Raw genomic sequence first — 144179 nt, forward strand, 5'->3', positions numbered from 1 at the left:
CCACCTAGCTCATCCCTACCAAAGTCATTGCACTTCATGCTGACATAAGCACAAATATACCACTTGCTACCCAACTTCCCTACACCCTGTCAGAAGGATAAGAAATCTTGTAAGTGTTTGTTATATACACTTAACTGCATAAATCACATGGACATAGGTATCAGCAACAAAGACAATTTTAATACATCTTTAAATTGTTAAAAAAAGGCCATCTGTCAAATTCATCTACCGATGATCTGGCTAAAAGACACCAATCCATTTCGGGACAAGATCGGTGCATGGCACCGATACATAGACGATATTTTTATGGTATGGAAGAGCCATAAAGAAGACTTAATTATCTTCTTGAATTGGCTGAACCAGCAAGCTCCGACGATAACATTTACCATGGTCATAACACAGAAAAGATACCGTTCTTAGATCTTATAATCTTTAAAAGACCCAATAACACCCTGGGGACAACACTCTATAAGAAGCCCACAAATAAAAATATGCTTCTATTGTTCAGTAGCTGCCATCCCTTGAGTATGCGTGAGAATTTACCATGTGGCCAGTTCCTCCGGATTAGATGCAATTGCAGTGACATAGATGACTTTAAACAGAACAGCAATGAATGAAGTCAAAAGCTGAAAAGTCGTGAATATCCTGCAAGAATTATCAGACAGTCGATGAAACGTGCACGAAATATGAACAGAGAGATTTGTTTGCTGAAACAAAGAAAAGACGTAGATGACAGAATGACGTGTATTTCCACCTTTTCCCCATTGAGCAATGACCTGAGGAGGATCATTCTTAAACACTGGAAAATTGTTCAAACTGATGATTTCAAACCAGGTCCACCCAGATTTGCTTTTAAACGTATGCCAAATCTGCGAGATAAACTTGTACACACATACCCAAAAGAAAAAAATTTGTCCAGAGACCAGACTCAATTGTGGCACTTACCTCTGGTAATTGGCCACTTTAGGTGTGGGCACTGCTCGGTATGCCACCTTACGAGCAATATTAAACAGATTGACCTTAAAGGAAGAAATTGGAAGCTTAACATCTTCTCGATTTGTACCACCAAGTGGGTAATCTACGGCATTAAATGGCTCACTACGATATAGCTAAACACACACAGGATGATATTTACTGGTTTGTGATTCAAATAATTCAAGCCCACCCGCGAGGGGAAGATAGGGATTTAACTTAGAGAAAAACAGAACAAAAATGGATTTATAATCTAGATACGGCCAAAATGTGCCTGAATCTAGCTGTGGAGTGGAACCTATTCTATCATTAATTTGTTAGATCCATCCCACATTTGTCGTCAGCTAAGTACAATGCAATGCCCTGGGTCGGACCCATATAAACATCAGCCTGTCTCCACCCACCTGATATCACAGAGCCCCAATGTCTCACGAGTATACATACATAAAATTCTTGGACATTACATTCCACATATATGATTGTGCCCGAGGGATTGATTGGTGCCAATGTAGGCACATCAGCCCCATGATCGAGATGGGCACATTTATAGACACCAGAAAGACGTTGTCATCCCGCGAAGAGCCGGATCAAGCGCTTCCTGGTATATATGCTAACGAGGAATCTAAGCCAAGTTGACAGCGAGAGATGAGGATAGGCTTTCTGCATTCTTTCCCAATTCAAAATGGCCATCATGCGGAAACGCACGCATGCGCGGATGCGTCATCTCTATAAGGGCTGCACGACCATCTAAGATGGCGGCTGCCATTGTGGAGTTGAACGCTGCCGCGAACCCGACGTACGGTGAAAACATTGCAAAGTAAGTAAAATCGCTGCCCGATATGACATAGACATTTAGTTCTTTGCCCTAACGGGTTTGTAACCTACCCTCTAATTATCTATAGGTTTCGAAAAATCACTGCCATACACAGGCGGCAATATCCCATAACCGCCGGACCGAATTTCAAATTCAGAGGCCACCCGAATCACGCGGTGCATACCCTTGAAGTAAGTGGGTATATAACAACTAAGGCTGGAATAAGTATAAACCACAGGAGGGACACTGCTCAAATAACGAGGTCCCATCTTCTTCTTTTTCTCTCCTCTCCCCTTTTTGTTTTTTCCTTCCCTCCTTACCCGTGTTCCCAGGCCCCATACAAACAGCAGCGCAGCTGTGTCGGCGTGTTGAAAAAAAAAAGACGGTGACTCGCCGCCTCACATACACGAGAATAAACACAGTGCATCGAAAAGCTTGATACACTCTACGCTAGTAAAAGGTATACATCTAAATAATACAATATATATGATGTCAGAAAGAAAAGGGAATAAATCTCCATAACCCCTTTCTCTATATACCTTTCAGTATAGAACGAATGACTGAGGCAAAGTGACGAGGCCGAATTCTGAATCTAGACTCCCACACGTAGAAGAAAGCTACGCAAGTAGCAGGTTAGTAGGGTACCGATCTCTTGCACTGCATTATAAACAATGACGGTCACTTGATTCATAGGTTATTTGTATTTATGTTTGTAGGCAGTATATGCTGATCACATTACTGACCGTGTCTCTGAAAAAATAACAGCGTCCTGAAGAAGGGGTCAGACTATACTTTCCATATCAAGATATGTCAGCTGGGAAGTTTGTCTTTCTCCTGAAACACAAATTGGTGTATTTGTCTTTTAGCCAGATCATCGGTAGACGAATTTGACAGATGGTCTTTTTTTAACAATTTAAAGATGTATTAAAATTGTCTTTGTTGCTGATACCTATGTCCATATGATTTATGCAGTTAAGTGTATATAACAAACACTTACAAGATTTCTTATCCCTCTGACAGGGTGTAGGGAAGTTGGGTAGCAAGTGGTATATTTGTGCTTGTGTTCATAGTATATTCCTCACATACCCTTGCCCCTTACAAAAAAAGAGGAACTTAATCACTGTGCTCAATTGATTTACTACTTCATGCTGACATCCATTGCTGAGCCATCTCCCTGCAGGCATACAACAGCTACTGGCCGATGGGTTTCCAAGCTGCTCCTCCTCTGCTGTGACTCTTCCAAATTATCATTCCTCTCAGGCCTTTAACTCATTATTGGAGGTCACAATTACCTACTCTCACTGGCCACTTTGGTCTACTAGTATTTTATACATCATAGTTGTCTAGTCACTTGGTCTAGAGAAGAGAGATGATACAATAACAGGTTGCCATTTTAGGCTTCATTATTATACCACCCTGTAGCCATTTATTCGCATGTTATTATTCTTTGCTCACCTGATTAACAAGCTCGTGCTCCATTGTCCATATGTCTCCATTTCCAGCAGGATTTATATACCAGTCTTTGGCCAATTTTTTGGAGTGTTGGTGACGTCCAGGTAAGCATTTTTATACAGATATTTGATCTGTGCTACGGCTATTTGAGAAGGCCAATCCAAGGCATTACCTCGATTCTTCATCAATAAACCCACACATTAAGGTTAACAAATTCAGTTGCTTGTGGTAAATGGGAATTTAGAGAATTGAGACTCAGCATCACACAATTTAGTTAGAAAGTGCAAAGACTGTATACATCACAGTAAAAGGAAGTACATGCAACGCCACCAAAGATGTTAAGAATATTGTATTCTTCATCATCAGGTCAAAACATCCTCTTGTAAATACACCACCTAAATCATCTTCTATAAAAATGGCTGACAGCCTGAAAAGCTTATGTGGGACACACTCTTTACGGGTTCAAGAATCCACAATGTAGATTGTTTTACAAGAACATACAGTAAATATTTAGCAGTTAGGATGGTGGATTTATATCTACTGGAGGCATCAGTCATGGGTAGGGGTGATTATTCACTACAGTATAATAGTAATAATAATAATAATAATAATAATAATAATAATAATAATAATAATAATAATAATAATAAGTTGTGTTTTATATAGCACGTAGTACACAAGTAGTTCTTTTAAAGTGTTAAAGTAAACAGGTGCTACAAGTATACCAATTTTGACCAACAATTGTATTATTCAATTTGTGACCTCGGAAGGATGAAGGCACGAGTCAGTGGGCAAGGCTTCAAACTCTTGTCCCTGACTCGAAGAATTCTTGCACATTAAGAATAGAGCTATCCATCTTTCCTTACGTTCTAAGTGGTAAGCCTGGTCAGCCGTACTTGTGGGAGTAGCTATAGAATCCCTTACCTTCCAACTGCCAGTTTGAGTAAATCTTCAATGCTGGTAGGGCTCTTGTATTTGACCACTCAAAAAGTCCCACAGTCGCGCATGTCAAGATACCTAGCCAAAACCAACACACCTGTTTCAATGATGTATATATGTTGTGAACTTCAATTCCCAGTGAAATAGCGGGGCTGTACATGTACTTGTGAAGTAGATAAACATATGGGATTATATGATGAATGTAAGAACATGAGTGGCCATTAGCATGGGTGTTAAGTCCTGCTCTTGATATTTTAGAACTAAATTAATGCCTATAGAACTATGTTTTGTGCCGGCAGAGGCAGGGGCAGAACACAGAGGAGGAAGAGAGACTGACTGCAGAAAGCACACTTGAGATTTTATTAGCTTTCCCCTATTATAACATAGCTGAAAACATGAGCTTTTTTCATGTTCTCCACGCTAACTTCTAAATCAGAGCCACATGTAGGAACATTTTCTTGATTTCCAAGCTATATCAATTCCCTACACATCGTAATGTTTCTGTTGTCCCTGCTGCACTAGGGCTGCAGATATGACAATTTGATTTTTTCATCCAGCTTTATGAGGAAGACACACAAGTGTTTGTATTAGATTTTCTCTGTATACATGTGCTTGCACACACTGTAGGAGGGACGCATTACTTAGAGTTGACTGTGCCAGGAGAATGCACACTCATAAGCTTTATCTGCATATTGTTTTTAAAACACATTCTTCAGAGAATAAGAACAAAACTGCATAAATGCTTGGGTATGTGTTTAAATGTACTGGTTTTCAGGTGTAAGATAACGAGTATTGATACATAGCGTTAGATTGTCTATTCATTTGCAAATGTGCTCCATTTGTATTGCCATTGATACATGTACAAACACAAACCCACACACGCAATAGCTGTGTTCACAAAGCAAATCAATTAAATCAAGGCTTTGTATTACTGTAACACTTGCAATTCCCTGTTATAGAGAATGCATGAATAGTCCAATTTGACCTTTTAGCCATATTGAAAAGACAACTGAATATGAGGAAAAATTCACCCACCAATCATTTATGGTTTTTGGAGGGAAACATGAATCTGTTGCCTACCCAGCGTGTTTCCACTCTTTTCATAAAAAATAATGTTTATCTTTGGCTAAAGGACCAATGTATGCAAAAGAAAGTATAATGCACACCTTGTTTACAGTAATTTGGAAACGCTGAAGGCGTGTCATTAAATAAATCTGAATAGGACCAATGTATTCAGTTTGATAGTAGGCTGGTTAAAATGTGATTGTTGGTGGGCTGAGATTTGCTTTGCTTGGCTCTGTTTTGTTGGTGGAAGAGAGCCAGATCACAAGCAATGACAATACCATTATTAACATTTACACAATCTTTTCACAAAAGTATCATGAGTTAAGATTAAGACACGGTTCCCCCCAAATCAGAAATGTGTTGTAAAAAAATAGGTCGGGTTAGCTAAAACAGAATTCATTCTGTAGAGCAAAGCTCCCTAGAGAAATGGTAAAAATACAGATTCATGATTTACCGGGCGTCACAGATGATTTCATGTGGGGCAGAGTTGCCAGTCAGAATAGACGCACAGAACTGAATCGAACACTTGAATGACTTTGGTAAGAAGAAGAAGCAATGTTTCTGATACATTTACCAGAGAAGACTAAATCTGCTTTCTGGGTCAAAAATATTGTCACTTGCCATTTTTTCCAATTTTGCATATATTAATTACATCCCTATTTTGTATTGTATTGTATTTGTTATATATATAGCGCTTTTTCCCCAAATGTATGGCCTCAATGCACTTTGTGGTAGGAGCACCCTCGGTGACTGCAGTCCATGTGTAGGAGGTTCTAAGCATTTAGATTAAGCGATGCCTGTGTGCATTTTTGTCAGATTAGGATTTAGGTGGCTGGCTAGGCTCCAGTAAGCAGCCTAGAGGTCATGCACATGGGTGGGTGCTGTTGGTGGTTTAGGATAGAGTGCTATTGCTGAATATTCGATGTGTGCCCAGCTTTATTTTCATTGGTAGTCGCTGTACGCTAGCGGCAGAGGTGTTGAGGTACGTTAGGGTGTTCAGTGTGGATGGCTATGTTTGCTGCTAGACCGGAATGGCATAGTCATAGCTGCATTCTATGGTGCATGGATGGATAGCCGTGCCTGCAACCTGTGCCCACAGACATGGTGTAAGGTATACATACTGTATGCTTTGATGTAGTTTGGCTGCAGAGTTCCTTTTCTTTGTCCAATGTGGACGGCATGGTCTTGTTATTCATGGTCTTTCTGGAAGGAAAGTCTGAGCAGCGGGGTGAGTCCCGGAGGGCGGAGGACGTGGGGCATGAGCAGGACGATAGGGGGAGAGGGAGTATAACTGTGAGGGCGATCGTTTATTGTGGAGTGCCTTTGCTAAAGCAAAGTGTGAGGGGGCATGTCTAACAAAGGGTACTACAGTAGGAAGTAAGGTGCCTTAAAATCTGGATTTTGAGATGAGGGGGTAACAATGAATGGTTGAATACTGTTGCACCTGGATTGGGGAACAGCTGGGTGGAGGGAGAGACACCTTACTGGGGTACAGCAGTAGACACTAAATAGACTGGCACCTACATTTTTAGGCAGTGAATTACTGTGGTACCTGGGTTAGGGACACCTGTATAATGGGAAAACCGTATAATGGATCTTTCAACCGTCAAATACAGTGGCACCTCGGTTTGGGACACCTGGATAATGGGAAGAAACGCCTAATGGGTTTTTCAGACAGTCAAATACAGTAGCACCTAGGTTTGGGACATCAGGATAATTGGAGAAGACGCCTAATGGTTCTTTCAACAGTCAAATACAGTAGCACCTGGGTTTCGGGGACATGGATAATGGGAGAAGATGCCTAATGGATCTTTCACCAGTCAAATACAGTAGCACCTAGGTTTGAGGCACCTGGATAACCATTTCAACGATGCATTTTCTGTTCTGTATTCTCTGTTTGTGGAGAAACACAAGGTTTTGGTGTGCTACAAGTCTAGGAAAAACACATTTTAAAACCTCTGCTCCTCTTAAGTGGAACCACATTTGCACTTTTATCTCAGATGGTATATTTCAACTGTTTTATCTGTATTTTTAATTTGGCTTTAGATTGTTTTTAGGTAATTGCCCTTAGAAGCAAAGGGCATTTGATAATGTTTGTTTTTCATTCCCATTTACGGGTTTACATTGGCTGGATAGCATCACCTATCTACAGGCTTGCCAATCCATTACAGTGATTATATATTTTCCTTCATTGTGCCATGCTGGATATGTGGCTATATGCATTGTTGATTGATTGTAGGCTTCAGATCACTAGAAGTGAATAGGAGAAAAGTATGATGCTAAGACTCCAGACAACTACATTTCTGCTAATATTGTGGACTGCATTATTTTGGTTTCATTTTAGAGCAATACAATCATAGTCACAGTTTTCAATTGCATTTTACAGTCCATCGCTACAGAATACTTCATTCACCCTATAAAGACAAAATATCAACATAAAGTAAAAGTAAAAACAAAGTCAAATGTTTCTTTGTGTGAATAAAAAGAGGCACTGCATTTCAAAACTGTAGGTGAAATTATTCATCATCACAGCCCTATCCGTGACATGTTATGGTTAAGGTCAGTTACACGTCACGACTTTCACTAAAATACACATCTGTAGGTAGTCTTAGCTGTAACATGGATAAATGGGTGTTGACCATCAGGTTTTTTATAAAAAAACTATTTTGAAGGAAAAACAGGGTTTGTCAGATTAATTACATCTTTAAGGAAAATGCATGTCCTGACAAAGGCCCTCTTTCAATCTTTTGAAAAACGTCTCAGGGTGGACGTATCCGAATTGTGGGGCCAAAACACAATCTGCCTCATCACAAGTTTGGCAGTAAGCCTTAAATGCAGTGGTAATGCTATTAGCGCTGTATTTAAGGGTCTGCCAAATCACAGGTTTGGCAGGATTTACCCCAGCTCTGAGCTGGGGGCAAATCGGTTGCGATTTTGCTGATTTTCAGCGCTATTACTGCTGCGCTAATACTGCCTGCGGTAATAGCACCGAAAATTCACTAATGGGGAATGGGATCTTACCGTTCAGCCAAACCCGTGATCCGGCTCTAGTAGCGCCAGGGGGGTTTGGCAGTAACGCTAATAGCCCCAGCTGTAATACCGCCAGGGATGCCGGCCAACTCGTGTTGATGCCCAATGTGTTGACCTGTTCTTGATTAGATATTACATCCTTGCTAGTCATCCTTTGGAGGGATACAATCCCTGAGCTACACTGAGCCACCCGGTTATACAGTGTAAATAATAACTTTCTATTTTGGAAGACTTTCAAAGAGCTCATAATTTAGGTATAGATTTTTACATACTTAATCTATCGGTACGTAAGGTAAAACAGGTTGTTGATCGTATTACTTGATCATTAATGCTTATATTTGTAATATTGTTTACATTTCATTTGCACAAATGGCACGGTGTACTAACCCCTTCTGTGTGAGCACTGTCCTTCCACATTGTATGCCCCATAAACTGTGACACAGCATAAACTAAAAGAAAGTGTCCAAAGGTGCATTTTTTGTTTTCTATGTGATCTTTGATGTTTTTATATGTTTTTGTAATGGTGGATCAATACATTGTTTTTAACAGATAATATGGTACGCTAGCAGACATTGATTAAAAACTGCTAGTTGAAGTGGTGAGCATCACAATTGAATGCATTGAAGGGAGGGGTATCCTGTTTCCTTGTTGCTGTTGCCTAGGATGTGTTCTTCCCCTTTTGAAACAGGTCCCCTGATACCAAAAATGAGTGGCAAGTATGCAAAGTGATATCTAGTGAAATTAGTAATGACATCTTATATTAATCATTTAAACAAAGGTAATACAAATTGGTTTCTCAATGTTCTGGGGGTAGGTCCATGACAATATTGCTATCTAATAAGTACATTCCACCTGTCAGGTGCTGAAGGGTAGTAGTTTCTCTTCCACTAAGCACGAGATACAACTCTCTGCAGGGTCTTGCAACAGATATAATAATATTCCCTTCTGAAAAACCTGACAAAGCCATAGGTGGGTCTTTTGTCAGCTTCTGAAGTGGAAGTTAGCCTCTGTCAGGTGTGATATGATGGAAATCATGCTACTCACATCCAAACAAATGCTGCAAAATAATAATTGTTTATGTTCTCGTAGATTAACACACTAAATACTTTTGCCCTGCAAAATAAGAACAACAAGCAAGAGATATTTCATGGGACGTCTTCCTGCATGAAAGCCACTAACAACACCTTTTCAGGTATTCTCTTGTACACACGTGCCAAAAGCATACGTGTTTCTTCAGGTCATCCTTGTCATCCATATGCGATTCGTTTATGTTCTCCCTGCTACACTAGAGATCCAAAATAAAAATGTGTTTGTGTTCTCATAGCTACAAGAGAAATGTGCAGGTTCTCTTTTCCACAGGAGAACCTCAAATATGAGAATTGTTGAGGTATGAAGTGCAATATGAGAGCCGCTAACATGATATTTTTCATATTGTCCCTGCTAGAGAAGAGCCTCAACAATAGTAATTGGACAGGTTTTTCTTGCAATGTGAGAGCCACAAACATGAGGATTCGGTGAGGTCTCCCTTCTACACTAGAATTCTTTGTGGTTTCTCTCTGCAGCATAAGTACCATAAAGGTGTCAGATTTACAAATATACACAATATTTGTAACTGCAAATAGTTCCAGGGGTCTACATGGTATGCAATAGCTGCAACCATGAATATTGCTCCAGTTCTCTTGGCTAATGTATTGAAGCAACTGTGATATTTTTGTGTAGGTCTGTCTGATATCGAGCAGCTGCTACCCCACATATTTTTCTGCCCATCTCTGTGACAAAACAGCTGCAGACCATTCTCTGGTGAGTTGAAACCACATACATTTCTCTAGGTCTCCATGCTATGCAATTGCTTCAATGGTAAATAATCTCACTGTGTTCTTGATATAGGATAGCTATTTCCTTCCCATTTTCTCAAAGAACTGTTGGTGGCTTTGTTCCCATTAACTCAATTCCCTAGGAGTTGATGCGGTGCTAGTGATGCTAATGAGCCTCATTATCATTTTCTGCAGAAATGTCCTCCAGCAACTCTCAGAAGGTCAGAAACGGGCATTTCAGGCAATATGCACATGCCTGCCAGAACTACCAATCACACCAGTTGCCCCCCATTGAAGGCATCACTACCTTGCCGCTAGTGGGATATGGCTAAGTTTGGCAGGTATCACAGTGGCTGCTGCCGCTGGCTGTGCTTGGAAATGCTCCTCACGTAGCTGTACACAATGATAATGTGGGAAATGTCCATCATCACCAGAAATAGTTGCTGAGAATTCTTTCCCACTGAAGTGTACCTTGGAGGCCAGAGTGGTGGATCTCACATAGTTCTTATAAGTCAACTTGTGCTGCTATTGAATGTGGTTATACATCACAGAAATGCCCAATGCATAAAGCGTACTCGTATTGCCACTTCTTGCACTGTTGTTACATAGCTCTGCCTACGTCTTACCCTCACGGAGAAGGAATTACTGCTGCAACCAGAGGAAGCACATGGCAGGGATTTATAGCCAGTTCATAGCCCTTTGTCCCATCTTAAATCAAGCCAAGCCCCCTCCACATGAAGGGAGCCTCCAGTATCATCACAGAAAGCCTCCTCCCTATCCTGCTTCTTCTCTGGCTACAACTTCTCCTCCCGACATGCTGCATCCTATTCCACATCTATATAATTGTATTATTAGTCCAGGTGCACCTCTTCCTGTCCCAGAACTGACTGTTCATTCTCCTCCTGCTGTCCCTCCTCCTAAACCACTTCCTAGTGTTCTTCTACTGCTCTTGATCCTGCTGCCCCAAATCTGCAATTGTATGCTCTTCCTTCTACCTAGCCATTAGCTTCATGTGTTTCTCCTCCTGCAACCCTCCCATCTGCTCTTCCCCCTACTCTTCCTCCTGCCACATATGCACATGATTGTCTTCCACTGGGTGCCCCACTTTGGCCTCCTTATGTTACTGATTTCTTGACTTTTTCTCCTCATCTAGGCACACTTCAGCCTCTTTGTTTTCTACATCTTGCCCATTGGCATCCTCCTTAATTGCCCATTATCTGCTTACTGGTTTCCTGCTATTCTCCCTGATAATCAGTGTCCCACCAAAAGAATCTCATCAGTTGCTTGCACCATCTTCTCCTGCCCCATATCCACCATCTCGTACTCTGTGCCTGCACCAATTCCACCTGCTCCTCTCACAATTGCTATTTATTGCTGGGTGGCTCTCCACCACGTAAATAAATAACATTACCTCATCATCAAAGAGGGTCCATAGTACCTTCCTCGCCCCCAAGGCCTCTTGCATCTACGTCCTGAGGTGAGATATCATCAACAATCTTGGTGATCAGCGCTTACTCTGTGATCACACCTTTCCCATCCTCCACCTGTTCTTTCTAGATTTCTAAGAGAAAAAATGCTCCCAAAAATATCAAGCATGGCATTTGTTGATCCATCTCTAAAAAAACCCACACACAAATCGCAGCAAAGAAGTCATAACAACAACATTAATTTGTGGAATGGCCTAAGGGAAAGGGAGGCAAAACGCTTTTCACAAAAAAAGGGTTTTCTTTGTGTTAGGAGGATGGAAAAAGGGCAAGAGGAGGAGTTTACAAGAACAATCTCAAAGTGTGTCACAAACGTATTCAAAAGGGGTTTATCCAAGGTTTTTCTTTGGGTGAAGTGGGGATTGATAAGATAAATCCAAGGTCTTCCCAGAGTGGATCCCTGCTTCTATCATTCCTATGCAGGCCTACTCCTGCTTTGAATGTCTGGTCTGTAGGCTTTCTGTCTCTCCTGGTCACTCTCTAACAGTGGCTACTACCAGCCACCTGGTCTGATGACCTCCTTCCTCTCCGAGTGGGCGAATCTCTCTTCTTCCCACCCGGCCACAACCACTCAACACCTCTCCTCAACTCCTCCTCCTTGGAGACTTCAACATCCATCTGAATGCTTCCTGTCCCGCCACGGGACTCTTTCTGGACCTTTGCAACTCTCTGTCTATATATATATTCTTCCCGATGATCTGACTCACTCTGCAGGGCACACTCTTGATGCTCTAATCTCCTCAGACCCCTCCCTCTCTAACCCTCTTACCACTCCCCTCTTCTGGAATGACCACTCTCTCCTTTCATCTCTCTCTCACTACCCCAGGCCAATTCTACCCCCAAACTGCCACCCACCTTCTCAGTCAATCAACCCATGAAGCCTGTGACAATTGAGGCGTTCCCTGCATATTTATCTCCTCCTCCTGCACCTCTGGCTGACTCACACCCTGACACAGCCCTCTCCATGCTCCACTCTCCTATCTCTGATACTCTTGATGTACTTGTCCTTGTAATGAGGATACACATGAAACCTAAAATCAAGTGCAACTCATGGTATGACACAGACCTCGTCACCCTTTAATGCAAGCGGGCGGAGTAAGCTTCCCTGTTAGAGCTGCCCAGGCCTGGAACGCATTGCCCATTGCCCTGAGAGCTAACTTACCCTACTCTAGATTTAGATACAAGGTAAAAAACTGGCTCTGGACCAGCGACAACTAATCTGAACCACTGCATTAGCCCATTGATCACTGTACCTAACTGCCGTGATATTTCTGAAATCTGGATCTGAGATCTTATTGTTGCCCTCAGCGGGCCGAGAGTCGCTTTCATCCTTTACCTTCTTGTATACATGTATTCCAAATTTGTATCCATGTATCGTAACATGTTATATACTATCTCAACTGCTTGTATTGACATAAATTGCACTGTGCTGATGTGTATCGTATCCACTGTATGTAACTTAAGCCTAAGTAATCTTGTACCTGCTGCGCCCGGCTACCCTTGGGTTTGGTGCGTGTTATCAAATAATAAACAAACAAACAAACAAACAAACAAAGTGTAGGGTGGCTGAGAGGAAATGGTTGGCATAAAACCCAGGACATACTGTCCACCCTCCCATCTTCTGCTGCTTCTCCCTCTCCTCTTCCTTTGGCTGCATTGCGGCCATCCCCTCTCCCTTATCTGCCTTTCCTCTCTTCTCCCCTGATGAGGTTTCCAGACAAGTCCAATCTATGAAGACCTCATCTAAGCGGGTCCTTCCCTGCTCTTCCAAAAACCTTCAAGGACCACATTGACACCCTCGCTCCAGCCTTGGCTGACTTCTGCAAGCATTCATTCACCTCTGAAACTCCCCCCCACCCCTAAAAGACTCTCTTGTGCACCCTTTTCTCAAAAAACCCTCAGCCGACCCCTCCCAGATCATGATCGTCCAATCTCTTTCACTCTTTTCCTGGGACAACTCCTTGAAAGCTAGCCATATCACAGCTTAATCTTCACACTGAATCTGCTGGTTGTCTACATGAGCACCAGTGTGGTTTCAGAGCAGTCAGAGGCACAGAAACTGCTCTCCTGAACATCCATTAAGTCCTGCTTTAACCTTGATTCTAACCTCAGTCCTCATCCTACTTGATCTCTCTTCTGCCTTTGACACGGTCAATATGCCATCCTGCTCAACTGGCTCTGTGATAATCTGGGTATCACTGATCATGCTCTGGCCTATTTGACTTCTTTCCTCTCTGACCGCCCCTCCCAGGTCCAACTTGGGTCCTTCCTCTCCTTTATCTCTCTCTCCACCTGTGCTGTTATATAAGGGTCTAACCTTTCTCCCTTGTTGTTCAAATAATACCTGCCACATCTTGCCCACCACATTGCTGCTCTCTGCTCCAACTTCCAGTGCTATGCAGATGCCACCCAGCTCGCCTTCAGGCTCCCCTCTGCCTCCACTTCTCCTTCTCTCATCCCGGACGGTCTATCTGCGATCCAAGAGTGGTGCACTGCCAATGATCTCTGCCTGAATGCCAGTAAGATAGAGATCACCTCATCGGCACACCTGAACCCCTCTTTTCTGCCACTCTCTGGCCCGCCTCCCTTGGCCTCATTCCTACTCCAACCTGTGAGGCTAAGAACCTCATGGTTATCTTCCACTCGACACTCTCCTTCTCTGATCACATTTCTGACGTCTCCAAGAAGTCAAACTACCAACTGCTCCTCCTCAGAGGGATTCTTCATTTCCTTTCCTTCCCCCAGACACTCACTTTCTCCAGAGCTCTGATTCTCTCCAGGCTTGACTACTGGAACAGCCTCATTTTAAATGTACCTTCCTCTACTCTCTGTCCTCTGCAACTCATCCAGAACAGGCCTGCAAGACTTGTCCTTGGCCTCAAGCCCAGAGATCATATCTCTTCAGCACTGAAATCACTCCATTGGCTCTAAGACGTTGTAAGGATCAAATTCAAGACCCGTTGCATTGTCCACAAGGCCTTCAGGGGCCTGGGATCAACATATCTCCAGCTTTCTCTTTAGAAATATCTTCCTTCTTGAGCTCTTCGCTCCTCCACCTCCAACTCCTTGAGGGTCTGTAACACTTACCTGATCTCTGCAGGAGCGTGCTGAAGCATGGCCTATCAAGCGTGGGGGGCTTTGGGCGTGATCTGGCTAAGGTTGGAGTCAGGTTCTGCAAAAGTGAGAGACACAGGTTAGCCCCCTGGGGTCATCGGGTCCTACCCCTCCCTACAATGTCATGCTTTTCCCATAAACCTCTAAAATGAGAGTGAATCCCAGCTCACCTGTAGATTATGTAAGGAGGGCTCTCCATCCTGAAATCTTTCAGGGGCACTGATTCTGAAGAAAGATTTGCCCAGTTAATTCACTGGAGTCCTGTTAGCCTTGTTATGGCCTTGAGTCCTGCTAAGCACCACCAATGCTCCTCTTAGGTGTTGGGCAACTACTAAGTCCTTTGGTCGACTTCCTTTGCTCTGAAGTGCACTTTTAATCTTTGTATTCTTGCTCTTCTTCCTTTGCAGGTGAACGTGAGAATCCCATGATGGCAAGTAAGTGTTTGTAGGAATGATCCTTTAATGGTAGGTCTTGTAGCTAGGGAAACAAAGTAACCCAGTGCACGGTAATGTTGCAGCGCACCTGCTGCTTGTCCATAGATATTCTTAACTCTGTGCGCGTTTAGGGTGCGGAGCACGTGCTGCTTGTCTTTCAATGTTTTAAACTCTGTGAGCGGTAATGATGCAGTGGACCTGCTGCTTGTCTTTTCATTTTTATAACTCTGGCGTGTTAATGATGCGGGGCACATGCTGCTAGTCTGCCAATGTTTATAACTCTGATGAAGCGCACTGTCTGCAGGCATACAATTGTTTGTACTTTGTGAGCGGTACCGATGCACACTGCTGCCTGATATCTAAGGTTAGTAACTCTCTCTCTCTCTTTTTACCTCTTTCTATCCTCGCAGGAAGGCGGGTGGCGGCTGGATGGCGCAGCGGAACGAAGAAAGCCGACTTTCGAAAAGTTCACGGAAGCCAGCCCAGCTGCTCGAACTGAAGAAAGAGCTGCAGTGGAACTGGTGAGTATTCCTATGAATGTCTTTTGCTCGGAAATAAGTACTGACTGTGGTTTTCCTCTTTTTCAGGACAGGACTGTGACCGTGTGTAAGAGTTACACCACGTACTGCAGGAAACAACGCAAAGCACAGGCTCAGTCTTGGGCGTGGCTTAAATAGGCAGCCACGTTCAATGACGAAAGTGTTCATTAGCAATGTCAGCAGCCAACTAGTCGGCCATTTTAGGAATAAAAGGAAGTGCTTGATTCTCAATGTTAAAAGCCTTCTGAGACTGAAATAAATGCCAGGAGTGCCAGGCTAACACCCATCTGGCCCCCATATTAGTAATCTGGTCCCCCTTTTGACCCCGATGGGAAGCATACCCTGGTAACTTGGTGGTGATCATGACAGGGTCAGTCATTTTTCTAAGCAACGAGCTGGTGGCAGATCTCTCTCTTCGGCCAGCACCTCCCTCTGGAACAACCTCCCTGCCTCTCTGAAACTTGAGCAGCACCATCTCCGGTTCCGGAAGCAGCTCAAGACGTTCCTCTTTGCTTCTACCTTCTATATTCCACTTCACTGCTGATCTCCTGTCTGTTACCAGGCTGGTTACCTGGCTACCCTCTGAACCACAAACCCAGGACCCTGACCTCCCAGTTGCACACCTGCACTGCTTCCTCTCTGCACTTAGGGCTGTATCTGCAACCCTAGAGTCTCCCTACTCGCACTTATCTAACACTTGTTGGCACACTTAACCCCTGCACTGCCAACTGCTGGCCGCAATTCTTTTTTTCTTTGCCTTGATCCTATGTCTTGCACTTCTCCTCCTCACCTTCCCCTGGTACTGTTCCCCTTCCTTCTCCCCTGCACTTGCACTTTCTCAATGTCACTTGGCCTAGTAAGATCGCTGTCTTGTCCTCCCTTCTACCATTCCCTTGCCTTGTCATGCCTTTAAATATGTATAGGCACGCTATAAATAAATATCATAAATAGTTTTTCAAAATCAAAAAGGGTGCCCACATGTTTTCACAAAGGGTTTGACATGGGAAGTGTGGATTTAAGAGAGTATGAAACTTATAAACATGAAATCAAATGCCTAAGACATAAAAAATTGTCTGAATTGGCTAATGTCTAATTTGGTATACATTAGCCCTATTGATATGATATGATAGTCTATTTATATAGCGCTTATAAACAATGTGTTTCAAAGCGCTTTAAGGCCAGGGAGGGAACAAGGGAAAATACAATGATATTCTTACAGGCCATGAACGGTAAATATGTGAAATTAACTATCGTGCTCGAACAAAGGGTGAAGGAAAGGGGTGCCGAAAGGGATGGGAGCAACAAAACAAGCGACTATCGTACTAGGCCTGACAACATTTCAGATAGTGCTGGGGGGGGACCAAATAAGGGGACGGGTGAGGAGACAGACGAGGTTGCTATCATACTAGGTCCAGGGACAATTCTTATAGAGTAAGTGCATAGAAGAAGTAATGAGAGGAGGGGATGAGATACAGCTTCTTACAGCCAAGCATAATTTACAGAGATAAAGGAAGTGAAGTCGCCTATTGCGTAAACCCCTAAGTCCCCTAAAGGCTCTAAGGCTCTGATTGCCCTTTTGAATCTCCCCTAGAGACTACGGCAAGAACTCACAAGTGCATAGAATATTCTCTTGTGTTATATTATATTATATTGTTTAGTGAGGTAGGATTTTGCACTGCTTAGCCACAAGCCGTTGGCCATAAATGCATCTTTACAATATGAGAATGCATATGGGTGATTGGCCAAGCATCTGTAAAGCTAAATGGTGTGCAAAGGGAAATGCACAGCATTCAAAACTGTGTGCAACACCTTTAAATTAAATCACTGAAAAGTACACGGCAGCATGAAGTAAAGACAGGTTGGAAGCCTGCATCTTATGATTTGGCAATCACATTGTTAAAAAGAACATCTCTGGAGTAAGGAGATTAATCTAGCTAATGCGTAATTGAAAATTGTCGATACAAGATGTATGAAGAGAGGGTGATTTCAGAAGTTGAAAAATAGCAGCACTTTTTGAAGCATCAGTTAGGAAAGCAGCCAAAGCGTAGAGACGGGCTATTTGTGGGGTGTGAAAATAGAAGACAATCAAAGCAAGCAGGCTTAAAGTTCAATATACAAGCAAAAACAACAGTCTGTGGGCCTCAATATGACCCCCGCGGTAGCCGTGCCGGTAAAAACGGCACAGCTGCCGCCTGAGTCATTTTTTTTCCGGCGCCCGGCAATGGGGACTTACCGGGTTATTACAACCCTGGCGATCCCGGTAATTCCTCATTGGTAGAAATTACTCCCCACTCCCATTCGAGTCCCATTGGATGCAATGGGAATGGGGAGGATGGAAGCACCAGCACTGTGTGTAACTGTGCCGATGCTTCCGTCAAAGACTGCGGGCGGGTGCCATTCTGCCCGCAGAACTCGGAGTGCGCTGGTCCGGTAACAACGTTGCCAGTAGCGTACCGGCAGTGTTGTTACCAGACCGGAACACTCGTAATGAGACCCTATGACTCTAGTAAAGGATGAGGAAATAAGTAGTTTTCTAACAGTGAAAATATTGGGTGAGGGGAAATACATTTGATTAGAGCTTAGTAAAACATGTGTTTCTTAAGTCCGATTAAAGTAGTGTGTACAATGTAAGAGTCTTGAGATCTCGCCCGGTTCTGTTCATATTGAGTTTGATGCAGAGTGGACAGAGAGTGAATCATATGTGTGACACAATGTGGAGCAGGGATGGAAGATTTTTTGACTGCATGTTATTGGTAGAGACAAAGGAGGGAAGTAACAATAGTGTCATGAGGGCCGGTACCTGGAAGCATTGGACCAGGTGGAAGCTCTGCCATGAATGTGCCACAGCAGTTTCAGGGCGACGGTCTAGTCTTTTCACTCTACTTCCTATATCAGGTCTGTGGCCCCTCCCCCCGCCCATCACAACTTTAGGAGGACCCTTGCTCCGTTCCTGCTCGCTCTACTTTGCCTTTCAGTAAAGCTTTTCCTCCCAGTGTTTTTTCCGTTCCTTGCCTTTAGACCTGCACCTCTGATCTTCTACCCTATTCGTTTACCTCCTCTTTGACTTTCACCGCCAGTCGTGGGCACACCTCGTGCTGCCCCGCAACCGGTTCTCTCTCTCTCCGACTCTCTCTGACTTTCCTACCTATCCGTATTCTCCTTTCTCTCTTACTCCTTTCGGGTTTCTCGTTTCCGTCCTCCCTTGGACTCCGCTGCTATTCCAGTGCCATTACCTTCCGGGCGGCATCGAAGCTCCTTACAGTTCCTTTTAGTTCGTTTTGGTTTATGCTGTCCTTGTCCTTCGGATTCTATCCGCGCTTGCCATCTTACTCTAGCGTTATGCAGTGCGCTGCCTTTACCTGCTCTCTTGCCTTGTTCATTTCTTTGCATCTATTTAGTAGTTGTCTTCTGTCCCTGCCTTCTTTCTGTTAACTCTTTCTGCCTGCAGGGAACGACTTCCATTGGCGCGCCACTGTATCTTCCTGGGAACTACAAAAGCAGCCCTGTATCTCCTGCGTTCAGCTCAAGACTCTGTACTGGATCACAGTACAGACATCTCCGCTTCCTGTGGATTACAAAACATACCCATCCTTCGACACTGTGATATATTGTGGAAACTTAACTACTTACTGAACTGTTCTCCATCGGCTTGGAAACACCAAACAGGTTTTTTATGTGCCATCCGGCTTTTCCCCAGTCAGGGCTGTGCAGGGAGTACGCCCTTCCTGTTGGTGCTGTTCCACAGTCCAACAAAAGTGGAGAACTCTCAGAACAGGCCCTATCTCTTCACGAAGAAGAGATTACCCGAGCAACTCACCACTGCCTTATCGCGACAACGACGGGGAGACGCAGGTTAAACCGTCTACTTTTGAAAGATGGGTCGATGAGTAAAGTTGTAGCACATGTGAGAACAATGTTTACAAGTTATAATAGTGAAAGATTTGATGACATCTCTAAACGAGTAGAAGCAAGTACATTGAGATCTCCTCAGAACAAAGAAGGAGATGAATGGACAGTTTAGGGAGAGGTGGTGGATGAAAGGTAGAGACAAAAGAAGGTGGATGATAAAAACAACATCCTAACTGATCTTCAGCCAGCCTTCAGTACTGGTGTAGGGCCCCTTAATAGTGTGTGAATGAACTTCTACAATGTAATTCTTCTTTCCTGTTACTCTCGGTCAAAAAGGTCTGCATTTATCTCACATTCATGAATCCGAAATCGCCATTGATGGAAGAAATTAATGTTGAAATAACTCGTATCCAATAATCTAGTCATTCTCCTGCCCCTGACATCAATGATCTTCAGAGGTTGGTAATGTGACATTTCTGAAAGACCTATATAGAACAAAGCATATTTCTGAGTCAAAAGTCAAGACCCAGAGGCCTAACAAAAAAAGGATCAGGACTTCCGAAGGAAACAGATCTACCCTTGAACGTGTTTCATCCTTTACTTACCCAGGGACCTCTTTTAATTATGACTCACTTGGGTGATTATGAGAGCAGAAAGAGGGTTCAGTTCACGCAGATAAAAGGCATCATTTACAGATGAAACCTCTTAGGACGTGTCTTATTTGTTCTTACAACAATTCTGTACTAGTGCAATATATTATAAAGAATGTGTTACCATTTTCAGGGAATAGAAAGTATTATAGCTAAAATGGATTGAATCATAACTTAAAGTACTAGTGCAATCTGTTATAAATAATGTGTGGCCACTTCCAGGGGATAGAAAGAATAAAAACGAACATGTACTGAATCACAGTTTGATGTGATCAGTGGCCTGATTGTCTCACACATCCAACTACTATGCCCAGAAAGGGCATGCCTTCGCAACATTTTAGTCAGTAGTAATCAAAGGGTAGATAATCTCACATTGTATTAAAGGCAGCTGTTAATCTTATTGATTCTTGCTGCACGATGTCTCACTCTGACATCTCCAATACTTAAGAAATCTTTTTGAATATGGAGATTACTTTTCCTAGAACTGGATATACTGAAACGTTCATGTTATCTTTCCCAAGCTGGGGATCAGACTTATATGTGAGATGGAATAGTAAACTGGAATGCATATTCCTATAAAACATCAATTTTCCAATATTCAAATCAGCTTTATTTCAGTAGAAAATGCATTTCCACAAAAGCATTGCATATGTACAATGAAACTGTGCTTATCAAATATAAAACAAGTTCAGCAGAGCAGGTGACAATTCCTGACCAATATTTAATTTGATTCATTCATGGCATTTTCAGCCCTGGTCCTTGATTTTTAAAACAATTAATAAGCAATGCAGTTTTTCCATGATATTAAGAGTCATAAAATCTCTCGATCACAGTATAATACATACAATATCAAACTGTGAAATCATTGGTAAGAGTCACAACGTGCCAAATAATTGGACAATATTTACTATGAAAGAAGGCGATTCATAATGTTTACTGCTTGTCTCAGGTACAACAGAACCGGCCATCCAAAGGGGAGTCAACCCTTAATAGATAACATAGCGCTGGGCAACATTTTCTAACACCCGCTCTTGGTAGTACTGATGTTAATATTTGTGACCTGATATTGGAAAAAAGGCTGAACAAAAAAACATAAAATACAGGAGATCTTCAGATAACGCATCTCATAGTAAACATTTGTTATCTGTTACCAAGCCTGACCATTTGGATGTGACCTGTCTGAGATGGATACAATTAATCCTTGCTCTTGTCATGACGTATCTTGTTCCAGTGTAGATACGGTTGGCTCGCATTAGATTATAAAACAATAAGTCTGCGATTACAACATTCCATTACTTCTTTTCACTCACGAAGATTGTTCTTTCAAATAGCTTAATGACAATTTGTCTAGATCGGTGGGAAATTAAAAATGGTTACCTGCATTTATTTTGCAAAGGAGTGTTTTAACATGCAAAAGCCATGGAATAGCAAGTGCACTGGGTTAACACAAAACAGCTTTAATTATGTGGTGAGTTAATTCAGCTGTTTCATTGATCCAGATACGTAGACAATGAATGGCTGGTTCAATACATAGATAATTCTCTAAAAAGTGAAGAACGAGCTCTAAATGCACTTCAAAATGTTTGCAAAGCATGAAAGACAAAATAATTATTTTATATAAATCATTTGCCACTGCTTGTAGGGGTGTCATTATTGAAAATACCCAAAGTGAATACCCAAACTTGACTACCGCATAGGTTTTGATACTATAGACCTCCAAAATCATATTCAGTGGCTGGGCCTTACACATCTTTGTGAGCTTAAAACTCAGCCAGAGCTTGTTTCATTCTTATCTCTTATTTTAGGATATGGAGATCACCTGATGAACTTGATAGCTCAATGAAAAGCGTACAGCTAAATAGGTAAATTCAGCAACCCAAGGTATAGTAGTGTTGTTCCTTTTCATGGGCGGCACCTTAATGCAATATCTGCTCGGAAGACAGACCAGAACAGCAGATTTACCTGTACTGACTTGCAGCCCGAGATCATTCATGAAGACAGTATAAGCAGTAATTAGAAATTGTAAGGCACAGGGGTGCTGGCTATGAGTTCTGTGTGGTCCATATAGGCCAATACAGGCAGAGACATATTGCCAATTCTACGGATGTCTCTATCAGTTTGTATCATCTTTGGCTCCTTGCTCTCTTTGACCTCTCAGCAGAATTTGACACAGTAGACACCAGACACTCACCGACAATCTACATCACTGCATGGGGATCAACAAGATCGTCCTCATCTGGTTCAAATCGTACCTTGCTAATCGACACCAGATTGTACAAACGGATTCCTCCACCTCACCAACTCTACCCATGTCCTGTGGATTCCTGCAAGGATCCATCCTCTCCCCTGTAATCTTCAATCTTTACATGGAACTGCTTGGAACCCTCCTTGCTCCACACAAAATCCACATCCACCAATACGCAGAAGACACGCAGCTCTACCTCAAGATATACTCCATCGAAGGCATCCACAGGCTCAGGGTGTGCCTCTCATTGATCCAGTTGTCGATGCTCAGTGCTTACGTGAAGCTCAACCCCTCCAAGACAAAATTCCTACTGCTGACGAACAACACTGACCACCCGGATATCCAGACCTGGCTCTCTACCATGCACCTCAAAGTCATCAAACCCCAAATAGCTACCTGTGCCAATTCACTTGGGTTCAAAATCGACAGCCACCTCTCCTTCAAACAGCACATAGCAAGGAAGACATAAACGGCTTGGTACCAACTTCTCTCTTGTAAAAAATCATGCCCTTCATCTCAGAAAACAACTTCAGATCTGCTGTTCAAGCCTTGGTCCTCTCCCATCTGGATGGTGTTAACGTGCTTTTGGAAGGCCTTTCCAGTAACTACCCAGGCTCCCCTGAATTGTGTCCTGAATGCTGCAGCACAACTCATCAAAAGACTGCAAATTCGACCACATCACCCCAACCCTCATCAAACTGCACTGTCTCCTGCTGCAAGTCGGTATCATTTCCAGATCCTGCTGCATCATTTACAAGGATGTCACCCTGAAGACCCCAAACTATCTCACTGAGAAACTCAGCATCTCCAGAGCCCTAGTATCAAGCAGTAGTAAAGAAATGTGCAGACTTGAACTCCGCCAGTGCAATAAGAAAATAAAACAGAAGACAGGCCTCCTCCCATCACCATTTGATTCATCCCCTCACTTCTACCGTTAAGGAAAGAGCTAAAGGATCTCCTCTTTAAGGAACGGTGCCTACCTTACACCTAGGTCCATACACCACCCCCTCCCCACTTCTCCTGAGACTGGTTGATCTGTGCCCCACTGTTTCCTCCCATGGTTAGTTCTAAATAATTTGCTGACTATTGCCCTTCCTCACCTGCTATTAGATCCCCACTCCCTCCTTTCTATGCTCCCTAATCTAATTCTTCACCCTTTGATTGTAAATCGCTGCCTTGCTTCCTGCAGCTAAGTCCATGCTCAATAAATACCCTAATAAAAATAATAATAATAATAAAAGGGTATCGTAGAGACCTTTTATGTAAAGAGAAAACAATAATGGCAGTAACACACACCCATGTGGTACTCCCAGACTCACTGGGAAATATACAGTGCAATGTCCTTTACCCCCACTCTTAGCACAAGCTTTTGTTACTTGATGAAATTCATAAGAACATTGAGAATATCTGTCAGACAATTTAATGACCGCCGTACCTGCAATAGTTTGGGTCTATTGGCTTTATCAAAGGCAGTGCTCAGGTCCATAAAGGCTAAGTAACTCGTTCCTATTTCAGGTATAGGAACTGCACCACAATCAAATAAAGGTGTAATGCTTGTTTGCAGGTCCCCATCCTGGAACGGAAATCCCAGCTGAATGTTAGAGAGAATAGGATTTTCCTGGACCCAGGCTTTTATCTTCATATGTAAGGCTCTCCCAAATATTTTAAATGAGCCTCGAGCATTGAGATTGGACTGTAGGTCAAGGGAGAATCTCTTTTTATCTATGGGATGAATTAACGCAAGTTTACAATTGTCTGGAAACTTGCCCATCTTAATCATTGCATTAAAGAAGGTTGTTAACATGGGAGTCGCATATCCTCTAAATCACAACAAAGATGTGCTGGGATACTGTTCAGGCAATGACACAGCTTGAGCACTTGTTTTGTAATTGCCCCAGTAATTTCTACAATTGAAAATTTGAAGGCAATGATAATATTAATTTCTCGCCTGATAGCATACCTTAAATTGGAAGTATCAGAAAAAGATTCCTGTAGATTAGCAGGTATAATCTCATTTTATAGACTGGAAAACGTATCCACCCATGACTGATCACCCACCCTGATTTCAAGTCCAATAAATGTATGCATAAAAATAGGAGCATTAGATACCAAATCCCCAAAATGATTGGTGTTATTGTCAGCTGAAGATTATTTTTGTGCCATCCAGGTTAAATTATCCAATTCTAATTTCCGAGTAGTAATGGCTCCCTTTTAATTGGCATGTGCATCTATCACTTCTTGCCTAGATGCATCAGGGTTTCTTAAAATAGACAATAATGGTGTTTTGCAGTGCTACAGTCATTATTAAAACATATAATCAGATTCACATTTCCTAAAAGAGGAATAGTAGCCAAAAATACAAAATAAATGTTGTGCACAAAGAAAACATAGGTATTCCTTATCACATTAACCTCCGATTCTGGTTCTAACAACTGGTTGATGTAGAATAAATTAGAACTGATTATACTTTCACAAATAAATGGTTTATTGATTGAGGCCCATCTTACACTGTTTCACCTAGTAGCAGGTTCCATTAACGCTAGGTGTGGAAATTGGTTACAGGGGTTTGGATAAGATTGGCATTTTAGCTTCAATACAATAAGGTGATGATCACTAAACACATTGTCCTCAACAAAAATATCTTCAATCAAGGGTCACTTTAATACTGCTATACAAACATAGTCAATAGTAGACTTTTATTGATGTCTTTTAAACAAGTATTTACATGGCATGTCATTGGATACTCGGCCATACATTGTTCCAATCTCCCATTTGCTTAACCAACTATAACATATGCGGCCCTTGGACCAAATGCAAGGGTCATCTATGCAAGGTTCTGTAATACTCAGTACTGCATCTTCAGTTTTATCAAACAAGTTGGCGGTGGCCCATTACCGATTTTCTAATTAAAATCCCATCCCAGGACTATTCCAATATAATTGTTCATCTATTTAACATTACGCCTTTCCATAAATGACTTAAACATTGATAGACTAGATAAGCCTTTTGAATTTTGGGGGCTGTTATAGAAGTTAATTATAATAGTAGACTGGTCACGTTCTGAGGTTAATTCTATTGCTTGCATGCAACTAGCTTCGGGATCAGTATGGATTAAATTGCATGGAAGTGAGGTCTTAACAAAAATAGCCCTACACCACAATATCTGCAATGCGTTTTCTTGTGTGCTTTGATTCAAAATGTGCAAAAACCATCTAAAATCAAATCATCGATGGCCCAGGTCTCTTACAAAATAAAGATTTCACATGAACTCGGAAAGTGTTTAATTTCAGACAGTATGAATTTACCTACAGCTCTGCTATGTTCCAGGTTAATATTGTTATAAGCACCCTGGTGGAGGGAGCCAGCCAATCAGGTGGCTGCAAACACAGGTTTGACCCGCCGGTGAAAGCCTGAATTCCATGCCTCCTGACAGGAGGGTCCCCCAGCTGCCTTCTTCCCCTGGCCCTCTGTCCCTTTTTTTCACCCTCCCACCCCACAGCTGCTCCTGCTCCCCAACTCCCGATGTCTGAAATGGAAAGGGAAGAGCAGCCCGCCTTGCCTTTCCATGGTGGGCATCTTAGAAAAGTATTCTTCTTCGTTAAAGTGGCGTGTGCAGCGTCCTGTTGAACGAAGGAAAATACCTTTATTTTAGCACCCCAGGTTACCGCTTTGGCAATTTGGGGTGCTAATAGCCCTAATCTCCCATTTCAAGGGCTGAAACGGGGTAACGGGCCAGAGCCCCTGTTATCCACCCTAGCTTCACTCGGGCCAATAACTTAGGCTGCTAGGCCATTACCCCCAATTCCAACCCTTGGAACGGGGAATTAACACCATAGTATGGCCTGATAATGATCCAAACAAGACAAGTCAGGAATTTGCATGGCCAAGTTATGAGAGTGCTGTCGAACTGTTCAAGTGGAGCCAGACATTCAAATATGTTCCTCGTGGGGATACAGCCTGAGTTAAGCAGGGACTCAGGCTTATTCCCATTGCATTCCTTATGTGTAGAGAGAGAGAGGTAACCAATCTTGACTCTATTTATATTAGAAATACAACTAACGTTAGCTCTGGTTGGCCTAATAGAGGGTTTTCAAAAAGAAGTCAAAGGGTACAAATATGTTGGTGGTAGTACTCTAAATAATTTATCTGGAGAATACAACCCCAAATTTGAGTGAATGACAAAATTAGATATTCTTGGATTCAAGAACGATAATACAATGCAGACGCCATTCAGTGATTTCTTGTTTTTTCCCACCAAGTCAACACGTCTGGCCATTAGGGCATCTTGAGGTTTCACCTTTGGCCCCTGCAGATTAGTGTTAATCCAATGGGTTGATCTATTTATAGGGGAGATTGTTGTTGCTTTGGATTAAGATGAAACGGGTTCAATCTCAACAACCACTCCAACCATGGAGTGTACAGTTGTGGGTGGTAAGTCTGAGGCACGAAAAGGACCAATTTGAGGGGAGTGATTATGATCTTTTTTTATCTTTAGGCAGGCATGGGTCCTTCTTAGAGGATGAACAATGTGTACATCTGTGGCTATCAACACAGGGACTGTACCCTTTATGTGACTGTAACTATTAGAAGCAATCAGAAGCAAGAGACAACTGTGGTAGGTCTAATGGCTGGGGAACAAAGACATTTTGTGTAGGTGAAGGGCATATCTGATGTTGTGTTCTCGAGGTTACACTGGAACTAACAGACAATTATTCTTTCTTTAAGGATCTTAAAATATCATCCATTATTAAAAAGTTCAAAGCAGCTTTAAAAAAAATTGTTTTTAAATCATTTGCATTGGTCCTTTGAAGTCTTTCAATTCCGTGGAGGATGATTGATCATTTTTAGCAGAGACAGCCATTACCTCAGCTAAGCAATTCATGTTAGCTGAAGGGGTTTCGACAGCCGTGGTTGGACAGAGTACAGCACCACAGTGTAAGTGATTTCAACCCGGCACTCCACCTAAGTCAATGCCTAGCGTGTGATGCACAGTTGGAACCCTTAATTATATATTTTTGTCTATAAGTTCTTTTATTTCTGAATGATGTACCCTTATATCACGCCCTCTCTTTGAATCCCCCCGGTCTCACTGAACCAGGAAGCAGGCTGTTTTACAAAGTTAAAAGATTTATTTTATGAATTTGAACAATATATATATATATCACACAATGAATATCTATCCAATGATCACCATTGGGGTGATGTGACAACAATCAACAATCTCTTTAATCAGAAGGAGTATGGATAAGAAAAATAATGCAGCATAGAATAATACTTGATATGGGTTCAATAAAATGCATTGCCACTTTTTCCCCCTGCACACTACTCAATTCCCCCCAATATGCAGTATAAAGAGATGGAAGGGGAGAACACAGGTTTCAGGGACAAACACTCAACAAATACAGTTCAATCCCAATTCCCCCTAGCAAACATAGAGATACACAGAAATGATTTTAAAACAGGTCAAATGCTTTTGAAATGTGGCTTGGAAGTAATGGTTGAAAACACTGAAAAATGGATTTAATTCTCTAAATTGGATTCAAAATTAGTGGGAGCCGCTTTGTATAGTTTCAGGTAAACACTAGCAATGATTATTGAGTAACTAGCAGATTGAAAACTGAATTCTGAGGTCAGATAAAAAGAATAGCTGTTTTACACATGATGAAATTGAGCCAAACGAAAGATTTGCGGCAAACTTTTCCACGTGCGAGAAACACGATTGAGGGAAATCCATAAGGAGTTGGAATGTGGGTTTGGATTTGTTTGAAAGCTGAGGATGTTAGCTTCAATTTGACACTTAAATTAGCATGTACGGTACGGAAGTTATGAATGTTTTAGTAGAGGTCGTTTTTTTTCAGAAAGAGTCAAGAATTTCAAATGAAAGACGCGCTTTTGAATATTACAAACAAGGATTTTCTTTACACTAGGGAGGCTGTTCGATTTGGTGTTGTTCCCCTTGGAAATCTGGGGGTAAAATCAGGTTTCAAGATTTTAAAAGCCAGCTGAGAAGGGTTCAGCTTTGGAATTGGGCCTTCTCTGCTTTTAAAGTTCTGGAGTCTTGGATATGGGTTTCTCCTGCAGAGTGCTTCGCCAGTAAATCAGTTGATGGATGAATCTCTGCGTGCCTCTCTAGTTCCTAAACTGTCCCTATTTATGTATTTTCCTAAGGGGTGGGTAGGCTAAATTATACTAAGCACACCCTCTAGGAATCCTATTGGTTAGGGTCTGTCCTCTCTCCTGATTGGAGAAGGAACACATGGTTTCATTATGATGGGGTATTTTACAATCCAGGGAGTACCTCCCCTTTGTTTCTGTACAGTATATCTATTTTTCACATAAATCGTATTTACAATACAACCAAATTGCTAACAATACATATTTACATCACAGATTTAGTAGAGCATGTATCCGTCCAAGTCCCATCTTAGTGAGGGCTTCGGTTCAAATATGACAGTTTTTCGCGCTTTTGGTTGGGTACCCAGTATCAGATCTGTCCACATTTTTCTACATATATGCACATGACATCTGGGCATAATCCTGTGAAGTTTCATATTTCTAGCATTATCACAATTGCTATAAAATTACAATTATGGTAGTCCTGTCTCTGAACATCGCACAGTTCAGAGTAGTTTCAAACTGTGAGCAGAATATTCATGTTAACAACCTATAATTTACAGATTTTAACAAATTTTGCACAGTTCTCGATGAGTCTTTTTCAAAAAAGATATTTCCTTGTGGTTTAAGATCCACATATCTGTCTGGTCCCGCCCCCATGGTTTGCTGGGCCCAGAGCAGTCCAGGGCACTCTTCCTGCTGGCATATGTTTCTGTTGACACCTGAATTTCCATTCCCTTTCAGTCTAGGAAGCCTATTGTCTCTCTTCAGAGAAGCAGAGCAAAATACCCTCCTCCTTTCATTAGCATCCAACTTAGAGTTCCTGGGCTGAGACCAAAAGGGAAGGCACCTTTGTTTGGGGCAAACTGTGCAATGTTCCTTTGAGTACTGTGGCTGACATCAGTTCACTTTAAAACACTTTGTTTAAAATTGTCTTTTCTAAATAAACTTTACATTTTCAACAAATATACACACAGATCTCTTAATTCCAGTCTTTTTAAAACATATTGAATAGTAGCAACCTATATTGCTTTTGATGGCAAGTCTCTTCTTTTCCGCAATTTGATATTAATGTGCCAGTTTAAACTAACAGTATAAGTAAATGACAGCTTTCATACAGGCAGGCGGCGGTACTGCGCCCATATTCTGACATATTTTCCCAGGAAAGCACCTTTTTGAATGTCGATATTTTTGTGATGCATTGTGCTTCTCCTGACATTGTGCTTATGGGGGTTCTTTAAATAAAGTGATGGTTAACACCCAACAAGGATGTTGGATCTTTTCTGATGTTTGGGGAACCATTATTTTGCAATTTAAACAGCCAAGTCAAAACAGATTTTAAAGCACTTCTGTGTTTTCCTGGCAACGCAGCACTGCCTTTTCAGGTAGTTCCATTTCACCCTGTGGGCAGCCCAATGACAGGTTTTGGTAGGGTGGTCTCCTGTTCTACCACTGACATAGGCAATGTACATTGGTGGCCTATTTTTCCGGTTCCCTTGCGCACTTCTCAGAGATTTTTAGCACGCATAGAGCTTTTTGGCGTCCATTCGGTTGTTTCTGATGAAAGCAGCACACAGTGATGTTGCAGGGCAGAGCCTAGTGGGTCAGAACATCCCACAAGACCCCTCACGATTCGGCATTGACCGTCCATCAATGGGAAGTCACCAGACTGGGATGATCAGTCTCTTTTCTTTTGGTTGAAATGGCAAAATTCATCATCGTTTCTTTTGGTTCAAATAGCAAACTTCTTCAGCTTCTCCCATCAGGGGTGGATCGGCCAGTTCTCCTCGCCCAGTCCTGATGTGAGTATGGAGCGATACCCTGGGCCCCTTGGATCTTTCTTCTGGTCCCTGAATGGTCCTCCTTGGTTTTAGTGTCCATGGTTTCCAATTCTAGGATGACAAAGCAAAAACATATTTATAGACATTTCCCCACCACTATTGATGTAGTGGGGCAGACACATACATTTGGCATATCAGGACACATTTTTCTATTGGCAATTTATTAACTATATAGATGGAATATTTTATAGTGGGAATTCTAGGGAGCTGGAGTGACCCCCTCTTGGGTTCCAAAAAACTCCTCCAGTTGCTGCAGAGTGTGCCTAGGATGGCAAAACCTCAGTTGATTAATATGGACCCACTTATCTTCCCCCTCTGCCAAACTGCCTTTGGGGATGCAGATTTTGTAGGCGACTGGTGAGATTTTGTCTACAATTTCAAAAGGTCCCCTCCAGCTAGGCAAAATGTGTGCTGTTTGGCCTGGTTCCTTTGGAAATTGTATAAGTAGACCCAGTCTCCTACATGGTATTCTTTTCTAGTAGTCTTTAAGTCATAGTGGGTCTTCATGCTGATCTTTCTAGATTTTGCTGGGCATGGGCAAAAGCATGTTGAAGTTGTTTTCTTAGATTTTCAACATACTCATGAGTTGTGGAGGCATTAATCAATGTCTTCTCTTGGGTTCTGTAGAGCAGATGCTGGGGAAGCACCATCCTGCGTCCAGTCATCAGCTCAAACAGTGACATTTTAGTTGCAGATGAGGGCGTAGATCTGATGGCCATTAGGACAAGAGGTAATCGAATATCCCAACTTGGCCCAGAAACTGCCACAAACTTTTTTAATATGCTCACAATTGTTTTGTTGTATCTCTCCACTTCACCACTAGAGGCTAGCCGGTAGGCAATGTGTAATTTCCTTTTGACCCCAAGTATCTCCCACATCCTTCTCATTACTTCGCTAGTGAAATAGCTACCTCGGTCTGACTCGATCTTTTGGGGTAGTGGAGAAGATGTAGTTGATCATCAGGGCAGCTGCTGTTTCTGCCTTGCAATTCGGGGCCGGGAGACATTGCACCCACTTAGTAAACAAGCATGTCACGGTCAACATGTACTTATTTCCCCTAGAGGAGCGAATCACAGGCCGATATAATCGACTTGTAAATCTGACCAAGGTAGTGTCATCCCCCTCTTTTGGAGAGGCGCACGGTGTGTGAGGAATGTTGGCTGAAATTGTGCACACACCAGATACCCCTTCAAATATTGGTTGAGGTCCTGCCCCATGTGTGGCCAGTATGCAACCTCTCTTGAGATTTCAAGTGTTGTATGAAACCCCCTATGACTGGCTGTGGCCGCAACATGGGCGTGACTTAACATCAGGCTTCGGAATGAGATAGGGACCACCCACTGACCATGGCCAGCTAGGGATTTCCTCACCAACAAACCGTCTTGGATTCGGAACATTTTTGGACATTTCATCAACACTCTGAGGTCCTCTTTCCCTATGTAATCAGTATCCGTCAGGGGAAAGTTCTCAGGGTCCTCAATGTGTTGATAAAACTTACCAATTATTGGATCCCCTTTTTGAGCCGTAATCAAATCAGCATCTGGTGTCTCCTTACTCCATTGTGCAGTTGAGAGTTCATTGTGAGCATGTGTCTGGGACCTAGTGATAGCAGTGACCTGGATTTCCCCCAACCGGGACTCGATCTCAAGTAGATCCCCTTGGATGGCTCCGGTTTTGGCCAGCTGATCAGCTAGGTCATTTCCAGTTTTGTCTGGTCTCTGTACTTTAGAATGACAATTGATCTTTTTCCAGTAGATCAATATTTGAGGTGATATAGATCAATGATCATCCCATTCGAGGTGACCAGATCATCAATATTTTGAATTAATTTCTCATAATTCAAGGGTTTATTATTAGCACATAGCATGCTTCTGGTTTTCCAGTTAACCAGGTGCTCCACAAACCCGTTCCGTACATAATCCAAATCTGTGATTATGACCAGTTCGTGGAGTTGATGTTGGACAGCAGTGAGGATAGCTTGATGCACAGCCATCAACTCTGCCACTTGACTACTTCGGGGACCAATCTTGTACCCAGCGGAGGGTTCTGGGGTCTCATTCACCCATGCATTCCCTACGACGGCCACAAGTTCTTTTTCCCCTTTGTTGTCAACATGGTAAGAGCATCCATCCACATAGACAGTGGGCATTCCCTCACACTTGTCTTCTTCAAAGACTTTGTGTGGGGAATTGAGGCATGCCTCCATGTTGTCCTTTATTTTTAGACTCTCATCCTCGAGACAGTTTTCTCTGGCACAATCATGCAAGTCAGCCAGACCTTGCGCGAGGAGACTCTTCTTGTTTTCGCCATATCTGACCTCCACAGGAAAGCTTTGCATTGACAGAATCCAGGAACTAATTCGGGAATTACACACAATTCCAGCCCGGATTCTGTCACTTTGGAGATATTGCAGAGGCTGGTGTGGAGTCTCCACTATGGATAAACGGGCAGTAATTCTTCAATGCACACACCGTTGCCAGGAGTGCCTTCTCTCAATCGTTGAATTTTTCCTCCACAGAGGATAAAGTTTTACTTGCATAGGAGATTACTTTATTGACCTTGTCGTGATTTTGGTATAATACTGCAGTCAAATGTATTTGAGAACCCTGTCTCTAAGAAGAACTCCTTGTTTTTGACAGGGTAAGCTAGGCAAGGCGCTTGTGAGTTGTCTTACTGCCTCGACTTGTTCTGGACCCCACTCCCACTTGACCCCCCCTTCAAGAGATGAATCAGGGGTCTTGTGATCTCTGCGTAGTCCTCAATGAACTTTCTGCTGTAATTAGTCAGTCCAAGGAGGCTCCTTAGTTCCTTAGTTCCCGCAGAGTTGTGGGGTCTTTCAATTTTTTAAGTGCTTCCACTTTCTTTTCCTGGGGACAGAGACCCTGAGGAGTAATGTCATGCCCCAAGAACTTTACACAGGTTCTACACCACTGTGCCTTTTGAAAGGAAAATCTTCCTCCGGCAGCCCTCAACTGTGTCAGAACACAATCGAGCTTTTGATGAGACCATCATCTACATAGGCCAGGTTACCCCTTTCACCCAGGTCGGGCATGGCCTTATGTAGAGAAATGTTGAATTCATTGCCGGAGTTGATGTATCCGAAGGGAGTCCGGGTCCATGTGTACTGCTGCCCACCGAAGGTAAAGGCCAGTTTTTATTGGTCCTCCCTACTGACAGGTACAGTCCAGTACCCATTGGTCAGGTCTATTGCAGTGAATACCTGTGACCCCTGGATCTGGGCCAGCCCTTGGTCAATGTAGGGAAGAGGCCATTGGGAAGTATGGACCCGTTTGTTGAGCTTCCTAAGGTCGGCGTAGAGTCTCCACTGGCCGTTTGGCTTCAAAATCCCTAGCACCGGATCATTGAAGGTGCTGCGGACGGGACGGATTATCCCACGGGACACAAGATTCTTAATTATTTCAGTAAGGGACTCCATTGATGCTAGAGGCAAGCGATATTGTCATGCCAGGGTCCGTGAGAATTGTTGTTGTGTGGATGTCGTCTCGACCACAGTCATATGAGTCCACCGCAAAGAGATCTTGAAAATCCAAGAAAACTTGTTTCAACTTTTGCTTCTGCTCCAGAGTCTCACAGGCATCAGCTAGGTTGACTCTCTCTTCAACCATCTGCATGAAGCCTGGAAAGACTTCTGGTTTCGCTATCTCAGCGGCCTCCTCCAGCTTGGTGGAGAAGTCCCTGGTCAAAGTGCTGATTTGGACTAGTGGCTTCAGGTGGGGAAGGCAGTCCTCGCGGACTTGGAAAATCACCTCATCCCTCCTGAAGTCCAGATCACATCTTCCTTACCATAAGGGCTGGAAGTGTACACCAGGAAGTTCCCCCCATGCCGGGTAAAGATCCTGTCTGGTGTTGTGTTGTCATCACTATCACTATCAAAATAGTCCTTGGGGATGGGTCCTAACAGTTCATTGCCTAAATCTATGGAAAAATGTCATCAACTGCCATTCCAATAATGGTGCCTGTGGCTAGAGTGATACTCTTTAAGTCGCTGTTATCCACCTCTATTGGAATGGTGTCATGTTCTATATTGACTAGCGGTGTTGGGTTTACCCCCAACCCTTGCTGTTGGAGAGAAGCATTTAGATGAACATAGGCATCAGGGTTTTTCAATTTATGTCCTCTTTTAACTTTCACTTCCAGGGAGAATTGTCGGGTCCTTTCTGGGATGGTGACTTCCTCTCCAATCTGAATTTCAACTGCATAAGGGATCAGTTGAACTGACCTAAATGCTCTCTCTGGGTCATCAAAGCCCATGGGATTATCCCCTAATCAGGACCAAGCTTTGAAGTTTATTAGGTCCAAACTAATGGCAAAGCGATTGAGAATGTCACTGACTGAGTAAAAGGCAGCAGTGACGTCTCGCACGACCCAACAATTATGGACTATGCTCTTGTTGCCTATGGAGATTTTGAGCATACACCTGCTTGGCAGGAGATGTTTGGAATTGGGTGTTTCCAGATCCATTTCCCATTTGTCTATCAGTTTAAATGTGGGTATGGCTGGATCTTTTGGGAGTTGGCGGAACATGGCTTCGCTGATGAAGCTCTGTTGTTCACGCACACTCGGGCGAGAACAGAGTCCTTCCCTTCATTTAAGTGAATAGGGATGAACAACTGCTCTCCAATTTGCTGACTATCAGCCAGGCTTGGAGCTGATTTCTCATCTTTCTGGATTATAGGAGTGGGAATGTCTGATTGTGAATTTGTAAAGAATTTTAGAGTGTTCCCTTCCAGTGTGGAATGCCACCTTAGACTGGAATTAATGTTGATTTTCAGAAATAGAGAGGACCCCCCATCACCTGTTTGTTGTCCTACTGCTATTACTGTCACGTGTGGGATTTGGTTGTTCTGAAAGTGAAATTCTACTTGGTCAGATTTTTGTTCAACCATGTGGCATGTGCCGTTTAAACTAACATGGTTGACACTCTGTTTTAATTTTATTAGTCGGCTAGTCTGCGTCCAGAGGACCTTGTTTACGCAATGTATTAGGGGTGACAACCTTCGCAGGAGTTAATTCCCTAGTAAACAAGGGGTGCCCACTAGAGTTACAACTATGACCAGGTGCTTCACCTTGTGTCGCCCAATTTTAATATCCAAATCCGCAGTCCCCTCAAGTTGTCCAGGAAGAGGAGTGAGAGGAATTTGGTAATTCTCCCCCTTCCCGAATTCAGTTCATCAAAGGCCCTTTTTGACAGAAGGGTAGCTTGGGATCCAGTATCCACCAGTGCCAAAATTGTACACTGCCCCTCTATTTGGACCGGGGCATAGAATCTTCCTACTTTCTCCTCAAGGGGGCACAGATAATGTACATTTTTGGACAAGTGGTGGGTTAGTTTTCTAGTTTTGGACACTGACAGAGAAAAGATTTGGGCAGAATTCTGTGGGGAGTCTTGGGAATCTGAAAAATAAAGGTGGCAACTAGATATGGGAGAAGTTTTGGGTTCCCCTTGTTCCGTTTCTGGGCCGCCCCCCCTTTTTGGGGGCAGTCACCAGGATGGGTTTGAACCAGGGGATTTTCATGCTATTGGTTCTGGGGTTGGATGATGGGTGGTGCTAGCTCAGTCCCCACATCTACCCAGTCTGGATTTGAATCCTTTGGGAACCATTTTTCTTTGGGAGGCGTTCCCCCATCTCTGAAGGAGAAGATCCTTTTCCCAGGATCCTCTGAGGATCCTTCTCCTTCAAATTGGAAGACTTGTACCTCCTCCTCAAAATGGGTCTGTTTGGGTTCTTTGTTTCTCCTCCCCCCCCTCTGCTCATTGGGTGGTAGACTTTCAGGGGCAGGAGATTTTGGTTCCGGTTCCTGGTTTTTCAGGGGCTTTTTACAAGTGGGGAAGGAAGCTTCCTCCAAGGCTTTACACCCCCCTTCCCCTTGTGCCTCCTCCCTGGGAACCGGTGGGTTGTCGGGGTTCTGCCCCCGTCATTGCTCTGGAGCACCAGGTCCAGAGTTTGCGGCATTCTGCGCCGGCATGCTCATCTGAGGGTTCTGTTGAGCACTCAGCACGCGACCCAGATCCTGTGCTATGTTTTGGTCCTGGCGCTCTAGCTGTGACACCGGCTCAGGCTAATACAGGGTTCTGTTGTCTCCCCTGGGCTGTTTCTGGGAAGGGTAGCTATCCCTTCTCTGAAAATGTGGGTACCCCTCCACCCTTGGCCTCCCCTCTCCCGGATTAGGTTGTCTGGGCTCAGGAAATTGGGGAAAGAAGGATGGGTGGTTTTGGGGTTGAAAGTTTTGCGGGTACCTGTGGAAGAAGTTCTGTCCAGGATTTGGGGAATTTCTGCCCTCCTGGGAGAAGTGAGAAGGGAAGTTTCCTGGGTTAGCTGCTGTTTGGTTGGACCCCCCCCCCCCTTGGGCTGGAGGAGTCCACACATAACCCAGGATGGGTCTGTTCCCCTTGTAGCGGGGACTTACGTAGTCAGAGGAGTGAGGGATCTGATTTGTGGGGCGACCTCCTTGGCTCCCTGTCTCTGACTGGCCCAAGGCCTTTGGGCTTGGGATTATTCTGATTTTGTGCAGGCAGGTTTTTAGGCCCCCTCATCTCCAAATCTAAAATGGGGGCAACCTTCACCTCTGCCACCTTAGCAGCAGGTGTGTTGGTTGGTTTGGGGCTTTTTGTATTATTTTTGTTTTCTATGGGCTTTTGCACCTCATAAATACATGTGGCCTGTTCAATGACCCAGTCTAGTGATATTTTCTCATGTAAATCTGTCACTAGCTGGCTCATGATGTATTTTGGGAGAACGTGGAAAAACGTATTCACAAATTCTTTGCTGTCCGTCCGCACTCTTCTAGTGGTCTGCGCAAAGGCACGCTTTAATTCATGCACAAATTCTTGTGGGGCCCACATTGCAAGTTGTAGGCTGCCTTGCGAGCCTCCTGAGGATTTCTGTGCACAGAGAAATGCTTCAAGATGGCCGCCCTATAGGTGGACCATCTAGAATGAGTTTGGTCCTCCAGTATTCTGGTGAGAAGGTCCATTTCACATATTGAATACAGCTTTGGCTGTCCTTCAAATGGAACGTTTCCATCATCTGCTCAAAGAGCTCTAAGTACTCCCAAACAGAATATTTAGCGTTCTTATGATAGGGTGTGATGACGCTCCTTATCGCTTTAATTTCCTTTAGGGGGTCCTTGAGCAGGGCTCTTTTTGCCTTATTCGCCTTTTTGGTTCGGGTAACACTGGTCGACTCCTCCTCTGACTCAGAGGCACTGCTCCCAGAGGTGCCCGCCTGGTCTTCTAGGTTCTCCCGGATTCTGCGAGCCTGGGAATGGCTGGCAGAATGTGGGGACCTAGTCTCCTGTGTCCTGGGGCTCTCAGAGGAGTCTTCTGATTCCTCCTTGCTCCCAGGATTTGATGAGTACCCCCCACTGTCCTAGCTGGGCAGAGGTTTTCAGGATGCCCTTAGTGGGCCTACTCTCATGGAGTTCCCCACTAAATTTCACAGTACTTGGGAACCCATAGCCAGATGCCCGCCAATCCATTCCTGGGAGGTGCTGGTCTAGGAGCCCCATATTTCTGATTGGATTGAAATCTGCCATCCCCATGGCCCTTGGCTCATGTGCACCAGTGGACATGGGGGATGCAGAGTCCAGGGATTGGGAGAGATGAAGGCCTCTGGTACTAGGGTTCCTGAGGTTATGCTTAGCTGTTTCCCTTTCCCAGCTAACCTCATCTCTGTCAGCCCCTGCTCCCTGTTGCCATGCAAGAATCTAAGCTTTCTGTTCCTCCATCAAGGCCTTGCTAGTTTCTATCAGTCTCTCTTGCATGACTACCTGTCTTTGCTGTAGGAAGGTTACCTCCTGAGTCCTGTCCATACTGGCCTGGTCCTTCCTTGATAGAGCCTCCTCCACCCTCCTGGTGTGCTCTGACAATCTTTCATGCTCTTTTTGGAGGTCACCCAGTCCCTGAAGGGCCAGGTGATTTTCATGTATTTTCTCTTTTAAATGACAGACTACCTGGCCTAAGGTGTCCCTTTCCTGAGTAAGTGCCTGCATCTGTGCAGCCAGTTCGTCCCTCTGTCTTTGGAGCGCACCAGCTTTCTGGTGCTCTTCATCAAATTCTGCCTGGGTGTCCAGGTCTTTCAGGATTAATGTATTACTCTCCTCTTTCTCTCTGTCTAGGTGGCTTTGCAAGGTGACTACCTGCTCTGCGCATGCCCTGTTGAAATTGATTTGTTGCTCCAGCTTTTCGAGACTCTGCAGTAGAGAGTCCAAACTTTCTTGGTACTCCTTCTGTATGGCCAGCATTCTGGTATCCTGTTCTGCCTTTTCCTGCTGCAGGATGCCCGTGTCCTCTTTTATTTTGATTAGGTACAGCCTACTTTCATTTTCTGACTCCTGGCTCCTCTGCAGCTTCTTCTCAGAAGAGTCCAGATCAGTTTGGGCCTTTCCTAATGCCTGCAGTTGCTTGTTTGCCAGATCTCGGCCCTCAGCATATTTGTCCTGTATTGCTCCAATATATAGGTATAGATATGCCGCTATTTTGGCAATCTTGTTTTGCTCTTCCTTTGTCTTAGGGGCCATATATAGTTCACTCAGGGCCATATGTAATGGACCCTGGTCTTGTCATATGTTTAACCCTGTTGCAGTGATCTGATCTGTGATTGCCTGCAACCACACTTTCTGATCCTGCTCTGTCCATTCATCCCTTACAAATAATGTATGCAATAGGTGTTCTTTAGCCATATTCATCTCTACCACAGTCGCCATTCTGGAAATATTAATTTCCTTCCTGACTTACAGAAGTTTATTTTATTTTTGCAAAACAGACCAATTCCTTAGAGTGTTCCTTTTGTTGGTTGCTTTTCACAGTGTAACACAGCGTGGTAGCCCAGCAGGGATTATGTACCCCACTAGTTAGCACACTGTATTAGACTGTCACAAGTAGTATATCTAATTCAGAAATCCCAGACACGAGCCCCAAATCTTGTAATTGATTGCAACCCGGCACTCAAGCTAAGTCAATGCCTAGCGTGTGATGCATAGTTGGAACCCTTAATTATATATTTTTGTCTATAAGTTCTTTTATTTCTGAATGATGTACCCTTATATCACGTCCCTCTCTTTGAATCCCCCCCAGTCTCACTGAACCAGGAAGCAGGCTGTTTTGCAAAGTTAAAAGATTTATTTTATGAATGTGAACAATATATATATATCACACTATGAATATTTATACAATGATCACCATTGCGGTGATGTGACAAAAATCAACAATCTCTTTAATCAGAAGGAGTATGGATAAGAAAAATAATGCAGCATAGAATAATACTTGATATGGGTTCAATCAAATGCAATGTCCCTTTTTCCCACTGCACACTACTTAATTCCCCCCAATATGCAGTATAAAGAGATGAAGGAGAGAACACAGGTTTCAGGAATAAAGGCTCAAAAATACAGTTTCAATTCCAATTCCCCCTAGCAAACATAGAGATCCACAGGAATGATTTCAAAACAGGTCAAATGCTTTTGAATGTGGCTTGGAAGTAATGGTAGAAAACACTGAAAAACGGATTTAATTCTCTAAATTGGATTCAAAACTAGTGGGAGCGGCTTTGTATAGTTTCAGGTAAACACTAGCAATGATTATTGAATAACTAGCAGATTGAAAACTGAATTCTGAGGTCAGATGCAAAGAATAGCTGTTTTACACACAATGAAATTGAGCCAAACGAAAGATTTGCGGCAAACTTTTTCGCGTGCAAGAAACACAATTGCGGGAAAACTATAAGGAGTTAAAATTAAAGCTGGGAATGTTAGCTTCAATTTGACACTTAAATTCCGTTTCTAGCATGCATGGTACGGAAGTTATGAAGGTTTTAGTAGAGGTCGTTTTTTTCAGAAAGAGTCAAGAATTTCAAATGAAAGATGCACTTTTGAATATTACAAACAAGGATTTTCTTTACACTAGGGAGGCTATGAAGATACAAGATACCCAGCGGAACAGCCACCAGATCAGCGGCACCTCTGTTCTGACTTTTGCCCGCCGAGACACTTGCCTTTCTTCAGCAAATATATTAGCGCAAAGATGGTATTATCACTACAATTATCAAAGGACTATATGGTTGAGGAAAAAAATTCAGTAAAAACAAAAGAGATGTTCTACAATGCAGTTCTGGATATGATAGAATGGGTTGGATAGGATTACTTAAGGATAAGATACTGGCTATGGACAATTCTATGCTATGGATACTCACAACTATGGTTTGGATTAGGCCCGTCAGGGATCTGGTCAAAGGTTTTGGACTGGAATTCTTCTAGACCACCGGAGAGGGTTCAGGGCACCCAGAATCTGCACTCAGCACGGCACTCTGGACACTGCACAGCCTCTGGACTGGATCTGACGGGTTGGTTCTGGGTTGCAGCTAGCTGGTTACAGCTCTGCTCTACTGGTTTGGATCTCTGGATTCTAGCAAGAGTTCTTGGCAAGAAACAGCACAGCCCGGCTGTTCGATTTGGTGTTGTTCCCCTTGGAAGTCTGGGGATAAAATCAGGTTTCAAGATTTTAAAAGCCAGCTGAGAAGGGTTCAGCTTTGGAATTGGGCCTTCTCTGCTTTCAAAGTTCTGGAGTCTTGGATATGGGTTTATCCTGCAGAGCGCTTTGCCAGTAAATCAGTTGATGGATGAATCTCTGTGTGTCTCTCTAGGTCCTAAACTGTCCCTATCAATGTATTTCCCTAAGGGGTGGGTAGGCTAAATGATACTAAGCACACCCTCTAGGAATCCTATTGCTTAGGGTCTGTCCTCTCTCCTGATTTGAGAAGGAGCACATGGTTTCATGATGATGCAGTAGTTTACAATCCAGGGAGTACCTCCCCTTTGTTTCTGTACAGCATATCTATTTTACACATAAATCATATTGACAATACAACCAAATTAGTAACAATACATATTTACATCACAGATTTAGTAGAGCACGTATCCGTCTGAGTCCCATCGTAGTGAGGGCTTTGGTTCAAATTTGACAGTTTTTCGCGCTTTTGGTTGGGTACCCAGTGTCAGATCTGTCCACATTTTTCTACATATATGCGCATGACATCTGGGCATAATCCTGGAAGTTTCATATTTCTAGCATTATCACAATTGCTATAAAATTACAATTTTGGTAGTCCTGTCTTTGAACATCGCACAGAGTTCAGAGTAGTTTCAAACTGTGAGCAGAATTTTCATGTTAACAGCCTATAATTTACACATTTTTACAAATTTTGCACAGTTCTCTATGAGTCTTTTCCAAAAAGAGATTTCCTTGTGGTTTAAGACCCACTTATCTGTCTGGTCCCGCCCCCATGGTTTGCTGGGCCCAGAGCAGTCCAGGGCTATCTTCCTGCTGGCATATGTTTCTGTTGACACCTGAATTTGCATTCCCTTTCAGTCCAGAAAGCCTATTGTCTCTCCTCAGAGAAGCAGAGCAAAATCTCCTCCACCTTTCATTTGCATCCAACTGAGAGTTCCTGGGCCGAGAGCAAAAGGGAAGGCACCTTTGTTTGGGGAAAACTGTGGAATGTTCCTTTGAGTACTGTGGCTGACATCAGTTCACTTTAAAACACTTTGTTTAAAATTGTCTTTTCTAAATAAACTTTACATTTTCAACAAATATACACACAGATCTCTTAATTCCAGTCTTTTTAAAACATAGAAATTGAATAGTGGCAACCTATATTGCTTTTGATGGCAAGTCTCTAATTTTCCACAATTTGATCTTAATGTACCAGTTTAAACTAACAGTATAAGTAAATGACAGCTTTGATACAGGCAGGCGGCGGTACTGCGCCCATATTCTGACATATTTTCCCAGGCAAACACCTTTTTGAATGAGGATATTTTTGTGATGAATTGTGCTTCTCCTGGCATTGTGCTTATGGGGATTCTTTAAATTGATGTTTGGGGAACCATTATTTTGCAATTTCAACAGCCAAGTAAAAACGGATTTTAAAGCACTTCTGGGTTTTCCTGGCAATGCAGCACTGCCTTTTCAGGTAGTTCCATTTCACTCTGTGGGCAGCCCAATGACAGGTTTTGGCAGGGTGGCCTCCTGTTCTACCACTGACATAGGCAAAGTAGATTGGCGGCCTATTTTTCCAGTTCCCTTGCACACTTCTCAGAGATTTATAGAGCTTTTTGGCTGCAATTCTGTTGTTTCTGATGAAAGCAGCACACAGTGATGTTGCAGGGCAGAGCCTATTGGGTCAGAACATCCCACAACAGGCAGCAACGTAAGAGTACTATCCTGGTTAGTGGCTATTTGGGGTAGTTTGCAAAGGTTTTCTTTGACCTCAAACGTTTGGGGGAAGCCGTGATAAGAGTCAAATCTAGTAGGGAGATGGATATTGCTGACACAGTATCAAGTGCAAGCAAATCGTTTTTTGTTGTATGAAGGGCTCACTCCAGAACAAGTATTGTTTCTTCTATTATTTCAGAGACATCTTCGAAGTAAGTGTCCAGTAGGCTATGTGACTGAGAGCTGGTTTCTGTGTAACCTTCCTTGGTTTTTTGTGATACACATCATCATGTGTACCAATTGCCTTCCATTTCCCTAGTGGATGTGCTGGGGGAAAGAGAGGGTGACTATGATTTAAAACGTGTAATGGAGTGGTTAAAAGACTCAGCACTCAATGACAGACCCTGCAGTCATTGACCCATCCACAATTGAGATTCAGAGGCAGTAGCACAAAATCAACTCAGTTCCCTTAGATTACCCCAGGAAAGGGAAATGAGTCCCAAAAAAATGTGTGAAATGCATATGCTGCAGATTAAATAGGGAGATACAGGAGTTCAAATGCCGCAGCCAACAGTAACCTCAATCACCTATATCACTCCAAGCAAACGTATAGTGCAAATGTAAAGTTCTAGTGCAAATGCAAGGCAATAAGTAGCCATGTAATGCTGAGTTACAAGTGTGAGTGAAAAATAATTAGTTGGCTAAGTAATGTATAATTAAGCTTATTATGGACACAAGGAACCCAAAGCACAGCAGTTAAAGAATACTGTTCTTATGTGCCGAGGTCCATTCATTCCATGGTAGAATGTGCAAAAAAGATTCTGCTGTTGTCATTGCCCAGATATTTGTTGTCACAATAGGGGGTGTTTGGCTTGGGGATGTAGCCATAGCAGAATTCAAAATTGTATTAGTACCTGGGCAGCTGCTCTCCACCAGACTTCCCTACTCAACCAATCACGCAATCCTGCAGCCCCCTGATGCCTCACCAACATCATGCGGGAGGGAGCTGGAGGGAGTGGGGGAAAGGGAGTCAGAGAACAAGGAAATGAGCTCTGAGGTAAAAAGCTCAGTGGGACAGGAACAGAACTCCTGAGAATGCTAGAGGAAAGCACCTGCATGCATTACCCGTCAAGCCACTTCGGAAAGTCGGCTGCTTCTGACAGTCAACACTATGTCCTGTATGTTAAACGGGAGATCATATTGTGCCTCCTTCTAATATATATTGGCCTACGCCTAGTCGCTCTGTGAGGAAAACCGCGTTGCAAAGTTCCGATTTTAGATCGACTTCGCCGCCATTTTAGGATCATCCGCCATTTTGATTTCTGTTCTTATGTAATTCTGTGTTCTAAAATGGTGGACTGTGTTTCCAACTTGTAAGCAAGCCTTCCTGACCTTTGATCCTAGTTAATGGTTAGACTGTCCGAGGGCCTAATGTTTAGACTGGGTAATGAGACCTTGTCCCAGGCATGACTTGTGGTCTTAGGATTGTCTGCATTAACAAGCCTGAGACACGAATACACATCGAGGACAATACTGTGTAAATATCGAGCATGGACACTGGCAGAACTGCATTGTAAAGGGATATGTGTAAAGGCTTACTGCTAAATCCAGGAATACACTTTGCCGTTGTAACTTGTCGTAAATGTAAACCAAAGTAATCCACTTGTTTATGGCCCAATATGAGGAAACACACATCTATGTACAAGAAATGTTTAGAACCAATCTAATAGTATGGAATAGTATGGAAGAGATTTATAGATGATGTATTAATTGTATGGAAAGGATCACCTGAATCATTTGAAACATTTGTGGCACATACCAATAACAACAAATTTGGTATCAGTTTTACTGGTTCAGTTAGCTCGGAAAACATTGATTTTCTTGATTTACATATTTTTGTTGACAATGGGCATTTTGAGACCAAAACATATCGCAAACCAACAGAGGTAAACTCTGTACTTTGTGCACAAAGTAGACACCAAAGATCTACGATAGAGAATATCCCAGTGGGGGAATTTTATCGAGCCAGGAGAAACTGTAGTCGAGACATGGACTACCATGAAGAAACTTAATTGCTTGTGAACAGATTTAGAGATAGGGGTTACAATTTGAGATGCATAAAGAAAGCGGTTGAAAAGTACAAAGAATGTAGTCAAGTGGAACTTTTATGTGAACATGTAAAGAAACAACCAAGTGAACATATTTCTATAATAACACAATTTTCTCAAGATTCATCATATCTCTACAAAATGGTGTCCAAACATTGGGACATCTTGAGACTTGATAAGGATCTGCTACCTTTCCTGACGGAAAAACCTAAGTTCACTTTTAAGAGAGCACATACTATAAAACAGAAATTGAGTCCGTCCTTTTTGAACATCAAAGAGGAAAATATTAAGGAGACTTGGTTAAAAGGAAAGAAGGGTTTTTTCAAATGTGGCAATTGCAATCAGTGCAAGTATGCACATGTAAATTGTGATGTTTTTTCTGATATCAATGGAATGACAATTAAGATTAAGGAATTCATTAATTGCAAAACTAGTTACGTTATTTATGCTATCATCTGCACATGTGGAAAACTATATATTGGTAGCACCATTCGACAATTGAGATTTCGAATAAGGGAACATTTGGCTAGTCTAAGAAGTATCGACCCGAAGTCACCTCTTGCAATTCATTGGCAGCAATGTCATCAGTTAGATAATCAAGAAAATATTAGGTATATTGGACTAACACAGATTAAAATGGGGAAACGAGGTGGTAATCTTATGCTCAAATTAAGGCAAGAAGAATGCAAGCTAATTTGCTATTTTAGGAGTACTGTAAATGGTCTCAATCATGATCATGAGATGCATGTGTTTTTATAAATTGGCAATATCTCTTTTATGAATATCTTATGATATATTCATCATTTGTGAAACCACTCTATCATATACCAAAATTAATAATACGCAATTAAACCTAATTTGTATATTCCATAAGGTAACTTTTATATACTTTTCATATATTTTTATTATTTTATTTTAATTACATAGTCTAAATTTATTGTTATATTTTGAAGTCCATTTGAGGGATACTGAGTTATTTTGTGAGAAATTAAATTTCTTTAAAGAATAGCCATTTGATGCGAGCACAGCAAATCACAAGTCACACGCCCGTTATTGTTAAATGTACTCGAGCACGACGTCGCGCGCTCGTACGCGTGACGTCATCACGGTATCTAACGCATGACGTCATCGCGTCCATGTGCGCGTGACGTCACTGTAAACACGGCCCGCGTTTCCGCGGGTAAAATGTATATAAGATCCTGTGATGGGTGCAGGATCCCTTTAGAAAATAACAGACGTGGGATCTAACCCTTTGATTGGTGAGTTTTAAGAAAATGTAAGATTAATGTTTAATGAAGGAGATTGTATCATAGTGATACATACTAAATGAGCTTATTATTATTTTTGTAGGTGAACTTTGTTTCCAGATACACATTTATGTGTTAAAAAGTTTGGAATGTGATAGCATTCAGCTATATATAAAAAAATTGTTCAGGAAACTTAATCGTTAAAAGCTGGTGAGCATTTTTTATTATATATTTATTTATTATTATTCTGTTATATTATACTAGTCAGTTTGGTAACCTTAATTTATGAATTAAATAAAAAAGGAATCTCTTATACAGATCTGAAAATTGAATTGACAACTCAAGACCGAGTAAGCCGATTGATCCGTTACACTTCAAACAGGAGAATTCTAGTGATTTATATATGGGGTAAGCCCTAGTTACAGTAATATTGCATGATTGATCAAGTACTAACAGGGGAACACAGTCAAATTTACAAATTCACGATAACTTATATTTTGGTCTAGTTAGAGTGGTCTCACAAGGTGAAAAAATAGAAAAAATAGAAAAAATAGGATTTTGTGTTTAAAAACTAACTATGCATGTAACAAGCATTTTGAAATACTAAATATTATTTCTTTAAAATTCAGTTAAATTTGGTTAGTCGTTATAAAGAATGGTTTTTATGGGGGTAATGTCTCCATATTAGAGATTTCTTGGATATATGAACTAATTTATGGCTTTTGTTTTTTGTGATTTTCTTTCATATCATTTCAAATATTTGACTATGGCAAAAAACCTCTCTCATCCTGACCTGAAATGTGGAACTATATGGTATGGTTTTCCATTTATAAATTTTCTTAATTGCTATATATTATTTGACTGTATAATTTCACATAGCCTTGAGAACGACCTAAGGTCGAAACACGTGTCGGCTGTTTTCTCTTTGACAAATTAAAAAACATTTTTTGTTAGGAATCATTGCACTGATGGACTTTAATTGATGTTGTTTAGACTAAAATTGTTGAGGAATTTTGTTAAAGTACGGGTGTGAGCGCGAGATATCTTCCCGAACCAGTTTTTCAACTTGTATCTTTGTTACAAACTTTGTGGGAAGTTTGAGGGTAAGATATAACTTGCTGCCGACCCAGTTTTCAAGATTTTTGGTGGTAAATAGCGCACATGACCCAATAGCGATCCCACAAGTGTTGGTAATTTGTTATTTTCGCTTTTTGTGTCTGCTGAAATCCACCACCAGGGATGGCGAGTTATATGAGTAACAGGGATGAGGACAGAGCTGCATTATTTGCACCTAGGGGAAGCACATCCAACCCCTTTAGGAGTAGTTACACTGCAACAGAAACACTTAGACAGAAATTTGTTAAATTGGAGAGATTGTCGAAAAAGGAAATTAACAAGTATTGGGAAAATGCATCCTTAGTAAATTATTTAGAAAATAACATCATTCCCCGAGGTTTGAGAATATTGATATTCCCAAACTTCGATAAGGATGAAGATGCTGATCTGGCAGAAAATTGGGAAAAGAATCTTAATCAAAGTTCTAGAACAATGTTAGAATTATTAATAACACATGCTACAAGAGAACACAAGAGGGTTATAGAACAAATCAATAAAGTTAAAGAAGAAATCAAGAGTATGCCAAATGCAGAAAGTACAAAAGAGAAGAATTATGAGAAAATGAATGAAATCATGCGAGAATATCAAGATGACATTAAATTAAGAAAATTTAGAAAGTTTTTCAGAGATGACAAGGACTATAGATTACAACGGGTATATACTTTCCAACCTAAGTATGATAACATAACACCACCATCGAGAGTAATGTCATTTAACTCTACACCTGCCAGCTCAGATCCAGATTCAGAGGAAGATGTCATAGACAATATGGAACTCTCTGATAACATTAAAGAAGTTATTGATGCCGCACCTAGTGGAGGAAAATGTTTTTTAGAACAGATACGGAGACACAAAAAGGGAAATATCAGATTTATAAATCAAAAACAAGTCAGATTCACAACACCTCCAGCAGCATTTATACCAACACCAGGTTCCACACAAGGGCCAGGAGAGGGGGTAAGCGGAAGCGGGAGTGGAAGCTCCGACGAAGATCAGGGTCGTCCTGGAATTCTGACCAGGTCCAGTACCAAGAAACGACAGGGGAACCAATGAAATGTGATCTGGTTATCAATTTGTCGGATAAACGCCTCTCAGAGGTGGAAATTGCTGTGTTGAATAAAGGCTTTTCCTTTGCACCAAGTGTAAAAACAGATTTTGTGAATTTTCAGATAGACATTTTCAAATTTATAAGAAAATTGAAATTAAAGAAATTCTTTGCAACTCAGGTAAAAGTGTTTCAGCCTAAGACCACCTTGAACCCGCTGAGTTTGTATACTATCTCTGACATTTACAACATTACTACCCTGACGAACTTAAATCAAGATACTATAGTGGATACAGAGTCAATTTGTCAAACATTGGGTGTCAACACCAGACATCTTGATTTAAAAGAATTAAAGCCGAAATCGAAATTCACTCCACAACTGGGTACAGAGAATGTAATTGAAACTTTCCATAAAGCAATCATTAAAGATATCCATAGACATATGGATAGTGGAATCTATAAGAGAAAAGGATGCAGATCCAATTTAAGGAAAGAGGAAACGGAAGCCTTAGTGGCTTTAATGAATGACAAAATGATAACTATCAAAGAAGCGGGCAAAGGGGGTAACATTGTAGTGATGAATACGAATGATTATATTACAATGGCTATGTTACATTTGGATACTTCACAATGTTACACTCCCTTGAAATCTAACCCTACAAAGAAAATTGTAACTGAACATTTGAAATTAATACAGTCATGGTATGACAAGGGCTTTTTATCAGACGATGAAAAGGCTTTTTTGACCAATACGGAGCCGACTATGCCCACCCTATATTTTTTGCCCAAGATACACAAGATTTATGAAACTTTACCATCAGTTAGACCTATTATGAGTGGTATAGGGTGGGTAACAGAAGGCATGTCACAGTATTTGGATGAAGCCCTAAAACCTTATGTCCTGAAAATGAAATCCTATATTAGGGATAGTGGACATGTTTTGCAATCTCTCAAAAATTTGAAATGGGAACCAGATTATCTTTTAGCTACGCTGGATGTCTCAGCACTCTATACTAGTATAGATCATGATTTGGCAATTCAGACAATAGACTACACCTTTGGAAATTCGTCTGCCTCTTATATACAACATATAGACATGATCAAGAGTTTTTTGAGATTTACATTAGATAACAATGTATTTATCTTTAACGAGCAATACTATGTACAGGCCAAAGGGGTGGCCATGGGTGCAAAATTTGCACCGTCCCTGGCCAACTTGTTTATGGCCCAATATGAGGAAACACACATCTATGTACAAGAAATGTTTAGAACCAATCTAATAGTATGGAAGAGATTTATAGATGATGTATTAATTGTATGGAAAGGATCACCTGAATCATTTGAAACTTTTGTGGCACATACCAATAACAACAAATTTGGTATCAGTTTTACTGGTTCAGTTAGCTCGGAAAACATTGATTTTCTTGATTTACATATTTTTGTTGACAATGGGCATTTTGAGACCAAAACATATCGCAAACCAACAGAGGTAAACTCTGTACTTTGTGCACAAAGTAGACACCAAAGATCTACGATAGAGAATATCCCAGTGGGGGAATTTTATCGAGCCAGGAGAAACTGTAGTCGAGACATGGACTACCATGAAGAAACTTAATTGCTTGTGAACAGATTTAGAGATAGGGGTTACAATTTGAGATGCATAAAGAAAGCGGTTGAAAAGTACAAAGAATGTAGTCAAGTGGAACTTTTATGTGAACATGTAAAGAAACAACCAAGTGAACATATTTCTATAATAACACAATTTTCTCAAGATTCATCATATCTCTACAAAATGGTGTCCAAACATTGGGACATCTTGAGACTTGATAAGGATCTGCTACCTTTCCTGACGGAAAAACCTAAGTTCACTTTTAAGAGAGCACATACTATAAAACAGAAATTGAGTCCGTCCTTTTTGAACATCAAAGAGGAAAATATTAAGGAGACTTGGTTAAAAGGAAAGAAGGGTTTTTTCAAATGTGGCAATTGCAATCAGTGCAAGTATGCACATGTAAATTGTGATGTTTTTTCTGATATCAATGGAATGACAATTAAGATTAAGGAATTCATTAATTGCAAAACTAGTTACGTTATTTATGCTATCATCTGCACATGTGGAAAACTATATATTGGTAGCACCATTCGACAATTGAGATTTCGAATAAGGGAACATTTGGCTAGTCTAAGAAGTATCGACCCGAAGTCACCTCTTGCAATTCATTGGCAGCAATGTCATCAGTTAGATAATCAAGAAAATATTAGGTATATTGGACTAACACAGATTAAAATGGGGAAACGAGGTGGTAATCTTATGCTCAAATTAAGGCAAGAAGAATGCAAGCTAATTTGCTATTTTAGGAGTACTGTAAATGGTCTCAATCATGATCATGAGATGCATGTGTTTTTATAAATTGGCAATATCTCTTTTATGAATATCTTATGATATATTCATCATTTGTGAAACCACTCTATCATATACCAAAATTAATAATACGCAATTAAACCTAATTTGTATATTCCATAAGGTAACTTTTATATACTTTTCATATATTTTTATTATTTTATTTTAATTACATAGTCTAAATTTATTGTTATATTTTGAAGTCCATTTGAGGGATACTGAGTTATTTTGTGAGAAATTAAATTTCTTTAAAGAATAGCCATTTGATGCGAGCACAGCAAATCACAAGTCACACGCCCGTTATTGTTAAATGTACTCGAGCACGACGTCGCGCGCTCGTACGCGTGACGTCATCACGGTATCTAACGCATGACGTCATCGCGTCCATGTGCGCGTGACGTCACTGTAAACACGGCCCGCGTTTCCGCGGGTAAAATGTATATAAGATCCTGTGATGGGTGCAGGATCCCTTTAGAAAATAACAGACGTGGGATCTAACCCTTTGATTGGTGAGTTTTAAGAAAATGTAAGATTAATGTTTAATGAAGGAGATTGTATCATAGTGATACATACTAAATGAGCTTATTATTATTTTTGTAGGTGAACTTTGTTTCCAGATACACATTTATGTGTTAAAAAGTTTGGAATGTGATAGCATTCAGCTATATATAAAAAAATTGTTCAGGAAACTTAATCGTTAAAAGCTGGTGAGCATTTTTTATTATATATTTATTTATTATTATTCTGTTATATTATACTAGTCAGTTTGGTAACCTTAATTTATGAATTAAATAAAAAAGGAATCTCTTATACAGATCTGAAAATTGAATTGACAACTCAAGACCGAGTAAGCCGATTGATCCGTTACACTTCAAACAGGAGAATTCTAGTGATTTATATATGGGGTAAGCCCTAGTTACAGTAATATTGCATGATTGATCAAGTACTAACAGGGGAACACAGTCAAATTTACAAATTCACGATAACTTATATTTTGGTCTAGTTAGAGTGGTCTCACAAGGTGAAAAAATAGAAAAAATAGGATTTTGTGTTTAAAAACTAACTATGCATGTAACAAGCATTTTGAAATACTAAATATTATTTCTTTAAAATTCAGTTAAATTTGGTTAGTCGTTATAAAGAATGGTTTTTATGGGGGTAATGTCTCCATATTAGAGATTTCTTGGATATATGAACTAATTTATGGCTTTTGTTTTTTGTGATTTTCTTTCATATCATTTCAAATATTTGACTATGGCAAAAAACCTCTCTCATCCTGACCTGAAATGTGGAACTATATGGTATGGTTTTCCATTTATAAATTTTCTTAATTGCTATATATTATTTGACTGTATAATTTCACATAGCCTTGAGAACGACCTAAGGTCGAAACACGTGTCGGCTGTTTTCTCTTTGACAAATTAAAAAACATTTTTTGTTAGGAATCATTGCACTGATGGACTTTAATTGATGTTGTTTAGACTAAAATTGTTGAGGAACTTTGTTAAAGTACGGGTGTGAGCGCGAGATATCTTCCCGAACCAGTTTTTCAACTTGTATCTTTGTTACAAACTTTGTGGGAAGTTTGAGGGTAAGATATAACTTGCTGCCGACCCAAGTTTCAAGATTTTTGGTGGTAAATAGCGCACATGACCCAATAGCGATCCCACAAGTGTTGGTAATTTATCCTGATCATTTGTTTTGGCGCATTGTTCTTGCAAGTACAATTATTGACCAGGTAACATCAGGAATTTGATATGCCTGAGAAATTGTCTACCTGCTTCAGGGCGTTATTCCACAGTGACAGGCAATCTTTGGAATTTAGCCATCCGGCGCCACAGGAGGGGTCTACGGCGTGTACTATGTACTGTAAGCACGGCATTGGTAGTATAGTGTTTAATGATATTTGGCACAGACAAACTAGACATGCTTCCGAACTTCAGTGGCCAACCAATGGTAGTTTTGAAATTCCTCGTATAGGTAATTTAGAGTCTATATTGTTAAAGAAAAAGGCTAGACCTGCAGCATTTGATGTATTACAAAATTGGAAGAAATAAGCTATGCAGCAACTTAAAAGTAGAGAGAAACATACGCGCCGGCATTTGTCCAACGTCGAAAAAGCTTTGTTGTATGATCAAAATAAACAGTCTGAGTCAGTTAGAAATGTGGATAGGGCTTTTCAACTTGGTATTCAGAAAATGTGTCCGTCTAAAGAATTTCATGTGTATGATAAATTAATTGACAAACTTCTAAATTAACGAAGGCCTGGTGCCACTGAGCTACCTCCGTATGCACCTATTCCTGCTGTTTTACCTCTTCCTGCTGTTGTTCTTCCTCCCGTAGTAATTCCTGCTCCTCCTATCGTTCCTCCTATTGTTCCTCGTCCTCCGGCTGTTGTTCCTCCTCCTATCGTTGCTCCTCCACCTGAACCTCCTCCTTTGCCTACTGTTACGGGTCTGGTAGATTTGCCTTCTGCACCAGTGATAGCACCTTTGTTACCGATTGTACACGATTTGTCTACTCTTCCTCTTCCGAGTGGTTCTGTTCCGCTTGTAGTTGATAAGGGAGCGGAAGCAAAGATTGTAACTCGCAATACTGTGTCTAAAGAGAGAAAACGCGATTTGACTGCATGGGCCAAACAGTGCATGGAGAGGGGTGAACAATCTGATGTTTTTGCCACACTCTCTAATCTAGAAAGTTTTCCTGAAAAAAATGTTTTATTGAAGAGTTGGGAATTCATTTATGTGTAATGTGGAACAGACTGTATGATATAGGTCGCCCACAAGGATTAAGGGATCTGAATGTTTTAGCATATTCAAGAGATACTGCAGAGAAAGTATATGAGCACGTCGAGAGGGTTTTTGAGTATAGAAGGGAGTTGGAAAGGTTACGGAATGAAGATATTGATGGTGATAGTTTGAACGCTATTTTTGTGCAGAAACGGTTCCTTCCTCTTTGTAAATCGATAAGTGAGGAAACACGTATTTGCACAAAAGATGCGATTAGGTGGATTTCAGACATGTCGATATCTCCCGTAGACGTATATGACACGTATAGTCAGTATATGCCAGAAATGCAGAGGAAAGTGATACAGGTTATGGTAGAATACCTACAGGATGAATGTATAAAAAGAAAGATTTGTTGTCCCGCAGAATTATTGAATATCTATAAGAGAGATTTTTCGTGTGACACTCCTTCAGTTGCTTTAGCGCTCCATTTAGCTCTGTTGCTCAGTAAGAGTTCAGAGTTTCCTATCTCTCAGTTGCCTATGAGAGAGGTTCCGCCGACATTTGTCCCAAAAGTCGAGGTTCCAGCTGAAACCAGAACAGGTGCAGCTGCCTATGACATTCCTGCCCATTATGTGTCGCAGTTTGTTCACGTCCCGTTCTCAGGACAGGAAGTGAACACCATTAAACAATCCATTGCTGATATTAGGAAGAATCCGACAGGGTTCTATAAAGAGATAGAATCTGTCTTGCAGTCATCAGTATTTACTCTGAGTGATATAGATTTGTTATTTCCTGTGTTCCTACCTATTGATTTGTGGAAACAGATTAGGACTGTAGACGATGTACCAGGGTTAGGGGACACACGGGATAATATGGTTAGACTAGATAGAGAAAGGCCAGCTGGCGAGAGACCGCCACAGGTAATACTGACTTTGCCTGATAGAATAGTGACAAAACTAAAAGCCATAATCCCTGAAAGAAGGATTATTGGGGACAAATTTACTGCTTGTGTCCAAGGGAAGTCTGAGGGTGCTACTGAATTCTTTAATCAGTTTGAACAAGTGTTTTCAGATTTCAGTGGACAAGATTTGAGCACAGAGTCTGAATAACGACTATTTGTAGACAAATGTGTGAGTGGGTTGTTGCCTGACATCCAGTCGCAAATTAGGACTTCTGAGAGTGCCTGGAAGGCTAAGTCTCAGTCCGAAGTGTTGCATGTGGCTCAGTACTATGAAAACCGAGTCAATAATGAAAAAGAGAGAATCAAAAAGAGAAAGGCAGACCTGAAAACTAAAGTTCTATTACAACAAATTGTTATTGGCCCTGGATGGGGTAAATCACAATTTAGAGGACAGTATGCTCCACAGGGTAATGTGTTGTTGGGTCCTGTACAGGCAAACCAAAGTGCTTTTTGCAGACAAGAGGGTCATTGGCGAGCAAAATGCCCGATCCTCCAGTAGAGGTTGAATAATACATTTGGTACCATGGGTAGACGATCCAGAGGCCACCCTGGGGCAGGGGGTCCTGGTAGAAGTCAGTTTTCTTAAACTTTGCAACCTTTTTCGCAGGATAATCAGTCTCTGAGTGTGGAAAATAGAAACATTTTTGATCATCCCTCTGCTGCATATCTCTCTGAAGACCTTCCTTTTGATGACACTTTGTTTCGCTAGGATTGCCGGAAGCAGGGTTTGGACCCAACGCCTATTCCCGTTCATCAGAAAGGTCCCTACGTTGAAATGATAGTGGGAAATAGTAAACATCTATTCTTTATAGATAAAGGAGCACAGAAGTGTTCCATTGACCGTTCACAGGTTCCAAACATTCCACTGTCAGGGCAAACTAATGTTTCTGTAGGGTTTTCTGGTACACCAGTAGTGTGTCCGATTTTTTCGCTGATACCGATTACACTGGGTCCATTCATGAACCACTGTCCGTTTCTTTTGACAACGAGCTGTGGAGAGAATTTATTGGGGTTGAATCTGTTGAAAGAATTAAATGCAGTAATTCATTGTTCTTCGGATGGAGTGCGTTTGACGATTTCACCACAGCAACTTTCTGTCTCAGTTCTTGACTAGACCTTTGCCACCGGAATTTAGTGATGTTTCGGAGTGTTTATGGGCAATTGATGACAATGATGTCGGTGTTCTACAAATTGAGCCTGTTAAAATCATTTTGAAAAACAGAGTAAAGTTGCCACGTATTCCCCAGTATAAGATTTCGGTTGGTGGTGAGCAAGCTTTGAAGTGCATAGTCTCTGATTTTGTACATCGTGGGGTAATTGAGGAAATTGCAGGTAGTTTGTGCAATAGTCTGATTTTGCCTGTGTATAAGAGAGACGATAATGCAATTCCTTTTCGTTTTATCATTGATCTTTGCGCTATCAATAAGATTGTTGCTCCACAATTTCCTATTGTGCCTGATGTGACGACAATAATAACCATGATCCCAGCTTCTGCTACTCACTTTAGTGTTGTAGATCTTAAGAATGCCATTTTTTAGCATTCCTATACACAGGGATAGCAGATATCTGTTCGCGTTCACCTTAGGGGGACGTTCGTTTACATTCACCCGGGTACACGGAAAGTCCGAGCATCTATAGTAGGGCTTTGAAAGAGCAGCTTGATACACTCGAGTTGTCTACCACTTGTACATTGCTACAATATGTAGACAATCATCTTTTAGCTGCTGACTCAGAAAGTGCCGGTAAGGAGGGCACCGTGTTGTTGCTTATTCACCTAGCAAAACATGGACATAAAGCTTCACTCAAAAAGTTTCAACATTGTCGACAGGAGGTCACCTATTTAGGCTATCTCCTGTCAAAGGAGGGGAGAAGGTTGACGCCTGAATGGATTAAAATAATTTCTAGCATGTCTGTCCCAAATACACAGAAGGAAGTCAGAGCCTTGATAGGAATGGCTACTTACAGTAGGCAGTGGATCCCAAACTTTTCCTTAATGATTAAACCAATGTTGGCTTTGACAAAGAAGGGCATTTCTTTGCCATTGCCATGGAACTTGGAACACCAGAAAGCATTTGATCTGCTCAAGATTGCACTGTGTTCAGCACCAGTTTTGGGCACACCAAATTATGAAAAAGCCTTTATGTGTATGCGCATGAACGTGATGGATGTGCTTTGGATGTATTAACGCAGGAACATGGAGGGAAGAATAGGCCGTGCGGCTACTTTTCTTCCGCCCTCGATCCTGTTGCATGCACTTTGCCAAGATGTTTGAGAGCTGTCGCTGCTGCTGCTGCGTCTGTAAAACAGAGTGAGGGTATGGTCCTAGGACATGCTTTAACCCTGATGGCACCTCACTCTGTAGATGTTCTATTAACCAGAACACAAACACAACACCTCACCTCCACACGATTAACGAGCTACGAATTGATCTTGTTCGCACCACACATCAAAATTCAGAGGTGTTGTGTATTGAATCCGGCTGAACTTTTACCTTTCCCGCAAGATACTGCTTGCAGTGACGAAATGTCACATGACTGCCTCTACACCACAGAGCAAGAGACTAAAGGCAGAATCGACCTGAAAGATACTCCTTTGAACGACCCACAAGGGGAGCTGTTTTGTGATGGCTCCTGTCTCAAACTTCCGGATGGTACATCCACGGCTGCTTATGCCATCACCACATTAAGCACGATTGTGGAAACCAAGAGAATCATGCATAATTCCGTGCAGGCCGCAGAAATTATTGCATTGACTCGAGCTTGTGAACTTTCCAAAGGGCTTAGAGTAAATATATATACTGACAGTCAGTATGCTTTTGGGGTACTTCACAACTTCGGTAGACTTTGGGCAGAATGAGGTTTCTCTACCTCAAATGGAACAAAGATCCAATATGGCTCCTTGATAGTACAGTTACTTTCAGCACTTGCACTCCCCACACAGTTAGCGATCATGAAGTGCGCAGCACATCAGAAAATCATAGATGATGTCGGAAAAGGTAACACTTTCGCTGACCAGAAAGCCAGACAAACTGCCACAGATCTCTATTCAGAAATGTATACTGCAAGGGAAGCCACCAATGTTTGTACTATGGATGAAAGTATCAAATCTGTAAAGAATATTCAAGCTGATGCCACATTAGAAAAATTGAAGCAATGGGCTGAGGGTTTGGCAAGGATGGATGATGACAGGTGTTGGGTGGACAAGTTAGAGGGAAAATGGTTGCTGCCTGATGCGTACATTACAATGATGGTCGCAATGGCTCATGGACCCACTCACATCTGTGCAAGGAAGGTTTCCAAAATGTTACAAAATGTCTGGGTAAATGATAAAATCTCGAAACCAGCTGAATATTTTGTTCAGAGTTGTATGATCTGTCTACAGCATAATATGAGAAAGGGCACGTCGACACAAAGGGGTAGTTTTGGTCCACCTTCTGTCCCCTTCAAAGTCATACACTTTGATTTCATTGAAATGGAGCATTGCAACAATTTTAAATTTGGCTTAGTTGTTACCTGCGCCTTTAGTAAATGGGTTGAAGCCTTTCCTGTTAAAGATGCTACAGCAATGACAACGGCGAAAACCCTGCTTAAGGAATATTTTCCTAGGTTTGGTTTGCCAAAGGTCATCTGGTCGGACAATGGTCCACATTTTATCGCTGCTGTAATTCTGCAGATATGTGCGGGATTACAGATCGATAACGGTTCCATTCAGCTAGACATGCTCAAAGTGCTGGATTGTAGAGAGACACAACAGAATTATAAAGAACAAGCTCGCTAAGACATGTGCCGGCACCAAATTAAAATGGCCGGACGCCATACTGATCGTATTACTATCAATGAGATCAACCCCACAGACTAGGACTGGGCTCTCCCTTTTTAAGGTGCTTATGGGTGGCCAGCCAACATTTGGAATTTGCCTAAACCAAAGGCCTTGAGGGACATTGAACATGTACTTCTTTCTGATTACTGTGACTAGTTAACTAAACATCTGCATTTCATTCATCAACAGGTGCAAGAAGCCCACTCAGTCAAATACGAGGGGCCAGGTCACAGTATCCGACCTGGTAGCTGGGTGCTTGTAAAAGCATTCGAAAGAGCATCCTGTCTCGCACCGTGTTGAAGGGGCCCTCATCAGGTCCTACTGGCCACACAGACTGCTGTACGAGTGACTGGACGAAAGCACTGGATCCATGCGTCGCATGTCAAGAGGATTCCCTTCCCTTTGCCACACGATACAGAAGGTACAGCAAATCTTACCTGTGCTGCTCTCAACGATCACTCAGCATTGAGCAGTACTGAGAATGCTTCAGAGACTCTCCCTGAGCCCGTGGTCCTGGGGAAACAGTCGCTTTATCTCCACACTCTCCTAAAGATACACTTTCACAATTTTTAGGTTCTGTTGCAAATCCACCACTTCCATCAGGAAGCAATGACACGTTGTTCGCAGATCACGCCGTACCAGGAGTCACAAGGTACGATCTGCGTCCGCGGAGCTGTGCCAACGGGAAATCCATCATAGGGCTTGTCTTTTGGCCCTGTCTTTGGCATATAAAAAGGATCTGTTGGCTAAGGATAGGGAAAGACTAAGAATACGCGCGATCAGGAGATCGCCAGCAAATAAACCCTGGAGTATTTCGTTTTGAAGAAACAATGCCTGCAATTGCTCTCACTCGTACGGAACAAATAAGTGACTGTGTGGCCAATCATAACAATGGACAATCAAATGCATGGTCTCTTAAAATGTCTTGCTTTCTTGTAATCATGTTAACCAGCTTCACAATAGTAATTGTTTTGGGATTTTGGTATTTAGAAGAAGTACATCCTCTTGAAACTCTTTTGCCTACTGAAAATGTACCCACTGTTTGTACACCTTTTGTGCATCTGCACACTCTATCTCCTAGAGACTCTCAACACAGACAGAGTTAGCACAATAATACTTTACTACTTATCATGAATGCAACACATGTTATTTTTTCTTTAAATATCATTTTTATTGTCATTTTTAGGTTATTAAGTTATTAAAACAAACATGTCGTTTCAGATCAATTGCATTCCCTTAAAGAACATTTTAACAATAACCCTTCCCCCACAGGTGGCAAGTCCTGACGCGGCCCGCCTCGTACCACTTCCGGTAGGCGGCTGGTTCCGCCACTTAAGCTAGGAACGGCAGAGCCCAAATACAGCTCAGCGGGGAGGGCCAGGTTGTGAGCCATCTGTAGTAGCTCCCTTCCTTCCAGACGTACCACAGGACTCCCAGTACCGGGTGATCCAGAACCCACCTGGGGATGCGTGCTCTTGTGACCCATAACCACTCGTCGAGCGTGACTGGGGCGAGCAACCTATTGTCCAGGGCCACCCACTGCTTTTCTGTCCTAGGGTTAAAGTCATCAACAAGGACCCTCAACTGGGATGCCCTGTAGTATGTGTCAATATCTGGGAACCCCACCCCTCCGTCTTCCTTTGACCTCGTTAGGACATTGTAAGAGATCCTGTGTTTCTTTCCTGCCCAGAGGAACCCAAGCAGGGTGCGCTTCATTGAGTGTAAGAAGGTTTTGGGCACCTGTGTGGGGAGCATCTGGAAGAGAAACAGGAATTTGGGGAGTACTACCATTTTGATCAGATTGAGTCGTGCCATCCATGAGAACCCCGAGGCCGCCCACCTCTCTATATCTCTCTTGACATCTGTCCACAGTGGGGTGAAGTTGCTCGGAAAGAGGTCAGCCGGGTTGGGTGTGATTTGGATTCCCAGGTGTTGGAACCCATCTCTGTGCAACTGGAAGGGGAGATCCTCCACATATTTTATCTCGGTTTCTGGCAATTGACCCCCTATGAAAGCCACCGACTTGCATAGGTTAACCTTGTACCCTCAGAGGTCCCCGTAGCGTGCCAAGGCCCGTAACACGTGGGGGATCGTTTGTGACGGTTTGGTGACATAAAGGAGAGTGTTGTCGGCAAACAAGGTGATCTTGCAATGGGAGTCGCCCATCTGAACTCCAGTGATAGCTTCATTATTGTGCACCGAGATCGCCCAGGGTTCCATAACTAGGGCGTATATCAGGGGGGATAGTGGGCAGCCCTGTCTTGTTCCTCTCCCTAGGGGGAAGGCCTCCGATTCCATCCCATTGGCAGCAACCCCGGGCATGCGGGCGGAGTATAGTGCTGCCATCCATCCCAACCACCTCTGGCCCATCCCTATTACCGGCAGAACCTCCCCCATGAATGCCAAGCTCACCCTATCGAAGGCCTTCTCTGCGTCCAGGGATAGCAATAGAGCCCCTTCATCCCGGGTTTCCCTTGAATGTAGCACATGGAGGGTTTTGCGCATGCTGTCTGAGGCTTGCCTATTAAGTATGAAGCCTGCCTGGTCTGGGTGAACCAGGCGGGGAGGCATTTCTCCAGGCGGGTGGCCAGGATCCTGGCAAAGATCTTGGCATCGAGGTCCAGGAGAGAAATGGGTCTGTAAGAACTGCACTCCGTCAGATCTTTTCCTGGCTTGGGGATTACTGTGATGAGGGCCTGCAGGAAGGTGGGGGGTAATTGTGTCTTTATTTCGGATTTGATTAAACAGTTTGGCTAGGGGCTCCATCAGTGTGGGCTGGAATTGTTTATAGAAGTCAGCCGTGTACCCATCTCCCCGCGGGGCCTTCCCCACTTTCAGTCTCTTGATGGCTGCCTCAACCTCCTCCACAACTATGTCCCCCTCGAGATCCTGCAATTCAGCCTCCATTAAACGGGGTAGCGGGTGTTCCTCCAGGTATGCCTGTATCTCTTCCAGCGATTCCCCCCCCTGTTTCACATACAGGTCCCTGTAGAAATCTGCAAAGTAGCCTGCTCTCTCTGCCTTTTTGTTGAGTACATTACCCTCCCTGTCCTTAATAGGCCCGACCCTCCTCTCCAGTCTACATCCCCTGGCTCTATGCGCCAGTAGTGTCCCCACCCTGTCTCCCTTTTTATAGTACCTCTGTCGTGTATATCTCAATTTCTTGACCACCTCCCCTATGAGGACTGTGTGTAGGGCTTGTCATTTCTCTCTCATTTCCAACAGGAGGGACTTCCTGTCAGCTCTCTCCTGGGTAAGCCTACCCCGCAGGATCTTGAGTTCCGTTCGTATCTTGGCCTCAATGAACCCTCTTTCACATTTGTGCCTGGCACCCTCAGCTATGAGAAGACCACGAAAGGTGGCCTTTGCTGCCTCCCACACTGTCACCATGTCTGTTTCCCCATTATCATTCCCCATTGTCTCGAAGTACGCCACCATTTCGCTTCTTAGGAAGTCCCTGAAGACTGGATCCCTCAGAAGTGTGTCATTGCATTACCAGCGGGGTGATCTGGGGGACAGGGACAGCGACCAACTTGCCACCAGGAGCTCGTGGTCAGACGATGTTATTGCCTCGACCTTTGGGGTTGTAGCCACCCCACCCCCCTCCTTTGAAGTTAGAAGCAAGTCGATTCTGGTGTAGGTGTGGTGTGGGGGGAGAAGAATGTGTATCCCCCCGGCTCCAGATGTGCCTCGCGCCAGACGTCCTCCCAATAGTGTTCTCTTAGGAGGGTCTGCAACGCTAGGTTGTCTTTAGCTATCCCCTTCGGCTCAACCCCTCTCGCCGTCCACCAATCTAGTTTGGGATCCATTATAAGGTTGAAATCACCCCCCAGTATCATGGCCCCTTCTGCCCATTCGTCCATTACCCCCAAGATTTGGGTCAGAAACCCTATCTGGCCTGAGTTGGGTGCATAGAGGGTGGCCAGAGTGATGCACTCGCCTTCAAAGGTGCCCTTGGTCGCCAGGAACCTCCCCCCAAAGCCTCTTTTGGTTTCACTGTTTGAGAGGTGGAATGTTTTACTCAAGAGGATCCACACCCCCTCCCTCTTTGAGCTTCTGTGGGAGGCCCAGAAGTTGGACCCGATTTCCCTCCCCCTGATGGGTGATTCTTTGCCCTGTTTACAGTGGGTTTGATGGAGGAAAAGCACCATTAGTTGTTGTTTGTGGAACATGTTACTGGTCAGTGACCTTTTGTTTTGGGAGTTTAGGCCCTTGACATTGCGTGTGCCTATCTTGCCTTCAGCCATTGTCGTCTAGGGAGTCCTTCTCTTTCTGCACCTTGCTGTAGTGCTGGTGTGTAGCCTACTGTGGAAAAAAAGACTCTGGTTCGATCTGGCTAATCCCCCCTCACTCCCCATGGACCCTCCTTGGTGATTCCGTTTTGGCATTTGCGTTGGTCATACCCCTCCCTCCCTCCCTGTCCCTTTCTCTCCCTCTCCCCGTACCCTCCCCCCTCCCCTCCATCTTGCGGCGTTCGTCCATGTCGCCCGATTTCCTTCGGGGACGATCAACGAACCACCAAGGACTCTACCCCAGCCCCGGGTAGTGTGAGTGTTTGGGTAACCCATTTCTTTCTTTTCAGTGTATATGCATTAAACCTCGGAACAAATGTGTGGGGCGTGGCCTTTCATCCGAGGCCCCCCACCTCCGCCTGTGTCCTCAGACTCAGACCCCCTGTACGAGTCCGTCGAACAAATCAATAAACATTTTGAAAAACAACAACCAGTCCTAGAACCTTGCAGGCCCAACTTGACGCCAACGTGGCGCGCCACCATAATGCCTCTGAGCTCCGGCCCTTCCGATCCGCTAGCGTCTCCCCCAGTGTCATTAGTCACCAGGAAGTCTCATGCCCATGTGATGAGGTGATGTTGTTGTCACTTCGGGTTGTCCTCAGAGGTCGATGATGGGTGCCTGGTTTTTTGGAACTTGCAAGCCCCCTTTATCTTGGCCTTGCCACTGAGCTGTCCCAGTCTATCGGGGCCCCACGGGGGGTTCCTGGCCTCTCCTCCTTGCCCACCGGAATAACCGGCTCGGTCATCCACCAAATCATCAGTAACCCGTTGGATGTCCTCTTCCGTCACCAGATGGTGTCTTCCCCCTGACCACTCGAATGCCAGATAAAAGGGGTGTGCCCAGCGGTATCTAACCCCCTTTCCCTGTAGCCATCTAGTGAGGTTGCCACATTTCTTTCTCATTGCCAAGGTGAGGGCTGAGAGATCTTGATACATTGCCACCTTGGAGTCTCCATATTGAATGTTGCCAAGGTTCCTCGCTTTCTCCAGGATCTGGGCTTTGTCCTTGTAGTAGTGCAGCCAGGCCAACACCGAACGTGGACCCCTTCCCCCACCTCCAGCGCGGTGCACCCTGTTGAATTTGATCTCGTTGTCGGCCTCCGCCCCATAACAATTCTTATGATATTGTGTACCTTGCCTTCCAGGCCCTGGGGGCTTTCCCCTTCCAATTTCACTCGGCCAAAAACGTGCAGATTGTTTCTCCTTTCCCTGTTTTCCATGTCATCCACCTTGAACCGTAATTCCTCTTCACAACATTGCACCTCTTGAAACCTGGCTTCCATTTGAGTTTCCAGGAGCGCCGTGGAGAGCTGGTTGTTTTCGACTCCCTCCACACGGTCCTCCAGGGTGGTGACTTTGGTAGTGAGGTCAGCCAGCTTGGCGCTCATGTCAGTCCGAATCCCACGAATCTCCTCCAGGATCATCTGGATATTGTTTTGGATGGCACCCAGGTCGGGGGTATGGATAGGCCCCCGGTAGCCATTTTGTCCTCGTCAGCCACAAATTGGTACTTGGAGAGGGCCTCCTTTCAGCTCATGGGGTTTTGGTTGCAGCTGGGCGTGACAACTGTCCACTGTGTGACCTGAGGCTGCGGCAGGACTTGTGTGGGGGGGGGATGTGTTATCCGTGGGGGCTGGCTCTAGAGGTGAACCAGGTTTGTTTGAGGCAGAGAGGCGCCCTCGGGGCGGGTGTCAGTGGGTGCACAGGCCGAGTTACGCTAGGGCTGCAGTGTCAGTGGGCGGACAGATTTGGGGAGTCCGCTAGGCAGCTGGCCATGAAAGTTGGAGAAAAAGTGTCCTCCGTGGTGGGGTGCGGGGGAGGTACTTTGTCTGGGTGGCCTTCCCCCCCCCGCGACCCAGCCCGTGGGGGTTGGTTCCAAAGATCTTGGCCCGGGGGCCCCTCACCTGAAGCGTGGTTTCTCGTGTGCCCCCTCAGTCAGTTGTGATGAGGGTGCGCTCCCGCGACGGCCCAGACTGGGGAGCTCCGGTGTGGAGTCAGGTGGGGTCCCAGCGACCTCCTGCTCCTATATCATGCTGGGATGTCCTCACGGTGGGGGTGGCCCTTCCGACTCCGCTTGTGGGTGGGTGGTGTACTGGGGTGCCGTGAGTCTTACTGGTGTGGCGGGGGGCCCGTGTCTGGCTCTTCAAGTGCCTCCACTCGACAATGGTCACATAGGGGGCGGGCTCCTGCGTCGGCCCAATGCTGCTCCGCTATGCCTGGGAGTGGTGGTTTAGATGTCCCGTGTGGCTCATGGGGGCGCGAGTCGGGGGGGAAGGAACTGAACCCCCGGCTCACGGGACTGCTCCGATGCACTCCTGAAAAGCTGGGGTGATACTCGGGGTCGCGGGACACTCCTCAGCACGGCCCCAATGCCCCCAGCTCGGCAGGCTGCACCTCTGAGCTCCTCAGCCCGCAGTTCCTCCTCCTTCAAGGTGGGCGTGCCCCCCTCGGGCCGCTGTGGTGTCTCCTTGTTCCCGAACTCTGTTGCGGCTTCGGCGGATGCCGCCGCCACGCTGCTCGGGACCGCGGGGTAGGGGCTGCGAGGGCTCCAGGCGGCCAAACTCGGCTCAGGAGCATCGGAGAGACTCCTGGTTTGGACCCTTTGGGGGCCACGGGTTCCCACAGCCTTCTTTAGGGATCTTATGTGGGTTGGGCCCCTTCTTCCGTCTCGACTCCGAAAATTTCCCGGGGCTGGGTACAGAGCTATTGGCTCAGGTGGCCATCTTGCCTGCGCCCCCTGGTGGCCTCAACACATGCTATTTTTAATAAGTCTAATTGTTGGGCCTGCTCTCATTTACCGCAACATGGGGTTGGGCTGGTATATTCATCCTTTGCCTCTGACTACTGCATGTTATGCTTCTTTAAGGGCATTATTCTTTGGCCGATGGAATGATAGCATCTCAGGGAACTTTGATGGAACGAATTTGAATAAATTTGAGAAACGAGTTCTAACAACCCTGGGATGGTCACTTTTTGCGAATAGGAGCAAACTTAATGTTGCTTCTATTAGGCCTTCTGATTGACTGTCCCGACCTTTTCAATGTCTGATCTCTTTCAAGATGGCTCCTATAGGCAATAGGGATGCCATGCCACCTTCCTACACTGTTAACCATAGTCCCGATTCAGTTTCTTTCTGCATACAGAGGAATGGTACTCAGTCAATGGGCGATTTCAAGGGCTGCACCAACGTTACGAACTTGACCAGTGAGGACAGGCCTTTTTATGTAGGCGAACCTGTCTATTTCGTTTGCGGTAATGAAGCTTTCCCATGGCTACCTAGGGATTGGCAGGGAACCTGTTATTTAGGAATTCTGTCACCAGGGGTATTCATAGCAAGTACCATAGAAATCTCTAAAGCTCGTCCAAGGCGGGATGAGAATGGCGATACTTCATCACAAGTTCTGGGTGACATAGCGAAATCCTTTGTACCTTTTTGGGGAAAAATATTAAACTCTGAGGATATCAGAAGACTAGCACGAGTACTGGAGAAGACCATAAACCGGACCACTGACATACTCTATAACATGACTTTAGAACAGAAAGCGATAAGGTTAGTGGCCCTACAGAACCGGATGGCATTAGACGTCATCCTGGCTGAGCGTGGTGGAGTATGCAAATTAGTGGGGTCCGCTTGTTTTGTTTTCTTACTGGATTCCTCCCCAACTATCTTTAAGGCTATACAAAATCTGCACGTCCTTAGTTCAGAAGTGCACGTTCCCGGGGGAAATTGGGATCTTAGTGCTTGGTTCTGGGACTTACGATCTTGGGGATGGAAGCTATTTTCAGTCTTATTGATTATTTTGGGTATTCTGTTGTTCTTCTGTTGCTTTATACAATGTCTTACTGTCTTATGTTCAGTGTTAGGAGGATGTTGTGCACAGACAATGGGAACATTAGGATGAAAGGTACGCGCACTGGAAAGGATGACCAACAAATTTGTGTTGAAAGAAATTTCTGTTGCAGACCTTATGGCGATCGATATCTCCGATGATTGTTATTCAGGATGTATGGACATTGAGATGTGGAGTTACTCGTAAAGTGACTAGTAGTAGTTTAGCGCTTGGCTTAGGCCAAAAGGATGGTTTGTTAAACGGGCGATCATATTGTGCCTCCTTCTAATATATATTGGCCTAAGCCTAGTCGCTCTGCGAGGAAAACCACGTTGCAAAGTTCCGATTTTAGATCGACTTTGCCGCCATTTTAGGATCATCCGCCATTTTGATTTCTGTTCATATGTAATTCTGTGTTCTAAAATGGTGGACTGTGTTTCCAACTTGTAACCGAGCCTTCCTGACCTTTGAGCCTAGTTAATGGTTAGACTGTCCGAGGGCCGAATGTTTAGACTGGGTAATGAGACCTTGTCCCAGGCATGACTTGTGGTTTTAGGATTGTCTGCATTAACAAGCCTCATCCACGAATACACATTGAGGACAATACTGTGTAAATATCGAGCGTGGACACTGGCAGAACTGCATTGTAAAGGGATATGTGTAAAGGCTTACTGCTAAATCCAGGAATACACGTTGCCGTTGTAACTTGTCGGAAATGTAAACCAAAGTAATCCATGTGCATATTGTTGTATGAGCCATAAGTGAACTCTAGACCACAGATTATTAACCAGTAGAGGGGCTGGACATTATTACTAAATTGTATAAATAAGCGAATGTCCAGATGTCCAGTAACTCTCACTCCTCACTCTGAAGGGCTGGTACTCATTGTGATGTATTGAGGGCCAGATAGCTATCTGAATTTGTCTCTTTGTAAAAGCACAGTAGAATAAAGATCTGGGAATCTTTGTAAGCCCGTGTTTGGTGTATTTCCTTTTGTGGTACTCAGCCTCGATATTTCCTTTGCTTTTACATGTATTCCTGTAAAATATCTAGTAAACCTCATAAAGTGCTTGTGCTACCCTTGTTAAGACCTTTTGGGTTTAGACAGTGTGCCAGATATGGTACTAATACAATTTTGAATTCTGCTATGGCTACATCCCCAAACCAAACACCCCCTATTGTGGCAACCCAACCCCAACATTCTGGGAGAATTAACAGGCTGTTTTTGAATTAGGATTGAATTTTTATTAAATGATGGGATCAGATTTATATGTCAGATTAAAATGTACTGGAAACTGGAATGCACTTTGCTGTAAAATGTCTAGCACACCTCAGAACATGCATATACTACCCAGGTTAAGATCTTTTGGATTCAGGCAATGACACCCTGATACTTTATCTTTCACTTTTGGTTGACAAATGGCATTCGGATATGTCATACAGTAGAAAGTGGGTGCCACATGTTAGGTTTCTTGAGAAACAGAAATTAATTTTCTAGGAGAGCTGAATGGGCCTCCAGGTGTAACCCACTCCCAGAGAAAGACGCCTAGCAGTAGTATTTTCACAGGACAGCTATAGTATTTTCGAACAAATTATTAATGATTATGCAAAACATAGCATATCAGAGGGATCCCTTTTGAATATATGCTATATTTCCTTTTTATTTTGGTCTATGGATTCTTTTAAAAAGTGTTAAGGAAAATGTTTTTATCTGAAATAAAATAGACTTTAAAATCATATTGATTTGATAAAAGTAAAACCTCTGGTAACTCTTAGGAGACTGTTACCTGCTCTACTGCCAGATCATGTCCCACTCCCTATAGCCAGTCTGGGTCCCAGTTGACTGTTTAATTGTATGTAATCCTTGTGTGGTGATTATAATGCCTGGTTTGTGATCAAGGGTATTTCTCAAAGGCCAGATGTATGGTCAAATTATGTTTTGGCATCATCTTCCAAAAAATACCATTTCCTGTTACTTTCAGCTGCCTTTTGAGTATAGCACCTGAGTTAAATGCGGCTGCCTTTTGAATATAGCTGTTTCAGTAGAATGTAGCCACACTTTGAAAATGCCCCCTTCTAAATTAGCTGCATCTACGAAACTAAGAAACCGGCCAGGATACATGGGTATGTATCACACTCCATGCCTATGGAAGACAGCTGAAGGCACGGCCACCCACACGCATCTGCTATCATACACTATTTTAAGACACAACACCTCTGCAATAAGAATGCAGCTATCCTACACGACAATAATTTGGTCTAGCTGGACACACAATGCGTCTCCTACATTTGCATCCTTTCCAGACTACCTCATAGCACCCATTCATATGCCAGCTCGACATGGGTATCTAGCAGGGACTTGGCCACCCATAACAACCTTCGTATTGGCTAAAATTCACATACGCATTCTAAACTCCGCTGATGAATTTCCCATACCTTTGACTTCAGACCCCAAGGGGGTTCACCTACAGCGCTTCGAGGTCATACCACAGGGAAAAGGCGCTATACAATGACAATTACATTACAATTACATTATGTTAAATGTTAAAGGTATTTGTACCATGCACCGTCACCAACAGAGTTGGTCCCCAGGCGCTCTGGCGGATCTGCAAATGAGAAGGTGGGATGGGTTAGTAGGTGAAGCGGGAGTGGGATAGTGAGAGGAGTGGTGTTCTGTTGGAAGCTTCAACTCGGTATACACTGGGTGCTGAACTTCGGTGCAAGTATTGGATCGGTGTCAGTCATTGTGTGCTGTTGGTGTTGCTTATGTGTTGTTGCGGTGTTGTGAAGTGCGTGCGGGTTGTTGTGCGAGAGATGGTTGTGTGAGATTTTTGAGTGAGATAAGTCTGCAGAAATGCTGAGTTTTTTGTTAGTCGGTTGTATGAAGTTTAACAGAAGTTCAGAAATCTGTCCGAGTGTGGCACGCGCCAATCCCCCCAATCTCATCAGGGTGGGCAAAGGGGTTACGCCTGGCAGGGTTTGGTTTGTGTGGGGTGCTCCCTATGCTGTTCTAACGCGCTCTGTAAGTGTTCTGATTGCTCCTCGCCGTTCTATTCTAGCCAGCTCTCTAGGTGTTCTAATGCTGATGGATTGATTAATGTGGGTTGGGTGTCTATTCTCCTCCTTGGGTGCTGGGTGCTACAATACATTATTCAGTATTTGCTTTTTGGAGATGGATTACAATATTGACAAAAGGAAATCAAATTAAAAGTTGTAAGCCAATCAGTGGGAGATACTTTTCCATATTCGATTCAAAAAGATATTTTCGGAGGCTCTTACATAATTGAATTATGAAACATGTGGTGACAATCAAAAGGGAATTATGGTCTTCACATTTGAAAGCTATCTTTTTGAGGGATGGTTGTGATGAAATTACTACTGCGCTGAAGGTATCCAAGGATGAGTAATGGCTAATCCACCTTCTCAGCGCTCTACTACTACAAACCAACAGTCTGTGTTAACTTTGGAAAAGGGCAGACTATACTCATAAAATGGGTGTAAATGTGATAACATTAGCAACCCAGGAAGCAATAGTACAACAGTCGAAAAAAAATAAATTTGGAATTTAACAGAATACAAAACAAACTAAAAAAAACATGTGGAAGAACACAGAAATTGAAGCATGTAGATGCAGAAGGCACTCCGGATACTGTACAGTATGAAAGGCCACAAATTGCAACAATGTTACATGAAAAGCTATGTCTCTGTAGATAAAGGTTCACATGGATGTATGATGAGTCGCAAGGATCCCAAACGTAGACCTTAGGGGTTGGACCTCACAAAAATACTTGAAGCTATTCTTGGGTGGTTCAAGAACTGTGCATATTGGTCAAACTGGATTTGGATGTGGCAAGTTGTGTGGTTCCATCCGGCAAGTCAGCATCGAGTAAGGTTTGAGATGAAGCTCCAGGAGGTTTGATGCAGTGTTCAAACAGTGCAGTTTGATGAGTCTTGCAGGATCAGCGTGAAGGTCGAGCTTGCAGATGATGATGAAGTTGCTGGTGGTTCAATGTGCTATTTGAGACACAGTTGTTGAAAGGCTTCCACAGTGGCAAACTTCTTGTTTGAGCCATAGCAGGTTACATGCTCAGCTGATGTGATGAGGTAATGATCTGGTTCTATACAGCAAAACAATGGTGGTTCGAGGTATGGAGTGAGTGCTAAAGGTCTGACCACACGTCCCTTTAGTTGAAAGGCATTCAAATCCAGTCAACTCCTGGTTTGAAGATGGTTCGAAGCAAAGACAATGGAATCCAGTTGGTTTTTCCCGCTTGTGATGTGAGCCCCAATTCTGGTCAAGATTCATTCTTTACCTCTTCACTATCAGTCAGGGAGCCTAACTGGCAGTTGCAGGAGTCCATCACCATCAGTGTGGAGTCTGCCCCCCTGTGCAGCTGGCAGAGAGTGTAGGTCTGAGTCCAACATCATTCATCCCCAATGTACCCTGGGGATGGAAAGGGAGCAGAGTTTGTCACTGCGTTAAAACTCAGGCCTTCACTTCACAACTTGTTGTGTCTTTAAGGTCCAAGAGAAATCATGGAAGGAGTGGGACACCACTTCCTAATAAAGTGGTTCAATCCTTTACAAGGTAACAAGTGACTTGTGCCTTCTTGTATCATACCCAAAGTGTTTTGCTCTGTTGGAAGTGGAGGAGACAGGACGGAAAGAGAAGCTCACAGAAAACCCAAATAGAGTAAGCCTTCCTCCAAACCCCTCTGCTCTGTCATACTGTTCTAATACAACCCCCTTCTCAAGCCTGCAGCTTCAAAAGCTCTTTAATTCTTAATAATGCAACACCCTCATGACACATTTATTGTGGGAAACCTCGTTGTGACTGTGTTTTACTGTGCCTTGCCTTACATTTTTAAAAATATATTACTTATATGTTTTATTCAGACCAATGTTTAGCTTTTGCATGTCAATTATATTTATTGATTTCTGGAAAAAAAGCAGCCTAGTTTTCGATAACAGTTTTGACCATTGCGGCCTACTTATCCATGAAAGATTGGCCTTTGTGACCTATGGGATTATTATGCAACATACTTGAAAGGAGATACATATTATATACAATATGTGTCCCCTCATTGTGTGTGCTGTATTGGGTAACCATGGCTACATGGAACCCATCTGTTGTGTGAAATGGTTAAGCTACTTTAGTAACCCAGCCAGGCAGCAGTTGGAGCAGAAAGGTGACTGGAGCTGGAGGTCACAGCGACTGATCTTCTTGAGAATAAAAAAAGTTAATTACTCACTCAAGCGTTTATGTGCTTCACTTTAGTTTTAATATCCCACATTTTTAATCCACTTCAGTCAACAGTGCAATGCATATCATGGAGTTTTTTGTTTGAGCGGAGGAGCAGTGTAGGGGTGACTAGCATGTGGATATAAAAATATTTGTTTGTAACAGATTCTGGAGTTGGAGGTCTATATATTTATGCTTATGGTATTAAGCGTATTTTGTGATAGAAGAAAAGAAAAAAATATTTATATAAATAATGCACCTGTGTGATACATTGAATCATAATTCCATCAAAACATAACACCCCTGATTATAAAATCAAGGCAATACTGATATAGATTCTAAGACTGTATTTTTTAATCTCATACCAATGATTTCCTTTATTTTGAAACATAATGGCAGATACACACCTAACACATTTTTCTTGCAGGGACCACAGGTTTGACAGATGTCAGGGCGGGATTGGGCAGAGACAGCAAAGTGACTCTACTGTGCGATTTCCTTTTAGTGCAATTGAAGCAAATTGCATGATTGTATTTATTTACAGTTTTGGCTCCAAGAGCCTTTTATGATAGAAGATAAGAAAATAGTGGTTTGGGAGAGTGTCATAAGGATAGATGAGATAATTCCCTAGAAGTTGTGGCTGAAGCATGTGGCAGACGCTCGGGATGAACAGACTTATCCCAGAGGGTTCAGTTAGTCTTCATATTCAGAGGGTTGTTTAGGTGCCAGCACACATGTGAGGTACAGTTTTCGTCGGGCGCCTGTGGGAACGCGAGAAAGTATGACCTCTGTTGTTGGCGATGTGTACACTACACTTTAGGGCGGGCTGAGGGGCACCCTAAACTGACAGGTAATTTTCTAATGTAATGGGGGTGACCCTCTTCCCCCCACACCAAATGCAGGGGGGCATCTCATCCATCCCCTGGGGGCAGATAAGAGGGGGGCATCTCATGCAGCCCTCCCTGGGGTCAGATGCCCCTTCCTAGGAGCAGATATCTGCCCCCAAGGAGGCTACAAGGGGTGCCCCCATTTCCCCTTGGGGTGAGGGGGAGAGGGCTACCCCCCTTTTCTGTAAAATATATCCCTGGTGGCTAGTGGCCCCCAAAATTCCCTTTTTTTATTTTTTGTTTTTTATTTTGCCCCTTCCCTGGGGGCAGATGAACAGCCATCTGCCCCCAGGGGGGCCTAACCCGCAGGCCCCATCCTTTGGGGGGCCTGCACACTTCTTCCTGGTGGCCCTCCCCCACCCCCCAAATGGATGGGGGGCCACCTCATGTACTCCTGCCTGGGGGCATAACTCTACCCCCAGGGAGGGCTACAAGGGGTGGCCCCCCTTTCCACTTGGTGTGGGAGGGGGAGAGCCACCAACATTTCAGGGGGCAAAAAAATCCCAGGCCCCTGACCCCCACCCCCAGTTGCTATCTGTTTTTTTTTGCCCCCTTCCCTGGGGGCAGATAATCAACCATCTGCCCCCAGGGTTGTACACATATGTGCCCCATGCTTTGGGGCTGGGGGGGCGAGGGCTGCTTACTGTAAGCCACCCCCACCTCCCCCCTGCATTCAAAGACATCCCTGATGTCAAGTGACCATTGCTGCCCGCGCATCGAGCGCCCTGCTCCCGATCTGCGGGCAGCATTGCTGTCACACAGGATGTCCTTGGAAAGGGGAGAATCTCCCCTTTCCAAGGACACCATTTCTGAAAAAATCCCTGGTGGCTAGAGCCCCCAAACTCCCTCCCCCTTCCCATCACGTAATTTTCATTTTGTCTTTTTTTAATTTTTTTTATGCCCCCGCCCCTGGGGGCAGATAGTCACCTGTCTGCCCCCAGGGGTCATTATATATAAGCCCCCATGCTTTGGGGGGCTTGGGGGGAGAGGTCTGCTTACTGTAATCAGCCCCCCTCCCCCCACGTCAAAAACGTTTCCCTGGTGGTCCTGTGGGCATTGATGCCCGTGCATCGAGCACCCTGTGCCCGAACTGCGGGCAGTAATGCTGTCACACAGGGTGTTGTTGGAAAGGGGGGAATCTCCCCTTTACAACGACACCTCCCTCGATCTCCGGCTTGCAATAAAGCCAAAGATTGAGCGGGAGAAAGGGGAACACTCACCTTCTATTTTCACCGCAGCAGCCCAAAATGGCTGCTGCAGTGAAAATTACTTTCAATTTCACACCGACGTGCTTTACGCACACCGACGTGAAACTGAAGGTAATCCAGCCCCCTGACAGTGCAGGGTTCACACAAAACAAGTTGTCAAAAAGGACAAGCTATCTCGTTCTTGGCACTACATATGCAATTCCAAGGATGAGATGCCTCGCCCATGGCACTTAAGGGGTTAATGGATACACAATAATCACCAATGGGGTGATGTAACACTTAATAATCTCTTTAATAAACAAGGAATAATAGTGAGCAAAACAATTCAGCACAGAAATAATACTTTTGTGTGTGTGTTCAGATCAGATCAGATAGCACTGTGGTTAAAGGTTCCCCCTGCACACCCCTCAACCCCCCAGAACCGTATGGATTTAGGATGCAGGTTTAGATGCAATATAAAGCTGTGGATGTTAGCTACAAGCAGAATTTTGTTTCTAGCACAGAAACTGAGGAAGTTATGGACGTTTTAGTGGAGGTCGTTTTTTTGAGATAGGCGCAAGAATGGAAAACAGGATTGCACTTTTAAAATAACAAAAGGATTTCTTACTCTAGACGATGACTATGAACAAAACGAATACCCCACAGGAACACAGCCACTTGATCAGAATGACTGCCTGCTAAGGACTCGCCTTCTTCAGATGAGAAAAGATCAGCGCAAAGATAGTTTTACCAGTACTACAATGGGAGGAAGATAGGAGGTTTGGCTGGAGGGTTCAGACAATTCATCAATACTCCTAACAATGCGGGTTCTGAATACAGGATAGGGTGGGTTTAAGATAGGGATTAACTAAGCAAGGAACATATGCTAGTGACACAGCTCTATCTATAGATACTCACTAGATATGTTTTGAAACTGAACCGTCAGGATTGTGGTCTGTCAAGATTCTGGTCAGGGAATTAGATCTGGTTCTAAGACAGACGGCTGGGCACATCGGATTGGATCTGCAAACAGCAAGGCGCTCTGGTCACAGCACGGCACAGGACTGGACTGGATCTGCAATGGACTCTGGTCACAGCACGGCACAGGACTGGATTGGATCTGCCCTTCTTGGCTCTGATAATTATTTCAGCAGGCAAGCAGTACAGCACAGCCCGGCTGTATTTTGATGCTTCCCCTTAGGTTTGTGGGGTTCTGGTTCTGGAATTTGAGGCCTAGCTGAAAATGGGTCAGCTATGCAATGGTTTTCTACTTTGCCAAGTTTTCGGAGTCTGGAGCAAGGAAGATGTAGAGTTCAGCAGCAGGGTGCTCCGCCAGTATCAGGATAGTGGGTGAATCTATCTGTCTTTTTGAGTGGTGAGCTGTCTCTATTTATGCTATGATAAAGGGATGTGTGTGCTGGTTTAGCCTAAGCTCGCCCCTTTGACAGGTGATAGGGTCAGAGTCTCCTCTCCTCCTTGATAGGAGGAGAGAAACAGAGTGTCACCTTTATGGTGTGATTTTATGAGGCTGAGAATCCACCCCTAGCCCCTTTTACACAAAATCTACTTTTGGCACCATACATATTTACACATGTGCAATATCTATAACAATAACATATACAGATTACATATTTTATATAGCAGCTATCCATCAAAACCCTGTAGCTATGGGATCTTGTCTCGGCTTTTCACAGAATTTTGCCCTTTTCATCAGGAACACAATGTCCAATTTATAAGCACATTTCTAAAAGTGTGCGCGTTTAACATGGGCATAAGTGTATAAAGTTTCATACTTCTAGCAGCAATACATTTTGTGTAAAATAAGATTTTCTGCCATTTCTTTCAAGAACATGTCACACGATTTTGCTGCCTCTTGAAACTTGCGGCCAAAATTTAGATTCACAAATCTGATACTTTTATATTTTTCACAATTTTAACTGGCAAATCATAAGTCTTTTAAAAAAAAAATAATTTGTTAATGTTCAGCCACAGATGGTTGTTCGGGTCCGCCTCTTTCTGTCTGCCTGCAGTTCAGGAGCAATCCCCTCCATGTTTGCTCTTGGCAGAGGCCATTTACGACTGTCCTCACACCATACATTTCCTCAGTAGCGGCTGTTCATTGTACCTCATGCCTCTGTAGACCAGGTTCTTTCCAAACCCTATAATTATCGCTTTGGTGTGATTTCCTGTTGGAGGGAAAGGCCTCTGTGAGGAAACCTGTTAGTCCAGTTTGGTTAGCTTTAACCAGGCTTGATTTAATTGTTAATTCTGTTGCATTTTTCCTTAGCTTAAAACAAACCTGTGATTTCAAAATAGCAGCTAGAATTCTCATTCAAGATTGTAAACCACGGAATCAAACAATTACAACATAGGTTACTCTCAGTAACAGGTTTCTTATACACGTTTAAAGTTTAATCAGTCAGGCTCCTGACATCTGTCATCTCTGCAGTCCTCTGCTGCACAGAGATTTTTGACATCCACAGACAGGTCACTTTTGCTGTGGAAATCCCTTTATGCTTTCTGCTTTTCGGGACCTTGCAAGTTCACAATGATTTCTTAAACAAAGTGAATTGTAGGACCCAGCAAGAACTTTGGATGTTTGAGGGTGTTTTTTACCGGCATTCTGCAGTTTCAGCAACAAAGAAAAAGGGATTTAAAGCATGATTTTGGGGTTTCATTTAGCAAAGCACTGCTTTTGCTTCTGTACTCCATTTTCACTTGTTGTGGAGCCCAGTGACATATTCCAGGAGTGAGATCTCTGTTCCACCACTGATAACATGCGTGGCAGATTGGGCAGGCATCTTTTTGTGCTTTGCATTTTCAGAGGTTTTGGCGCGCACAAGGGTTTTGCAGCCATTTTGCTATTTCTGGCACCATCATAACACAGTGCTGCAGCATAGCAGAGCATAAGTGGGTTAAAACATCCCACATGTGTGTGCAGTTAATACTGTAGGCATGTGATGAGATAATGCTAGTCCTGTGTGCATAACTGCTATATTTGTTAACAGGAATAGATTTATAACCTTGTATGATGGGATATATAAAAGCATGGGTTACCGTGATGTAGTTAACATATATTATGGACCTAAGAGTGTTGTTTATGTGAAGTCCCCCCTAATCTAAAAGTGGAAAAGAGGGGAACGTTATCCGTAAATATTGATACACATAGTCATACACATGGTCCGTATATCTGAGCGATTTAGACCTCTGTCCAACATTATATCAATTCATTGTATACAATGAGTGGAAGGAGGGGGCATCTTTGAACCCCCCCTCCACTATTCCTACACTTCCTGGGTAGGCCAAGTCGTGGCTGCTTTGGGTTCAGGGCCCTGGCCCCGGAGCACTTGTGCGGGAATACCCCAAGGAACTGTGACCCCCCCTTGTGACACCCCTTATGACAGTGTAAGACCAGAGTTGAATAAGACTCCATTTTGTAAACTACCAACTCCATTTTGTAATGGTAAGACAGCTGTGAAGTTTCAATGCAGACCTGCAGCTCTCCTAGCCAGGCGCGCACAGCAAGCAAGTTCCTCCACCACCTCCTCCCCTTTGCCGTCTCTGGAGTTGTTCGGTTGCCATGAGAAGACTGGCTGCGAGATTGCAACAAAATTCACACTGTATCTTCTGTCTTCTGTCTCACTTCATTGACCGAGATACAGCCATGAGCAGGGGCCAGAGCAAGAACCATCCGTATCTATAAACCTGCCCCCACACCCCACAGACCCTGGCCATAAAGAACATAGTCCCCATACCCCTTTGGACAGAGTCAACAGTTAGAAGTGACCCTTGAGTCTGTTTGAGCATTCACGCCTTAATGAGGACAGAGCCTGCATTCCTTTTGCATCAGAGATCATGTAAACCTAATGATGGGGGAATATGTATACGAGTGAACAATATAACATATATGTGTAACTAGAAGTTCTCATGAAGTTCTCATGTTAACGCCCAATAATGAAAGTATGATGTATATTAACATATGATACAAAAATGCTCATAGAAATAGATCGCAACAACGTAATGCATAACCAGTATAATACTGTACACGCCAGCACTAAACAACCTAATTTTCATAAGTTCAAATGTAAATACATGTACAATATCACGTAAACATAATACAGCAGCTAATCACTCTCGACAAGACACAATCCCTTCTAAAGCTGCACACACAGACCCCAAGCCATTAACTGCTTTTCATGAAAGATGAACACATTTTTATTTCTTGATGAGTTCTTTGTTTTCTTTGTTATGATGAGAGTGTTTAGCCAGACAGAAAATATAGTATACTTTAAACCAGTATGACCTGAATACAACATAGTAAGCCACGTGTAAAAGCCTGCATGTATAATTGTGTTTTGAAGGTCATGTGTCTTTGTGCAATGAGGAACCATACCGTAAAGAGGTTTAGATTCTCTTCTACCCTTCATGGTGTCAAAATAGATCAGCAGAGATTTAATGATATTTGGATATCTGATCACTAAACCCCCCCAATGAAATGTATGCCCATGATGGTATGTGCCTCTTGTGACCTAGTCATTACAGCCATATATTTAGAATCCTCTTTGTTGTTGTCTGATGGACATCCCAGGGCATACAATGACCCCATGAGCTCTACCCCTTAGTCAGTATATCCTGAATTGTCAAAACAAGTCAAGCGCAGTATTTAATGGATGAACTTTAATCCATGGCCAGTAATAAATAACCTGCCTTTGAACAATGTTTTCATAAGTGTTTTGAGATACAGGTCTTTGAGCTTACCGGACAAACAGATTATGGTAGTGAATGAATGGGAGTGTGTGGCCACAAGGGCAAATGTTAAAATGGCTATTCAACAAAAGAAACATTACAAGTGTCGATTCTACATACAAACACGATGAGCCCAGCTGACCGATTGACCCAGGAAACGTCATAGTCTCACCACGTGCCCTCAAGCCAACCAAGTGCCTCCGACCCTATGGCACCTATAGGAGTCCACTCTTAGTGACCAATCCCAACTGTTCATGTGTCCCCTTGGCCTTCCCTCAGCTTGATGATGATTTTCCTGTATAAAAATGAATCGTAACATGTTTTCTGCAGAGCGCTCTCGGCGTGAGCAGAGTAGATTCTGCTTGCCCTGTTTTAGATAAAGCCTTTGATACCACCAGCACTTGGTCTTGGTCTCATTCCCTCCTGGGATGCGTTTTTATTGACTCCATTGGGAAATTTAACTCTATTTTTGGGGGGCCTCTCACTTACAACAATCATAATCTCCCGACAAAACAAACATATTGGGCCTCATTACAACTCAGGCGTTAAGGGTTAACGCCGTCGTTAACCCTTAACGCCTGATTCCGATTTTAACGGCTGCTTTTAGCAGCCGTTAAAATCCATGGCGCTAAACCGCCTTGGTGCTAATTACGCCACCGTAATTTACGGTGGCGTAATTAGCGCCTTCCCCACTCCCATTATGCCCTATGGGGCAAAAATGGGAATGGGGAAGGGTAAAATGGGAAATGGGGATTTACCGCCCCACTCACCTTGGAATGGGGCGGTAAATCCGACATCCACCATGGTGTAAACGTAGTTTACATCATGGTGGTAAAGTTGGCATACTTACCGCCTGGGTCGTAATGACCCCCATTATGTCTATGTGATCCATGCTCATGGTTAATAATCTACCAGCATACAAAATGCATGTGTACAATGCCATTATTACACTCAATCCTGGGATACAATCTACCATTTCCCATCCATAGGGTTACATTCCATAGATGTCAATGGGCCTCATTACGACCCAGGCGTTAAGGGATAACGCCGTCGTTAACCCTTAACGCCTATTCTGATTTTAACGGCTGCTTTTAGCAGCCGTTAAAATCCATGGCGCTAACCCGCCATGATGCTAATTACGCCACCGTAATTTACGGTGGCGTAATTAGCGCCTTCCCCACTCCCATTATGCCCTATGGGGCAAAAATGGGAATGGGGAAGGGAAAATGGGAAATGGGGATTTACCGCCCCACTCACCTTGGAATGGGGCGGTAAATCCGGTAGTGGCCATGTAGTTATGGTTAAGTTGTTGTTTCCATAGGAAGAGCACTTTTTGGGTGGCTTATAACTTCGCTCTCCCTGGACGGATCCTCACCAAACTTTGCAAAATAAGTATTTGGGTCACTCTGAACTTTTTTGCAAAGTTTGGTGAGGATTCGTCCAGGGGGGGAAAAGTTATAGGGGGGTCCCAAAACTTTTTATTTTCCCATAGACTGAATGGGAAATAATTTTGCTCGCGCCTACAGCCCAAACCGCTGGACGGATTTCCACCAAATTTGGACCAGGAGCAGCGGCTTGGTCCCAAAAGCGTGCTTTTGCAAACTTGGTGAAAATCCGTCCAGTAGTTTTTTTTAAAATGACCAAAAAGTAGGTAAAAAAAATTAGTGATATCTGTGTTCGGTTCGCGGACACACTTCCCTGTTCGCTCCGCGGACAGTGTCCTGATTGGCCAATCGTCTTGCGTGATGTTCGCGGACATGCAACGTGTTCGCTGATTGGACGGTGTTGAGCATGAAAAGCGTCAGATTTTTCGGTAGCGCCCGCCATCTTGGATTCGCGGACGTCCGCGGACAGCGCGGTGAAACTTTGTTCAAAATGTGTATTTTGTAGAGTGTGTTGGTGTGTAGGAGTGTTTGGGGAGGGTGGGAGTGTATGCGATAGGATGAAAGTTGTGTTTTTTATGTGTTATACATTCTTTTTGTGTTCGATTTGTTTGCGGACATCACAGGTGTTCTGAAATGTTCTAAATAAACTGAATAGGGGGTGTTCTAAAGACTCAATATGTGTCCGTTTTGTTCGCAAGCAAAGTGAAACTGTTCTAAGAACACTTGCGGTGTCCGGGGAGTGTTCGTAGGGGGTGTCCTGAGGACGCTGTCCATATTGTTCTCTGTCAAGTTGAATGTGTTCTAAGAACACCCGCGGTGTCCTGAAATGTTCGCAAATAAACAAAATGGGGGTGTTCTGAAGACGTTTTTGAGAACACTCCCGGTGTCCTGAAATGTTCGGAGGGGGTGTCCTGAGGACACTGTCCGTATTGTTCTCTGTGAAGTTGAATGTGTTCTAAGAACACCCGCGGTGTCCTGAAATGTTCGCAAATAAACAAAATGGGGGTGTTCTGAAGACGCTTCTAAGAACACTCGCGGTGTCCGGGGAGTGTTCGTAGGGGGCGTCCTGAGGACGCTGCCCGTATTGTTCTCTGTCAAGTTGAATGTGTCCTAAGAACACTCGCAGTGTCCTGAAATGTTCGCAAATAAACAAAATGGGGGTGTTCTGAAGACGCTTCTAAGAACACTCGCGGTGTCCGGGGAGTGTTCGTAGGGGGTGTCCTGAGGACGCTGTCCGTATTGTTCTCTGTCAAGTTGAATGTGTCCTAAGAACACTTGCGGTGTCCTGAAATGTTCGCAAATAAACAAGATGGTGGTGTTCTGAAGACGCTTCTAAGAACACTCACGGTGTCCGGGGAGCGTTCGTAGGGGGTGTCCTGAGGCCGCTGTCCGTATTGTTGTCTGTCAAGTTGAATGTGTCCTAAAAACACTTGCGGTGTCCTGAAATGTTCGCAAATAAACAAAATGGGGGTGTTCTGAAGACGCTTATAAGAACACTCGCGGTATCCGGGGAGTGTTCATAAGGGGGGTGTCCTGAGGACGCTGTCCGTATTGTTCTCTGTCAAGTTGAATGTGTCCTAAGAACACTCGCGGTGTCCTGAAATGTTCGCAAATAAACAAGATGGTGGTGTTCTGAAGACGCTTCTAAGAACACTCCCGGTGTCCTGGAATGTTCGTAGGGGGTGTCCTGAGGACGCTGTCCGTATTGTTCTCTGTCAAGTTGAATGTGTTCTAAGAACACCTGTGGTGTCCTGAAATGTTCGCAAATAAACAAAATGGGGGTGTTCTGAAGACGCTTCTAAGAACACTTGCGGTGTCCGGGGAGTGTTCGTAGGGGGTGTCCTGAGGATGCTGTCCGTATTGTTCTCTGTCAAGTTGAATGTGTCCTAAGAACACTCGCGGTGTCCTGAAATGTTCGCAAATAAACAAGATGGTGGTGTTCTGAAGACGCTTCTAAGAACACTTGCGGTGTCCGGGGAGTGTTCGTAGGGGGTGTCCTGAGGACGCTGTCCGTATTGTTCTCTGTCAAGTTGAATGTGTCCTAAGAACACTCGCGGTGTCCTGAAATGTTCGCAAATAAACAGGATGGTGGTGTTCTGAAGAAGCTTCTAAGAACACTCCCGTGTCCTGGAATGTTCGTAGGGGGTGTCCTGAGGACGCTGTCCGTATTGTTCTCTGTCAAGTTGAATGTGTCCTAAGAACACTTGCGGTGTCCTGAAATGTTCGCAAATAAACAAGATGGTGGTGTTCTGAAGACGCTTCTAAGAACACTCGCGGTGTCCGGGGAGTGTTCGTAGGGGGTGTCCTGAGGACGCTGTCCGTATTGTTCTCTGTCAAGTTGAATGTGTTCTAAGAACACCCGCGGTGTCCTGAAATGTTCGCAAATAAACAAAATGGGGGTGTTCTGAAGACGTTTTTGAGAACACTCCCGGTATCCTGGAATGTTCGTAGGGGGTATCCTTAGGACGCTGTCCATATTGTTCGTTGTTAAGTTGAAAGTGTTCTAAGAACTATCGCGTTGTTCTGAAATGTTCGTAGGGGGTGTCCTGAAAACGGTGTCCGTATTGTTTGCTGGCAAGTTCAAAGTGTTCTAAGAACACTCACATTGTTCGCGGACATTAAAAGTTTCCCATAGATCATAGTTGAAATGTTTGACTCTATGGATGTGATATGCTGCGGTGGTTGTTTCCAGGGCATAGAGTCTTGGGTGCATGGCCATTTGGCCATGCACCCAAGACTCTATGCCCTGGAAACAACCACCGCAGCATATCACATTCATATTTGCTTATAACTTTGGGTGAAAAACAAATGTATAAGGAACAAAGGTATTAGATACTATGGATGTGATATGCTGCTATGGTTGTCCTTATTATTGTATACTTACTGTTTGGTCTAGTAATGGGAGTCCATGTTTTTCTTCTTCATTTCTGTGATAAAAGAAAATAGCATGTTAGTATTAGTATTTTGTAATGACTTATTACATTGTATAAGCAATATACTTTTTTTTTTTTTACCCTCATATTTAGTACAGTACAAATCAGAGTACTGTGCAATTTGCTCAGTTTCTGTATTTGTTGCTAAAATCATTGGGTCTGTGGGAGAAAAAAAAATCCATGTTGGATTAAAAAAAAAACTTTTTTCTGTTATGCTACAGTTTATTTGTTTGTTTGTTTTCAGTGTTCACTTGTTGTTTCTGGCTAATGCTTTATACTTTGCTTTGTTGTATTTTTTTTGGAGCAGTAACAGATTCTTCATTTGTTTTGATATTATAATATTTTGGAGCAGTTAGATACCAATTGGCGTATTCTAACTGTCTATTTTTTTAATATATTTTAGTGGTTTTGATGTATCTATTTGGATATTGTTAAATTTTGGGACATTTAGATACCAATTGGCGTATTCTAACTGTGTATTTTTTGGCCTAATTTAGTGGTATTCATTTATCTGATTAGTTGTTGTAGAATCTTTGAGCTGTTAGATAGCTTTTGGAGTATTCTAACAGTTTATATTATTTTAACACAAATTTATAATTTTGGGACAGTTAGATACCAATTGGCGTATTCTAACTGTGTATTTTTTGGTCTAGTTTAGTGGTATTCATTTATCTGATTAGTTGTTGTAGAATCTTTGAGCAGTTAGATAGCTTTTGGAGTATTCTAACAGTTTATATTTTTTTAACACAAATTTACTTAAAGGTTTAAATACAGTTTATTTATCAAATTTTGGTTTTAAGAACATCAACTAAGCGTTTGTAAGATTTGCTGGTAATCTCTGCTTTAGAGTAATGGTACTATCATTACATTCAAACCATCCACATTTCTTTTTTATATATGCAGTGTAGTGCCCTGAATTGGTTGTGGCTCCTGCGTGGGAGATTGTACCTATTGTTGTGAAGGTTTTCTTACCAAGTGATATTTGACCATGTGTGAATCCAGTCAGCTTGCAGTTGTTTTTGGTACCATCTGCATTGTAACGTAGAAGCATTAGTATTACGTATTTACTATGTGTTTGTATTACTAACATGGAGCGATTATCTGAATTGCAGGTAGAGCATAATCTACCATGGTTTGCATTTTGTACAAGTTGCTGAAATGGAATGGATTCACAATTTGGTATTGATATATATATGAAGCGTTCATTGGGGATTTCTTCTTGTGTCACATTGTTTCAGAGAGTGCATGTTTGTTTCCACATGTATGAAATCTGAAAGATTTCATTTATAGGTATGTTTTTGTTTTCCAGTACTTGTAGTAAGTACATTAGAAATTCTTGTGGATCTTCCTGTGAGTTTATAGTGAATTTCACAATTCCAGCACAGTAGTCCAATTGTCGTCTTATTCCAAAAACACTATATGTGTTGTCAGGATTGTTTGCTGCATTTCTGTGAAGTACTAACATTTGCAAACACAATGGGTCTGTACTGTGTAAGTAAATGTTGTCAACAATTGGTGGTAATTGAAATAGAATATTCATTGCTACATTTGCATAGCAACTTACACCAACTATATTTGAGAATTTAAATGGTCCAGGTAGTTCTGTATCTAACTGCTTTTTTTGGAGTTTGTCTTCCTTCTTTAAAGAAGTACCTGGTTTACTTTCTCTAATTGATTCTTTTTTGTTTGTGGTACTTGATGAAGTATTAGTTTCTTTTACTCTCTTTGGAGGATTTGCAGTGACGTCCTGTTGCATTTCTGTTTGATTTAGTTTTCTTTTACAACGTTTTAGTTTTTGTGGAACAGAATATGTGTTTAGATGGGGAGTGTATAGTGAGCAAAGTCTATTATATTCTAAAATGCAAGGAATATCAGCGTTTACTTTACTTGCATCAAAGTTGATTAGAAATAGACCGTCAAGTGTACGTAAGCATGACAGTGCTACGTAGCTCATGCCTTCTTTAAAGACTGTGTTACCAATATCTATCATTGCTTTGTCTAGGGTAAGACCTTGTGATTTATGAATCGTGACTGCGTATGCAAGAGTTAGAGAAAATTGTTCTCTGCGTACATACATATCTTTGAAAAGAAGGAATCTAGCTGTTGAGCGTCCTATCCGTTTTACTTCTGAAAGTTTGTCAAAGAGTATATTGAGAAACTGAATTCGTTGTCATGTGGGTATGTTTGAAAGCCAACAACTGTACCCAGTGCTCCATTAACTAGTCCTTGGTCCACGTCAAGGTTAGGTTTAAGCATTACTCTGCAATTTAAGGATAATTTTAAAATCTTTTCTAAGCCTGCTGTGTTTGAGATTGATTTTTCTCAATTATTTAGTCTTGTTGTGGCTTGGTCACACATGGGTAGTGTCATACCATGTACATCTAGTTTGTCTGTGGCGCTAATTTCCATTATTGGTTGCATTTCTTTACTTGACATTATTTCATTTAATTTGAGACAGCTTGCAAGAGTTGGCATTAAGGCCATACAATTGACATTTTTGTGGGATAATTGTTCCATAACATCTGTAGCACATGCATTATCGCCATGAAGTGCATGATTGTGCCGGGTTTTCAATGTTGCTTCTGCTTCTTTAGAAAGTATACCAACTCTCAAACTTTTTAAAATGTTGGCATAAGTTAGATCTGCAGATTGGCGCATGTTTTCTGTTAATTCTCTGTATTGGAAATGTTGCCAAAGGTTGACATTTCCAATGCTGCCAACAGTTTTACGGCAGAGTTTGTGCCCTAATGTTTTAAAAATAGGTTCACCTTTTACTGGTGTTAATTGAAGCAGATCTCCAAAAACAATAATGTGTTTTCCTGCAAAGAGCTCTTCATAGTCTGTTTTGAGTACTTCTTGTAATCTGAGGTGAATCAAAGCTAACATCAGGTTGGAGACCATGCTCACTTCATCTATTAGTAGCATTTTCATTTGTTTCAATACTCTGCGTAATTCCATTGCAGCTTCTGCAGAAAGTTTGTAATAGTCTAATTTGTTCTGGTGTTCTTCTGGTAATAGTAGTAATCGGTGTAATGTAACACCACCTATGTTGTAGGCAGCTAAACCTGTGGGGGCAGTGACAACAGCTGACAGTTTGTTGTTTGTCAATTGTTGAAGGAACTTACTAATGATTTTGATTAGGAATGTTTTGCCAGAACCAGCTTCACCACTGACGTACAGTAGTATAGGTTTATAATTATGGCAGGAACATTCTTTATTTTCATGTTTTACACCATGTGCAATTTGTTTTGTTACTTCTTGAAAAATGCTACTTTGCTCATGGTTTAGTTTTGATTGAAGTATAGTTAAGTCTTCCTTATCTTCATACTGACACATGGTGTTTTCTACTTCTATCATAGCTAATTCTGCCTCATTTGTTATTAGTGGTTCTCCCAGTGGTTCTTGGCTTCCTGTTACAGAAGGTTGACTACTGTCAGGAGTATCCTGATCTAGTTGGGCTTGGAGTTCTTCTTCATGTTGCTGTTCATTGTGCAACATTGTTTTGTACTGTGTAAAGTTTACATCAGTTATAGTGCTTTCATTTGCTTTGAAAGCATCCTCATATGAGTCATAGTTATCTAGTAATTGTTCTTCTTTTCGCCATGGTTTGAAGAGTTGTAGCAGGGACATGTAATATACTTCTTTATGTTGAGGAGTCTTCAATGACAATTTGATATGATTAATTAAATTTGGTTTAGTGAGTTTAACTAAGCTGCCTTCACAGTCTGTCACTCCATATTTACCTTTTTTTTCATCAGGTTTCATATTATTTTTGTATGTGTAGTTTTGGGCTATTTGGTATAGACACATGTTTTCCAAAGTATTACTTCTGTTTGGGTAGTATGTGTCCAATAAATTGTTTTTTAAAATGTCTTGACTGTTGGGATCATGTTTGGCTATTGTTTCTATATCTTCATATGATTTTAGAACTCTTTTTCTAGATTTAGCTGGACCAAGACTTAGCCATACTATATTTTCAGTTTTACCATACAATGAAGTACCAGTTAAACGATCAGCTGCTTCATAAGATCCACATTCTCTATGGGTGAGCATTTTTATGCCCAAGCTGTATAATTTCTGAGATACTGTTTTATCTGATGACAGGTCATTCCAGAGGTCTTGGAGCTCTGTCTTTTCTGCTTTAGTTAAGTATGCTGTGACATATCGTGCAACTGCAGTAGAATTGTCTGCAATGTACTGCACATCTATGTTTGCATTCCATAAGTGGGCAATGATTGCATTGTAATCATTGGTATATTTTTCTTCTTCTTTTCTTTTTATGTAATATGTATTTTTAGGTGACTTACCTTTAACACTATGTCTAACTGAAGACATGAGGTTGTTTACTTGACCTGTATTTGTAACTGGTCTAGGGAAACCAAATCGGCATTTGGTGTAGTATTTGCCTTTGTTTTTGTATTTGCGACGACAATATTTTCCACATTTGTGTCTTTGAAATTGTAAAATTTGTGCACGAAGATCACTATTTGTGGCTTCTGATGGAATTTCACAAGTGACATATTTTTCAATAAACTGTAAAACAGTGGCATCACTGTCTTGACCAAATTTAGGAGCATCTTTAATCCATAAAGCATGTGGATATGTGGTGCTCCTATGGCTTGGAATTCTTTTCTCCAAAAGAAGTGTTGCACTTCTCCAAGGGGAGGAACAGTTTTATTACAAATAAAATGTAGAATAGCAATGAAGCGATGGTGAAAATATCTTGAAACATTAACAGGATCCAAAGAACAAAGTTCTCCAGGTGTTAAAATATCTATGTTTGTTTTGTTTTTATTTGATATGCGTAGGAAATCATGTAAATCTTCCCATGCATATTCTGCACAACTTAATGTAACAAACCATGTGGGTGGGCCAAGGTTTCTGATCATACAACGTACATCTCCATGACGTCGAAACCAGTACTCTTTAGTACCACGCATATTTGCTAATAGATTTGTAATATTTGATTGTAAAACCTCATCCTTTTGTTGCACTTTCTCTAATAATTGTGTAGCTGTCATATTTTGAAAGTGTGATCCTGATTTTAATATGTGTGCAACTCCGTAAAATAAAGTTGCTAGTTCACTTTCAAAGAGTAGGTGGAATATGTATTCCACATTTTGTCTAAATCTGGGATCTTCAGAATACATCCGTAATGAGCGGTATTCTGAAGCTGATATTTGAATAGGTCTATCATCATACCTTCCTCCTTTGCCAGTAGGAAAGAGTAGAGGAAAATCATGTGCTTCTATACTTTTTTCCCATATACTGATTGGCGATCCTTTTGTTTGACGCATTTGGTAAGTTTCCAGTTCATCTTGTACGGTGTCATTACAGTGAAAAGGATGAATTGTATAATAGTCTAAAGTATTTGATATTGTAGCAGGATCTAGTAGCTCAAATTGACCAGCTTCTTGTGTTTCTTGAATTATTTCAGTTGTATCTTTCAAGTTTTCTTCAATATTAGTTTCTTTGTAATATTCATTATTCTCTTTAAGATATTGGAAGGCTTGTCTAACTTTATATAAATCTACCAGCTGTTGCCATATTTTTTTGTCTTTTGTAGGTACTCCATTTACTAATATAATTAAAGATTGCTGCATTGGTCGTTGCACTCCTAGAGTATGCACATTTTCTTTTAGATTTAATGGTAAATAAACTACTTTTCCACGAATGCCTTCTACCAATTCAGAGGGAGGTAATTTTGCTGTTTTTGGTTGAAGGCGTATTATTGCTTGAAATGGGTGTACTGTTTGAATTATGATGCTCTCATATAAATTAAGTTGTTGTAGAGGTTTTGATACTGGGTATAATTCCAAATTATTTGTGATAGAACGTGAAGGAGTTTGGTTGTTGTCAAGTTTTGTAGTGCAATAACTGCAAAGTATTAAGGGCTCAGTTATTTCATATTTGTTTTCTGCTCCAAGGTAGAGAGCTAATTCAAACCATTTAGAATCTTCATTGTCTTATATTTTGTATGATAGGTCCACAGTTTTTGTGTTACTTTTATAAAAAATTCTACGGCAACATACACATACATGGTTTGGTACTTCAGCTGATGTACTTTTAAATTTTAGTATTTCTTTTTTGTATGTGTTTAGCAAAAGGTTGCCATGTGTAGAATTGTTGCTTAATTGGTTTAAAGCTATTTCATTCTGTAAATGGCTTTCACTTCCAAAATATTTTTTCTGGATATAGTGAATTTCTTCAAGTAGGTCTTTTGCTGTACCATGTAGAAGGATGTTATTTAACTTTGCTAGTGCTAAAGCAGGACTTTTAGCATAGTACAGTTTATAGACTAGATTTCTTATAGTTGAATGATGTGTTGATATCCTTTTGATATCATGGAAAGTGGTTTTACAAGTAGGTCCTGTAATGCAGGCCAATGAATGTCCTTGTAGTCCTGTGTACTTGCGCACTGGACAGGTATCTATATTTTGCAGTAATTTAATTTTGATTTTGTCTTTGCTTTTTACATATTTATTGAGGAATTGGCGTAAAGATTTGAAACATTGTTTGGGAATGTTACACATTGACGTGCATGGCCATTTGTACACTAGACGTTCTGATTCAGTTGAATGGAGGGGTAATTCTAAGTTTTCAGGGCATATTTTTGTAAGAAGTACTTCTTGTTCCATTATGGTATTATTCACTTTTTCATAACCTCGACCACTGCTATGTATGGCAATTGTATTAGTTTGCTTTTGTTTGTACGCTTCTTCATTAAAATATGGTTCTGTGCTTGTAGTGTGATTCCATTCACCTCCGCTGATACTTAAGGAGTTCTTTCTGTTGATATTTCGCTTATTGAGAAGTCTTTTTTGTAATTTAGTTATTAGTTTTGTTAGTGGTTTCATTTTGTTTAACAGTAAAATAAATACATTTTTTTTTAGAAGAATTTCACTGTCCATCAATGCTTCTAAGATTAATTTCCTACGATAGGTTTTAAGCTTTGAACCTGATTTCTCTCCTGTTTTTATAAGATTTTGAAGGACTTTGTGACGGTATATTTTGGCTAAAATACTTTTCTTGGTATGCTTACTTTGCACTATATTAAAATTTGAAGAAGTAGTTTTATCTGTACTGATAGCTGATTTTCTGTTAGTTGTTTTTTGGTTTGTTTTACATTTTGATAGAGGAAGCGAAGTTGTTGTACTTGAAACTTCTTGTGTTTCACTAAATGATTGTATTAGCTGTTTTGTTTCAACTTTTTTTTACAAATTCTGCTAGAGATAGATGCTTATGTTGGACACCTTTATTTTCATTTGCTCTACTTTTGCGTTGCTTTCTACGGACTTGACTTTTGGTAGGCATTCTTTAGGGACTGTTGAAAAAAATAAAGAAGATATGGGTTGGGGTGTTCTGGAATGTATGTGTGCTGTGTGCATGAGTGTTTGAGTAAGATGATAAAGATGTATGTAATGGTGTGTGATTGTGCATTGGGAACTAAAACTAGTAGGGATAGGTATTCTTGAATTTATGCGTTACTAAACTGGGGTTCAGATGACAAAAAAAAAGTAAGCTAGTGGTGTGGAAAAGTACAAATAGTAAATCTAATGTATACAATGAAAACAGTTGTTTGTTCTATAATATGAAAATTGTAGTGGTTCAGTTGGGTAATTTGTTTGTCCAAAAATAGAAATTTGTGGGCCATTCTGGCTGTAAATCGCTGTTTAAGACATGGAAATTTTTGGAAAAAATGGTACAAAATCTCTATTTTTAGAAACCGAAATAGCTCGTATTAATGTTAGAGCATATTTGATTAATAATACAAATATTATGGTGATATTTTACTTACTTTTTTTTTAAATTAACAGGTAACTTCTTAGTTTTTCTTTCTTCTTCGAATTCGGCTGCTTCTTTTCAGGAAACTGGTCTTCACTGCAATTGTAAAAGCTTCAAATTAGTAACTTTGTTTGTATATAGCACTGTTTTTAATTTAGATATTGATTTTTTTAATTGAAATCCTCAGTGTCTTCTGTAAAACCATTAAACTAATTTATTTACATAAGATACATTGCATCAGTTCAGTACATATGATATGTTCTTAATGAACAAATTGTATTGAATGACTAACTGTAGCAAAAAAAAAATATCTTTACTATGTCTTGTGAAATTTATAATATATTAGTGAATACCACTATTTCTGTAAGTAAACTGTTCTAGGTAATAGCGCCTCAATGTCATGTCTAATTTAAAGTAATTAAGTAAATAAATAAATAAATAAAAAATATGAAATTGTATAAGTATTTTTATAAAGGTTTAAACATAGATTGTGTTTGCATGCAATTTTGTTTGAATATATGTAGTCTATATATTTCATTTAAAAAATGAAAGTAAAAAGTATAAAGGTTTATAAGTGATAGTTGATTTTAGGAAATTAAACAAAGTACAGTAAATTCATTTTACAGATTTTACAAGGTAAAAGTCTGTTTGAAAATGTGTTCATCTACTATACAGAAAATATGCATACCTGAAGTTTGTGTTCATGCATATGGATATGCATGGAGCTGCAAGTAGAAATATTGAAGACTTGTACAGTATTTCTGATAGATGCTGCTTGCCAATGATATGACACTTGTACTCAGAGAGACTCAGAGTACATTTGCAGTGCTGATCTATGATGATGCAGTTAGATGTAGAGGTCTTGAATGTGATTGGTGCATGGTCATGTGATTTTTGAGGTACATCCAATGAGGGAATGGCAGAGAGAGTGTAGTGGAAATGGTAGAAGGGCTGTTCATGTTACGATATGTCCGCGGACATGGCGGTAGTTCGCGGACATCGGGAGTTACATCCGGGGATTTTTGGGTTCAGAAGTCATGCAAATGAGAATAAGCACTGAAAGGGATTGGTTAGGAAAGTTTGGTGGGTGTGTTGTGCCAGGAGAGATTTTCTCAGATACTCTTTTTGCTGAGAGAACAAAAGATAGCTATGGCTGTGTGTTTCAGAAAACAGATTGTTTGGATTTTAGGAGATTTGTGGATACATTGGTTGAAGGTGCATGCAGAAAGCTGTGGAGTAGCTGTAGATCTTGGATTCCCACATGTGGAAGTACACTGGCATGGAGTACGTGGAATGAAGTGGTTGGACTTGCTACCTCTCTGTGCTACTTTGGAGACAGAGCAACATCCAGACATAATTGTAATTCACTGTGGAGGGAACAGTTTAGGACATGTGACTGGAATTTTTTTGCAATTTGCTATGAAAGAAGGACTTAGGAATGTTATGGACATGTTTCCTAATTCTCAAGTGATATTTTCACGGATTGCGCAGAGACAAATGTGGCTTTGTTCTTCTTCATTTGGTCCACAAATGGAAAAAGCAAGGCGCAATGTTAATAAGGCTGTTTGTGGCTTTCTAAGAGATTTTGGCATGTCTTCTTTTCACAATGAAAATAGTATGTTTTGTAGTACATACATTTTTCGCAGAGATGGAGTCCATCTTACTTATGCGGGCAATCAGATTTTTCTGAGAAATGTACAAAATGCATTGCAACCTTTTTTGGAATTACAACAACGATTTTGAAGTAGATGTTAAGCATCTACAATTTTTGACTTACAAACACCACCCAAAGGCTCTTTTCAGAGCCACCACTTCTTTCCAGAGAAAATTACAATGTTTGTGATGGAGTAGCAACCCAATTTTTTTAATGTTCGCGAACTGTCCGCAGACTTCTAAAAAATACAAAGAGCCCTGCTTCATTTATTTTCACTTCTATTTTTTAACTGGGAAAGGAGGCTCTGAAAAGAGCCTTATTTTTTTTTGATTTTTGTAATTTTGTATTTTTTTTGGTTTTTCAGACACGACACACTAGGAGAGGAGGGTAAAGGAGGGTAAAGGGGGGGACACCAACCACAGGGATAAGAAAGGGCGAGCTGAGAGAGGAAGATGTAGAGTGGGTTTTATTTGGGTAGTGAGCAGGTCTTCTCGTGCTCTGAGACGATAGTCTCAAAAGCACTCCGAAGTCGCTCCCTCCTGCAGAGTACTGTGTCACAGTACATACATACAACTGTGACCCTCGAAAGGTAAGGGTCATCAGCATTCTGTATGGCCTGTGAGGCAGCTTGAGAAAGACGCTGTCCCACAGAGGTGGTCCTTGTGGTGACAGGATCAGAAACAGAGGATGAAGTAGAGGAAATCAACCTGCTACGTTCTTCGCAAGGTACAACCCTGCGAATAGCCCCAGAGTGAAATGACCTCAGGTGTCGCTTCATAGTAGTGGTCCCAAAGCTGTACTTACCGTGCTTCCCGCGACTGAGTATCATTTTGCACTCATTGCAGGTAACACGGTTCGCACTAGCCTTAGGACCATTCCCATGAATGGTAAATAACCGCCACACCCAAGACTCACGCCTAGTGGGGGTAGTAGGGATTTCCTCTACCTCATTCTCATCATCCTCTTCTTCCTCCTCTGCATCCTCACTCCTGTTCCCCTCTTCAGGCCCTTGGGGAGGTGGTGGTGGTGGAGGGGATGGGGGTGGTGCTGAAGCAGGTGCAGCACCAAGTGGCAGTTCAGCAGCCAAGGATGCCATCTCGATGATGGTGTAGTCTGCAGGTGGCAGCAAAAATCACTGTGTTCTGAAGAATAGCCAGAAACACAATGGGAATAAGCTCTTGGGCGTGGTCTTTTATAGGGGTGCTTGTGCGCGGTCCGCGGACATGCGCACTGTCCGCGGACAGATCGAACACAAAAAAAGGATCGGAAAGTTTCAAAAGGTATATAGAAACTCAAGATTGCTATGTGGGACTTGTGCCATGGTGAGGTTGTATTGAAAAATATTATGGATTAACTGAAAATGTACTTTTAAATTGTTCGGGGACACGAATAGTGTCCGCATTTCAGGACACACGATGAGCGTGGGCGCGGTCATATGTTCCGTTTGCGAACTAGTCCGCGAAGGAAGCGCCTGTCCGCAGGACACCAAGTGCACGGAGATTGGTTAGCGCATGCGCATTGATGTCCTACGGACACTGTTCGGGTTCTGAAGTAATTAAAAGTGCGTCACACGTGAAACGAACATTTCAGGACACCGCGTGTGTTCTTAGAACAGTTTAAACTTGGTAGCGAACAGTAAGGACAGATATAGTGTTCTTCAGGACACGTGTAAATTTAGTTTATGTACGAACATTTCAGGACACCAATTGTGTTCTTAGAACAGTTTCAATTGGGTAGCGAACACTACGAACAGGTATAGTGTTCTTCAGGACACCTCCATTTTCATTTACGTATGAACATTTCAGGACACCAATAGCGTTCTTAGAACAGTTTGAACTTGCTAGCGAACAGTACCGGACAGGTATAGTGTTCTTTAGGACACTTTAATTTTTGTTTGTTTATGAACAAATCAGGACACCGCGTGTGTTCTTAGTACAGTTTCATGTTGCTAGCGAACACTACAAACAGTTGTACTGTTGTTCAGGACACATCATTTTCGTTTATTTACGAACATTTCAGGACACCAATTGTGTTCTTAGGACAGTTGTAAGTTGATAGCGAACATTACGGACAGATATAGTGTTCTTTAGAACACTTTAATTTTTGTTTCTTTACGAACATTTCAGGACACCACGTGTGTTCTTAGAACAGTTTCAACTTGCTAGCGAACAGTACGAACAGGTGTGGTGTTCTTCAGGACACCTCCATTTTCGTTTATGTACGAACATTTCAGAACACTCGCACTGTCCGCGGACACTTTTATTGTTTTTAAAAAAAAACGGAAACTATTCACAATACAGTATAAAAATTAAACTTTATTTAACATATATTAATAATTTATGACAGAGAAGGTGAGGCAGAAACAAAAACAGGAGAATTCGGGGTTTCAACATGATTGGTATTAGGTGAAGAAGGGATGGAAATCTCATCAAAACGTTTTGGATTATGGAGAGGGTTTGGGGATAATTGACTGGGATATGGTGAGGAGGGACAAGTACATGTGGGGCAATGGTACGAGGTTTTTGGTTTGAAATGATTTTCTACAAAAGTTTTTAAATTATTAAAATTAGCCAACAATACATCCATTTTTTCTTCTATATTGTGAAGACTGTTATCCATAACAGGGTTTTCTGAAGTTTTTTCTATTCTGGTATGCTCTGTACAAAAAAATAATATATATGTTAAATGTATATAAAAAAAATAATAAATAAATGGTTTATATTATAAAGTGTTTACCATTAGTTTCACTATCTTGTGACATTTCTTCATGTGGGAAATAAATATAAATAAATATAAATATATGAGTAAAATGAAGTACACTTACTATTTCTGGTAAGATAAGTCCTATGTATTCAGTGGGTCTGGTCTTGTTCTCAGTTCTGTTGTGTCTGTGAGGTAATTATGTTGGAAGCCAATTTATCTTCTTGTGGTATATTCCATTTCAGAACATATTGTATTTAAATGAATGGTTAGTGTGTTACATATATGGGTTACATTTCTTATGTATTACTATATATAATGTGTTTGTGTGCTGCTTGTTGAATTTGTTAAATGTTCCTATATTATGATATAACAATCAAACATACCCCACCACCCCCCCCCACAGTTTTTAGGTAGTGGTACTGTTCTCCGAACATGTCCGCGAACATTAAATAAGTTTGCAGACATCAAGTTCATAAGAAGAGATCTAGTCAGTTCCATGTGACATGTATATAAAGTCAAAGTCATTATTGTTAAGTTGTGATACTAAAAAACTATGAAATTCAGTGAAAAAACTTTGTTAAAGGGACGTTATGGTTAAGTTGCGCTACTAAAAACCTATGAAATTTAGTGAAAAAAACTTTGTTAAAGGGACGTTATGGTTCCAAGTAAAACCGAAAAACCCTTGAAATTCGCCAGTTATGGTAAGCTAAGCAACCATAACTCGCGCCACCACCGTGCACTGCTAAGACTAACACCCAGGACATCAAAGATGACATCACAAATGTCATTGATGACAATGGCGGCCGGCAAGTCCTACTGCTCACTCTGTGATGTCCCGGGCCAGGGCATCATCGAACTCCATGTCAATGTCCTGGAGGTGGGCCTCTGCCCTGACCCAGAGGTCTCGCAGGGATGCAGTCATGGCCTGTTCCAACTCCCTGCGAGTTGCCTCGAGGCACTCAGCCAGCCTCAACGCCCGGCGCATGGAGAACTCCGCCCTGACCATGGTGAGCCACGCCTCTTCTGCCCACCGCCGCTCTGCATCTATCCGCTGGCCCAACCGCCGCCACACGGAAGACACTCCCATTCCAGGGTCCTCATGCCCTCCGGCCGATGCTGCCCCTCTGATGTAGATGGCCTCGAGCCATCATCGCTCCCACTTAGAGCCTGCTGCTGCTGTCCATGTGCCCTGGCCGATGATGCCGGCACATCCTCCATCTGCTGGTCTCCAGTTGGTGGGGTGTCCACCCCTGCTGGACCTCCGACTCCCGACTGTGGCAGGGCTGGGAGCTCCACCAAGCTGGCTGCATTAGTCGGGCCAGGTCCACAGGGGGCCCTGGTGGAATATGGGCCGTAAGACGGCAGGGAGAACGACTGGCGCATAGTCTCCACAGAGGAGGAGAGGGCCGCCAGAGTGCTCGACACATGTAGGAACCCTCCGACCAGGGCCCCTCCCAACTGTACCACGTTGCCACGCAGCTCTTCGTGATGGCGTGCGTGGTCCCCCCAGGAAGCACGCACATCATCACGAATGACACGCGTGCGCAACACAACACCAATCAGGATGGAACTCATACGGTCAGCGGTCTCCTCGTCCGCAGGTAGTGGAGTGCCAGATGACGTGGGCCTCCCCCCTACCTGCGGACGGGCCTGGTACGGGGCATCCCTGCTGGTGCATGGTGGTGCAGTCACAGGGACAGTGACATGCACAGGCCCGTCCGCGGCAACCTCTGCTACCTCCTGCCCCTGGCCCTGGACTGCACCACTTGCACCAATGGTACTACCCCCACCAGGCCCCATGTGCGGCTCAGTAGCGGCCTCCTCCTCCTCTGTGGAGACCACCAACCTGGATGTCTCTGCACCGTCTTCCACCATCGCAAGCCCCTGTGGGGGCTCACCCGGCCCTTCCGCTACAGCTGTAGTGGCAGACGGGGCACCAGTCCCCTCGCTCCCAGATGATGGCAATTCCTGGGAGGGAGGCTGGGCCTTGCGTCGCCGCCCGGTGGAGGCATCCCCGAAGCTTTGCTCCATAGCGCCGTCTCCGCCCTCTTCTTCACTCGACGCTGCATAGAGGGAGACATAGTAGAACACAAGCATCAGGGTACTGTACAATAGTCCCCTAGCCAGGAAGCAATAACACATGAGTGGCACTGTCAAACGTCACTTCCATCCTGTCCCTCCACAACACATGGGTCAATGCAGGCAACACACATGCAGAAACAGGCACGGCGCATGCAATCAACATCAGCATCCATGTACAAGGGCCTCTATTGACAGAAATGTTGGCTTCAAACTCACATGCATCATGGCTAATACTGATCCCATGCACACACTTCACTGGAGGGTCATGCATCAGGGCTTGTACACCACAGACACAGTGGATACAAGGATGACTAGACTGCATAAGTGAATCAACACTTTGTCACGGAAATGTGTCATGCATCCATGGTGTTTCAAAGTCACACACACGCTTCTCAGACACACAGACATGTACACCATACATGTACATGAGAGCAGCACCCATCTCTCACACCGCATCCATGTCCAAGAACAGAGACAGGCATGCATTCATGTGTGCATTCCGAATGCTGCTCCCCATGTTGCATTGGAACACATGCACCATCCATGTGGTTCACGCATGACTGGTCGCACATGCATTACCATGATGTCCCTGCAAACACACATCCATACATGGCCTATGTCACACATACAGGCAAGTAGCTGACTACCAGCACACTGCAACATGCCCTGTTTCACAAAGCAATGCATGGCCACTTACCGCTCAACTCCAGATGGGTCTTCCTCTGAAGGATCTGGACGTGGAGCGCTGGGCTTATGCGTTCCAGGACCCTCATCTGGATGTTGCTCAGGCTGACCCGGCACCCCTCTACATCCTCTGCATCCTCTGCCTTCAAGAGGCGCCGGGCCTTGCTGAGGGTCCTGGCCCTGAAGTCCTCCCAGCACTTCCGGACATGCTTGATGTTGCGGGTTGCCACCCCCTCTGCGTAGATGGCAACCACTATGTCCTCCCAGATCCTCTCCCGTCCTTCCTTGTTGGTGCGCAATGGTGTGAAGAGGGCATCATAATGCCCCAGAACTTGCTCCACCAGGGTACCAACTTCCTTATCGCTGAAGCTAGTAGCCCCCTGCCTCTCTGGCTGGGGGTCGCCAGTGGTCTCGGATGGTGTTTGCCCCAACATCGCGACCCCCGAGGCAGGTGTGGGTGGGCAACTGGGTCCTGGGGCTGGGCTGTGGAGCAATGGCATCCCAGTCGGGAGTCTCCTGTTCCGAAAAGGCTGGTCCTGGGTAACAAAATGCGGGGCCTGGCTATCCCCCTCCTCCTGCGGTGTCCCACGACCACTGCTGCAAGGAACGGTATATTCATCGTAGCGTCTGAGCTTGTTTGTTGTTTGTGCGCACTTTTATGCTGCACGGGGCTGCTTACGCCTGCTTCCTGCTGGCGTACGTGTTTCCGGATTAGCGCGTCTTTTTTGGCGCACGCCTTTCCCCTGTGCGATTCCATGAATACGTGTTGTTAGCACGCGTGTGGGCGTTGCAGGCATTTACCTCCTGTACTTCCCCCGTAACGCCCACATTTTCATGCGTTGTTCCCCATTCCGCGTGTTATGCCCCGTGTTACGCCCACTTTTCTTGTGTGCGCTACGCTATGTGCGCTTTCCATGTGCGCATAGCGCATTCCGTTTAATGACGTGTGCGCCCACGTGCACCACCCATGGTTTTAGCGCACATCCCAGGATTTACACGCGCACTGAATTCCATGAATCAATGTGCGCGGCTTTGGCACGCATGTGCTGCGATTTACACGCTTGCGCTGCGATTTTCACGCTTGCGTTCCCCTTTTCGGCGCACATTTATTCCATGAATCGGGGCCTGTGTTGTTTACCAAAGAATCAACTGCCCCATTACAAGTTTGGCAGTGCGGTAAAAAAGTAGCATTAATTATGCCATCACTGCTTTTTATACTGGTAATGGAATGAGCGCCATACTTACTGCATCGATGAATTCTGAGTTTGGAAGAAAAGTGAATGATTTACCTCCAGCAAAAAGCTGGAGGGAAATCCTTCACTTTTCCTCCAATTATCTGCAGATTTACTTGAGCGTAATTACCACTTGCGGAAAAACTGCAAAAATCACCATACAGCCCTATGGACTTTAGGAATGGGGAAATACACTGCCCAACCACCAATCAAAATCCTGTGGTAAGCCAACGAGACCAAGTGGAAGTAAAGGTACATTATGTTCCTGGTAAATATGCACATTTACTGCCGAATTACCACCACACTCGTAATGACACGGTTTGGTTTCATTTTAATAATTACCAAGAATTAAACTATATATATAGATTTAGATAACTGGGTACTGTTCAAATCAGTAGTCGGTAACTTAAACAGATTCGATGCAGTATTCTAAAGATATGTTTTCTTTAATTTGATGTGTCATGATTGTAGAGATCACTGTATGAATTCTAAGTTTGCCCCCGTTCCAAAACGCACTCCTTTTATTCACAGACCTCATGCTTGTCATAGGTTTTTGATCGTCACAAAGGACTTAAATAAAATGCCATGATAGCTCAGTAAATGATTTTCAATGGACCGTGATGCTGGCCTCCTATTTCTCGTGTTCAGAAAAGCCAATGTGATTGCCCTCTTTGAAAAATGTTGCTGCAAATATGAGGTTAAGCTTCAATGCATGGTCACACTATAATATAAAAAGCCATCAGGCCCTGGCAGTCAGGGCACATCAATTCACACTTTTCTTCGGGCTAACGCGGCACTCAGCCTACTTTTCGCAGCCCAGGCCTTGCATTGTGAAGATCATTTTTTATATAATTGTTCATTTATAACGAGCTTAATACCGGGAGTGTTTTCTAAACGTAGCGTGGGATCAGGATTCGAACCTGTATTGGGCTGTGTTGTCTTGCATCCAAAACAAACCGTTGCCCCTAATCTATGCTTCTCCCCCAGATATAGAGTAAAACACATATTGTAAATAATAATAATTACCTAATAATCAACCACACACCAGGGTGTGAATTCCCTTTTCAGACTTGTATACAGGTTTACTAATTAATCATTTCATTGTCATGATAGATTGGGTTCCAAAGGATGAAAGTCTGAGCCATGGCAACATTCTGCATGCTGAGCTATCTTTCAAGGTCTTTAATGAATTGATCGTTGATTAATGGAGGCAGAAATTGCATATTTTATAACCAGTAGCAGAAGGGAAATGCATCATTGTATATATGTAAGTATACAATGGACAAGGGGAGGGACGAGAACTCTGGGAAATGGAGAAGACATCACAAAAATAGAAATGTCGACCAGATTGGGCCATTGGAATTCCTTTGCTGAATGGTAAAGACTGTCATTCAGAAATCCTAGTTCATGAACGATGAGTATAACATTTAAACAATGCACTAGAATCCATACTGTGGGTTCAAATACATATCAGTACACGGTATGTAGTCCTCAATGGAAAGCTGCTGATAGATCTAGCGCTGACCATAGGTAAACACAACTGTATTGAGTATACTCTTGTAGGTTCTCATCCAGCTCAAAATCCTGGAGAGAACACTAGTATTTCATTTATTTATTTTTTTATAGTGCCAGACAAGCTGTCTAGGCAAAATCAAGGTGGGCAGTAAGACGGAAAGAGTAGGCATTACCAGCGTTAATAAGCAACAGAGAACAAATTAGCTTCTAACAGCATTCTGAAAGCGAGGAGACTGGAAGTGGAGTGTAGCTTGGCAAGAGGAAGTTCAAGATAGAAGATCTAAGGTCAGAGTGGGTCCCAGCAGAAACCCATTGGACAAACATTCAAGTCCTTCAAGAACTTCCACCACGGAAGTCCTCGGCAATCTCCACCTTTCATGGACTGAACACTCACAACCGAACTGCGACTCTCTACTGGAAGCACTCAATACCACTCTCAGCCTCCATCGACGTACATGCACCTCTGAAACAATGCACCTGCAAACCAAAACCATAAGTACCCTTTGTACATGCAAGAACAAAAGAGTCATCAGGAAACAAGGGAAAACCTTGCGGCGCTCCAGGACCGCATCCAACCTGGCGCTCCTCAAGGAACTCCGAGCAACCCTCCAACAACTCATCAACACAGCCAAGGCCTCCTAATATCAGAGCACCATAGCAGAAGCTGACACCAAAATCATCGAGAAATTGGTAGCCACACAACTGCAGCAACACATTGGGGGTCATTACAACCCAGGCGCTAATTGCGCCAACTTTACCACCATGGTGTAAACTATGTTTACACCATGGTGGATGGCGGATTTACCGCCCCATTCCAAGGTGAGTGGGGCGGTATATCCCCATTTCCCATTTTCCCTTCCCCATTCCCATTTTTGCCCCATAGGGCATAATGGGAGTGGGGAAGGCGCTAATTACGCCACCGTAAATTACGGTGGCGTAATTAGTATCATGGCAGGTTAGCGCCATGGATTTTAACGGCTGCTAAAAGCAGCCGTTAAAATCGGAATAGGCGTTAAGGGTTAACCCATTGACACCAAAAATCTCCTCCAAACCTACTAATCTAAATTCAGACCCAGATGCAGCACAGAGACAGCAACCATACAAGTAGTCAAAAAGACCCTAAACATCCTTGATGATGGCCACCCCTGCCTGCTGGTTCTACTCAACCTCTCAGCCTCTTTCAACACTGTTAAGATGAATTTCTGAACTCTGACCTGGTGGGTAGAGGTTCAGAAGGCCAGACTAGTTTCTTGGAACAGGGTAACCTCTGGACAAGCCAGACCAATTAAGGTAGATATGGTGTTGGTCAAGACTAGGTCTCAGGAGGGGTGAGGGTGCCTGAAGGACCTCAATGAACACAGAGCAAAGGACACTTACAAATCAATCCCAGTCAGGTATAGATATATTAAAAATACAAATACATTTATTTCAAGGCCTTTGAGTTTCAACACACAAATCAAATCACAGTAATACTTTTAAGGCAACACAATCCTATCTAAATACATATATACAAGACCAATAGGGTCTAAAGGGTTAATGCATGAAATGGGTCCCCAAACTACAACGGGAAGGAAACAGGCAGTGCAAATAGTCTTTAGTCCCTTTTGCATCCAACACATTCCTAACTAAGAGGCAGTCCAATCCCTAAGAAGAGTGGAGCCTATTGCTCAAATGTACTTGCACTGCTGGCACACGCGGTAGTTCAAATGGGCAAAACGGGGTCTCTTCAAGGGTCTGTAGCAGCTCAGGAATGTAGGTGAGATGATGAAGAATAGGTTGCCACTATTAGTGGAGGGCCTCCACTTGAGGGCAGAGTCGATTCCAAGAGTTGGGAATAGTTTGCTAGTTCGCACTAGCAGTGGAAAGGCGAGGGACCCTCAGGGGCCACTCATGCGTAAAAATGGATGGATGCACTAGGGGCCACTGGTTAGGGTTGCGATTACTCACCAAGCCCCAGTGCACTCTGGACCAAACTTCAGCAGTCGAGTCCACTTCGGTTGCAGGTTCAAATGCAGCTGTGTGGTTTTCAACGATGAAGTTACAGCATTGATTCCCCTTCAGGACAATGGCGATTTCGCCGCTCCTGGTGGATGGATCAGGCCAGTTCCACTGCAGTAGGCCTCAGGGCACATGGGACCACAGCTGCAATGAACTTGCAAAGTTCATCACCACGGCTGGGCGACATGGCAACCGCGTAAACTCTGGTTCGGACGCACTCCCTTTACGCCAGACCTGGGAATGGCAAGTGTACGAAATACAGTGTGAGAGTGACGATAACACAGAGCTTGCGTTGTGCGAAGTTTCAAGGCCCCTCCTCAAAATGGTGGCGTATAAGAGCCCAACAACTGTGCAAGCTGGTCAGTCCACTGATTGGCAGAGGGACACTTCTGAAAAGGCTTACTTGCAGGTTAAGATGAAGGTGCCGAGAATAGTTGTTTCCACTATTCCAATGGGTCAAAGCGCCTTTGCAGAACTTCTAGGACGATCAGATGCAGAGGAGTCCAGCGGGACGGCAGCGGGCTCAGGGTGCCAAACCTTCCAGTGGGTCACCAGCGGTTCCTCCACTAGCTGCTTAGTTTCAGGATACTTGGATCCTATCCTTCGTTCAGTGAGCACTCCAGAGATTGACATGGTATGGGTGTTTGGGGCCTTCTCTTATGCAGAATCTCCTTTGCGCCAAAATGAAGAGGACCCAATGGGAGATCTGCTCAGATACAGGCATACCATACGTGGGCCAATCATGGACCACGGTGGTCCCAGGCATTCACAGCACTCCAGACTCTCTGGCACCCAGGATGTGTATTGGAACCAGACGTTCCAGCCCGCATCCTTAAGGCACACACACAAGGCATGCACAAGCCCGCAAAAGTTTGGCGCTTCATGGGAAAATACATGCCCAAATAAGGACTGATGCGGGTCGGCTCGACCTGGGGAAGGTGAAGGGGCAAGATGGCCAAAGGACAGGACAAAGAACCTTGTGGCGTGGCCTTTTTGCAGCCAGGCCACCTAACCGTTCCAAACGCGGTAATCGCAGTTTACCTGGCAAGAAAGTGTTAAAAATATTCAAAATGATAGGCTGCCACCAGCCGGTCCAAGGCACACCTGCACTTAAGGTACATTGTACACTTGTTACATGTTGCAGAAAAGTTGCAACATTGGAAAAGTACTAAGGGAAACAAAGTCTCCCAGTACTGACTGTCTTTAAGGGCATGTCAGTTTCCCCATGAGAAGTGAGCGAAAATCCCAGGCAGGAGAAGGCTGTGCTCCTCTGGTAAAGTCAGACTATGGTGTTCAGACATCAGCAAAATGTTGGGGGGTAGACAACTGGAGGGTAAATTGCACGAAAATGGTAATCTTTCCTAACACTTGCCCCTCCCAGACCAAGGACAGGGGGAATTAATCCACCCCTGGGTGAGTCTCATGTTCAGGTTGGGTAAACATTCTGGACAACCCATCAGCATTGCTATCCTCCCACTATTTAATTCAATTGCCTGTCCTACTTCCTTCCCCCACTGCAACCACCTCCCTCGTTGCAACCAACCTACCCTCACGCAGAGTCTGCGGTCTGCAACAACCTCAAAGTGGACTCCCCACTCAATTCATCTGTAGAGAAGGAGCCAAGTACCCCCACCTCAATTGACCCACCCCTTTAGACTGTATGCCTGGAACCAGAGTATGAGACGTATTTAGAACAACTGAATCGACAAAGAACAGAATATGGACTCAGTCCAGTGCCAATAAAAGGGCCAGTACCTAAGAAGATCTGGGAACCAAGGAACCCATTGAGAAAACCTTATCTGCATACAAAGACATATGATGGCCATCTGAATGAGATTCCTGAAGAAGCAGAAACAATAAACAGCAAGGATAAATGGTAGTCTTACTAGCCATTGCCAAGTATATGTTCTATAGAGCTGCAGATGAAGTACATAAAAGGATGCAGTAATCAGAGAATGCGGATATTCTATAAGGCATCAAGAAAGCAATAAGGAAAAGTGACTTCTTGGGCTCAAGGTGAAGAAACTATGCCACTGAAACAAATGAAGATATTAAATCCTTTTACACGTGTACAGATGCAGAAGAAATGCAAGCAGCAAAGTAATCGTGAAGCTAGCTCTACGTTTATAGTAAAATAGATTGCGGCAAGTGCCAACGTATACATACATATGAATGAGAGAATTATGGATGTTTCCACTAAACATATTAAAGCCGGTTGGACATTAGCAAAAAGGTCTCAATTCAGTGTGTCGCAGTTAAAAAAGCTGACATTGAATTACAGAAGCGGAGCTCCGAAAGGCGAGGTTGGATGAGCCCCAAGAAGCCGAGGTCTTCTCAAACTGGAATAAACTGATTTTTGATACAAAATCATGTGAAAGAACAAACCGCCTGTCCAGAAGGGGTGAACATAACAAGGAAGACGTCAGAGGTCTATTGGAATAAAATATTAAATACACGAAAAGGCTTGATTTTATGGTCTCTAGTCACATGCAAGCATGAAGTTGGATGAACGAGATGATCGCACCTACACATGGAAGCAGACTGTGCCTCTCACTCCCTAATTTTCTCAGAGCTAAGAACACTCTCAAGGATGAAGTTCAAAGGCCTAATTGACAGCAGACCACTGAGGTGATGAAGGATTGATATGCTAATTGGTGGGAAGCTAAGGTTAAGGCAACCTCACCAGCATCTGGAGGGCCAGCCTGCAGGCTGCTAATGTAGGTGAAAAAGTACTGAAGATGGATAGAGTGCCAACTAATTCTAGAGGACCTGCATATTCAGGGGTCCTATAGTGTGTAAACCAATGTGATGTTGTGTATTTAGTGACATTTTTAATGGTCATTTTTAGAGGAGGGCTTAGTTGCCCACCTGATGTTAAGTAACCAATCACATAGTGACATTTTTTTAGACTATTTAGACTAGTATGGATCATATACTTAGATATTCACTTAGAGCCAATCACTCCCTCCATTAGTGTTTTGTAGTTTGCTACGTAGGATGACGTCGGTAACATGTAGGTTAGACGTCAGCACTCTCATTAATGCTTTGTCTCCGGTTGCCCATGCGCTTGATATTGCAGACCTTATCTCAGCCAATGAATTGCACTTCCTGGCCATTACTGAGACTTGGCTGCACCAGCACTATCACTAACCATCCAGATGGCTACTCAATAATAAGGAAAGACAGGGACACAGGCAAAGGAGGTGGAGTAGCACTCATTGCTAAAACATCCTAAGGCCTTAGAGCCATCCCTTCTGCCAGCCTTCCCTCAACAGAACTATTGACAGTCAAGATCCTACTCTCAGAGTCCCAAACAATTCTTATGCACCTCATCTACCGGCCTCCAGGCCACATCACATTCTTCGAGGAAGACATTACTGACCTTCTAACCAATAACACCAAACCAGGATCTCAAATCATCTTGCTTGGTGACTTTAACTTAGGTCTCCATTATCCGAAATACTTGAATGCCTTATCACTGGAAAATTCCATCTCCCAAATCGGCTTCAACCACTGCGTCATGGCACAGACGCATAATAAAGGCAGAACTTTGGATTGGCTGGTAGACTACAACTGCGCTACCACCATCCTCCAAAACGAGCCCACTGCCTGGTCCAACCATCACTTCATCTCCTTCACCATCCAGGGGAATGCACCTACCAGTCCAAATCCCGCCATTGCTCTGCAAGTCCTTGCAATAAACAACCGAAACATAACACTGCAAAGTTTACGCCCCCGATCCACAATATCCTAGACCCTGCCAACTACAAAGACTTAGATTCAAACAAGCTAGTTGACCTCTACAATAAATCACTTGAGGCAGCTGTACATAGCATTGCCCTCATTAACCTGACCAAAACTAAACCAATAGCCCATTTTAACAATTGGTTTACCCCTGAACTAAAAATCCTTTGGAACAGAGCATCAGAATCCACATGGAGAAACACGCCCAACTCCAGCAACAAAGTGTTATTCCCCTCAGCCGCCTCAACCTACAAATCAGCTATCCTTATCGCTAAGAAAGAGACTTACGACAATTGGATCCTTCTTGCCAAATCTAGGACTAAGGAGCTCTTCAATATCCTCAGGGTACTTGAATCCCCATCCCCACCATCGGAAGCCTGTGTGAAAGACACAGACTGATGTGCTAAAATACAAAAGGCTCTTGCAGACAAAATTGCTCTGCTCCAATCCAAAATTGAGCTAAAAAAGAACAGCCTGCCCAAAAATGCCAATGCCTCCTCACTTCCTAACCACAGGACTCATGTATGCCCACACTTCTCCTTCTCACCTGTCTCACCTAAAGAAGTAGAAAACATCATCAAAGGCCTCAAACCCTCTAGATGTCGAGGAGACTTCTACCCAGCCTCAATCATTCAGGAAAGCGCCAAGGACTTGGCCCCCTTCATAACTACCATAATCAACTCCTCCTTTGAGACCAGCTCAGTACCCAACAGCCTTAAGGAGGCATGGGTTATGCCCCTCTTAAAAAAAACCTAATTTAGGCCCTAATACTCACACTAACTACAGGCCCATCACCACCTTTCCCTATATCCTGAAGATTTTAGATAGAGTGGCTTATCTACAAATCCATGAGCACCTAGAGGACAACAACCTACTGGGCCTCAGACAATCAGGCTTTAGGCCAAGACATGGAACGGAAACTGCCCTCCCGGACCTTAAAATCCAAATGGATGAGGCTAAGGACAATGGTAAGTTGGCTATGTTCCTGCTGCTAGACCTGTCAGCAGCTTTTGATCTTGTCGATCACCGGATCCTCACTGATCATCTGTCTACAGCATCTGCCTTCTCTAGCGATGCCTCTACCTGGATACAATCATTCTTGTCCAATTGTACCACCAGGGTCTTTGCACCCTCAGCCTCAGCTGACCCTATTCCCATCTATTGCGGTGTCCCATAAGGCTTGTTGGTATCACCAACGCTATACAATATATTCACTAAGCTCCTATTTGACTATCTTGACAACTTGGGTGTCACATATACGAATTATGCTGATGACACCCAGGTTCTCATTACGCTGTCAGGGTGCTATGAAGAGGTCTCCAAACTGATTAATAACATATACTTGGAGATCCAGGCTTGGATGGCAGACCACAGGTTGTGCCTCAACAATGTGAAAACTGAGCTCCTGCTCATTGGATCCCAATTACGTCTAAACAAATTAGACCCACGATATGCATCCATCAACATTGATGGAAACCTGATCAAAGTCGCCAAAGAAATCAAAACCTTGGGGGTCTACTTAGACTCCACCCTTTCACTCAAGAAGCAAGTGAATGCCACTGCATCTACAACTGCCTACGCCAACAAGTTGATCAATGCTTGCAAGTCATTCCTCTCGCCTAGTAGCTGCATTACCCTAGCCAGGGCACTAGTGCTGTCCAAAATCGAGTACAGTAACACCCTCTTCCTAGGCACCTATGAACATAACCTCTACAAACTCCAAGTCCTTCAAAACAATGCCTTAAGATCTGCATTGAGCATTCCCAGATCTACCCACATCACCAGCTTCAGACAGGACGCCCACTAGCTCCCAGTACGAGACAGAATCACCCTTCAATCACTTGTCATTAGCCATAAATGCCTAACTAACTCTGCCCCCAAATACCTAGCAGTTAAATTCAACAAACCCCAATCAGCTAGACCGATCAGAACCCTGTACTCGCATTGCCTCACCATCCCCAAATTCAATCTAAAAAGAGCTGGTGGAGTGAGCTTCCCTGTTTTAGCCACCAAACAGAGGAAGGCCAGACCCCTCAACCTCAGAATGGAACCCTCGTTTTGGACTTCTAGATCCATAGTAAAGAACTGGCTCTTTTGTAAGAGACGCTAACGTCTGACCAACTTGCATCAAAACACTCTGCCTGCTTAATATGTATGTCTTTCTGTAACACTAGTATCCTTGTATTCTAGCATTTTTTTTTCTCAACTTGCGACCATCATGTAACCTTGGTCAATCGCACTTACTGTTGCTGCTGTTGTTTTTGTACATTCTGATATATGCCTGTAACATTCGCTCAAAGTCTTGGTGCCCAGTTACCTCAGGGTTCGGTGCGCGGTACAAATAAAGAAACTAAACTAAACTAAACAAGTGCTGTTAGGAGCCCGGGAGGGAAGTGCCAAGGGGAGCCAAGGGAGGAGGTCACTGGCTAAGTGCTAGGGTGGAAGAATCCTAAGAGTGGGATGCACACCGCCAATCAGGTGGCCCCACAAGGGCAGTACTGAAGGGGGTGCAGGTGTCGACTGGGTGGAGGGCCTGTTACCCTGTGAGATTCATGAAGGACCAGGCTGCCAGTATCAGCGGCAGCAGGATGATTAGCAGGGAAGGCAAAGAGGGAAAGAGGTAGAGAAAAGCAGAGTTTTGAGAAGTTTCAGGAAATTACGGAGGTACGGCTCAGGTCTGAGAGAGGCAGGGAGGCTGTTCCAAAGAGAGGCACCAGCCGAAGAGATAGACCCGACCCCCTCTATCTGCTTGGAGAAGCGTTTGAAAAGCAGATAGTTGGAGTTAGAGGAGCAGAGAACTCTAGCAAGGAAGTATTTTGTGAGGGAAAGATGGAGATGGCGTGGCCCCATGCTCCAGAAATCCTCGTGGGTGATGCAGAGGGTCTTGAATTTGATCCTGGTGGCCTTTGGGAGCCAATGGGGAGATTTTAGGGCTGGAGAGAAATGGTCCCTGGGCTTGAGGTCCAAGGAGAATTCTTGCAGCCCTATATTGGATTAGCTGAAGGGGCATAAGGAGGAAAGGGGAGATTAAGTAGAGGCTGTTGCTGTAGTCCAGCCTAGAGAGGACCAGAGCGATGGAGACTTTGAGCTTCTAGGGAAAGGTGAAGAAAGGGAGAATGCCTCTAAGGAGGTGACGGTGAAAGTGAGCCTTCTTGCAAGGTCCCAGATGTGAGGGGTTAAGGAGAGAGCAGAGTCGAAATGACCCCAAGGTTTTTGGCCTCACAGGATGGTGAGTGTAGAGGGCCTAGGTGCCCCAATGAGAAGGATCTCCGTCTTACTGGCATAAAGACAGAGATTGTTAGCTACACACCATGCCTGGATGGCAGTCAGACAATTAGAGATTAGAGAGGAGTAGGAGGAGGAGGTAGTAGAGGAAAGTTTAATGGAGAGCTGTGTGTCATCAGCATAAGACTGGAAATTAGGTGAGAAGGAGCAGATCAGGTGAGCAAGAGGGGCGAGATAGATATTGAAAAGCCACAGGTATAGGATAGAGGTCTGGGGGACACCACAGTTAAAGATTGTGGTGGAGCAGGAGAAAGGGCCCAGTTGCAGCTGGAATGGACAGTTAGTGAGGAAAGAGGTCAGCCAATCCTGTGCCCCGTCCGTGATGCAGAGGATATCACTGAGCCGTTTTATGAGGATAGAATGGTTGACCGTGTCAACGCAGACGAGAGGCTGAGGAGCATGATAACAGCAGGAGAGTTAGAGTCAGGATTTGCGAGCATGTCTTCAAAGGTGTTCAGGAGAGTAGATTCCATGCCCCTGGATGCCTGGTCATGGAGGCAATCAACAAGTTCAGTATGAGGAGGAGAGTGAGATGGTGGAGGGAGGGGAGCCAAGGGAAGCAATGGGGCAGGAGAGGGAGTGAAGATGGGGATGGTGGAGAGTGAAGACAGGATGTCCTGAGTTGTAGATGTGAAATGGGAGGCCAAAGCGGTGCAGAGAGCCTGGGAATGAAGGAGAGAGGTGAAGACTGCAGTTGGATTGGTGAGGTCCTTGCAGATTTTGAAAAGTTCAGCATGTTGTTAGTGGCTCCAGAGATGCAGGCTTGGATATGGGCCCTCTTCATGGAGCGGATAGAGAAATGGCAATGATTTTGGGGCAGACAAGAGGCCAGTTTGTCAGGGGATTAACATGAGATCTGTCACTTCCGTTCAGCAACTCTGCACTTACGTTTCTAAGAAGCTATATCAGAGTCATACGATCCATTGCACTTGGAAGCAGGCTTCAGGTGGATCTTCATGACAGTGGCATGGATAGCAAGGGTGTTAGAGATGGAGAGGTGAAAGTTAGAGAGGACAGAGTCAGTGGAAGAGTCAGAAGCAGGGATGGGATTGGGGATGAAAGTGGAGGCAAAAGCAGCGACTGACAGTAGCTTCTTCGGTTGAATCATGGCGTAGGAGGCTGGCAGTGCGGGAGGTGACTCAGACAGTCGACATAGGTGCCAAATTTGGAGGAAAGGAGAGAGTAGTTGTACCAGGAGAGGGGGGTGATGACCAGGTTAGAGATAGAGATGTTGCCAGAGATTAAGACATCCACAGTGTGCCCGGCTAAATTGGTCGTACCCGCATGAAGAATAGTAAGAGAGAGGGAGTCACAGAGGTCATGGAACTGTGAAGTGACTGATTCAGGAGAGTTGATGTGGATATTGAAGTTGCCAAGGAGGAGGAGTTTGGAAGTGGAGATAGACAGGGATAGTGGCAGGGGGCCTGTCGATGGTAGCAAGGGTGAGTGAGAGAGTAGGTGAGACTCCTAGCCTACAGACGAGGCATTGTAAAGAGGTCTAGAATTAGGTAGGTATGAAAGAAGGAGGGACCCACTCAGGGATGGCATAAAAGCCTCGAATAAGGCATCCTCAGCATTCACGACGGTATGGAAATGTATGTCTACACATAATACCTCCCTGCCGCCAAATTACAGGGAACTCGAAAATGAGCCCCAGTGTGTTTTCATGATATGAAGCAAAGAACTCAGTCACCCTATAGGACCAAGGCAGGTCTCCAGGGGAACTTACACCTTCCTCCTGTTTGATCATGTGTGCATGGCTGAAATTAGGTTTAATTGGTGTGAAGTCAGTAGGAAAACAGAACTGGCAAGCCAACTCAGAACATCATATGAATTTGCATGCCTAAAATAACTATTCACTTATGTTTTATTGATGGGGTATAAGCCTTTCTTTATAAATGTCTTTCAATTACTTCACTCCTTTGTGTTCAACATATCCTGAATCAAAATCATATTACACTGTTTCACTGTTTACACTAACTTCATTTTGAAACACATACCACATACCAACATTTTGATTTATAAAGTCAGAGGGAATTCATAGGCAGATGCGACTCAACATGAGAAATATTTTCCTGACACTTGTGCCGGTTTTCTTTGGCTTTCAGTAGATTGTTTGTGTATCAAGGCACCACTGCAGACAGTTTACTTTAATAAGGTTTTTAGCATTTTTAGTTGTCGGTTTAAGGTTCAGTTCAAAATGTTCCTGGTGTGTTGCAGCACCTTTTGTCAGATACAGTGTTTCAAGGAAGCAAGTAACTACCTGCATTCAGCAGGAATGCCCTTTTTGTGGTGACTGGTGAGAAACAGGAATCATGACCTAAGTGAGACATTATTCTGACACATCTAGGTTTAAATTGAGTCAGTCTCCGTGTCTCTTATTCTTTTAACAATACTTTGCTTCACTCTATTTAGAAACTTCCTTTTTGAAATAGCATCATCATTTTCCCTTCTGACATTTAGAAGTTCAATAATCTGTTAATCTTTAATGGAAGAATATTAGTATATTAATTGTACAGTAACTCATTCATGTATTTTTCCATAAATATCCATGTAATTCATTGTCCTTGTTCAGGCCTCAATCATTTTTTTTTATATGTCACATTTCTTTTTTAAGCTTGGGATTTGCCATATCACCCCCTCTTTTGTATGAAGTCTCTACATCTTGAAGAATTGTATCCCCATAACATCTTCACCTTATAGTTCCTCCTTCCAAAGTAGCAATATAGGTCCAATGGGTATATTTAATCTGTGTAAAATGAAAGCCCCCACCCCTAAACATTAACCTATGGTGTTATGAACTTTTGGAAATGTAAATGTTTGGGGAAGTCTCTCCAACCAACTGGTTAGAGAAATGTATTTTTATGAAACATTGTCATCTCTTAATGCATATTTCAACTGTTTACACTGTTAGTCTGTAAGGCTGTCCTTGTTCTTTGAGCAGATCCTGGTCTAACTCCTCACTCCACCCCTCTCACCCTTCTTACTGTTGCTAGGGCACCTTCAACCTTTTCTTCTTTGACATTGGCCTCTTACCCAAAACAATTGCAGCTGATGTTCAAGTGATAATAATTGGCAACCTGAAACACTCCTATATGTCAAAGGCCCAACAGCTGAACATTGACTTGACTCCTCTCTCACTGTTGAATCTACCTAAACCTGCAACCCAATCCCAATGAAACTCCTCCTCTCTCACCAAAATTCAAGCAAGACTGCTCAGTATACTACCTTGACCAATCAATCATCTCTCTCCAAGCTCTCTCTCCTTCACTTCCTCACACAATTGATGCACCTTTTACTGACTACAACTCTGCACTGCCCACCCTTTTAATGACCTCCCTACTTTAATACCACCACAGACCTCACCAGCCATCCATCAAATGAGGACAGTAGGGCTTTGCTGCTCATGCTGTTAGTGCATACACTGATTCCCCCACGCTCCCCATTAGCTAAGAGGTATCCGTACTGACCTGATCACAGTTCTTAATACAGATAAAAGTCTTTTTTCACTGGTATTGTTACCCTTTTTTGTTCATACCCTTACAAACTATTAACAGCACTTGAGGCCATGCTCTAGCCCAAGAACTGCTCTGTTTCCTCCCACTCTCTCTCTGCTGATGACTTTGTATGTGACTGTCTCACTAAAATCATCAACATATGGGACATCCTGCCCACCCACCTACCTATCCCACCTCCTTCAATCTTCCCAAAATTCAGCTCTCTTTCTCAATGGCCCCCCAAATCAACAACCAGCACACCCTCTCCCCTTTTTGCACTCCAATTGATCCCTCAGACCTAAACTGGCATCTTGACAGCCTGTCCAAAACATGCACAATCATATATCAACTAAAGAAAAAAATGCTGACCCCAAAATTGTGTCATTCTATCTATCTGTCTCCCCCCTTCTTTACTACCCTAAAATCCTCAAGGTGGTTGTTTTCAACCACCTAGTCAACTATTTCAAAGCACACTCACTTACTTACCACCTCTACTGTCAATGATATAAATTGTGCTATGTTCTGTAGTCCCTGTACCTAGTGTATGTTCCCACTCGTTCCCCTAACCAACCAGTATAAACATCACACAATAAAACAATGCTCTTATGGAAAGGATCATTGTTCTAACTCTGCCTCCGCTCTGTTATTACCTACTTTGCACATCATTTATGTTGGAAATAGCACCGATTCTTCAACAAATATAAATACAAAAGCCCTATGGACAATTACAATTATGAACCATGCAAGCATAAGTGTGATTGACAAGATATATGTGTATTTTGTGAATTCTACTTCATAAAATGTTTTTCAAATCAAGCGCTGCAGGATTTGCATGTTCATATGAATCTAATTGTCAACTCTGGCACTGATTTAGGTTTGTGCTGATGGAGTTTTTTCATGAGTGTACACTTTTATTTGATGTTCATGTGAGTTGGTGCTTAACGTGTATTACTACATCTTTGTGAAGGTGAAGTATTCATACATTTTGTCAGAAGTGCATGTGATTATCAAATGCTTATGATTCAATAAAAATAATGTTTTTGTTAATTCATGGTACCAAACACCATGACATCCAGACCTGGCTCTCTGCTTTGAACCTCAACAGCTTCATATCCCTTCTGGTTACCTGTCTCTTGGGCTCGACATCGACATACACCTCTCCTTCAAACAGCACATAAGAAAATAAGACACAGATGGCTTGGTACCAACGTTCCCTCCTTCAAAAAATCAAGACCCTCTATTCCAGAAAATAACTCCTGATCAGGTGTTCATACCTTGATTCTCAACAACCTTGATTGTAGAAATACCCTTTTGGAAATACTTCTAGTGACTACCCTGGAACCCCTGAGATGTGTGGTGCATGCTACAGCATGACTCATTAAAGGACCACAAACTTGACCACCTCACTTTGAACCTCATCAAACTGCAGTAACTCCCACTACATCATCTTCAAATCTTGATGCATCATCTACAAGGCTGTTTCACTGAAGTCTCCAAGCTACACCACTGTGAAACCCAGCATCTCCGGAGGTCTATGATCCACCAGACCAGAAGTAAGAATAAGTGCAGACTTGAATTTTGATGGTTCTGAAAGAAAAGAACCAGAAGACAGGCCTTCACTGTCCATGCCCCAATTCTCTGAAACCTCTTTCATGTCAACACCAGACACAGCATCACACTTCTACCTATCAGGAAAGAGCACAAGGCCCTTCTCTACAGGGAATGGATCCTCCCTAACACAAGGAACGGCTCCCTCCTAACACCTAGGTCCATAAGCCATTCACCCTTTTTTATACGAAAAGAAGTGCAATAACTCACAAGTGCCTCTCTAAAAGGATATTATAACTGGTAGTCAATACCATTCCATATTTCATTGACATATACTTCAAATTGTATTAATCACACACAATGGATTCTGGCTATTTCCTATTCTTTGATGTACTCAATAGGTTCCCTGAAATAGCCAGATTTTTCTGTGGCATAAGGATCTGCGTGTGAATAATTTACACTGTATTAATAATCATATTATTAGGACCCACTTATATAGATACACTTGTGTTGTGTTTTTGTTTACTTTTGTAATTGTTTTTTTACTTTGGCAATTGTTTTATGTGATATGATTATTTTCTTATGATTGTTTTTATTAATAATTCCATTGTGTGTGATTAATAAAATGTGAAGTATATGTCAATGAAATATGGAATGGTATTGACTACCAGTAAGGATATCCATTTAGACATGCACTTGTGAGTTATTGCACTTCTTTTCGTATAATACATGAAAGAACAATCACCATTGGCATTACAATCTATCCAATGTTCAGTATCAATTTCAGGGTCCTGAGTTGGACCAGTTGTATTACGTATCCGAACCATCCAGTGTTCAACCTCGCCATTCATTGTATCTGTCAGTGTATGAGAATGTCTCGAGAGGGGTGAGGCAGTGTCTTCAGTGTGACCAACATTATAGACTTACCCTTAGCCCCAATGCTTCTGCACACCTCACAACTATTTTGCAAGCACACAGAGCAACAATCACTACTACGAAGATAGGAAATAGCTCTTTTATGATATTCCTCAACAACGAGGGCACCCAGGAAATAATGTTAAAATTCCTGTTCTTTTTGACCACCATGACTGTTTCCTTCTCCATAGTAGTGTGTGGTGTGTGTATTGCATTAATCGCTTCAGTCAAGATGCCGCTGCCTGTGTCATTTGAGGTCACACACATGCAGCAAGACCTTCCTTTTTTTGCACACACGCCTCCTTCCAACGCACTGATGAGGTTGAGGACATATCTGTTTCGCAGGGTGGTCAACCTAACGGCCCTTAGTTCTTCCCTGCTGTCATTCAAACCCTGCTCCGTACTGTTTGCCAGCTGTAACAGCTCCCAACGAGTGATTTGCAATCATTTGGCATTGCTGCTGCCTGGATACCTTGATGATTTGGTCAGTATAGCTGCTAATCTATTTGAAGAGTCCTGAGAAAAAATAATTACTGTTCCAATAACTTCTTTGTAAGTTCAGGGACTGCTTTTGGTACACATTTTGAAGAACAGGATGATGAGCAAATGGCAGAAGATCAGAATGCGGTACAACCAGTGCTGGATGAGTGCAGCGTAGCAAGGGAACCAACTCCGGCCCAATATGGTGCCAGTTGGGTGTAGGCCAGGATGCTGTACGCCCAATATGTGTCCATCAGTGCTGCTGTTCCTCCTCGTAGGCTTGAGAGCTCCATTATTCTTGTGCACTTCTTGTTGACTCCCTGTTTAACACTACCCTTGGATCTGAAACATAAGGAATATTGTGTAAGTGCCTGTATTTTAATGGGTTGCTTATTTTCATCTGTCCAAGTTAGTGTCTGTTCATTATGTTCCCAAATACAAAAACAAGTCTTCTTCATATTCATAGCCACTTCTTCTGTAAATCCCACCAATCCTTCTGCTCCACACACAATGAGCCCTTCCACCAACTCATCCTGGTATAAAACATTACCCTCTATATGTAATTCTGGTCTTGTCCTACACCACGGCCATGCATGTCCTGGTCCATATACATAAGAAAGTGATGTAAATGATAGAGCCCCTCTCTTTGGCCCCTTTGTTTCATAATGTAATACTAGAAACTTTGTTTCGTCCTTTTCTGCCATTTTCTTTAGCTTGATGAAATTATCTTCATAAAGAACATCACCTTCTTCCACCAACTGAACCTAGACCCGGTGTCCCTGGAACAACTCCCTAACCCTGCATAAAGCCAGGTGTACCAAACAGTGTGCTGTCTATGCTGGTAGTTCCCGTCGGATAAAAGGTTTGTGAGTGAGACTGTTACATGTCATTCGCCTTCTCTCTTCCCACTGCTCGCATGTGGTTATACCAAATATTGTCAGTGTGATGCTCATCCCTAAGGTTGGCAAAAATAAGTTTTGAATTCAAAACATCAATTTTGCTTCTGCTCACGGGTGCATTACTATTCTTTAATACCTCTACATCACTAGCACTATATCCACCAAAACCCCATGCATGTTCAAAGAAAAGGAAAGGAAGAAAACTGAGAAAGAAAACAACAATTATACATAACAAATATGTCATGATTCCTCCTGTGCTCTTCTGCTATGAAGCTGAAAAAAGACAATCTTATCCCCCAAAAACATGAAATGATGTTATAAAGTAACAGTTAACTGCTGAAAACATATCTTGTTTCTTCCCCTTCTCTTCTCCTGGAAGGGGGGCATTGCCTTTGTCCTTCTGGACATCAAATAGGTGGTGCCATGGCCTGCGACCAGCAACCTTGGCTGCAGTAGGTCACTGTGAATGGATCGATAAACTGGGGCTGAATCCACTTGCATGTGAAATTCCTCATGTATATGTGGTTGCCTGGGTAAAGTTGAGGTTGCTGTAGCAGTGATGCTTTGTCGTGTGGTGTTTGTTCTTCTATGGCTGATGTGACTAGCCAACTTTGAAGTGTTCAAGTTGCCGGGATGTGAATTTAAGAGAATGGGTCAGTTCCGAAAGGTAGCCCTGAAATCTATCTCCCAAAATCTCTGCTGAACTGTGAGCATCAGAGACCTTAAAGAAAGGAGTGAGCAGTGCTTGCATTCTCCTGCCCATGATGATATTGTGCTGTGTTAAGTGGTGGTCTGAACCAGACTGGTTCCGCAAAGCAAATAGAGCTAAAAGTAAGCAATGGTAAACTGAACATAATGTGCTCTTTTTTTCCTAATAGGGTTGTGATTTCTTTGAAGAGGTCATTGAAAAAGTTTCAGACCGTAAGACCACACAAATGCCCCATCATGGGAACACCTCAGGCACAAGAAATTTGGCTGTAGATCTGGCACAGGGACCAACAAGCCAATGGAAGAATGAGCACACACAGCAATCAAATAGTGAACAGTATTGCATCTGTTAGGCATATCTACATAGTCTATGTGCAGATGTCAAAAAGGCCCTAAAGGGTGGGGTAATGTTGCCTTAATAATTTTCAATGTGTGACCTAAGATATAACATTGGCAAGTCACACAATTAGTGATGAACTCTGCCACGTGTTCCTGCAAATTTGGGATAAGCCCATCTTCTTGTCGATCAGCTGCAACATACTATTTGGAGGCGTGTGCTGGGTAATGCAGTTTTTCATGGCAATTAAATATCATTCCTGGGGTATGATGGGCTTCCCTGAATAGTTTTGTCTCCATATTAAATCTGTGGGGGATAAAGAACACCCTTGCTTAGTCCAGATTCCTTGCTATGGCTGAGTGGCATGTCCCTGTAGTTCTATTGGTTGTGCCAAGGATAGGGAATTGTAGGGTTCAGTAATTTGTACTTGCTGTTGTGGAATGTGTGTAAATGTGAGAACTTGCTCTGTAACATGTGATAATGATAATAATGATAATGATGTGTTATTTATATAGCGCCTTAATCCAAAGCACTTTACAGAGCACATATTTACATACAATATCACCCAACCGAAATTGGTACTAATTTATCTACCTCGGAAGGATGAAAGGCTGAGTTGGCCTTGCCGGGATTCGAACCTGCGACCTGCAGATCACACTCAGATCACAGCAGCGAGCATTCAACCCGCTGCTTTTTTTGCTGCTCTGTATGCTACATCATTGCCCTCAGGTATTTGGGGGCCGAATCATGGAATAAATGTGTGCCGAAAATAATGGCTTAAGCAGGCGCAAGCTGGCGCAAGCGTGAAAAACAGACACACGCGTGCGATTCATGGAACTCCCAGCACGTGTTTTCCTTGGGATGTGCTGCAAACCTGTGTGAGGCGCACACGGGTGCACACGTCATTGCAACATCCCGACCGCTGTTCGCGACGCACACAGGGAAAGCGCACAATGTCCGTGCACACACCAAAAAGGGGGCGGGATACGGGGCGTAACACACAGAATGGGGAACAACGCGTGAAAAAAAAGGTGTAACAGGGGAAGTACAGCAGGGAAATAAACGGAACGCCCAGAACGCACGCGAACAACCCGTATTCATGGATTTGAATAGGGGAAACCCGCGCATGGCAAAAGACGCGCATAGGTGTCAACACGTCTGCCACACGAAGGCAGGTGGAAGCGTCCCCGCGCACTTTTATACTGTGCGCGGGGACATTTCCACCTGGCTTGCAAACAACAAACACGTATATACAGCTACGATGAATGCCCCATTTGTCGCAGCACTTATCGTGGGACACTGCAGCAGGAGAATAGCCTTGGCCCGCATTTTCTTTTTCCACAGACCAGCCTTTTGGGATGCCTGCCGACCACGTCTATGGCAGGTATAGGTTTCCACCTCATATCATCCTAGACCTCGTCAGGGAGTGGGAAGATGACCTTACATCACCCACCCTGTGCTCCCAAGAATTGACCCCTTGGAGAAGGTGCTCAATGTCCTGCATTGTTTGTCCACTGGGTCATTTCTGCAGACAACTGCCATAGTGGGGGGGGTCTCACAGGCCATGCAGTCACGCTGCCTACACCAGGTGTTGGCAATCATCACTGCACGCCCCTCAGTCCGCAGGCACATATACATGCCCAGAACACCCACAGAAAGGCAGGCCGTGGTCCAGGTCTTTTACAGGTTGGCACACTTCCCCAAAGTGCTTGGTGCCATAGATTGCACCCACGTGGCCCTGCGTCCACTAGGGCCACTGCGCACATCTATCGGAACCGCAAGCACTGGCATTCCATCAACGTGCAGGTTGTATGCGATGCTAAAGGAATCATCACCTCTGTCTATGCAAACTACCCTGGCTCCAGCCATGACAGTTTCATATACAGAATGTCTGCCCTGAGCCGGGCCCTGGAAGCTGGGCAGCATGGTGACACATGGCTCCTAGGTGAGTACAAATGCCTGTGCACATGCATGCATGTCACACACCGAAAAATACCAAAACCCTAATAATCACAACTATTATCACCTCCCCATGGGACAGTGCCTACCCTCTGAGCAACCACATGATGACGCCAATTTGGAACCCCACCACCCCACCACAGGTAAGATACACTGATACCTATATTGCAACCAGGGGCATAGTGGAGCGCACATCCGGAGTGCTCAAGTCACGCTTCCGCTCCCTTGACCGCTCTGGTGGGCAGCTACTATATGCACCCCCAGTAGTGTGCAGGATCATTGTGGCAGCATGTGTCCTGCACAATGTTGCATAGCGGGAGGTACCGGTGGACATGGTGGTGCCCCCACATCCACAACCACAGGCACAGGTGCTGCGCATGGAAGGGGACAGGGCACGTGGCGAGGCAGCCCGGACCCAGCTTGTGGCCACATTCTTCACCTAAACTCCCACCCCTGCGAGTGCACACAGGCCTGGCACATACCAGGTGACAATCGATGATAACAAAGAGACAGTCAGCTGTCACAACCTTAACACCCTGAGAATGTTGCCACACAAGTGCTACATTGTGTTCATCCCAAGCTACTTAAACATAACCAGTCCTGTGTGACCAAAAAAGGAACACATGCAAGGTGTGTATCACACCCCCCCCCCACAAAACAGGCCATGACAATCCCTGGTATGTCACCCAAACCCTCCCAACCCACATCACCCTTGTCTGCCACACCATGGCATGGCATGCAAAAGCAAAAGCCCAACACATGACCAATAAGATACAAAGTGACATGTGATGAATGGAAAGTGTCCAGAGACAATGACGCCTGACACGGAATCAGATGAAATGACTGACCAACAGCCTCCCACACATACATACCAAGAAATACACAAATGCTATCCACCAGTCCTACCATGAACACAACACTGAATGCCTGTTCACATGCACATTGGGCAAGCCAAAATCCCTACTCCCGACCCCGTGTGCTGTGTGTGTCTCCTGCAACACACTGCTCAGCACGCAGCAATTTGAGCAGCCATTGTGTTGCAGATACACCTTGAGCATCACATGAAAAAGACTAATCAAATCCACAACCAAATGAAGCATGTACAGGATACCCAAATGGTAATAGATCATGTGCTGCATCGACAATCCGGGCCTGAGAATGCAATCTGTGTGCACCTTTGGCCATGGAAGGGTGGTTGTACGTGTGGTGGATCATTGTGCAACTGTGTGTGTCATTAGGGACATGCACTCAATATATGCATGTGAAATCAAGTGACCCTCAGTGTCCTGTACACATCACATGTGAACATTGGCCATGTAAACACCCCAGCATGTCAAACCACACCAATCCTCTGACACCTGAAAATTAAACACAACACAGGAACAGGCACTGACCAGCACAACACATCATGTACATTGTACCGCACAATTACAATGTCAGAGTGCCCAAGACACTGTAGGCCAAGCCAACTGTCCAACAACAAAAGGCCCTCCCTTACACATCACCTCGACCTTCTGAACAACTGTCTCTGGGGCATGTAGCCTTCTTCCTTCAAGTCTACCTGGCTACAGGATCACCCTACCCCTTGGTCTCCATGTTCCAGCTTGCATGTAAATAGGGTCCAGCCCCCTCAGAGGCCACCTTGACTGGTAAAAATACCAAATCGCAGAGAACTCCAAGTAGCCAAACCCCCAAACCAGGGAAAAAGTATGTAGGCACCAAAAAACCCAGGAAGAGTCTCCAGTAGATGACTTGAAGTAGCAGGAAATTTCAAAGCACATGTACAAGCACAATGATAGAACAACCAAGGTAGCACAGTTGAACAATGCTCAAACAGGATGGGTACCATTTACGATACATAACATACAATGATGATGCAACAACTGATGGGTACTGTCACAGCTCTGGTGTACAGGCGCAGGAGTGGCACGAACCAACCACCCCCTCCGTGGTCTGTGCACCTGCAAGGTCAAACTTACACAGGCCTCTGAGACCCCGGCGGGGAAGGAGGGTCAGGGATATGTAGCATGGACAGGCATTGGTAATCAGGAGAACCGGAAAGAGGGGCAGGAGAGTGGATGTGGATTTACAAGGGAAAGTAGGCAAAATACAACTATTCACAAAAACACATAGTCAATTTGAGAAAACATGTTCATCATGCACATTGTACCAAAATAGTCAAATGCAAGCCTCTGAGGTGAGTGCTGGCCTTCTGCCTGCGCACTCTCAGGTCCGGTAACAGGAGCACTTCAATGCTGCAAAGAGAGCGTGAGTTACTAATCTGAATGTGTGATGACAACACACACACACAACCCCATCCATGCCCCAAAGTAAGTGACTTCTCCACAAACAAACATCCCTGTCTGCTGCTTTGTACCCATACGTTAGCTTGGCCCACCGATGGTTCATACACTGTCAATGCAGTAAGGAAGGCGCATGTGACCGTTCGGGAAATGGAAGACCAATGGGTCAAGAATCACACATGATACAATGGTCCCTGGGTGAGCTGCTAGACGCGTATAGCAAGGTGCAACTTCAGTACAAGTTGTGTTCTGGCAGCCGCATATTTCAATAGGTAGTGCACCTGGCAATTAGCACGTGCAAATGACATGCACTGCCCACAAGTCTGTGTCTCGCTGGGTGTCCCTGTGCTTTTTGTCAGTATCTGGCTAGGAATGCTACTACCCTAATAACTATGCTTCAAAGGAGCAGGGGGTACTCCAGGATATGTTTGATGGCCCTTGTGTGTGCCCCTGACAACTTGTAAAGCCACTTGGCATTTGGCCCTCAACGCATGCCAGCTGTACTGTGTGATTCTCCAACAATGCATGGCAAAGCTCCCCAGCACTGGTGCTACTTAGCATGCATGTGCAAGTGGCCTGGTGGAAGGTTGGCTGCGGTGTCGGCCCTTGTGCTGCTCACCTTGGCTGGAGATCCTGGAAACACGTCTGCTTCTGTTGGACGTCTTCGCACAAGCCCTGTGCCTCTGCTTGCGCACACATCCACACGTCTGCACCACCGAATGTGCCTAGTTCTCTGTATTAGTCGTCCCTGTGTCTCCTGGCAAAGGTAGTCTGGAGGCTCATCTTCCTGCAGAAAGGGCATAAAATAAATGAATAAGACATGAAGTTCCCTGTGTGTGTCTTCATGCTGGTTGTCACTGGTCCAGGTCACAGACCTACATCCAAACTCCTCCCACCATCAGTGTCACTTTGACAGGCCAAGGGTGCAGTCTACTGTCTACAGCATGAAGTGCATCAAGCACATATACAGGCAAGAAAAGAACATACATCATAATCCACATCAATTTATGGAGACATCAATCATGTACTCACCCAAATTGATCACAGACATGGGGTGGATAAAACGCAACAAATCCCCACTAGGGGTTTTAACACAAGTAGTACAGCAGCAGACAGGTCACAGTTACGAGGAAAGTCCAAAGGTCTTGTGTAATATTTTGTAACACCGAACCATCCTAGCGAGCCCATGGAGAAGGGAAGCAGGTGTGGCCTATGTGAGCCAGGACCCCAAGATGCAAACACATACACGAGACAAGCTTGAAGGGCCCAGCTGGAACAGACAGTGGATGCCTTCAAAAGCCACAAAGCACCACACTTTCACATGAATGCACAATAGACAAACAATATTTAACTATATTAACTATTTAAACTAACAATGAACAACCTACATAACCTAATTAAACTAACTATCAAATAGTCAATATTAACTAACTAAACTAAAAGCAAAAATCAAAAATGGCCACATATGACCTGGGGGGGGAGGCACCCAGCAGGGGGCAGGTACAGGGTGCACCTCAACACCCACATGCGATGATGTTGAGACAAAAAAAACTCCATGGTCTGAACGCCTGCACACCATGTCCTGTGTGGAAGATAATTCGTCGTTCGAGTCTGCATCATCCTGTAAAGGACGACGTGGCACAGGAGCCTGACCATGCCTAGGCGCAGCTTGCCCCTCGTCGGCAGCAAGTCTGCCGGATGGGTGAGCCTGGTTCTGTGCGGCAATGACACGCAGGTCTGCATGCAGAACCTCCCGCGATACACGTGCTTCCTCTTGCAAGGTAACACGTGTAACACAGAGTCCTTCCTGCATGGTCTGGCTGGACAACTGATGCATCTCCCGGCAAGCATGTAGCTCAGCCGAGATGGTACGCTCATGCTGCTCAAACCTCTCCTCTGACCGCTCCCTGAGGGACATCAAGAGGACACCCAGAGTGGATTGGAGGGAAGCATACTCACCCTCCATGGCCTTCATGTGTGCCTCTGCGTGAGCAGCAATTGCATGACGCAGAGACGACATTTCAGCCTGGCGTGCCCTGTCTGAGGCCGCCATGCCCAGCCTGAGCGAGTGGGCTGTGGACTGCACCACCTGTCGCTGGAGAAGCACCTGCCTAGCAGGGGGAGCACGGATTGGGCCACACGTTCCATGCTCGCAGCGATGTTATCAAGTGCTGCCCCCTGACATTCTGAATTGGCAGTCATGTCTTGCTCCCACTCAGTATACCTCAGTGGCGCACGGCCACCGCGTTGCTGGGCTTTACACCTGTGGGACCCAAGGACCAGCCATCCTCGTTGGGCTGGCACCGCCCGCGCTGCACGACTACATGCCCCCGTCTAAGTGATGGTCCAGGCACATCAGCGACTGGTGTGGAGGGTGACCCTGCGTCCCGATCCACCACATGCGGAGGTCCCACCACTGTCTGGCCCCTCAGTGCAGGTGTCGCGGACAGAGGAATGTCCACATCAGAATCACTAACCCCTGATTTATGGACCTGAGGCACATCCAACTCGACATGGCTGTCAGAGTGGTCATCTGGGCTGGTCTCAAAACCAGCCAAAGACAGATGGTCTGAAGCACACGTGGGTTCTCGTGGTCTACCACCCCACAACCCCCACTTGTGCTGGTTTGTGGTTGTGATAACAACCCTGTGCCTGGCATGACAACACCATCCTCTGGCTCCATTGCGTCATCATCTGAAAAGTGGAGAGAAAAAAACATTAGTACACATGTTAGAAGCACATGACACACATACACATAGACATCACAGAGACAGCCAACACATGAAAAAGACATGTCACACACAAAAGAGAAACTGCCATGCATGCCTGGTCAATTTGACATTATATCAGTGAGTAGGCATGTAGAACGGTGTTACATGGCTCAGAAGCGGGTTGAAGCAGTGCAGAACATGTGTACGTTACTCACTATCTACATGAACAAGTACTTCATGATGTGTATCAAAATTGCGAATCCAGTGGAAGGGCCAGTTCAGGCATCACGTTCAATGTGTTGCATGGCTACAAGCAAACCCCCCCCCCCCCCTCAGTGAAAATGCATGGATTCCTTGCATGGTAGCAAAAGGCTGACCAGAGACCTGTGTATTGGCAGACAGTGTCGACTAGCATCAATGGCATCATCTGTGTCAACTGACAACACAGCAGATGATGATGGGACAGTAAGCAGGACACATGACGAACCCTCAGTAGTACACCAAAGTGTGCAAAAGCCACTACACTCAGTTGGACAGAGTCAGTGGGCCTGGAACTGGGGGAGGACTGTGCCCCACACAGACTCTGACACCCTAAACATGTGTGTGATGCAGGACAGGGCCAGAGTGGGCATGGGATGGCTGAAGAAATCCCATGAAATGTTGCTCATGCAAGACATGTACTACAATGATCATCCAGGCAAAGACACATAGGGACATGCATAGAATGCACATGGAGCATGAATGGGCACTCATGTCCTTGCGGAGCATCTGCCATCTGCACAGTCCAAGTGATAACCCTGCATGAAGGGCAGAGGATGTAACCCACTGCATGTGTCTGGCAGGTTGGCTGGTGGAAGTTAGCATGTACACAGGAGGCTTGAACAGGCCATTGCAGTACGCCAAAATGATGCACAACAGTGCAATGGTGTAATTGGGGTGCAGAGGAGGGTGGAGGGGCAAGGGGGCATGCCTACGTGGAGTGCCCACATGCAGGCAGAGGACACATGCATGTCAGTCATTCAATGACATAGTCCCAGTGCTGAGAGGAAAACCACCCCTGGCTACATGCAGAAGGGCCAGAGAGCAGGAACATGAACCGGAGGGGCATCTGGGTGACTAACATGTGAGTAGGGTGTGGTGATGAGGACAGTCCCCGTCTGCTCTACATGTCCACCATCCTGCACAGCAAGCACGCATCAGTGAAGCATTGCAGGACTAGCACATGAGAACCATGTACACATAGCATGTAGTGGCAGTAAAGCACAACACATCACACAGGCAAAACACACATGGGCTGGACATACACGCAACAACACTCACTGGACTGGGCATCAATGTCCTGCATCTCTCCCACTCCTTCGACCAATTCTTGTGGTACGAACTCTGCAACAAGTGCCTCGTGCGGTGTGAGGTCATCCTCCTCAGGTGGTGGCCCACTGCCAGTCATCAGAGTCATGCTGTAATTAGAGGCATGATTGGCCTTAGCGCTGCGTTTGAGGTCATTCCAACGCTTCTTGCACTCAGCAGCTGTGCGCACCTCATGGCCGAATGCACTCACATTACCCGCGACATGCTTCCAGTGGGTATTCCGATGGGCAGCCGTAGTTTGACAATTCAGCCCCACTATCATGTCACATCTGTGGACCTGCACGTAGTCCACAAGGGAGTCCAGTTCCTGCTTGCAGAAAGGCTTCTTCCTTGACGTGCAGGAGGCCATGGCTGTGTCTGGGGTCCCAGCCTGTGCTGCAGATGCAACCTTCCTCCTCTTGGATGGTGGCGCAGACCCTGGCTGGCAAATGCCGCCTTGATCAGTATGGCCAGTGGGACCGGTGGATTGAACCAAGGGAGTGGCAGGTTGAAGGACGACCGAAGGCCTGACTTGCGTAAGTGGCTGCTGGGCGCACTGGAATGGAACCTGCGCAGCAACATCCACTGTGCCAGGGTCATTGACCGCGATTGTCCTGGTTGGTAGACTCACAACCAGGGTGTTGTTGGCTGCATCTGCTCCTGCACTTGACAACACCCAGTTGGTCAGGGCAGCAGATGACATTGCTGCCCCAGGGACACGTGTCTCGGTCTGTGCAGCCCTGCCTGCACCTACGATGTTCCTCCTGACCTGCTGGAAATCTTCCAGGGACTCTTCAAGTGCCAACGCAGCCTGTGCTGGCAGACCCTGAGCCTGGGTGGCGGTGTCCACAGCTGCACCTGCAGCTACCACTCCCCTTGGGCCCGTGGCAGTTGATGAAATGGACTGCCGGGTCACACGGGCGCCAGTGCCAGATGCAAGAACTGCATCTCCCGGAGCCACCCTGGACACCCTGGAGTCTCCCTACTCCCTGTTCACCCCGGCCACGTCCCTGACCACACCAGCCACGAGGAGTATGCCCAGCTGAGGCGCCCCTCACCTTTGGTGGCCTCCCAAACATGGCACAGATGGAGTAGTGCCAGCACAGATGGAGAAGTGCCAATGGGAGGTGTACACCACAATTGTCCTGGGCAATTGGGGTGAAGGGGGTGGGATACAAGATGTTATAAGCACCCCTGCACCTGCAAGGCTGTATGTGACCCCGGTGATGAATTGATGGCACCCATGGACACGAAAAACACATACGCGAGGGAGACGCAGGCTACTATGACCCCAAAAACGGGTACGCGATACAAAGGGGCACCCGCAGTGGGAAGAATAGCGTGCGTGACTCACCGTCAGGCTAGCGTGATAATGAAAAACACACGTAGCCAATACCCCCGCCAAAAGAAGAGATACGTCCTTGATAGCTGTGAAGTAGTGATGGTGGCAAAACAACACGAAGTAGCAACACACACGTCGGTCTCCACGAAAGGCACGTACAGCGAACGGCCAGGACCCGCTCACCTTTTACCCGTGCTGAGGGAAACGCCCACGTGCGTCACGTCACTTACGTGCTTAGGCCCTTTCCTCGGATAACACGCATTAACACGCGGACTGCTGTTTTTTCACGTGCTGAATCACTATGCACCCGTCACGAGGGAAACGCCCGTGCGCATAACGTCACAGACAAGCTTACGCGCTAAGGGCTTTTCCTCGAATTATGTGCTGATGTGCACTTTTTTCACGTGCCAAATCACTCCGTATCAAGCTGGCCACACGAAAACACATGGAAGACCACGCTCCTGCCCAAAAGGCCATTTTCCTGCCCCCAAGAGCCCCGAGCATGCTCCCACTTGCCATCTGCTGCTGCCTGCCTGCTGCCCACGTGCCCTGCTATTTGGTGTCTGCACGTCAGCCATCCGCAGGGGTTCAGTTGCTGTGGACAGAAGACTCCCAACTGGGATACCATCGCTCCGCATCCCAGCCCCAGGACCCAGTTGCCCACCCACACCTGCCTCGGGGTCGCCATGTCGGGTAAACACCATCCGAAACCACTGGCGACCCCTAGCCAGAGAGGCAGAGGGCCACCAGCTTCAGTGAGAAGGATTTGGTGTCCTGGTGGAGCATGTACTGGGGCATTATGATGCCCTCTTCACACCATCGCGCGCCGACAAGGAAGGACGGGAGAGGATCTGTTAGGACGTTGTGGTTGCCATCAACGCGGAGGGGGTGGAAACCCGCGACATCAAGCACATCCGGAAGCACTGGGAGGACCTCAGGTCCAGGACCCTCAACAAGGCCCGGCACCTCGTGAAGGCAGAGGATGCAGAATGGTGCCCGGTCCACCTGAGCAACATCCAGATGAGGGTCCTGGAATGCATAAGCCCAGCGCTCCACGCCCAGATCCTTCGGAGGAAGACCTGTCTGGAGTCGTGCGGTAAGTGGTCATGCATTGCTGTGTCAAACAGGGCATGTTGAAGTGTGCTGGTAGTCAGCACTTGCCTGTATGTGTAACATAGGCCATGTATAGATGTGTGTGCGCCAGGACATCATGGTAATGCATATGAGACCAGTAATGCGTGAACCGCATGGATGGTGCATGTGTTCCAATGAGACATGGGGAGCTGCACGCGGAATGCACACATGAATGCATGCCAGTCCCTGTTCTTGGACATGGGTGGGGGGTGAGAGATGGGTGCTGCTCTCATTTACATGTGTGGTGTACATGTCTGTTTGTCTGAGAAGCGTGTGTGTGATTTTGAAACGCCATGGATGCATGACACATGTCCGTGACGATGTGTAGATTCACTCATGCAGTCTGGTCACCGTTGTATCCACTGTGTCTGTGGTGTACGAGCCATGATGCATGACCCTCCGGTGATGTGTCTGCATGGGATCAGTATGAGCCATGATGCATGTGAGTTTTAAGGCAACATTTATGTTAATAGAGGCCCTTGTACATGAATGCTGATGTTGATTGCATGCGCTGTGCCTGTTTCTGCATGTGTGTTGCCTGCATTGACCCATGTGTTGTGGAGGAACAGGATGGAAGTGATTTTGACAGTGCCACTCATGTGTTATTGCTTCCTGTCTAGGGGACTATTGTACAGTACCCTGCTGCTTGTGTTCTATGTCTCCCTCTACGCAGTGTCGAGTGAAGAAGAGGGTGGAGACGGCGCTGTGGAGCTAAGTGGCGGGGATGCCTCCACCGGGCGGCGACGCAAGGCCGAGACACCCTTCCAGGAATTGCTATCATCCGGGAGGGAGGGGACTGGTGCCGTGTCTGCCACTATGGCTGCAGCGGAAGGGCTGGGTGAGCCCCCACAGGGGCTTGCAATGGCGGAAGACGGTGCTGAGACATCCAGGTTGGTGGTCTCCACAGAGGAGGAGGAGCCCGCTATTGAGCCGCACATGGGGCCTGGTGGGTGTAGTACCACTGGTGCAAGTGGTGCAGTCCAGGGCCAGGGTTAGGAGGCAGCACAGGTCGCCGCGGAGGGGCCTGTGCATGTCACTGACCCTGTGACTGCACCACCATGCACTAGCAGGGATGCCCCGTCCCAGGCCCATCCGCAGGTAGGGGGGAGGCCCACGTCATCTGGCTCTCCACTACCTGCGGACAAGGAGTCCCATGACCGTATGGGCTCTGTCGTGATTGGTGTTGCGTTGCGCACGCGTGTCATTCGTGATGACATGCATGCTTCCTGGGGGGACCATGCACGCCGTCACGAAGAGCTGCGTGGCAACGTGGCTCAGTTGGGAGGGGCCATGGTCGGTAGGTTCCTACATGTGTCGCGCACTCTGGGGGACCTCTCCTCCTCTGTGGACACTATGCGCCAGTCGTTCTCCCGGCCGTCTTCTGGCCCAGATTCCACCAGTACCCCCTGTGGACCTGGCCTGATCAACACAGCCAGCTTGGAGGAGATCCCATCCCTGCCACAGTCGGGAGTTAGCAGTCCAGCAGGGGTGGACACCCCAACAACTGGAGACCAGCAGATGGAGGATGTGCAGGCATCATCGGACAGGGCACATGGACAGCAGCAGCAGCAGGCTCTAGGTGGGAGCGATGATGGCTCGGGGCCATCAACATCAGAGTGGCAGGCATCGGCCAAAGGGCAGGAGGACCCTGGAATGGAAGTGTCTTCCGTATGGCTGCGGTTGGGCCAGGGGATAGATGCGGAGTGGCGGCGGGCGGAAATGGCGCGGCTCACCATGGTCAGGGCGGAGTTCTCCATGTGTTGGGCGTTGAGGCAGGCTGAGTGCCTCGAGGCAACTCACAGGGCATTGGAACAGGCCATGAGTGCATCCTTGCGAGACCTTGGGGCCAGGACAGAGTCCCGTCTCCGGGAGATAGACATGGAGTTGGATGATGCCCTGGCCCACTACATCACAGAGTGAGCCTCAGGACTTGCCCGCCACCATTGTATATAGTTAGTTAGTGATAGGTTTCCTTTCTTTTTTTTTTATTTTGGGACGCTTGGACAATGCCCCACGTTTTTGTACATAGTTGTAAATTAGGTATGGTTTTGTATATAGGTTTCATTTCATTTGTTGGGCTCATGGACCCTTTATTCAATATTTGTACATAGTTGGACAGTGGATTTTTTTTCTTACATCATTTACCCTCACCATGGATCAATGGATTTTTGGATTTTGGTTTCCTTTGGATTTACTTTGGTGGACAAGGATTTTTGACAAACTTTATTTTGGATTCATTTGGATTGTTTCATCATTATTATTTTTTTTGTTTTGAACATGCCTTTTTTTCGTGTTTATGATTATTTACATGCTTTGAATCATTTTTATTATTTTTGTGCACAATACATTTTGATTTCTTACTTCCATGTGTGGTATTTTTGCTCTTTGATTTACTGCATGTCACAATGTGGGTTTACACAATCACTCGCACCCAGTGTGTGTGTGTGACGGACATGTGTTGATGTGCATATTTGACTTTTGGTTAGTGACAAGTAATAGGCCTTTCAGTGTGGGGTGGATGGGAAACTTGATTGTGTCTAAAGACTAGGGTGGCGTGCAGTGGGATTTTGGTGGACATGAGGCCCATGAATGTGCATCTTTAAGACCTGTTGGGTGGGGACCTGAGTCGGGGCCTGCTGGCAGGTGCCCGTCAATGCTGGGGGGGTGGGGGTGCTGGGGGACATGAGTCGGGGCCTGCTGGCAGGTGCCCGTCAATGCTGGGGGGGGTGGGGGTGCTGGGGGACATGAGTCGGGGCCTGCTGGCAGGTGCCCGTCAATGCTGGGTGGTGGGGGTGCTGGGGGACATGAGTCGGGGCCTGCTGGCAGGTTCCCGTCAATGCTGGGTGGATGGGGTGCTGGGGGGCATGAGTCGGGGCCAGCTGGCAGGTGCCCGTCAATGCTGGGGGGTGGGGGTGCTGGGGGACTTGAGTCAGGGCCTGCTGGCAGTTGCCCGTCAATGCTGGGTGGATGGGGGTGCTGGGGGACATGAGTCGGGGCCTGCTGGCAGGTGCCCGACAATGCTGGAGGGGTGGGGGTGCTGGGGGACATGAGTCGGGGCCTGCTGGCAGGTGCCCGTCAATGCTGGGTGGATGGGGGTGCTGGGGGACATGAGTCAGGGCCTGCTGGCAGGTGCCCGACAATGCTGGGGGTATGGGGGTGCTGGGGGACATGAGTTGGGCCTGCTGGCAGGTGCCCATCAATGCTGGGTGGATGGGGGTGCTGGGGGACATGAGTCGGGCCTGCTGGCATGTGCCCATCAATGATGGGGGGGTGGAGGTGCTGGGGGACATGAGTCGGGGCCTGCTGGCAGGTGCCCGTCAATGCTGGGTGGTGGGGGTGCTGGGGGACATGAGTCGGGGCCTGCTGGCAGGTTCCCGTCAATGCTGGGTGGATGGGGTGCTGGGGGGCATGAGTCGGGGCCAGCTGGCAGGTGCCCGTCAATGCTGGGGGGTGGGGGTGCTGGGGGACTTGAGTCAGGGCCTGCTGGCAGTTGCCCGTCAATGCTGGGTGGATGGGGGTGCTGGGGGACATGAGTCGGGGCCTGCTGGCAGGTGCCCGACAATGCTGGAGGGGTGGGGGTGCTGGGGGACATGAGTCGGGGCCTGCTGGCAGGTGCCCGTCAATGCTGGGTGGATGGGGGTGCTGGGGGACATGAGTCAGGGCCTGCTGGCAGGTGCCCGACAATGCTGGGGGTATGGGGGTGCTGGGGGACATGAGTTGGGCCTGCTGGCAGGTGCCCATCAATGCTGGGTGGATGGGGGTGCTGGGGGACATGAGTCGGGCCTGCTGGCATGTGCCCATCAATGATGGGGGGGTGGAGGTGCTGGGGGACATGAGTCAGGGCCTGCTGGCAGGTGCCTGTCAATGCTGGGTGGATGGGGGTCCTGGAGGACATGAGTCGGGGCCTGCTGGCAGTTGCCCGTCAATGCTGGGAGGGTGGGGGTGCTGGAAGACATGAGTCGGGGCCTGCTGGCAGGTGCCTGTCAATGCTGGGGGGGTTGGGGTGCTGGGGGAATTGAGTCGGGGCCTGCTGGAAGGTGCCCGTCAATGCTGGGTGGATGGGGGTGCTGGGGGACATGTGTCAGTGCTCACTTGTGCATGGTAACATGTGGGCTGGCTGGGGGGCTTCGCCAGGGTGGATGGGCTACCTGTGGGGCATGGCCAGGGGTGCAGTGTTTTCCCCTGTGTTGTGGTCTGCCTGCAGGCCCTGGGGAGGGGGGAGAGGGCACACCTGGGAGGACACACACTGCCAATTTGTTGGGGCACCCCCGTAATACACATACCCCACTCGCACAAGGACAATCGTGTGTACAACTTCCCATGCACCCCCAAAATACATGTACCCCGCTCACACAAGGCCAATCGCGTGTGAAACTTCCCACGCAGCCCCGAAATACACATACCCCACTCGCACAAGGCCAATCGCGTGTAAGACTTCACCCCGAAATACACGTACCCCGCTCGCACAAGGCCTATCGCGTGTAAAACTTCCCGCGCACCCCCGAAATACATGTACCCCGCTCGCACAAGGCCAATCACATGTAAAACTTCATGCGCACCCCCGAAATACACGTACCCCACTCGCACAAGGTCAATCACGTGTAAAACTTCCCGCGCACCCCCGAAATACACGTACCCTGCTCGCACAAGGCCAATCGCGTGTATAACTTCCCGCGCACCTCCGAAATACACGTACCCCGCTCGCACATGGCCAATCGCGTGTCAAACTTCCTGCGCACCCCCAAAATACACGTACCCCGCTCGCACAAGGCCAATCGCGTGTTAAACTTCCCACGCACCACCAAAATACATGTACCCCGCTCACACAAGGCCAATCGCGTGTGAAACTTCCCGCGCACCCCCAAAATACAAGTACCCCGCTCGCACAAGGCCAATCGCGTGTTAAACTTCCCACGCACCACCAAAATACATGTACCCCGCTCACACAAGGCCAATTGCGTGTGAAACTTCCCGCGCACCCCCAAAATACACGTACCCCGCTCGCACAAGGCCAATCGCGTGTTAAACTTCCCACGCACCACCAAAATACATGTACCCCGCTCACACAAGGCCAATCGCGTGTGAAACTTCCCGCGCACCCCCAAAATACACGTACCCCGCTCGCACAAGGCCAATCGCGTGTTAAACTTCCCACGCACCACCAAAATACATGTACCCCGCTCACACAAGGCCAATCGCGTGTGAAACTTCCCGCGCACCCCCGAAATACACATACCCCACTCGCACAAGGCCAATCGCGTGTAAGACTTCACCCCGAAATACACGTACCCCGCTCGCACAGGGCCTATCGCGTGTAAAACTTCCCGCGCACCCCCGAAATACATATACCCCGCTCGCACAAGGCCAATCACATGTAAAACTTCCTGCGCACCCCCGAAATACACGTACCCCACTCGCACAAGGTCAATCACGTATAATACTTCCCGCGCACCCCCGAAATACATGTATCCCGCTCGCACAGGGCCTATCACGTGTGATTCTCCCCGCGCAGTGGGGTACGTGTATTCGGAGGGGTGCGCTGGGAATTTTACAGACATTTTCATGGTTGGGGGCTGTATGCTGGTCCACTGGCCTGTGCGCCATGTACGGGATTTGTGCGCTGTTCATGGCGCACGGGGAGGGGTTGGGGGCGTAACTGGCGCTGCTGCAGGGTCGCTGCGCCACTCTGCACCACGGCTGGTTATGGATGTTGAAATCCATGAATACGCTGTGCGTGGAAACGGATTTTGGCCAGCCGCGTGCGCCACTTGTACGCTGAATTCTATGAATTACCCCCTAAATCTGTACCTCTTGTATGAACTGCACATTTCACTACCATTAATGCTGCAGGAAAAGGCACTGCGTCTATCAATCTGGAAAGATAATCTGCATGTTGCCCGGGTGTGCCATCTGATTTTTTTAACCCTATACTCTTCCATCTGGACAACCCTGAGTGTGCTGAATCCAAATAAATGGTAGCACAACATCCTTTTGACATTTCAATTACTGTTATTAATGCCACTTGTTCTGTGGCTTGTGCTGAATAGTGTAATGGAAGTCTCATTCTTGATATGACCTCCAACTCCCCATCCACATATTGCACCACTGCCATCCCCATGTGTCTGTAGCCTGTGTCCTGATCAATTGTTGATGACCCATCAATGAAAAGTATCTCTGCTTCCTCTAAGGGGTATTCCTCAACATGTGCAAAGTTGTCTAATATCTCCTGATATGTGCTACAATCATGTACATAGTCAACTGGCTGCCCTGGTTCTGCGATAAATGTTGCTGGATTAACAATGTGACACCTCACTATATTAATGGAGGGATTGGATAATATCACTTCATACCCAGAAGCTCGTTGGGTGGTAACGGTAGATTTAGATGTATCCAGAACCAGGATAGCAAACACTGCATGCTTTACATACAGTGTCACTGGGCCACCCATGGTAGTATGATTTTTTATGGCAAAGCTGCTGCTGAAAGTGCTTGTTCACATGGGAAATGCCCCTGCATTGCTGGCTCTAAAAGACCACTGTAATAAGCCAAATGCTTGTCTCCCTTTGAGGTTTTCTAAGCAAGGTCAATCATCATCACCTGACCATTAGAATGTAAAAAAAGACAAAAACGGTTTATTATAATATGTGGTCTTGAAAACAGGTTTGTTACTGAGTGTATGCTTCAATTCTTTAAATAAATCTATCATTTCAGATGTTCATATTAAAGGGACCTTCACTTTCTGTGCTTCCTTTAACCCCTGTAGGAGGAACTCGGTATAACTGGAATAATCAAACATCCAGGGCCTGCAATAGTTGCATAGGCCCAATATTTGTTGCATCTCCTTCATTGTGCTTGGCTGTGAAGTGTTCTGCAGCGCATCTGCCCTTTCTGGGGCAACCCTTCTCTCTGCTGATATTATGTGCCCTAGATTTACGGCCTCTTTCTGGCAGTATTGCAGCTTTTTGTTGTCAACATTGTACCCCTTTTCAGCCAATAGTGTTGAGAGTGTCACTGATTTTTCTCTACACTATTCTTCTGTGGTGCTACACACCAGGAGGTCATATTACTGAGCTTTGTGTTTGCACATTTCCTAAATCCATTTGTAATACTCGGTTACAAATGTCATTCCCTTGTGGTAAACAAGTGTATTCGAATACTTGCCCTTGGTAGGTAAACACAATCAGGTGTTGGGAATTTAGGTGCAATGGAATGGAAAATAATAACTACTGTGAAGTAAGTTGCTTCTGTGGGAATGTTACATAAAACGGGGGCTGGTTTTGTCCCCACTGGGAATTCTGCTTCTACAATGTTGTTCAACGGGCACAGGTCCTGAACCATCTTCTAAGACCACCCTTTGGGCTTTTTTTCACTGCGTATATAGTCATGTTGCATGAGGATTTTGATGGCTGTTTGATGCCCTGTCACAACAAAGTTACAATGGTGTCATAAATTACTTGATACCCTTCCTGTGGATGTCTTCTATTGCTTTCAAGAGACCCACATCATGGGGGCTGCTGGTCCATAATTCTTTGGGTACCTTGTTCAAGATCTGTGTGCTTTTGTAAGAAGTACTTTCTGAGGAATCTCTTTGTGTTCTACAACCACCGGACATGGTAGGCATATCAGAAACACCATCACCCCTATGCCATCATTATCTGTAGAAAGCTGTTCATCATTGAAGTCTGTCAAGCACTATGCTGGGTCAATGCATTAGAAATCGTGCCAGTTGATGCCATCATCGCCTGCACCATGCAGAATTACTTTGTCTTTCTTTGTTATTGCTGCTTCTAAGTATATTGTGATAATGGTGCCTGGTGCCACTTCCTTATAAACTGCTGGTCTGTACAGAAAATAAGAGGATAATTGGAATGTGTGATCCTTGATCCTGGGCACCTATCTGAACAGTGTTTATACCCCATAAAGAAATAGTGCAGGTTAGAGTGGTGCACCTCACAGAGTGCTGTGGGCGCAAAATGCTTATATAATTGCAGCACCCCACATATCTTATCATTAATTAAGGAGGAAAAAGCTAAATCATACATTAGGGCCATTCAATGGGAGGATAGCTCAGGAGCACCATGCTCGCCTTGGAAGCAAAACGACACAGAGCAACACAGGTTCGAGCCATGGGTCCGCGCTTAGAAACCTCACGTTATAAATATCCAATCATACCAATCATAATCATATCATGCTCACACTCACTCTGCTACTATTCGCAAGCATCTCCTCAAGGAGGGAACAGCGGTATTGGGGTGTCACACCAGTAGGAAAGAGACACCTAGGGAGGATTTTATAATGGCGCTGTCCAAATCAATAGCTGAAGAGCAACCTAATGTACATCCCTCGGTAGTTCAGGTTGAGGCAGTCAAGGTCAGTGTCCTGCAACACGATGACTTTGATGGATTCCAATGCATGCAAAATATTGCCCATGGAGGGAAAAGGGTACATGGGGATGTACTTACTCAGCTTACAATATCTACAGGCAAGTCCACACCAATATTAACCGATTGACCTCTGATGGGCTTAAAAATGCTGCTGCTTAACAATAGGTCCTTACTTAAACATGCTTTAGATGTTGCAACATATACAGTACTACATGACATTGACATATGTGCTCTAACAGAGACATGGAGCCATGATGTGGCCGGCCCCTCACTTGCATTGGCTATACCCCATGGCTATGACATCCTTCATCAGGAGAGATTAGATGGAAAAGGAGGTGGAGTTGCACATTTTTTTTAAAAACCACCCTTGATATGTGCAGAATCGATACTTTGAATCTCAATGGGTGTGAAATGCTACACATTAAAATAAGAACAGATACAGAAACTACACTCAATATGGTTCTTGTATATGGGCCTCCGTCTATTATGACTGAATTCATAAAACAATTATGTAATTCATTGCTTTATTTTTAAAATCTAATATCAAAGCACTTCTTTTAGGGTATTTGAATTACTTGCTGGGTAATAGGAGTGATACACGAGATTTGGGGTTTGAATAATTTGTAAAAACTCCAACCCATGATATGATATGATATGTCATTTGTAATGCGCCTATACACAAGTGTTTCAAGGCACTATGAGGCAAGAAAGGGGGAACAGAGGGAGGACAGAGACAATGATCTTACTAGGCCAAGTGACATTGAGATTGTGTAAGTGCAGGGGAGGGGAAAAGTTCCAGGGGAAAGGGCAGTGGTCAGTGCTGTACATGGGATCAAAACAATAACAAGAAGCGCGGCCAGCAGGTGGCAGGTGCAAGGGTATGTGCAGACAGCAGGTGTCCAAAAGTGCAGGTAGGTGGACTGTAGGGTTACAGATACAGACCTGAGTGCAAGGGTTGCCGCAAGGCAATGCGGGTGTGCAACTGGACCGGTAGGGACCTCGCCAGAAATCAGAGGGTAGCCAGGTGACCAGTGCAGTATCAGACAGGAGATCAGCAGGGGAAAGGAAGATAGAAGGCATAAGCAAAGAGGAAGGTCTTGAGGTGCCTACGTTACCAGAGATGGTTCTCCTCACTTTTCGGAGAAGCAGGGAGGCTGTTCCAGAGGGAGGACCCAGCTAAAGAAAGAGATCTACAACCAACTTGTTGCTTGGAGAAGCAACTGACCCTGAGGGAGTTGGAGGTGGAGAAGCAAACACCTTGACTAGGAAGGTATTTATGAAGGGAGAGTTGGAGGTATTGAGGACACAGGCCCCAGAAGGCCTTGTGCACAATGCAGAGGGTCTTGAACTCAATCCTTGCAGCCACTGGGAGCCAATGCAAAGCTTTCAATACTGGAGAGATATGATTCCTGGGTTTGAGGCCAAGCACAAGTCTCGCAGTCCTGTTCTGGATGAGTTGCAGAGGGCGGAGACTAGAAGCAGGCAGATTTAGAAAGAGGCTGTTGCAGTAGTCCAGGCTAGAGAGAACCAGAGCTCTTGAGACAGTGAGCTTCTGGCGGAAGTAGAGGAAATGAAGAATACCTCTGAGGAGGTGCAGTTGTTAGTTTGACTTCTTAGAGACGTCAGAAATGTGAGGAGAAAAGGAGAGTGTCGAGATGAAGATGACCCTGAGGTTTCAAGCCTCACAGGTGGGAGCAGGAAGAGGGCCAAGGGAGGCCAGCCAGATTGTGACAGGAAAGGAGGGTGCAGGTGTGCCGATGAGTAGAATCTCTGTCTTACTGGCATTAAGGCAGATATCATTGGTGGCACACCACTCCTGGATAGCAGACAGACAGCCAGAGATGAGAGAAGGAGAAGAGGCAGCAGAGGGGAGCCTGAAACCTAGCTGAGTGTCACCCGTATAGCACTGAAAATTGGAGCAGAGAGCGGCAATGCGGTGGGCGAGAGGTGCCAGGAATTGGTTGAATAGCCAGGGATAGAGGTTAGACCCCTGGGGAACACCACAAGTAGAGAGTGAGATAGAGGAAAGGAAGGGCCCACGTTGGATCTGGGAGGGCCGATCAGAGAGGAACGAGGTCAGCCAGGCCAGGGCCTGATCAGTGATACTCAGGTCCTCACAGAGACAATTGAGCAGGATGGCATGGTTGACCATGTCAAAGGCAGAAGAGAGATTGAGTAAGACGAGGACAGAGGGGAGATTAGAATCAAGGTTAGAGAGCAGGTCTTCACAGCTGTTCAGGAGATCAGTTTCCTTGCTTCTGGCTTCTCTGAAGCCAGAATGATGGTCACGTGGACAACCAACAGATTCAGTGCAAATATTAAGATGGGAGATGGCCAGCTTTTCCAGGAGCTTGCCCAGGAATGGAGTGATGGAGATCAGGCGATAGTTAGCCTGGCAGTAAGGGATCAGCTGAGGGTTTCTTGAGAAGAGGGTGCACAAGAGAGTGCTTCAGGGGGGAAGGGAAGGATCCACTGGTGAAGGAGTGGTTGCAGAAGTTAGCCAGTGCATGAGTGAGGGTGTCAATGTGTTCCTTGATGGTTTTGGAAGAACAGGGAAGAACCTGTTTTGTCAAGACTTTCATAGATCGGACTTGTCTAGAAACCTTGTTAGGGCAGAACAGAGGAAAGGAAGAGAACGAGGGAGGAGAGGTGGCCGTAGGGGGCCCCATGATAAGGGGAATACAGTATGTCTCTGGCCAGTCAAGAGATAACCCCTTGCCTATGGTCAGGCCATTGTTTCATTGTGGTCATGTGCGAAAGGGTGATTACATACAGGGAAGAACATAAAGTCACTGTGACCGGCAGAAACATTAAGAATCTTACTCCAAATGCCTGACACCCTTGGCTAATACCCTATACCAGGAAATGAATGATTTACTTTCATTGTGCAAAACTGTTGAGAAATAACAGTGCACTCATCAGGAGGCTACTAACGCCTTAGCACATATAAACACAAAAAAAGTTAATCAGAGGAAGGCCAACATCTGATTCACCCCGGATTTAGAAAATCCTCAAGAATGCATAGATTAAAATCCTTTATAGATGGAAAAACTCTCTGAATTAGATGTACAAATAGGCTTACAGAATGTGGCTAAAAGATTCAAGGAAGCCGTTGTTTTAGCAAAAAAAATCTTCTCTTGATAACAGAATTGACATGGCACAATCACAGTCAAGGGAATTGTTTCAAATTCAGAAGGAATTGGAACACCTGTGTCAGGGTAGAACAGAATGTATCACTAGGGCTGCTGAATGGTGTACTTCAATCCAGGACGCCATGTTTGGTCAATTAAATACTATTAAACTTAACATTGGACTTTTAAAGAAAGCTGTGCCGACTATTGATGAGATAACTGCTAATATTACCCAGAAGCTGTGGGAGCAAGATGAAGAGTTCTTTTTTAAATCAGTGACAGAGTCAGAACTGGCATTGCTAATAGAAAACTTGAAATTGACTTCTTGTAAGGGGGATGTGTGTCCAGCAATGATCATAAAAACCTGCTCCCCTATGCTGATTAGCACCTTGTGTAAATTTGTTAATGCCTCATTTAATCAGCCACGTCCCTATTGGCATTAAGAATACATGGAGTACGGCTCTGTTGAAGACTACAGGTCTATGTCCATTAAATCCTCGGATTTATCTCTAACTCCCCCTTCCTGCTGAAGATTCTTGATCGTGTAGCATATACACAAATTATGACACATCTCAATCAAGAATAATAAGATTCTGAATAAATGTCAGTCAGGATTCAGGGAGAATCATGGCACGGAGACTGGCCTCCTAGACATAAAGTCAAGACTTCTTCGATTTCTGGACAATGGCCAGACAGTCATGCTGATGCTGTTGGAGCTCTATGCCGCCTTTGATCTGGTAGATCACGCATTACTGATCTCTACGTTAAGGGAGGTGGCAGGGTTCTCGGGGTCAACGGTCTGCTGGATTGAATCTTTCCTCAGAAATCGATGGTGCAGAGTCAGTAGTGCATCGGCGGATGCTGAACCTAGCGTTCTTACACATGGGGTACCCCACGGGGCCTGTCGGTCTCCCTCATTTTATAACATCTTCACAGTCCCATTTCTCGACCTTCTAGAAGAAAAGAAAATAGACTTCAGGAATTAAACAGATGACACAAAATGTGTCATCCCTCTTTCCAGTAATTATGTTGAGGATGAGAAATCCATCAATCAGATCTATGGAAAGATCCAGTGGTTGATGTGCAACAATAGGCTTTCTCTAAACACTAGTAAAACTGAACTGATGCTTGTAGGTACAGAGGCCCCGACAGATGGGAACCGAGTATTCCCAGTTTCAAATTGATGGTTGTGCTATAAAAACTAAAAACAAAGTGAAGACTCTGGGGGTCTTTTTTTACTGTAACCTCAACATGAAGGCACAAGTCAGCAGCCTGGTCTCCTCAGCCTCATACTATATAAAGCTGATGACGCAAGCACAGCCTTTTATCTCAAGAGATAACCATGAGATAATAGCCAGGAACATAATTGATCATAAGCTTGATTATTGTAGTAGTCTGTTAGCTGGCCTATCTAAGTTTGACATGGGCCGGCTTCAGGTTATACAGAATAATGCCATTATAACCATTATGGATCTTAAAAGGAGATATCACGTCTCAAAGGCAAGAAGAAGTCTGCATTGGTGCCCTGTAGAAGCCAGAATTGATTTTCATCTTCCCCTGATAACTCATAAGTACCTGACAGGTTCATCGCCACTTTATTTGAGTGAAGTGCTGGAATTCAAATCAAATGCACATATCTCCGATCAAACAATACTAATCAATTAAAAATCCCAGCCTTTAGGATGTCCAAAGTAAAAATAATCGGGCATTCTTTGCAGCAGCTATTGCCTGGAATGCAATTCCTCCAGATTTTAGGGATTTCAGGGAAGAAAAATCGACTGCCTTGTTTAGGAAGAGGCTTAAGACTGGCCTGTTTAGATAGGCTTGACTTTAGTACTGCCCTATAACTTCTCAGTTTCCATAAAGGCCAGGCCACCGCTGTATGTTTATCGTGTTGGGTGTCCTTGAGCCTCCGGTTCAGTGGTTACGCAATATAAATATAATAAAGTAAAGTAAAAGCAACCCATGTGTAATGCACATCTGGTGTTGAACACACTATGCCCTTTTAGCCATGTTTAGTTTGCTCCTAATATCTCTACCCAATATGTTAATTGGTGGTTGATTTGAATACAACATTGGTGCTACAACATCTTGTGTACCAGTGCTAAGGGGCAAATCTTCAAAACAATGTTTACAACAGCCCCAGAAAATCCCTGCATGTCCATTATTTTGTACAACAAAGGAACACATCCTTCATATATATAAGACTTGATAGCCCCTCTGTTGACCAAAAATGAGAATGTCCTGTTGTCTACTTTACTGCAACATGTGGTTCCTCTTCTAGGGGTACAGTGACTGATAGAACTGGGTACGTCAGAGCCTTCTTATTGGGAAGTCATAGCTGTTCCTGGGAATGTGAGAGCAAACAGAATGTGTCCTTGTGGAGAGTGTTTGGGAGTGAGGGGTGACTGTGATATGTTGTTGTCTGTATATATATAGGTTGCAATGTAATTTATGTTAACAGAAAATATTTAAACAAATACAGAAATTGTGAAAAGGAGGTTCACTTGTCTTTGTCAATTCCAATGGCAATATGTGCTTTAGGTGTGCAGTCTTTCATTTTTAAAATATCTGCTTTTTACAATGCACCCCTAGGCCAACCTGCTCTTCCGTAGTTGCATTAATTTGCTACACTCCAAATATATCATTCTTCCTTCCAAGCAGATTATTTATGTTGTTGTTTATTCAAATTTTCTGCTTCATGAGCCTTTCGTGACAGTATAAATAAAAATAAAATAATAATGTTACATTTTGAAACTAGGAAAACAAAGTTCAGAAGATTCAATAAACTCTACAGACTTCAAAATGCAGAATATGTAATCACACGGTTTGACTCAATTCATAGTTTTCATTGACCTCTTTGAACAGTCTCGAGGCACTATTTCCCAATACTGTCAGGGACTTGATATCAGTGGTGAGTTCAATTTTACATTTGAAAATACCTTTTTTTCACATTTTTACTATGCTTTAAGAAAGCAGGTAAGGTTTAATTTTTGAATCCCATAATGAAGCAATCCTACATAGGTGGCCCTTCAGGTATGCTTATCCTTTTAGTCCATTTAAGGTCTTGTACCTACATTGCTCTTTTACCAGCTTTCTCATTTATCCAGGTGGGAGCTTTGTTCTTAAGAGCAAAACAAGTTTCCCTGGTGTCTGGATTTGAATATATCTGTGATCATTATATTCTTGTTGTCATTTATTTGGGTCTGAATTTCCATTTAATGGAGCTTGGGCATTTTAAATGTTGATGCCATTGTTCGCCCAGTAGTGTCCATAAACTCTTACTTCTTCCTAGCTTCCTCGGTTTTCTCTTCTTGGACCAGGTTAGGTAATTGGAACATTATCGATGAAATTATTATTTTGAATGTATGGATCCTTCCTAGTGACTAAATGTAATAGTGGGGGAAGGAAGACATCATGTCTTCGGAGGGACTGAGTTGGTCGGGTTTTCTCTGATTTACTCCCTCTATTCCAGGAGCTTTTCAGCTGATTTCCCTGACTTATATAAATTCATTTGACCACGTTCTTGTTTCAGGTCCTCCAAGTCACTAGCTCAAGGCCATTCAGATCCTGAATAGCATACCATGAAGCTTTCCTTTCCGTGCCCAATGTTCCTTTTGTTATTTGGGCTTTGTTAGTTTACCATTTCTCCTCTGACACAACCTCATGACGTTCATTGAACTCTGGTGTCTTCATTCTGTCTCTGGCTTTTCCTTTGTAGGGTTTATGCCTTTTGTTTTTACTAAACACGAATTGGGACACACTGACCTCTAGTCCCACACTTTCAGTTGCCTTCACTTCTTTATCTCCATCCATCTCTAACATGTCATTCTGGTCATGAACTTGTATAGTCAGTGATCAATCATTTGTTTTATTGTGGAAATGAATGTTTGGCACAAAAGTAGAAGTCTTGGGGGCAGTCAGGCAGATTCTCTTCTTTCTGATCCTCACACTCCCGGTCTATTTTTTTTAATTTCTTTTATTGTGTTTGATTCTAAATAGAAACTTTACAATTTAAGACATTTTTCAATTCCAATATAAAATTCGAAATTCTATTTTTATGTGTCATCAATTTTAAACATCAATTTCAAACATTATCCCATTCATATACAAAATCAAAATAAAGGATATAAAAACTTCAATTCAAATTAGTTCATTTAAAACAGAGATATCTTTCACTATTATTTTTAAAAAATTGGTCAATCTAATAAGCAGCTTATATCTATTCCCCCACATACACCTGTTCCATAAAATTAGCCTTGAAAGTTCGGTATCAGAATACAAAA

This window comes from Ambystoma mexicanum, chromosome 5q, assembly GCF_040938575.1.
Source record: "Ambystoma mexicanum isolate Mex_15411 chromosome 5q, UKY_AmexF1_1, whole genome shotgun sequence".
NCBI lineage: Eukaryota > Metazoa > Chordata > Amphibia > Caudata > Ambystomatidae > Ambystoma > Ambystoma mexicanum.